Raw genomic sequence first — 118,904 nt, forward strand, 5'->3', positions numbered from 1 at the left:
GGCTCCCCCCTGGCAAAAAATCCCCATGAAATGAAACACCTGGCAAGAAGCATGTAACCCCTGGCAACAAGCAATATAGGTAAGCAGCATTTATATGGTATAGTTATTTAGTTTAATGGGCATTATGGTATTGGCATTATGTTTTATGGGCATTACGTTGTTGGTATTATGTGTAATGGGCATTATGGTGTTGGTATTATGTGTAATGGGCATTATGGTGATGACATTATGTGTAATGGGCATTACCGTGTGTGGCATTATATTTAATTGGCATTACGGTGTGGCATTATGTGTAATGGGCAGTACGGTGTTGGCATTGTGTAATGGGCATTACGGTGTGTGGCATTATATGTAATTGGCATTACGGTGTGTGACATTATATGTAATTGGCATTATGGTGTTGGCATTATGTGTAAAGGGCATTCCGGTGTGGCATTATGTTTGATGGGCATTACGGTGTGTGGCATTATGTTTAATTGGCATTACGGTGATGGCTTTATGTGTAATGGGCATTACGGTGATGGTTTTATGTGTAATGGGCATTACGGTGATGGCATTATGTGTAATGGGCATTATGGTGTTTGGCATTATGTGTAATGGGCATTACGGTGTGTGGCATTATGTGTAATGGGCATTATGGTGTGAGACATTATGTGTTCTGGGCATTACGGTGTTGGCATTACAGTGCTGGAATTATGTTTGATGGGCATTACGGTGTATGGCATTATGTTTAATTGGCATTAAGTCTGTGATGGCTTTATGTGTAATTAGCATTACAGTGTAAATTTTTGCAACTTCCTGGTTACTGTTGTATGTGTGTGTGAGGAAGGATTGTTTAATCCTTGCTGCATACTAGAGGGGAGAGGGTAGGATGGTGAAACGATGGCGATGGGCCACTTGCTTGTGTTGCCCCCCAGGCTGAAAGTTGCCAGCCAGCCTGTGGGGAGCTAGGTAAATTATAAGAAAGGTGTTTCATCATAGGTGATGGCAATCATACATTACCAGGGAAGTCCAGGAACAGAGCATTTTCTCCCTGAACGAGAGGGTCAGGTAGGCAAGTATGGTCAATATTCATTTTTTTTTTTTCATATACCGATTTACAATTGCTGTCACCTGCCGTGTTGGAAGGTGTATAACGCTACATGTCAGCACAGCCAGCAATGCAGAGGATAACACCGGCAGCATTAACAGACACTGGATAGCAGCATAGTCGTATGTGTGTGATTACTATGGCAACAGGAACCTTTCTTCCTATGTTGTTTCCCGGCGGAGGCAGAAAGAAGCGGACAGGAAGCGGCAAGTGACATTCCCATGCCAGTGCAGAGGGCGATAGCCTCAGCTGTCACCGTGGAGACCAGTTAGCGCTGCCCAGTGACTCTGGCTCGGGGTACGATGGCTGCGGGGCTGGGATGGAGGCTGCTGTCTGCCCGGTGCGGGCTGCTGGGCGGTGGCTGCTCACTGCTGACTGGCAGGTACGTGACGCTTAGGAAAGCGCGTTGTCTTGGTGCGGTGCAGCACGTGTGCTCCCAGCTACTCACTACAGTATACCTTTGCGCCCTAGTGTCCACTGTCCAGGTGATCTAGAACCGGTCTGAGACTCTGTGGGTTGCTCTATGCCTTAATGGTAAAGTATGCAAATGACCTATTATGTCATGTTATGTACCCAACATGAGCCAGCCAGTTCCCCCATATAACATCATATATTTATTTTACATGTAACTGGTGATTAGTTGACCAGTCTGCTGCTGTTATGCTGCTTTCAGACCGCATAACTGGCTTTGACCCTGTATTTTAAAACGTTTCCAAAAACGGATCTGCCAGATAAAACCCCTTTCACACCGCAGCACTTAAACGGTATATTACCGTTCAAGTGCCGATTTTTTGACACTGGCAGACCCGTTTTTGGAAACTTTCCAAATACAGGGTCAAAGCCAGTGCAGCCTTCAGCCCTCCCCTCCGTGCAGCTCCCCCCCCCCTCGCGCGTGTCGACCGAGAGCATGTCGATGCCCCCCGCGCGTGTCGACGCTCCCAACCCCCCCCCCCCGCGTGTCGCGCCCCCCCCCGTGTCGACTTACCCCGTGCCGGTACCTCCGTTGTGGATCCCGGCACTGCAGCTCAGTATGCTCGGAAAGCACTTATGAAAAAAGTGTCTTCCAGAAAATGGCTGCCCCATAGGAAACCCTGTTTAAAAAAAACTGTCTTTTGTATGGGGGCAGCCATTTTCTGAAAGACACTTTTTTCATAAGTGCTTTCCGAGCATACTGAGCTGCAGTGCCGGGAACCACAACGGAGATACCGGCACGGGGTAAGTCGACACGGGGGGGGGGGGGGGGGGGGGGCGTCGACACACGCGGGGGGGGGCTCCAGTGCTGTGAATACTTAATGAGCGCTCATTAAGTATTCACTGTGCTGAATTTAGGACCCAGCTCATTGGCTGGGTCCTAAATACCGTTTCAGAACCGATTTTGAGCCTAAAATACCGGTTCTAAAACGGGTAGGACCCTGCATTTTAACCGGTTAGAAAAAACGTTTTTTTCTAACCGGTTAAGTGGTCCTGCACCTTTCAGACCGCACACATTACCGTTTTAAAACGGTAAAAAAACGGCAATATACCGTTTTTAAAGTGCGGTCTGAAAGGGGCATTAGTATATTATTGATCAGTTGCCATTACTGTGAGATAGTTGTAGCCAGATAACTAGTTAGTGTATACAGTGAGTATACTAGGTGATTCATCGCGGCCTATAGGGTTACCCCCTTTGTGTTGGGAGATTCCTGGACAATGTCCCAGCCCACCCATTGACCCGCCCCTTGATCCGCCTTATCATGGCTTTTTGTAACCTTTGGTCAATTCTATTCTTAATTTTGCACACCGTAATACCACACATTACATCACACACTGTAATGACCATTACACGTTATGCCACACTTGTGATACCCATTACAGGTTATGCCAGCCACCCCAAAGCCCATTACATGTTACACGATACCCCGTGATGCCCATTACACATTATGCCATACCCCAGGGTGCCCATTACACATTATGCCAGGACTCAACACATTTTTCTTAAATAGGGGCAATATAGACAGTGAGTGCCAGAGGCGCGCGCCAAAAATTTACACCATAATGCCTATTACACATTACATGCCCATTACATATTATACCACTTGCCATAATGTCCATTACACGTTATGCCAGGGCTTGACCATTTCTTTTTTCTAAATAGGGACAACAGGGACTGCGTAGTAAAAATTTTTACACCGTAATGCCTATTAAACGTCACACAACCATTACATATTATCCCACATGCCACACCGTAATGCCCATTACATGTTATCCCAAACACTGTAATGCCCATTGCACATTACGCCACACACAGTGATGCCCATTACACATGCGACACACCGTGATACCCCCCCCCCACCACACACACACACACACACACACACACACACATGGGGTGACAGAGCTGCATCCAGGGTGACGGGGGCATACACAGGGTGACAGATGAAGGGACAGTAAGAGAGAGGGATAGGTTCACATATACACTGCGTGACAGAGGGGCAAAGCTTGCAAAAATTTCACAGCCTGCAGAGAACCCGAACCTCCACACCCCCACCCAGGTGACAGCCACAGTACAGACCCTCTCTCCTCACCAGGTGCTGCATGCATGCTCCTCAATGGTCCCGCTGTCCTCCCTCTGTTCTGTTACTAAGGGCAGGCAGGTGAGAGATTGTGACCCTACATACAGCAGCATTGAGGGTCACGGGGCGGGGGTCACTTCACTGTCTGGGAGAGATGGCCGCGGCATGGGACCTGCCTGTCAGTCCTGGCAGAGACGAAACTAGCGAGTAGTGGGCCCTGGTGCAAAAATTAGACACCCCCCCCCCCCACACACACACACACACACTCAAAATGGGAACAGTGTGCGCCAAAGATGGGCTGCAGTGTGTGTGTGTGTGTGTAAGATTAGGGTTATAGGCTGCACAGTGTGTGTGTGTGTGTATGGTTAGGGTTATAGGCTGCGGGGTGTGTGCTTATGGTTAGGCTGCTGGGGGGTGGTGAATGGTTGGGCTGTAGAGGGGGTGTATAGATAGGGTTAGTCTATTGGGGATGTATAGTTAGGCTACTGGGGTGTGTATAATTAAGGCTACGCTGAGGGTGAGGCATGTATAGTTTCAGTTGGGCTGCAGGGGAGGGTGGTGTATGGTGAATAAGGCTGGCAGGGTTAGCGTTTGTGCCCCCATTATATTTTTAGTTTAATTATTTGGCACCCCCCTTTATTTTTATTTTAATAAGGTTTGTGCGCTGTCCCGTCCCCCCCCCCCCCTTAAATTAACTTACCCCTGGCACGGCAGCGGCTGTCATTAGAGCATTCTTTGACACTCCTCCTGGAGCCCTCCATGATCAGCCTCAGAGCACTGACAGGAATTTACTTCCTGTCTTGGCCTGGCTCTGAGACTGAGAGCAGCAACAGGCAGCCTTGCGATTGGCTGCCGAAGGAGGACTGACCCCGCCGGACGGAGTGGATACAGAGAGGTGCAGGCAGGGCACTGCTGACGCTGTCTCTGCACCCATGTCTGTCCCGCACCTGCCTGCCTCCCTGCCATGTACCCCCCCCCCCCCGCGCGCCGCCCGCGTGTGATGTTGCACAATATAAAAAAAAAAAATTAACTTTGTCATGCCAGTAGTAGTTCCGCCCCTGAATACTGGCATTTCAAACGCGCCACCTGCGGTCCGGGGAAGGAGAGCCCCTGCCACACCACCATTGCTGGTGGTGATTGGTTGGCTGGACCGCAAGCTCCTATTGGCTCGCGGTCCGGGCAACCAATCAGGACCAGCAGTGGTGGTGTGGCAGCGGCTCTCCTTCCCTGGACTGCAAGATTGGATTGGCGCAAGATTTGAATTGCCAGGTCTGACAGGCCGGTCCCGCGCCGCCCCATCACCTCTTTTAGACCGGCACTGCAGCTTCTCACACACCAAGTGGCGGCGCGGTCTTAATTACCGGACTGTCCGGAGTAATCCTGGACGGGTGGTAACCCTAGCGCCCTATGGGTACTCTTCACACCATCGTAAGGGGCTTCTCCCCCTCAACCTGTGAACACCTTTATTGCATCAAATATGGTTTGTATTATATGGAGGATTCCCTGCATTGCTACTTTTTTCAGACCATTAGGCGTATGATTGTGAAGGGGGTGTAGCCTCTTCCGTTGTTATGAACAGTGCTTAGAGAGTAAAATGTACAGAATGGAGTTATGGAGAATGACTTCACTCCCCATGTATCCCTGCTCCGAGCTCCCTATACCGGAAGCTGCCTTTCCGTGGCCCAGTAACCATGCTCCTCACCTGCAGTCTCTTGCAGCCACCAGTCCTGAGTCCTCCTCTCTATCGTCAGTGTTCCCGGTGCTTGGGTGCGGACCTCCAGTGTCCTGGTGTGGTGTCCCTGGCAGCATCTCGCAGCTGGGCTAAGTGCCACCGAAAGTACTGCAGCTGTCTGTCCTTTGGGGTAAACGCACGGCAAAGGAAGAAGCTCCCAACGTGCGGCGCTATCCTGGGCACCCATATTCCTGCTGTCACCGGCTTACTTCCTTGAGGCCAGCCTGTAGACTGTGCGCAGGCTGCATTGAAGGGAGGCACCATGGGTGGGGCGATCTCGGCAAGTGCTGCGCTGATAAGCTATTAGCCCCGATCTGTCACGCTAGGACTCTGCCCAGCATTATACACAGCCACAGAGTGACAGATCTGGGCTAATATATAGGAGATTGCAGTGCAACAAGAATGGATACATCTAATGATGTTTGTAAGTGGAAATACATCCTATGTAAAATAGGAAAGAATTTCCCTCAATTAATGAACAAGTGAAGCCAAGTAATTGAGTGTATAATATATTCACATACTGTACCCAATCCCCTGAGAGTGTTAAGGTAGTGGTTCTTTCACAGTACTCCATGGTCAAAATATTCATATTCAATTAAGTAAATTGTGTTTGTCACCCTTAAGTTCTGCTATGTGATGAGGGACACCAGTTGCTTCTGTTTGTCCACATATTTTATGATTGGAAGACACAAGCACTGGTTATTCCTATTATACCCTTTTCGCATCGCAAAGCCGGGTCAGATCTTAATCATGAGTCCGACCCGGGTCCGGCGCTTTCAGATTACCTGGGTTGTCCGTTATACAGAGAGCTTTCCCGGGTTTAACCCTTCTTATATCCCTGGTCTAATTGCTGGGTTGGTTTACCTTGGTTATAAGGTATGGTACTTTCACACTGCACCTCAACCCGGGTCAACATGGCACCAACCCAGCAATAACCCAGGTGCAGCCATGGTGCCTACTTATTGCTTCTCCCGGAAAGAAGACTATCTGCAGCATTTCCGGTGATTTTCTCTTTGTGGAGAGCAAGAGCACCACATTATTTTAGCCTTGCGGGAGGTTTGCTGGGAGGGGATTCCGATTTTTCGGGAGCCTCCCAGGCGTTCCTGCAGGGTAGACCAGTATGTCTGTAAGTACCTCAAGACACCTCAAGGAGCATAAGGAGCCTGGGCACAGAATTTGGGAACCACTGTTCTAAGGGCAAGACAGTTCTGATGAGTGAAAGGAGTGCAGATAATTATATAATGTGTTCTATGTTTTACTTTTGCAGTTCCAGCAAATATTGGTTTATTTACTATGATGTGTGATGGGCTTATGGTAGAAACAGGGCCTGTGAATGTGTTGGGTGTTGCATCAAAATAAATGCACACTGAAAGGTTGGGTAGTCTTGCAACCTTATTGGGGGAAATATTAAGCGTGTTTCCTGTCACAACATTATGACAATTCAGTCTTTCAGCTTCATCTTCGATAGCTCCATCTTTGTTCTAGTTTGCTATAACGGTTGGTTACCTTAAGGTTTGGAAGTGTGACAAAAGTAACACTTTTTTTGTAACACTTTTTTCCAGTCGTATGTCAAATATGCTGCTTGTGAGAGGCAAGCAGACAAGCACTTGGTGGAGTGAACATCTCTCTGAAGAAAATCAACAATACATAAAACAGTTGAATACAGAGGAGTACAAGGCTATGACTGTAAGCAAGCTCTGTCCATTGAAAGATGAGCCATGGCCTATCAAACCTTGGGAACCAGGTTCGTTTTTTAGTTGAAATATTCAAATGAAATGTTACCAATGATCATAAAGGATGATAGTAATTATAATCAGTAACTGTGGATTGCAGTTATTTGCCTATGACTGCATTGCTTCACTAGATACTTGTTTAACTACTTATCTGGCTAATATTTTTTCAATTTTTTTTTTACAATTGAGTTTGGTCAAGAACACCTGTTTAGGACCTGCGGTATCGGCTCCTGCTCTGGTGCTTCTAGCACACTCTGGTTTGTATCTCAGCACTTATATACTGAACAGAGTGTGCTACTAGAAGCCTCAGATCAGTGACATACCAGGAAGGAAAGAGGGTTGTGCATGGGTTGTGTGCTAGAGTGAAAATTATAAGATAAGGTGGTGCCAAATGTGATGAAACCAGCCCTATTTCACACTTAAAAAACTTCAGTATATATGAAAGCAGATTAGGAAATGAAACATCACCTTTGTATACAGTATCAGTAAACATGTAATAATTTTGCTCTCAGCACACTGTTCTATGATGTAAAGTTATCCAGAGGTTATTAATTACCTACTAGTATGTGCTAGCAGTAGACCCTTCTGTGGAGGTTTCAGGTTGCACACGAGATCTGTGAGATGATCGTAGTGGGGTTTGCCAGGAGGGGAGACACAGTACATCATCACAAGACTAATGTCCTGTGGTCCTGCACATATACAGTGTGTGTGTGTGTGTGTGTGTATATATATATATATATATATATATATAACAGACTCTCTTGTCGCGCCACTAATTTTGGTGTGTACTTTAATTAGGGCTGCCGGACTCACATAGACCCCTGTTGGATGGGGACGAGAGGAATGTGGATAGCAGTTGTGGGTTGGCGCCCCTTTGTGTGATCTTCAATAATTAGATCTATGTAGCCTTTAATCAGAATTCCAAGATATAAGCAAATAAAGTCCAAAGTTCAATATAAATTTATTAAAATGTCTTTGATTCCACACTACAGTGGTGGTCGAATCAGACCATAAAAAGTTCAGTGGTATAATTCATAACAGCACTTAAAAACTATCCCAACGCGTTTCGTCCCCACACGGGACTTCATCAGGGGTTCGCAAAAAAAGCTTAGGAACAATTTCAACCACTATCTTGGTGAAGGTGTCTTCAAACTGGATGTTTTGAGTACTAGGTCCTTAGGATATCAAAGGTACCATTAGAATTTCATTATTCCAGATGTACATTCACCTCTTTATTCAGGATCTTGGTGCTTCGGTACTACGATGCGAATGACCTATTCAGTCCGTAAATGAACGGATAATTGCATAACTTAGGGTTTGAGGGTTCAAGGGTGTTTACCCCGATGCTCAATTCACAATTCTGTTCGCCTTCTAGGGATATTTAGATATGGGGGTCTTTTGAAAAAAACTCTCAATGGGTCGATTAGGGCTGTTCCGATAGCCCTTGTTTGATGGGGTTGTTCCAATAGCCCTTGTCAGATGGATACTCTCCTTAAAGGGACCGTTCTAGATCAATAAACTCGAGAAAGAGGAGCATCCAGTATACAGTCAAAAACTGGTCGAGAATATAGGTTACCACTGTCCTTCTGGAGTTGTGTGCTAGTGCATAGGTTCATTCCCACTGAACCTATGCACTAGCACACAACTCCAGAAGGACAGTGGTAACCTATATTCTCGACAAGTTTTTGACTGTATACTGGATGCTCCTCTTTCTCGAGTTTATTGATCTAGAACGGTCCCTTAAGGAGAGTATCCATCTGACAAGGGCTATTGGAACAACCCCATCAAACAAGGGCTATCGGAACAGCCCTAATCGACCCATTGAGAGTTTTTTTCAAAAGACCCCCATATCTAAATATCCCTATAAGGCGAACAGAATTGTGAATTGAGCATCGGGGTAAACACCCTTGAACCCTCAAACCCTAAGTTATGCAATTATCCGTTCATTTACGGACTGAATAGGTCATTCGCATCGTAGTACTGAAGCACCAAGATCCTGAATAAAGAGGTGAATGTACATCTGGAATAATGAAATTCTAATGGTACCTTTTGATATCCTAAGGACCTAGTACTCAAAACATCCAGTTTGAAGACACCTTCACCAAGATAGTGGTTGAAATTGTTACTAAGCTTTTTTTGCGAACCCCTGATGAAGTCCCGTGTGGGGACGAAACGCGTTGGGATCGTTTTTAAGTGCTGTTATGAATTATACCACTGAACTTTTTATGGTCTGATTCGACCACCACTGTAGTGTGGAATCAAAGACATTTTAATAAATTTATATTGAACTTTGGACTTTATTTGCTTATATCTTGGAATTCTGATTAAAGGCTACATAGATCTAATTATTGAAGATCACACAAAGGGGCGCCAACCCACAACTGCTATCCATATATATATATATATCTCTATCCATTTGTCCAAGATAGATATATGACAGGCAGCACACCATTCAGGAAAGTTTATCTTCCAATATATTTGATCTGCAAAGGTGCTGGTATTTAGATGGGCTGGAAGGCAGCTGTATACTGGGCTGACTTGCTCATTTGTATGGGTCAGTCCAGGATGAAGGCTGCATTAGCCGAAATGGGCTAATTGACTGCCATTCCTATCTGTCTCTTTCGATGGGTGAATATATGAGTGTCCAACTTTTATTTATTTGCCTATATCTTTATGCAAATTGATGTTGGACAAATAAATTGGAAGATAAACTTTCCTTAAAGGTGTCCTGCCTGTCATATATCTATCTTGGATAAATGGTTTATTATATATATCTCCTCACTCCAGCATCAGAGATGTTAATATATATCAATATTATTGATTCCTGGTTTTCCTAAATTACTATTAAATTTTATTTATAAGGCTCTAAAACATGTTTTACGGCGTCGTACAAAGGGTATGAAATAGAACAGTACAAAAAGACAGAACTTAACATTACAGTATATAGGAGAGCGTTGTAAGTGAAATTGGTACTTGTGTATTTGCAGGGCGCCCACTAAGCTTTTTGCTTAGTGGGCTATTCTGCGTAGTGAAATCGCATCGCATGGCACGTTTCTGTGCCGTGCAATGTGACACGATGCAGTCTCACTAGTTAATTTATTCACTGCACCCTGACCGCCGATCGCATCACACGCAAAATCACATGGGATTTTGCGTGTTATGCGATTTAGCACAACACCCCCCAGTGTACATGTCTATGTGATGCAATCCCCGTGTCTAGGTGACTATCCTTGTCACCCCGAAGCGTGGTGAGTGGACATGGAACGCGTCCTCCCAACCTTTTCCTACCCCCACCATCCACGTCGGCGTGGAGTTGATTTTATAAAGTGTGGCGAGCCACCGAGCCCGAAGCGTTGCGAGCGCACGTGGAATACGTGTAAAGTAATCCGCTTCCCATTGCGGGGCACGCTGCGCTCGCCACATTTTATAATATCAACTCCACTCCCACGTAATAAGTGGGGGTATGAAAAGGTCGGGAGGACGCGTAACTCGAGGGGCTCTCTGCGCTCCCCACACTTCGGGCTGGCGTGGATAGTGGGGGTGTTTTAGGAACACATTCACACCTGCCATATCATACATCTGAGACAGTAATGACGACATATGTTAACTGGATTTTACTTAATAATTAAGAAAGTATCAAATTAACAAATTACAATAATAACCATTAATCAAGAAAATAATAAGGCATTCTTCTGATTCTGCATCAGCCTTTGGATAAATAATATGCTCAAAAGCAATTTCAGCGCCCAGTCTTTCGCCATATAAATTCCTGTAGGTAGGAGTCGAGATTCTGGCGTGCGGTGCCTCTTTGACGCTTATTGCGCCATTTACAGGATCTCCAAAAGCGCTCAATGTTATGTGTGTGAACCCCAGTCTCCTGATCTACGAAATTAAATCTGTGGTTCACCCGAGCATGGTGGAACCCTGCCTGCTCCAGCTGCTCGGTGTTATAGGCACGCCAACAATCGGAGTAGATAGTCATCCCCGGTTCAATTAATTCATTGATGGAGGCCATCAGGGTACTGGCATCACTTGTACAGGTGTCACAAAGCACTCACCGATGTCTCTTGAAATGCCTCCGAATAGCCACTGTTGAGGCAGCATCCATCCCACGTGACTTTTCCTCTGTACAAATAGGCTCTCGTCGACTTCAGTGATTTTCCCTGGACCGCCAATACAGCGTTCGGGCTGTGACATTAGGTCCATGTGCTGGCCTCCCGCATCAGGTTGTATAGCACCATTGTTTTATTTGACAACATAAGTTGTCGCTCACAGAAACTGATACTTGTGAGCTCCTCCGCCCATGAATAAATGAACCGTATCAGCGTAAGGAAAGGTAAACTGCAACCTGGGAACCAATGTGCCGCATGGAGGCTCACCTTCTTCCGACACGTTTTAATATGCACTCCTTCATATTGCACTCCTTCATATTTAAGCGCATTGGGTGTCCATTAACACAAGTTTGTGTCCCTGGCAGCAAATGGTGCTGCTGGAAAAAAACACTGCCGCCTCCTGTCTGCGGCAAGTTGAACATTGTGACAGGGTCTGCAGCCATGAATCTGACAGGGAGTGGGAACACTGCGCTACTTCTAAATGACTACGCTATTACGCAGCCCGCACGAACACTACGCTGATTCTGACATCGCCGCTACGCTAACTGCGTAACGGGTGCGTGCTAATATACAAGTACCATATTAACTATCGAGATCGCATGGCATGGCACGGCACTAAGCCGTGCCATGCGATTTCACTACGACGCCTGCGTACGTATGCAAATTGGGCGCCCTGCAAATACACAAGTACAGTGAAATTTGAGGAGAATCTAGAGGGAAGGGGCAAAAGACAGATGACATGAGGTGCAAGCATGCGGCAGGTGGTCTGATGGCAGGATGTAAGCAAAGCCAAGATGGTCAAGGCATGAGGAAGTGGGTGGAGGAGCAGCCTCCAAGAAGTAAAGCAGGAAGAGCTATAGCGGCATAAGTACCACTGTAATACATCGCCTTCATAGGTTCTTTTATATGCTAATCAGCCATAACCAAATACCTCTGAAGGTGCCTGTGGTATCTGGCCCCAAACCTTTGGCAGCAGATCCTTTAAATCCTGTATATAATGAGTTTTTTCCAGCACATCCTGCAGATGCTTGATCAGATGGAGATCTGGGGAATTTGGAGGCCAGGGCAACACATTGAACTCTTCTTCATGTTCCTCAAACCATTCCTGAGCAATGTTTGCTATGTGGTAGTATAAGCATTAGCCTGCTTTTGGAGAATGCAGGTGTCATGAATGGTGTACTTTGTCTGCACCAAAGTGACATCCATATGACCCAAGGCTTATACCGATATTGCTGACTGGTGCCACCTCTTTCCCTGGTAAATGGCACATCCATGTGATGTAAAAGAAAATGTTTTTCTTCAGAATGGGACAACTTCTTTCATCTATGTATATAAAAGTCTAATGCTGCTTTTCACCTATGATTGGCCACTGAAGGGCACTCAACAGGGCTCTGTTCGACACACAAACACATCATAAACTGCCCATATATACACACTACACCTCCTTATTGTTCCCATTCATTACATTCATTTAGACAAGTAAGGCACCATAATGATAACGCAAAAGCTGATAGTCCAGGGGAGATCCAGCAATCTCCCAAAGTTGTTAATTTTTTTTTTAACAACTTGTTTATCAACTGTCCTCAACATCAGATGTGCTATGCATTGTGGGTACCATTGTTGGAGAGAAGAGAAATCGCCTGAGTGTGACTTTCACACATGTCCAAGTGTGGTTGTATTGGTCAAATTTTTAGCAAACTGTTCACTTTGTTGTACGCTCCATATGTAGCTGGGTCTGCTCATGAAGTGGTGTTGCTGGGTGTCATCTGGGTGCCTACATTATGTATGCATACAAGAGATACTTTTCTTGGGATGGGTAGCTAAATTTTTGTACTATCATTTTGTGTGCATATGACACACACCTGTTTATCACGAATATTTTGCACCCAGTGTAAAAGATCCGTGATTTCCAATACTATTGGTTACTGCTGCAGATGATGACATTAGGTGGTAAATCAGGAAGCCAACTGCTTTGTGTTTAAATGAGCATGAGGCCCATATGGTTTATGAGAAGCCAAAACATTTATCATTTTTAGTAAAAGTTTGCACGCTGCAACTAGAATTTATTTTAAAAAAAAGTTTGAATGTCATCATCACTTAAGTAAATCTAATGTAATACTTGGGAAAACCTTCCTTATATATAAATAAAATATCTATATTTCAAAGGTTTATACAATATATAAATTTATTTATATAGCATTAATACTGGTGTTTCAGTTACTTGTGTATAATTTATATAACTAGTTGTGCAAGTATTTATAATAATGGGGGTTGTACCTGCGCACTGAATTCTTGGGCTAGCTGCCGCACTTAACGGATGACTAATCCGTTGGATTTAGTTTCAGAATATATGTTTGGTTTAGTGCTGCGCTCCGCCCTTTCTTACGGTTGTAAGGAATATAATGGAATACAGAATCAAATGATGAATAAACTTTGAATGTTGATTATTGAATAATTGACTAATTCAATTGACTAATTGAATTATTGTATTAGCAATTAGCGGCATTTATTAACCAGTAAAGCTTCATTTTATTTAAATCAACATTCAAAGTTTATTCATCATTTGATTCTGTATTCCATTATATTCCTTACAACCGTAAGAAAGGGCGGAGCGCAGCACTAAACCAAACATATAAGTTGTGCAAGTATGTTTACTCTATGTAGCTCTCTTACACCCCTTTCAGACATACCACCTGAGATTTTAAATCCTGGGTTTTTAAAAATCCCGGGTCAATTGCAGGTGCGCATGACCAGGAATAGACTTTATGCTAGTCCCGGGATGATGCACTTGAAAAATGCTGGAATTTTTGCGTGTCTCAAAGGGGTATTCTAGACAGCACAGTAATTTTACTTCCAGCCTAATAAGAAAGGTAGTTTCTCTCTCATGCCGCAGGAGACACTGGAGATTACATCGGGGTTTAGAGCTGGGAATGCTAGGAGCACTACTAAATTTGTTTCAGGGCAGGCTGGCTCCTCCCCTCTAAGACCCATCATACCCCCAGTTAGAAAATTGTGCCACGGGAGCTGGTCACAGTTTTTTACACTGCTCCAACAGAAGAAGAATACAGGAGAAGAACCCTTCCCTGCTTCTTTAAAAGCGTGGGTCCGGGTGTCCTGCGCCCTTGGCTTTCTGCCATGCAGCCTGTCAGAGCCTCACTAAAGGCGTCTGCCAGACTTTCAGTGTACCTGCGGCCGCCTACGAAGGGACCGTCAGACACAGTGAGTACCGCCAACTGCATCGCGACCGCGCGCTATCCCTCAGCAGACGCGGGTGTCTGAGCTGCGCTCCCCCGGTCTCCGGCGGTGCACGCAGTAAGGTGCTTGTCGGAGGCTAAGGGACAGGTGCGCGGCTGGACCCGGAGCAGCGCGTCGGAGGGAGCGCGGGAAGCCGCCATTTTGGGTGTGGGTGCAGGCGGGAAGAAGCCTGAGGCTGTATGTAAGCGGGCATGGCGCGGCCATAGACACACACTAAAGCCTTGTTAATGTCTGCTTCTCCCTATAGGTGTTCAGCAGCATTGGGCTACACAGCACAGTAGTGTGGGGTAATTTATGTCCCTGAGAGGACAGAACAGGGCAAATAGACGGTGGTTTCTAACCTCCAGGACCCAGCACCCCAAGTTACATTGAACTGTGTTATGTGTTCGTGTGTGTGTGTGTGTCTGCGTGCAGGTGTGAGTGAATATAACTCTCAGACCGGGTTTGTGCTGAAAACATGACCAGCAAATCAAGCACCAAGGCTTCACAGAAGCTATATATTTGTACTTTGTGTAATGCTAGATTTACACAGCACTCTGCTGATGGAAAGACAAATATATGTAAAGCCTGCACGGTTTCCCCACCAGCTTCCCAAGCAGGTGATTCAGGGGAGACACCCACACCACAATGGGTATCTCTCTTGTCAGGTACTATGGAAAGGTTGTCTGCCGAATTAGCAGAAAACCGTAGTGCAGAACCTCCATGGGTAGCTACTCTGGCTAGATCTGTAGACACCCTGGCTACATCCATGCAAAATCCCCAAAGAGCAGCACCTGTGAGACAAAAGCGCCCTCTACAGGTTGTGTACTCTGAGGGGGAGGGTGATTCAGAGGAAGATCATGCTCCTTATAATGAAATGGAGGAAGGAGAATGGGAAGAGGTACAGGAGGTTCTTCCAGAACCTGAGCCTGAACCTACACACATGGGAGTGGAAGCTCTTATTGTTGCGGTAAAACAAGTTTTAAAATTACCAGACGATCCAGCTCCAGAACCACAGGAGTTTGACCTTTTTGGACAGACAAAGAAATCCTCCATAGTTTTCCCCTGTCCAAACCAGGATAAATTGTTAGCAGCATGGAAACAGCCTGACAAACGTTTCCAAATTCGAAACATTTTCCAGCAGTTTATCCTTTTGAAGTTTCTGCCCTAGGAAAATGGGAGACTCCGCCTCCAGTGGACGCATCGGTGTCCAGACTATCAAAAAAGACTACACTACCGGTCCCAGGTGCATGCACCTTAAAGGACCCGTCAGACCGTAAGTTAGAGTCCACCCTTAAAACTATTTACATGGCGGCTGGGGCTCAACTTAGACCAGCTATTGTCTCCGCATGGGTAAAAAAGGCCAATGCCAAGTGGGCGGACATGATTATAGAAGGCCTAGACTCAGGCATACCGCCAGAAGAAATAAGACAACTGGCGGAACATATAAAGGAGTCAGCTAACTATTTAGGGGAGGCGGCTAGAGATATTTCTTTGATATCCGCACGCATTTCAGCAAACGCAATATCCGCCAGAAGAGCGTTATGGCTCCGCTCATGGCAGGCAGATGCTGAATCTAAAAGGGCAGTAGAGGGTCTCCCATTTACGGGAGAGGTCCTTTTTGGTCCAGAATTGGACAAATGGATAGCCCAAGCAACAGGTGGAAAATCTGCCTTCCTGCCAACTGCACCTCCGCCTGCTAGACGCCAATACACAGGGCCGTCATATCAGTCATTCAACTCCTTTCGCCCACAGAATTCCTTTCGAGGAAGGGGGCGAGGTTTCCACTCCACAAGAGGTACTCATGCCAGAAGTAGACCTCAGGCCACTGTCACCCGTACAGAGCCCAAGCAAACTCAGAAGCCAGTGGCATGACAATTTGCCAGCTTTCTTGGGAGAGTCAATAGTGGGGGCAAGGCTACTGGACTTCAGAACCCAGTGGTTCTCTCTGACAGAGGACCCTTGGATTCGCAGCCTAATTTCAGAGGGTTATCGGATTCAATTAGATTTTCCTCCCCCCACTCGATTCTTCACTACAGCTCTCCCCATTGCGCAAGACAAAAGGATGGCACTCCAGAGTGCAGTAGACACCTTACTTGCTGCACAGGTAATCATCCCAGTGCCTTCTACTCAAAGGAACAAGGGATACTACTCCAATCTCTTTGTAGTGCCCAAACCGGATGGGTCAGTTCGACCCATCTTAAATCTCAAATCACTCAATCTGATGGTGGCTTACCAACCCTTCAAGATGGAGTCGATTCACTCTGTCATAGCATCCTTGGAACACAACGAGTACATGCTCTCGTTGGACATCAAGGATGCTTATCTACATATACCAATATGGAAGCCTCATCAAGCGTATCTGAGATTTGCTATAGGAAGGGAACATTTTCAGTTCAGGGCCCTGCCGTTCGGCTTATCGTCGGCACACAGGGTCTTCACAAAGACACTGTCGATCATTATAGCGTACCTCCGGAACCAAGGGGTCACTATAATACCGTATTTAGACGATTTACTCGTCAAGGCATCATCTCCAGCAGTGCTGGAACAACATGCTCTGTTGACTGTCCAGACCCTGACCAGAATAGGCTGGATCATCAACTTTAAGAAGTCGTCGCTCCGACCAACGCAGATCCTGTTCCTGGGACTCTGGCTGGACACAAGAGAGCAGAGAGTATTTCTGCCGAACGACAAGATCAGCGACATACAGAGGCTCATTCGACAGACCTTGAGTCACCGCCGGGTCCAGTTACACTTGTGTGTGAAATTTCTAGGAAAGATGGTGGCAGCCTTTCCCGCTATAACGTGGGGACGCTTCCACTCGAGGCCTTTCCAGTTAGACCTACTGAGGAAAGGAGCGGGTTCACATCTGTTTCTACACAGACAGATCCAATTATCCACTCGAGCCCGCCACGCCCTATTGTGGTGGCTTCACTCCGACCACCTCAGGCAGGGGCGCCGATTTGCAATATGGGATTGGATCCTATTGACAACGGATGCCAGTCTCCGAGGGTGGGGCGCAGTGGTACTCCACCTTCGACTTCAAGGGCGATGGAGTGTGGAAGAGAGTCTATTGTCGATCAACGTACTAGAATTAAGGGCAATCTACAATGCTCTAATAGCAACACAGGATCTCCTTCTAGGGAAGTCTGTAAAGATCCAATCAGACAACGCAACAGCAGTAGCGTACGTAAATCGACAAGGCGGCACAAAGAGCCGACAAGCAATGACAGAGGTCACCAGAATCCTTCAGTGGGCGGAAGATTGGCAAGTACATCTGATAGCCATATTCATTCCGGGAGTGGAAAATCTTGAAACAGATTTTCTCAGCAGGGAGGATCTACACCCGGGGGAGTGGTCACTGCATCCCGAGGTGTTTCTGGAACTCACAGAGCGATGGGGAACTCCCGAAGTCGACCTAATGGCGTCAAGGAAAAATCACCTCCTGCCAAGGTACGTAGCAAGAACAAGAGATCCGCGGGCCATAGCAACCGACGCATTGGCAATTCCGTGGACGTTCAGCCTAGTGTATCGATTTCCACCTCTGCCCCTACTGGGACAGGTACTAAAGAAGTTGAAAAGAGAAAGAACCCAGGCAATTCTAATCGCCCCGTTTTGGCCGCGGAGAAGTTGGTTTTCGGACATCCAACAGCTGCTGGCCGACCAACCATACCCACTAACGCAGAGACACGACCTACTGCTACAGGGACCATTCCATCATCAACATCTAGCCTCCCTCCATTTGACGGCGTGGCTATTGAATCCGAGGTCCTGAAGGAAAAGGGGATCCCTAAGGCAGTCATCTCCACCATGTTAAAAGCGCGTAAACCATCTTCAGCTGCGCACTACCATAGCATTTGGAGATTTTTTTACGCCGAGTGGTGCACAAGCAAGAGGTGGCCTTTTCGGATATTCAAATTATCCAGGCTTTTACTATTCCTTCAAAAAGGTCTAGACGGTGGCCTCCGCCTAGGTTCACTTAAAGTACAGATCTCTGCGCTGTCTATACTATTCCAGAGGAGGTTGGCCCTCATTCCGAAAATTCAGACTTTCTTACAGGGGGTTCTTAGGATACAACCTCCCTTTGTTCCACCGGCTCCGCCGTGGGACTTAAATTTAGTCCTGGCGTTCCTACAATCAGAGACGTTCGAACCTCTGGAAGAGGTTCCTTTAAAATTTCTGGTATGGAAAACAGTACTTCTGCTCGCCCTGGCATCAGCACGTCGTGTGTCCGAGCTGAGTGCACTATCCTGCAAGGCGCCGTACCTTGTATTCCACGAAGACAGGGCAGAATTGAGGACTCACCCGTATTTTCTACCTAAGGTAGTGTCCTCTTACCACATAAATCAGCCAATCGTGGTCCCTTCTTTTCAGGGTGCTCCTACGTCTCAATCCTCCTTGGACGTAGTTAGAGCTCAAAAGATTTATGTCAAAAGAACCACACAGATCCGAAAATCGGATTGTTTGTTCGTTCTATACGATGCTTTTCGCAGAGGATGGCCAGCGTCAAAACAAACATTGGCCAGATGGATTCGGCTGACCATTCGGCAAGCATACGTTCACGCAGGAAAGACTCCGCCGTCAGTGTTGACAGCTCATTCAACCAGGTCAGTAAGCACATCATGGGCTGCCAGGCGAGGGGCTTCGGCCTCTCAGCTTTGTAGGGCAGCCACATGGTCATCAGTGAACACGTTCGTTCGCTTTTACCAATTTGACACGTTTGCAGCACCGGCGACAAACTTTGGTCGGTTGGTGTTGCAGGATCCACAGAGCTCACCCGCCCGGGGAACGGTCTTTGGTACCTCCCCGATGTAATCTCCAGTGTCTCCTGCTGCATGAGAGAGAAAAGAGGATTTTGGTACTCACCGATAAATCCATTTCTCTGAATCAGCAGGAGACACTGGACGCCCTCCCAGCTCTTGATCCTGTTGGTTGTGGGGCCAGTTCAGGCCCGGTCTGTTCATAAAGTTACATATGACTGTTGTATGCAAGTTATTATAATTCAAGTTGTTATAATTATGTTTTTTGTTACCATCTCCTCGAGTAGGACAATTTCCTAACTGGGGGTATGATGGGTCTTAGAGGGGAGGAGCCAGCCTGCCCTGAAACAAATTTAGTAGTGCCTAGCTCCCAGCATTCCCAGCTCTAAACCCCGATGTAATCTCCAGTGTCTCCTGCTGATTCAGAGAAATGGATTTATCGGTGAGTACCAAAATCCTCTTTTCTCATGCGTCATTGTTCTTGTCTTTAGATTTGTTTTGTGCTTTGTATTACAGGCTCTAACAGGGTTGGCGTGATCGCAGTTAAGTTGGGAATGATGCCAATATGGACTAAGTCTGGGGAAAAACATGCCGTCACGATGTTGCAAGTAAGTATCATTTCTTTTAGGCTTGTGGATTTGTGTCCTGTCCACTTTATATACGGGGGAAAAAAACGGGTATGGGTCATTGGATCATCCCAATTTAGGTACGTAAGGTTGACATATGAAATAGGTCAATAAGGTTGGAAGGTCGACACAAACATTAGATCGACAAAGGGAAGGTCGACAGACAAAAGGTAGACATGAGTTTTTCCAAAATTCGTTTTTTTTTTTTTGTCCTGAATGTCGACATAGCTGACATGGCCATCATGGAGCTCACTTGTTATACAATCTCTGTGTATACTAAACACATGTTATTGAAATAACTAAATTTGTGTGAATCCAGAACACTTGGGATGAAGGCTAATGGGGCTGGTGAAGAGATAAAGTGGAAGGAGGCTTAATACATCTGCCCCAGTGTTTGAAGAGAATGTATAGAATGTAAGCTCTGACGAGCAAGGCCCTCTTTCCTCATGTGCTTTTCTTAGACTATGTATATCTCTGCCACACAAGAACTTGCTTCAGTGTCCTGTCCCCTGATGAAACTGTCCTTATGTACTTGTCCTAAATTGCCTTGTACTGTAATTCTTTATTTTTTTTCCTCATTTATGTATTGTTAGGCGCTGCAGAACCCTTGTCGCGTCATATATATAAACGGTACTTGTTTCCTAGCAGGGAGCCCATTACACTGTAAGCATACAGGGCTATTCTCCGTAGCAAAATCACATTGCATTGCATCTCATGGGCCATTATAGTGCCATGCGATGCGATTTTTTTTTTAATGTAATTTATTCACTGCTCTGTTAGCCCTAGGGCAGTGGTTTCCAACCTTTTTTGTCTCCCGTACCCCTTGATTAGGATTTTCATTTAGAGGGTGTGGCCTCATTTGAAGGGTGTGGGGGAGAGAGAGAGAGAGGGAGGGGGGGGAGGGGAGAGAGAGAGAGAGGTATGCCTGTGTGTATATCTCTCTACCCGCTGCCATCCCCAGTACAAGTGTAACCTACCCAACCCCACCCCCGCTAACCTGTCCCAGTAGAACAGATACCTTAAAGACAGATATGTAGAACTTGTGCTGTCAGGCAGCACAATGGGGGCGGTGGGGTAGCGATAGCTGGGGGTAAAGTCACAGTTTCAGATACAGGTTGGTGGTGCGGGGGGCTGGCGTCCCGTACCCTCCCGCAGTGCACTCTAACTTGATAGCTCTGATGGTGCTGCTTCCGTCCTTCCCGCTGGTCCTATCCCATCGCTGATTAGGTTGGCACAGTGTCCGCTCAACACGTCGGCTTCCACAGACATCAAGCCAACAGGAAGTAAAAGCCAGGGAGGGAGGGATGACTACAACATCCAGCATGCACCGGGGGACGGCGGCACGCACTGAGGGGAGGCGCAGAGAGGCTGCGGCGGGTTGGGGGAGCCTGGAGGCTTTTTTTTTTTTTTTAGACCCCCGTATTCCGGGAGATGCGCAATGCACTCTCCTCCGCTGGCGGCGCGTCTGACTGGCGCGGCCGCCATTACAGGCCGGGCCACCGTGTACCCCCGAGCGGGTGGACGAGTACCCCCAGCTTCGGGCTCGGTGGCTCTCTACGCTCGCCACACTATATAGAATCAGCTCCATACCAACGTGGATAGTGGGGGTATGAAAAGGTCGGGAGGATGCGTTCCACCGCCGCTCACCATGCTTCGGGGTGGTGTGGGTAGTGGGGGGGGGGGGGGGGGGGTCAGTGAAACCTCATTGTATGTCATACAAGTGTATAGCTAATGGCATGGTATCGCACCATATAAAATCTCATGCAATTTTTCTGGAGATGCAATGCAATCCCCTAGGGCAGTGGTTCCCAACCTGTGGTACGCGTACCCCTGAGCGGGTGGACCGGCCTGTAATGGCGGCCGCGGCAGTCAGACGCGCCGCCAGTAGAGGAGAGTGCATTGCGCATCTCCCGGAATACGGGGGTCTAAAAAAAAAGCCTCCAGGCTTCTCAATGCTGCTGAGCCTCTCTGCGCTCCCCCCTCAGTGCGTGCCGCAGTCCCCCGGTGCATGCTGGATGTTGTAATCATCCCTCCCTCCCCGGCTTTTACTTCCAGTTGGCTTGATGTCTGTGGAAGCCGACGGGGTGAGTGGACACGGCGCCAACCTAATCAGCGGCAGGATAGGACCAGCGGGAAGGACGGAAGCAGCACCATCAGCGCTATCAGGTTAGAGTGCACTGCGGGAGGGTACGGGACGCCAACCCCCCCGCACCACCGACCTGTATCTGAAACTGTGACTTTACCCCCAGCTATCGCTACCCCACCGCCCCCATTGTGCTGCCTGACAGCACAAGTTCTACATATCTGCCTTTAAGGTATCTGTTCTACTGGGACAGGTTAGCGGGGGTGGGGTTGGGGAAGGTTACACTTTGTACTGGGGATGGCAGCGGACAGAGAGATATACACACAGGCATACCTCTCCCCCTCTCTCTCTCTCTCCCCCTCTCTCTCTCCCCCACACCCTTCAAATGAGGCCACGCCCCCTAAAATTTTCGCGAGGGGGTACTCCTAAATGAAAATCCTAATCAAGGGGTACGGGAGACAAAAAGGTTGGGAACCACTGCCCTAGGGCCAACAGAGCAGTGAATAAATTACATTAAAAAATCGCATCGCATGGCACTATAATGGCCCATGAGATGCAATGCAAAGCGATTTTGCTACGGTAGCATACGTAAGAAAACTGGGCGCCCTGCTAGGAAACAAGTACCAAATAAACAATAATAATAAGAGACTGTGTTGATTTCTTTAGATAGCTTAATTGAAGGATATGAGTTGTAAACTATTGTGTGTGTGTGTGTGTAAATATGCTGCCTGCAGCAATGATGTAAGGAAATTGTTGGCGTACAGTTTAGATGTGAAAAAGTACCTTTGTATTATTGCTGCTGTTCAACTTTGAGTTCCTGATCTGGACTACAGAAGAGGAAACCTAGGTTTTCAAGGAGACTTTATTAATATTTTCTAATATTGGAGGTTGATCTTTAATATAAATGTGTTTTACACTTTCTCTGTGGTGTGCTATCTAGGTGTTAATAAAGCTTTAGCACCCAGAATGTCAGAAGGAAGCTCTGATCTCTACTGCTGTTCCGAATATAGCTTCACTTAACCTGCAGTTAGTGAAGCGCAGTGGGGGGCACAGGTGACTGCTCTGAATGCTCAGCAAATAAATGTGACATTTAAAACATTGCACCAGACTTGTTATGTGCCTGCAAGGCTGTCTGAGTGTAGCACACATTGTTTTGGTGTAGCTGTAGATTATGAACAAATGTGATGGAGTTGCACAAACTGCTCGCCGATATTATTATTTAGGATTATTATTGTAACTTGCTACATCTCTAGAAGAACTTCGGAATTACTGTATGGGTTGAGACTTTAATAGTTTGATGTGCACTTGTTAATTGACTAAGCTTGGGGCCTATACACATAGCGATTAAGAGGTATTTTCTAAGGGATCGCACCAGATCCCTTAGAAAATGTCCCTACATTGATCCGTGTGTAGGGTGATAGCAATAGCCAGGGTCAGGGCCAGTGTTCTCACGGAGAACACTGGCCCTGACAGATCACTTAGCGGCACATCACTGTGCAGCGCTGCGTGTTGAGCGATCTAGAGCATCGCTCAGAACGCTCATTGCTACATGTGTAGGCCCCATTGTTGTATGGTTAGAGTTTGCATGGAGAAAGTAGACATGCAAAATGCTTGTTGGCCTTCAGAAGATTTAGGGGTCTGTGTACTTAGTCTTGGTGCAAGATAAGCAAAGATTCAACATGCGCCTGGATTACCATTTTAGTAGTTTCCTGAATGATGTCTGGCATGATCCCTCTTCATCGCCACTTCCCATATGTGTTGGGAATTTGTTCTGCTATTTATTTCAATGCTCACTGATGTATTTCAGTGGAACACAATGGTGGTTTGCTGATTTGTAACACTAAAATCAACTAAAATGTTTGGTGTTTTTTTTAAAGGTCCGCTCTAATTGTTTTGTGAACCAGCTTCATATTGTATCTCTGTTTTCATTTGAAATTGCTGTATCTGTGATCATTCTTTGTCACGTGTGGTTACATCCTGAATGCAATTTTATGCTTCAGACTGTATTTCAAAACTGCAATACAACTTACCTGTGTGTTTTGACTTACTGGTTAGTCACTCCAAAACAAAAGGGCAAATAAATGTCCTTTAAAATATTGGTGTTTTTTTTTTTTAATTATTGATTCTTTAGAGCAGGCATGTCCAATGTTGGCCCTCCAGATGTTTTGAAACTACATATCCCAGCATGCTTTGCAATAGTTTTAGCATTCTCTTAATAGCAAAATTGTGGCAAAGCATGCTGGGATGTGTAGTTTCACAACATCTGGAGGGCCAACGTTGGACATGCCTGCTTTAGAGCTTTCCAATAGTCCTATCTTCCTTCAACTGTAAAACTATGAAATCTGCATGTTTCAAATGTTAATTAGGGTAAATTTGCTTTTGAATAGCTGCATCCTGCCCAGCATGTCAGGAGATGCCTAAAGAATGCCTTTAGTCGCAGTTAGCAGCATTCTATGGGCCATATTCATTTGTCATATTGCACCTGATCTCCCATATAAAGTGACAGGAGATTGTGGGACGATATGCATTTTATCATTATTTGCTCTGTGAAAAGTTCTGTTCAGGTGACTGCAGATTTCAGCTCGCCACTCTGGGGTATCTGAAATGCTGGGACCGACTGCAGGCATGAAAACATTGAATATGGCTTTATGCCTTATGGCAGGCATGTCCAACGTTGGCCCTCCAGATGTTTTGAAACCACATCCCAGCATGCTTTGCAATAGTTTTAGCATTCTTTAATAGCAAAACTGTGGCAAAGCATGCTGGGATGTGTAGTTTCACAACATCTGGAGGGCCAACATTGGACATGCCTGCCTTATGGTGTGTTGCTGTTAACACAGGGGGTAAGCTCACATCTGTGCCCTAGATGTAGAAAAGTTGATTTTTTCCCTGCCATTCTTCCAAACTGGTTCCCATAGCAAGCTCTCATGTGAGTGTGGCTATAAAACTGCTAGAATAACTTCTGTCTATTTTGATTATGGATGTGCTGTCGCTGTCACACAGAAACAATAGATGGTAAAAGTCAAAATCTGTGTATACATTATGGGGTAAATTTTACTAAAGCTTCTAAAAATTTAAAACGGTGATGTTGCCCATAGCAACAATCAGATTCCTGCTATCATTTTCTAGAATGCAATCAAGAAGTGATAGACAGAATCATGTTGCTACTGTATAGGCATCATTACTTATTTTAATTTTTAGAAGCTTTAGGAAATATACCACTTTTACACCAAAACTGCACCTGGGTTTCTGGACCCGGATGCGACCCGGCAGTTGTTCCCTTATACACCGGCATCCCCCAGCAATATGTCACCCCCGCAATGACAAGCGACACGCTGGGGGCAAGCGCAGGGCTGCCCCCAGCCTCCGTCCATGAGGTGAATGGATGCCTTTGTGCGGCATCCATTCACCTTTTCCAGCCTCCGCTGCTGTCTGCATAGTACCGCAGACAGCAGCGGAGGCTGTATGCAGCCCCTGCCCAACCTCCGGACTGACCTCGGGGCGCCGCGGTCCGGAGGTTGGGGCTCCCTGATTGGAGGAAATGGGCCCCTGTGTCAGATGAACCGGGTTATCCGTTTACATGTCCCCTGATTCCGGGGAAGCCCCGTGTCCGATCCTGAACATTTGCCGGGTCGGACACCAGGTAACAGGACCCAGGTTATTTTTTTTTTTGCCCTTTTACACCAAGTTCCGGCCCGGACTCGAGCGGCAATAATATGGGTCGCGGCTCCAATGTAAAAGGGATATTGGTGGTTCAATCCTGTTTCTAACAATTCCAACAGTCAGAAATATTGTTAGATTCGATCATTTGTCTTCAATCTTCCAACTGACAGAAATGATCTGACCAATATGGATTGGCAAAAAACTTGCCAATCCACTTGTGAAACGGTAGTTTTCAACAGTGCAGATTCCACTTTTTAAAAAGTTGAACCTGCGTGAGTTTCAATGCGGCTGAGTACTGCTGCATTGAGTAGGTGTGTTTCGCTCCCCTGTTCAATGTGGGGGAATTTGCGCATGCGCGATTATGCGCATGTATAAACCCCCACAGCGAGCTAATTCATGAGTTATAATTGATGGGCAGGCAGGGCGTGGTTCCAGAGGAAAACCCAGCGTTTTACGGGCGTGCCCACCATTTTTGTGGGTATGCCTATAAAATGCTGGGTTTATAAATGCTGACTGTACCCCTGCGGATGCAGGCATGCCCATGCTTGCTCGGAACGGGCTGCTGACATGATGTCAGCACCCGCCTCCAATTCGTTGCCATCTGAAAAGTAAGTATAGACTCTTTTCATACCAAAAGGTGGAAAGCACATTCGATAGTCAGCAATCATAGAATGATTTCTCCTCCATGCGGTGTAAGCGTACACATCTGCTCACATCATGCCGTGAGGATTCGTTTGGTGGGGCGGCGTTTACCTGCTCGCTAGGCAGCAAATCTACTCACGAGTAGGTCCAAATCTGTCTCTAAGTTTCTATCGCTGTGCGTCTTCTATGAAGCAAAGAGCGTGACCAGATTGGGAATAGTAGTACAGATGGAGTAGGTCCCATCCTTGCAGGGGATGGCGCTGGCGACGCCAGCCGCCATCCCCCGCCAGCGCCATATCGATGGCGAGAAGGGGACGCGCGCACACGAGAGGCGCGCGCGTCCCCTCCCGACGGCGCTTCCATCTGTTCCCCCGGGACCCCGCCGGCTTGCTGGCGGTAACCCGGGGTCCCCGCCGCCTGCCCGCACCCCCCCCCCCTAACCCCCCCCTAACCCTGTCCGTCTCCCTGAGGCGGAGACGGACAGGGTTTCCGTTGCGCTGGCGACGCTCGTGCGCGTGAGACGCACGCGCGTCTCAGTATGTTCGTTGGCGAGGCTGCTGGCGGGTCGCCAGCGGGGACGTTCTGGCGATCCGCCAGCAAGGACGGCCTGTACTCCATCTTTACTTGTAGCAACACAATAGCCCTGGGTTGCTGCTATTATATAGAATACTTTTTAATTCAGAATCCCAAAATTGAAAAAACTGAGGCGTGCTGGATTATTGTATTATGTCACATTTAATTGTGTTTCCCAGCGGCTACCAATAGGCAATGCAAAACGGAGTAATTTAACTGTTAGACGCCTGTTAGCCATGGGGCAGACATGTCTTCTCGTTGCCTCCCATGAGGTTCCAGAAGAAAGGAGTGCAAAGTCAGGGGTAGATGTATTAAGCAGTGATAAGGGAGGAGAAGCGGACCATGGTAACCAATCAGCACTGAAGTAACATCTATAATTTGCATAATATAAAATTATACAGGGCAGCTGATTGGTTGCCATGGGCCACTTCTCCTCTGGCTCACTTCTCCCTTATTACTTCTTCATACATCAACCCCTCAGTTCTTTGGGCTCCCTAACTGCTTCTTTAGTTTTGCCACTTTGCACAGTGCTGGTAATTTTAGTTGCATCACTACTAATGGGCACCTGAACAGAGAAAACATTGAATTGCTCCATCCAGAGTCTATACACCCTAGCAGGGCATACAAAAAAAACTATGTTCACATAACAATTAAACAAAAATGTAATCCTCATAAATAAGATCAAATAAACCTCTTAATTCCCATAACCATCTCTGATATACTGTATTACTACAGCAAATCTGTTCCTTTTTATCCTGCGTTACCTGGCATTAAAAAACGATAATTTAATAAACCAGTGGATAGAAAAGTAATTATACTGTATGCGTTACCATTTAAACCATGCAACCCATTACCCCTAGCAACGGCTGGTTGCCACTGTGATTTCAGCAATGGTTAGTTCAGTGTGTAAAAGCTCTTTCATTCACAGACAATGGGAACTGGTTGTAAATTCATTAGCATATGAATAAACACTGCTGACTCCAGGTACAGATTTCCTTACAAGATTAACCATTTCTCTGCAGTACAAGAAATAAGCTTTTACCCTGTATACTGTGTGATCAAAATTCGTTTTCCACACTGGCCATCCTATTCTCATTATGGGCCTTATTCTAGTTCACTCTTAGAGACAAATTCCTTCATAGCTGTAAAAAAGCATGTGCAGACAGAATTAGATTTGGGTGGGGTTTAAAAGTGTAAAAATAAAGCAGTCAGTATATTCCCTGCACAGAAACAAAATAACTCACCCAAAGCTAAATCTCTCTGCACATGTTACATCTGCCCCCTGCAGTGCACATGGTTTTGTCCAGCTAAGAAGGAATTTGCCTCTAAGAGTGAACTAGAATAAGGCCCTATGTACCAATGCAGCAATAACCGATACGAAAAAGAAACCACATTGTCACCCCATTTGCAGAATGTTTGGAAGCTCTCAAGTCTTTCAACAGTTTATTTGTCCTAGACTGTGGTACATCTCGTCTGAAGTCTGACTGCCTCCTGAAGAAATAACTACTTTTCAACTGATGTGCAAAAATTGCACCATCCTATGTTTTTTAATATGTGCTCCAAAATGATGAATACTCACAGAAACCTTGTTGTATTATTCATTGCTCTCAGGAATGCATTTCTTATTCCGTTGTTCAATAGTGGATAGTATGCAGGTTCTTACAGAATGTCTCTAACCTTTTATACAAGAACAAATAGCCGCATCAGTTATCACATGAAACACATTGTTCTAACAACACAGGACTATATGCTGAGTGTACCAGAATAACTGGGAACTGTCCATTAGTTTTTATCCATGTGTATTCATATTGTCCTTAAGTATACAAGGAATACAGTGTCCTATACCATTCAAGCAGATAAAATGCTAAATATTTCTCACAACCTATGAATATGTACTACAGTGTTCTTCACGGAAATTTTTTCCTGCCGGGTGGCTTCAAGAAGTAGCTGGGTGGGGGTCTTCGCAATAAAAAAAAATTGGGGGCGCTGAACTGTCAGAGGGGCCTATTGGCACTTGTTGCAGCTAAAAAAAAAAAAGAGTCTTGCAGCCCACAGCACCAAACACACACTAGAAATAAGGACAGTGTGCAAAACATTTACACTCTAAAATCTACAACAAATGTTACACCCCCATTACATGCTGATATACCACATGCCACAATGCCCATTGCCTATGGGGGGGTTGCATTCTTGTTGCCATGAGATGATTGCATGCTTTTGCCTGGGGGCATGCATGCCTGCTTCCCAGGAGGTGATTACATGCTTGATACCCAGGAGAAGATTACATGCTATCTGGTCTCCAGTCCTGTCCCTCTGCCAGCCCGCTCGTCCATCCGTCCCCACCTTCCGTCAGTCACTCACAGCAGGCCAAGCGCTGGGTGGCCCGTCACCTCCCGGCTCCTGGCAGTCAGTGTCTGATTGTGTCCGACGGTGAGTGTCCTGCTGGGTGTCAACACAGTGCCAGGGGTGTCGATTTACCTTTTTTCCGATGGGTGCTCAACCCCCCCCCCCCCCCGGAGCTCACCCGCTGCTTGCCTACGGGGATCATGGCAGCGGGGTCCCAGCAGCGGATATGCCATCAGCAGCTACCGCTACTAGTTCCCATCTGCTGCAGGGACCCCCGCTGCTGACGGCATATCCGCTGCTGGGACCCCGCTGCGGCGCTGCCAGGATCCCTAACGGTAAGCAGTGGGTGAGCTCCGGCCGTGGGTGCTCCTCACTTTCCATGGGTGCTCGGGCCCCTGGAGCACCCACGGCTTCGGCGCCTATGCAGAGAGCTGCAGCACAGGAGCCCTGACCCTGTCCTCCGGTGGCAATGAAACAGCGGGACGAGCCTTGGGCTGCATGGCTCGTCCCTCTGTAAAAACGGTCCTGTTCAGGGGCTTAACTCGAACTTCATGGGCCCCTTAGCAAAAATAAATCTATGGTTCGCATTACTGCCTCACTGCAATGAGGTCATGGGCTCGTTTCCCACCATGGCCCAAACTGTGTAGAGTTTGTATATTCTTCCCGTACTTGCGTGGGTTTCCTCCAGGTACTCTGGTTTCCTCCCACAACCCAAAAATATACTGGTAGGTTATTTGGCTTCTTACAAAATTAGCCCTAGAATATGTCTGTGTGTACATGTGGTAGGGAATATAGATTGTAAGCTCCACTGGGGCAGGGACTGATGTGAATGGCCAAATATTCTCTGTAAAGCGCTGCAGAATATGTGTGCTCTATATAAGAAACTATTAATAAATAAATCTAGAGGAAAAAACTTAAAACTCATCCAAACCATGTTTTTTTTAATACCTATTTACCTTATCATACAGTCTTACGAAAACGGCTAACAGTATGTTTCCTGTTGTTTAAATGATATTGCCTCCCTGCACTCCACCTCTCCAGAGGTTGAGATGTTTCCAGACCCTATTGCGATCAGTACTATTAGCAAGCCATCAACACTTTAATTGCCATCTTGCTGGATATCCATTATATTCAGCTGTAGCATCATCTTAGGTCCTTCTGTCAGCAGTTATCTATAATATCATAATACTCAGTATAGGTTGTGGAAATAAACCAGGATATGAGAATTGGCATTTCAACATGGCTAGCAAGAAGGAACACTGGGAAGCCAAGTCAATGCGATCTGGCACTTGTTTACCGCATAGGATGTAACTGCATGCTGTAATCGATTGCTTCATCCCATCCGTGCAGTTCATCTTTCCTGCCTAGAGGGTCACTCTCTGCTGTGGTGCTTCTGGCACAGTGTGGTCTGTATCTCAGAGATTGACACTACAGACAGGAAAGAGGAATTGCATGTTTTTTGAAGGGTGCTAGCATGAACACGAAGTACACAATATACAATACATTCTATCTTCTAGTGCATGGGTCTTCAAACTGCCACCCTCCAGATGTTGTGAAACTACATGTCCCAGCATGCATTGCCACATTTTTTTCCTATAAGAGCATGCCAAAACTGTCAGGGGATGCTGGGACTAGTAGTTTCACAACATCTGGGGGGCCACAGTTTGAAGACCCATGTTCTAGTGCATCAAATATAAAGTTTCTGGAGTTGCCCACCAGGGATATTTTAAGCCTAAAATTACAGTACATGAGCTATGACTTGGCATTAATGGAAATACAGATGTACTGTAGCCACGCTCATTTATCCTGTTGGCCCGCCATCCTGGCTTCATTGTCGAACCATGAGAAATGTCCCGTTATGGACACTAAGGCGTACTATGGCAAAAGCATGTGAAAGCATGTAATTACACTGCTGCTCAGCTGGGTGGTGACTGCTCCAATAATGAAAACTACAGTATAGTGCCGCACATGGATATGTGAAGTGTCATTGCCATTTACTGTCCGCCTTTACGTCCACTTTACCTGTGTACAGTATTAGGGGCTTACTGTATCTCCATAAGTGTTGTACAGTTAATATGCTGCGTAGATGCTCACTCAGTTCCAGGGACTTGGTAAGGAACTGTATGGCGAGCTTAGCTCCGTGAGAGTGGGCTAAGCTCAGCATACATTTTCCCACTGTGTCTGTGGGGCATAGGGCCTTATTCTAGTTCACTGTTTCTGACAAAATCCTTCTTAGATGGACAAAACCGTGTGCACTGCAGGTGGGACCGATGTTACTTGTGCAGAGAGAGTTAGATTTGGGTGGGGTTTTACTTTAAAGTGACATCTACAGTATATTGCAGTGTAAAAATAAAGCAGTCAGTATTTACCCTGCACAGAAATTAAATAACTCGCACAATTCTAACTCTGCACATTTTACATCTGCCCCCCGCAGTGCACATGGTTTTGTCCATCTAAGAAGGATTTTGTCAGAGTGAACTAGAATAAGGCCCTTAATGAGCATCTATACAGCATTTCTGTACAACATGGTGGCGAGCCGACACTATCGGCTCAAGGGATCTCATTCACACCTTATGCAGGAACCCGGAAGCCTTATGTAATTAGAGCTGAGGCTCTCAGGGATTTGCTCATGGTTTGTCACAAGGTACACCAAAAAAGGTTTTATTAAAAAAATGTGTGGAGGTGAGCTCCCTTGTGGTCAATATGTTGTATCTTAATTATGCTATGAAGAGGCTCATCAGCCCCAGGGACTCGGTGGGGAAATGTATGCCAAGCTTAGCCCTATCTTTCAGAGCGAAGCATACATTTCTCCACTGAGTCCCTGGGGCTCAATGAGCATCTACGTAGCATAATTACAACATGGCGGTGGGCCAAGAATGATTAACTACGTAGCCTATTGTATTTCCAAATTGTTTCTTTCTTGGACTACAATATATTACTGTACTGTATTTCATTAGAGACCTCAAACATGCACATTGGTGATTTTCAAAAGCGACATCTGGTGGATGAACTTAAGCATTACACTTGCCGGCAACGCTATACGCCACACTAGCCAGGTTGCAACATGCCTTGTCAGTTGGGCCAACCGCCATAAGTAGGACAGATGAGCGTGGCTACATCTGTAACTATTTGTAATTCCTATTTACATACATCTTGTTCTTTGAGTATTGTACCCGAGGTACTGCAAGCTGTCCTGACGTTTTAACATTAAAAGAGGAATTATGTAATGTTATCTCATAGTATGGGGAAATGAACTAAAAGCCACAGCTTCTTCCATTGGAAAGTACATTTACGTACAGTATATCGAATCAAACAGCAAAAAATCGCTGGTTTGATCTGGGTTAAAATGTTGTGCATCCTAGTTTGCATATAATTGAATCTGTCCTCAACCGTGATCTTTCTTTCGTTTTGAAGTATTTTTTGTTGCTCAGTGGTAAAAATAGTCATCCCTTCTTTGTGAACAATGCCTAATGGAAATATATTTTTTTTCTAACTATTTATAGAAAAAGTTAAATATTGCACTAACTAAGTTCTCAGATAGAATATATGCAATTAGCCACTATAATTTTTCCTCTGATTAAAAACAGCCTGAACACTGGCCATTATCAGGCTATCCAATTATATAGGCTTTTTTTTCTATATTTGATGAAAAGGACCCGTTATCGTGTGATCAACACATGGGACACAGCATAAGTGGTACTTGTGTATTAGCACGGCGCCCACGATTTCCATCTTATGGCATCTTATACAATTTAAAATTGTATATGGCATACAATGAGATGAGATTTTAAATTGTATAAGCACACTAATGGGTGCTTTCAATGTTAATTGGCCCCCCTATAAGATTTTTAATTGTATAAGCACCCTAATGGGTGCTTACAATGTTAAATGCAACCCCACGCCACCCCCACTATCAACGCCAACCCGAAGCGTGGCGAGCGCAACGAGCCCGCGTCCTCTGACCTTTTCATACCCCCACTATCCATGTCGGCGTGGAGTTGATTTTATATAGTGTGGCGAGCGGCCGCGTTTTACTTTACATGTATTACGCGTGCGCTCGCCACGCTTGTGGCTCGCTGCGCTCGCCACACTATATAATATCAACTCCACGCCGACATGGATAGTGAGGGTATGAAAAGGTCGGAGGACCCGTACCGCCGCCCCTCGCAGGCTCGCTGCGCTCGCCACGCTTCGGGTTGGCGTTGATAGTGGGGGTGCATTTAACATTGTAAGCACCCATTAGGGTGCTTATACAATTAAAAATCTTATAGGGGGCCAATTAACATTGAAAGCACCCATTAGTGTGCTTATACAATTTAAAATCTCATCTCATCTCATTGTATGCCATATACAATGTTATACAATTTTAAATTGTATAAGATCGGGTCCCATCGCAGCACATCTCATCTCATTGCATACCATATTAAGCCTTATGGTATGCAATGCGATGGGCGCCGTGATAATACACAAGTACCGCATAAGTTACTGGACCCATATGTTTATTGCGTCTCAAATGAAGGATTGCATACGGCGCTACGCAAAGACGGAATGAGGGATTGTTCCATCTTTCTTTACATCATTCTGATTTGTATGCATGGTACGATATGTAAGCTGCAGTGTGTACCCAGCTTAACGTTTTTAATGTTCTTTATAGTGTAAGTTGAAGTCTGCAGTATAATTAGTAAATTATTGATAAATAAAATAAATGTTCTACATCTAAATGTTAAAAGATAATAATATAATAAAAATAGGTAAATTAAATAATTGTGTATAGACGGCCTTTGCTTTTTATGTATCGGAAGTTTTTATAGTGGCTACTGAAATTGTGTTTCCAAATATTTTTATCTTTTGATGTGGAAGCGACACGAAATGAACAAAGTCTCCAATTTTCTTTTCCCTTTTTTTTTCAAAATTAGTTTGAAGGGGCATTTCAAGATTCCAAACAGAGTTTATTCAAATAACCTACTACTCCCCTTCTGGAATAGGACATTTTGTAATGTGGTGACAATGGTAGTGGTTGGGGCTTGTACTGTTGTGTAAATACTGCACAGAGTAGGTAATAGGGATCTGGCTGGCTGGTAGCTCTAGCCAGACCCCTTCTATATGTCTTGCCCATATTCTGTCTCTATAGTCAGTCTCCCATCCTCCTGTCTCTTTAGCCAGCTCCAATTCTGTGTTTCCAGACCTCTTCTGTTTATCCAGCCAGCCCCCACAGAAAACATAACCAGCTACTAACCTTTTCCAATGTCGTCTAGTTATAACTGTCCTCTTTGTGTAACTGGCTCCGCCGTTTAATTGCAGCATGTGTGATCGCAATATGTCTCAATAACAGAAAACAAATCATTAGACAATTAGGTCTACTTTTAGCACATGACACTTCTAGTCCAACTTTCGCTGCACAAACTGTCAGTCCAACATTGATAGCAGAAGGGCCCAACGCTCTAGGTGCCATATTGTAGCCCAAGGCAAATGTGAGCACATTCCTGCTCCTATAGAAAATAACTTTGAGTACCTAAATTGGTAAGTTGAGAGATTTGTTTTGTGTTTGTTTAACACAGAAGGTAGAGTGCAGTAAACTATATATTCTATGTGACTCGCATTACACTTCATGTTAATGTTTAGACGTTTTAAGGCACCATCAAAAATGAAGCTGAAATGCAACATTTTAAAAATGACTACAATATAAGTGGTTGGTAGTCATAATGAAGGCTTAGAGGCAGAAAAAAATGACCCTCTTAGGGGGCTATTAAACCATTTGTATCTATAACTGTAAATTGACAGATAATACCACAGATGGTACAATCATTACATTGTGTATAGTGTTCACTCTAGAAATTGGGCAGAGCGCCGGGGCCCGGGCCGGGGCAGCCGACGGCGTCACTAAAGTGGGCGGGCCCGGCGGCGTCACTAAAGTGGGCGGGCCCGCCCGGCGGCGTCACTAAAGTGGGCGGGCCCGGCCGCGCCGAAGATGCTGTCACCACAGGGGGAAGGTGCCTTGATGCCGGGGAAGCGCCGGGCATCGCCGTCTAAGGCGGCGCTGGGCTTCCCCGTGCAAGGAGTCGGGCAGGCACCAGGCTGTTTTAGCGGGGCGCTGCTAGAGGGGCAGGGCGCATTTTGCCCTTTAACAAACGGGCAGGGCGCAGCGCCCCGCTAAAACAGCCTAGCGGGAACACTAGTGTATTCAAGGGTAGATGTTATGTGTTTTCGTATCATTGTCCAAAATATTAATGTATGGTGTCTATTTATAATAAAATTCCTTCGCTCCATCTTGCAAATCCAGTCTGATGTATTTTCTACTTAATAGTTGAAGTAGCTTTTGATTGACCATGGTTAGCAGTGGAGCAGTTTTTTAAGTCCAGTTTATTAGAACACATTTCCTTGCCAGTGTTAAAATTGTAAGAAGAAGGGTAGTATCGCCTTTGTGTTTTGGTGTTAGAGACCAATTCCGAAAATGAAGTCCCATGCATGCTGCTACGTCCATTGAATATGAGGTATGGAATATGCTGTTGTTAAACGCTATAACTTTGAACCAAAACTTTCTCAGTTTATAGCAGTCCCACATACAGTGTGAGAAGTTTGCTACCATTACCCCACATTTCAGACATGAACCATCTTCATTGGGCACCATAAATTTCCGTCGATGGGGAGTTATATAGGCCCTGTGAATGGTCCTTACATGGACCTCTTGCAGGTACACAGAATTTAAGGATTCCATAGAGAGGTGGAATGAAGATGTTATATTGTCAACAGTGGTAATTGTAGAGATATCTTCATTCCATTTCCCTAATAACAACTGCCATTGTTTATGTTTGAAGGGACCTATATATTTAAACCTGCTCTTCTAACTATTTTTTACAATATGATTGTTATACTATACATGTGTGATTCAAACTCTATCTATATAAGTGTTGACATACAAAGGAGCCCTCCTCATCTAGCCCCTTAATAAGATTAAGTAAGTAATTACATTACTCTGCTAATCCCCTACTGTATTCTTTGTATTGTATTGCTGCTGAGAACAATAGAATAGCCATGGTGAGCCAAGACCTAAGGAAGATAGTTGAGAGGGGCTCCATCTGTAGTCAAGGTAACCTCGTCGGACAGGTCTTTAATATTATAGGGGTTCACTTCTGGGGCTGAGGGCACCCCCAAGCCACACCATCCAAACCACCCCAGGGTACCACTCCAATAAAAAGATGAAGTGCAGTATCAATATATTAATATAGAAATTAACACAAACTAAAAACTGAATGTTGACTAGTGTTAATTTTGACATTTTAAATTGAGTTTGTTTTAGTTGCTTATTTAAAATAGTGGTTGATTTTATAGAAACATTTTTTCCTTAGTTTGAGTCAACATTTAGTCAGTGGATCTTTTTTATTTCATTTTAGTCAGTGTTTTAGTCATAACTTTCGCAGATTAATGATGCTGTAATGGATTTTGCTGAAGAACAGTTCTCTAAAATTCCCTTGAGAAGTTTGCAGAATTTTAGCTATATGTTTATTTATCTAGGCTGAGAATGTATAGTACTACCATATATCTTTCGTAATTTAGGCTCCGTAGGCTAGAAATGGTTTTTCGCAGGCTAGCTTGCTGTAGTAATCCCATGTATTATTAATAAACTAAGCTCCGTAGGCTGAGGATGTTTACATACCTAATTGAATACCCCTGAGTCTGACTTCCTGTAGTACTCCCATATATCATATACAAAGTAATGCCTTAAGTTTCTAAGAACAAACCAGTGTGATACACAATCATATTTCTTATATCCTTCACAGCAGGTCATATTTCTGCAAATATCTAACACCATAGAATTTAATTTGAACCCTACTTCCTGTGTTAATTCGTTTCCTTTGACAAGGATTTTAAATGTAGTTTTAGGGGGGAATTCAATGTGCCGCCGCTATTTCCGACGGGGGAAATAGCGGCGGCACCCTATTCAATGCAGTCTTCAGCGACAGCATTGAAGCGGGGATCACGGCAGAATGGGCCCGACTTTAGTAGCTGTCGGGCCCGTTCTGCTGATAACGGCCATGGATTGTCGAGATCCCGGCCGCAGATCGAAAATCCACGCTGTTTTCGAGGCCACGCCCCCTTTGCGCCGATTGGCAGGCGGGACATTGAATCCCGCCTGTCGTTCAGCTGTCAGGCAGACTGCAAACGGGCCAGGATCATGGCTGTCGGCAGGGATCGACAGCCGTGATCCTAGATTGAATACCCCCAAAGTCTTAAAACATTTTTTATACTTGCTTAAGTCTGTGGATCTCCATTTTCATTTTATTCCTGAAATTAACTGTAGTTGATTTAATACGTTTAGTTACATTTTTTATCATCAAAATTCAGTTGTTGACCAAACTATACTTAAAATCTACTTCTACATATGTCTCCTCTTACATTTCTATCTCCAGTCAAATGACTCTGATACAAATGACTCAAAACTGTATAATCCGCATGAAGTATGATTGCTACAGTAGGCCTGTTCATCTCTCTGATTACCTGTGACGATGTATAAAGTATTTAATCTGGTGGTGGTGACCATATACAATTGCTACTACCAGCTTGCTCACCAAGTATTTACCATCTCTGCATCCAATGCAGCAACTTCTATATATTTTCATTGTTTGTTAGCTTGCGAGCAGGACCCTCCTACCTCTCCTGGTCTGTTTTTAGCCTAGTTTGATTTATCACTATTGTTTCCAATTCTAATGCACAACGGAATATGCAATTTGCTATATAAGAAACTGTAAATGTTTCCACAAGCTAGATAAATCGGTACATGATAAATCTTGTTTTTATTTTTTGCAGCAAAAATATACTAACATTTTAGCGGTCATGTGAAATTACATTTTTATTTGTGTTTTAAAAAACACATTTTCTGTAGCTTTCTAATGTCTTAATTAGATAAAAATACATGTTTAGTATATTCATATACCTTTTTATAGCATGGTTCTTGTTACATTAAGTTATTCTTCTTCTGTTCCTTGGGGCTTCAAAATCTGTCAGATGATCACAATAAAGATGTGAGCCCGGGGCTGTGCCAGAGGACAGTTATTTCTTCAGGGCGTACCTCTGGCTTCTCTGTTTTAAGTGTAATGTTCTAATATGATAGCATAGCAGAGATTAGAAATATATAACACCCCTTCAAGATGGGGTGTAAAAACACAGTTAAAAAATGTATTGTGTTTGTTTATTGACAATTTATGAAGTCTGTAGAGAATGCTTGTAAAAACATTGCTTAATCTTTTTAAGGTACGAGATTGCCATGTCATTAAGTACACTTCAAAAGAAGAGGCTGAAGGGAAAAGTGCCACCCTCGCTGTGGGAGGGAAAAATGTGTCTCCTTTTTATGTAAGTATTCAAATTTTTGGCAAGAGTATATCATGCACCTTATATATTCTTACACCACTTCCCCCCCCATAAAATGATTAAAGTAAAAAATATGTACTATTACTTACATAATATGATACAATTACAGTAGTGCCCAAAACATTCTTCTATACACAAATGAATACGCAACAGAGACAGAAACTAGGCTGGTAATGCTTTATATCAGCAGTGGGGAACCTGCGGCCCGCGCAGCTGGTCTGTGTGCCGCCCAGCGGCTGTACAGGGGAAATCTCGCAAGAGCTACCGTCCTCTCGCGAGATTTCCCCTGTACTTAACTCCCTGCACAGCCGCCGGACCACACAGACTGGCGACTCTTAAACTGCCGGAGCGTGCCGCAGGGCAATTTGTAAGTGTTTTTTTTTTTTTCATATATGGCCCCCGAGGCATTTTACGTCAATACAAATGGCCCTTGTCCCCAAAAAGGTTCCCCACTCCTGCTTCATATGCTTGCTTCATCCTGCTGCAACCAGGTAGAAATCGATTTTGATTTTTTTTTGGGATATTGGATAAAAACGGGGATGTCAATAGCCCCGGTAAGTTAGAAGATGTGGCTGAACAGGGATTTGTTTCGTAAAGGTCACATCCCTGAAAAGCAGCGGCATCTTCCAACAGAAACTGCAGCACTCTCTGTAGTATACAATAGTATACAATTATTTGCCTCTTTTCGAGATTGTGTTGTATTTCATCGTTCGTTTTAATTATGTGGTGAGGGACAAGATTCACTTCTGTCCACTTATTTTATGGCAGCCACTAACATTGGTTTTGCCTATTACATTAACAATAAATCATTTGAATTGGTCCTGAACCACTAATCCGTGGCACCGCTGCGTGTCCCGAGGCACCCCAGGGTGCCACGGCACACAGTTTGGGAATTACTGGTCTATTCTATTTGGACTAGAAATCGCTGGTGCACAATGCATTGTGCACCAGCGACCAATGATTTTTAGCCATAGCACGCTCCTACGACCATTAAGGGCTGGCTACGGGAGCGCGCTCCTAATGAATTCTCAACCACGACACACAAAAGACATGGCTGATATGGTCGCTCAATGACCATTTAGCCAGCGATACTGCCTAAAATTGCCCCTCTTGTACAGGGCTTTATTCCCACTTTTTATTTATGTAATTATTTTTATCCCAAATAAATAATCGGCACAATCTCAATCAAACATAAAAAAAGCCACAAAGTAAAACACAGAAAAAAGTAAGCATGACCCTCGCACATAATGATGTTGGTTGACACCATTAAATGTTAGTTTCTTTACATTACAAGTAGTTAGGTGTAATTACCAAACTGCATAATGGTTCATACTAGAAACGCATCAAAGTTGCCAAATGACATTCATTCAAAATATGCCGCAATGCAAAAATATCCTATTCTGCCAATTAACATTTTTTGAAAGAAAATGGTATAGTTTCTTTAAACTACATGGAGGAGCATTTGCTCTTATATATATTTTTTCTGAACTTAGCGGGTCTTTAAATAGCTTGGCAAAATGGATTGGATATTTACTTTCGACTTTTTTTTTTAAACAGGTAAGTAACCTACAGTATCCTAATAAATGGGATCATCCAAGTGTGACACTATAGACCGTGCACTAAATTGCTTCTGGAAAGATTAGGATTCATCCAATTCCAGTTGCATTGGCTGACTATCTCGCTTCGGCACACTATCCTTGTTCAAAAATATTTTCATGAATTAAGTATTTGTGGGTATTTCATATTTGCATTGTAATAACTATTACTAAACATGCTAAAAGTAATGGGTTTGATCAGTTTCTTTGACACTATAGATAAGACGTTTAAATGGCTGTTTAAAAGTATAATATATTTTGGCTTTCAGCAACTTCATTTTAGTTGACTTGGGTAAGTATCCAATTAGGGGCCTAATTCATACAGGATGACAGAGCACATTTTTCCTCTCATGGACAAAACCACCACTGCAGGTGGAGACACTGCATTGTGTGTATTGTGTTATCTGATACTGTATGAAAGTAAATGACAATCAGCAATTTGATCACAAACTCAAAAAATTGGACAAAAGCATTCAGTCAAAATGTTTAAATTAAACCGATTTAACTACTGTACCTTGCCTGAGTGACGATTTTTAAGTTTCCTGATTTTGGGAGCAAATTACTGAACTACAAATTACTTTGCTCCCATCCAGTACCAGAATTTTATTCCATCCAATCAACAAGTTGGATGAAAGTTGGTTAAGTGTATGGCCAGCATTAGATTTGAGTAAGTTAATTTGTGAAGGAAAATACTGGCTGCTTTATTTTGACACTGCATTTTAGATTTACATTTTACCATACTGTACCTCATCCAAATCTAACTCTGCACACGTTACATTTTCTCCACGGGAGTGCAACATGGTTTTGTCCAATAGAGTAAAAATGTACTTTACAGTCCAGGCTGAATTAGATGTGAAGAAACAACAGGAGTGAAAATCTGTATTTTATTTTTATTTTTTTCCTGAGGTTTCTTTGTTTATTTTTTTTCTCGGGCCATCTACTTTGTTTGTCCGAATAAAAATACTTTTTTCCCGAAAACACAAAGGTGCAGTGAAATGGCTGCTTTCGAGGCTTTGCTATCGCCTGCCTGAAAAGCAATGGTTCGCCTCCGCTTGTCCGGGCTAATTGCATAGCCCCTGGTGAAATCATTACTACTGTAGCAGTCAAAGACCCCGGGTACTTGGATACTACCCTTGGACTAATTGTTTTTGGTACCCTAGCACAGAACTAATGTATTGCTCTGAAATCATTGTAAATCATTGCAAACTAGCAAAAGTAATTTGTTTCTATCCCTTTTCATATTTGATTTTTAATGAAGCAAAATATTTGAAATAATAAAACACATGAAAATGGCATACTTGTTGGGACCCATTACGTAATATTTTATTGTACAAACTTTAGAGCAGTGGTTCTCAACCATGGTCCTCAGGACCCCCCCAACATTTCGCATTTTTTTCAGATCTCAAGAATCACAAGTGAAGTAATTAGCCCTAACTGTGGATCTTTTAAAATGTGTCCGTGAGTAATGAGTGCACCTGCTAGGTGACCTGGAAAGTGTGAACTGTTTGGGGGTCTCGAGGACCAAGGTTGAGAATCACTGCTTTAGAGGCAATGGGGCAGATGTATCAATCTCCCCTTAACGTGTGAAATCATTTTCCACTTCCCCTGGCATAACGCTCAGGAGCAGGGACAGATTTCATCCTAATGTATTAAGCTGATACTTTAATTGCCTTTTTTTTCATCCCAGTTTATTGTCTTCTTCCAGCCAATCAGTGGCTGCCCGCTCCAGTCCCCCCCCCCCCCCTTCTTTCTCTTGTTTATTTCTCTTTTTTTTTTTTGTCCAGCTCCTTTGCTGCCCCCTCCTATGCCGTCAGCATGCCGACAATTGTCTCTCCTGTCAGCATGCTGGCGCCGCCGGCTGCCCTGCTCCAGTCCCCCCTTCCATAATTTTTTTTCGGCCCTGCTGCTTTCAATCCAACACCCACCCCCCACCCCTAGCTCTCCGATTCCACAAGATAGCCCGGTGGATATAACTAATTATTTACAGTGCACTGTAGGGACCCCGCTGATTTAATACACCGCAGGGTCCCCAAGAGAGCGGGGACGCAGCGGGAGAGTTGTCAGAAATAATATTTAAAAGACCGGGCATGTTGTCTACTGAATAGCAGGGACGCGGCGGGAGAGTTATCAGAAATCATATTCAAAAGGCCAGGTGGCCAATGATTGGCTGAGAGCTCAGAGTTGGATTGAAAGCAGCAGGGACGAAAAAAAAAATGGAAGGGGGGACTGGAGCAGTGCAGCCGGTGGCGCCAGCATGCTGACAGGAAAGACAATTGTCTGCATGCTGGTGGGATCGGAGGGGGGGGGGGGGGGGGGGGGAGTTTAAAAAAAAGCCTGAGGCTGGCGAAGAGAAAAATCAGGCTTAATGTCAGGGAAGGCAATAATCCATTGCCTGCGATGTTAAAGCTTATAACTTCAAGCAGGAGGACAGCGCCTGAACGTTAAGTTTAGGGCTGCTTCTGGGGGACGTTAAAAGCCCCTTTCATACATTTCCGCAGCACGTAAAAAAGTCCATTTACTAGCGTTAAGTGCTACTTAAGCACTTAACGCTGCTTCGTACATCTGCCCCAATGTGTAGTTTCCAGTCAGGTTCTGCACCCGCAGTAGTTTGTCCCAATCTTCCTGCTTTCAGCTGTCTTAGGTGTGATGGATGCCTTCTCTAAACTACGTGTTTCAGCTCTTTCAATTGCTGTTTATCGGATTTAGATCCATGCACATAGAAGGCCTCCTCAAATTTGTCCAATATTTTGTTTTTATTTGTCGAAAGATAATTTTAGCTTTGTGTTTTGGGTCCTTATCCTGTTGAGAGACCCATGACTTGCTACTGACACAGAGCTTTCTGGTACTGGTCAGTGTTTTATGCCTTTTTATAGTCTTCGCTGAAAACAAGCGATCCTTGCTGTTTAACCCGTGCACTCTATTAAATGTTCCGGGGGAATCAGCAAGGATTCCCCCAAACAGTGAGGCTTGCTGCATTTAGCCGTGAGTCTCACTGTTTCTGCGTCCGCATACGCCTATGCGTACACAGGGGGATCAGTTGAATACTGACAGGGTGAGCTGTGACAGGCAGCCCCCGGCACTGAATACACCCTTATAGCAGGTGCATCAGAGCTGCCCAAAATTATATTTGATCCTTCTCCATGTTGCGCAGTAGGTATAGTGATCTATACTTTGCAAACTCCTGTTTTTGCATTTTTGCCCAGCGATAATGCCGAAAATCATTCAGTGCATACAAACTAAGCTATTTTCAACCGTGCAATCGATTTTCACGGGGATGGATGGCTTTCCATAGCAGGATGCTATGGAAAACCTTCCACCCCGCTGCTCACCGCTCATTGCCGGGCCATACACACTGCATGGCTTTTTTCTTTTTGTTTTAAATTTATTTTATTTTTTTATACTGTAGTTTAAGGGAAGAAGTGAGGGAGGGCAATGGTAACAATGTAGTCCAGATGAGACACAAATACAGTGCATCATTACATAATACAGTATAAGAACCATGAAATGGGGCACAATATGCAGTAAAGCAGAGAAATCTAACCACTGCACACAAGCTTACCCATGGCGGCTAGACCTTTCAAAATATCACTACACTAAAGCACTGATGTGGTTGAAAGTGGGCATTGTGTTGTGAAGTAAAGCCACGGAGACCAGATAGGATAAAAAGGTCTCTTTATTGTTAACAGTGCTAGAAATATGTTCCATCTGGTATTTAAATATTATTGCCTCCTTAATGGAAGTAAAAGTAGGGGGTGACTGATTTCCAGTGAAATGCTATTTAGCACTTAACCACATTTAGAATATGCCAACTAATTTAATGAGTACATTTAGGGACATTTGGGGTGACACTGATAATTAATGGTGAGTTGTCTGATCTTTCCCTCTAGATCAGTGACCGCTTGACTATTTTTGTTTCTGTGCTTTAACTAGCGAAATAAAAAGGCTGCAGACTGTAGCCTTATGTGATTCCCATACTACAACCAGGGAGATCTCTGCGGACCGTTTATGAAAAAATAACTTTTACCAGTGCTAAGCACATGATCCTTATTAAGAAGGAGGGAAGCATTTAAGCACCAACAAAGGGGTGTATTCAATGCTGCCAGCGAGAGGGTTAACCGGCGGGGATCCCACAAAAACAAGTGATCCTCGCCATTTAACCCCCCGCCCCGGCCGCTCACCCTATTCAAAGTTCTGGGGAATCGTTGGTGACAGCGGTTATCCCCCCAAACAGCGAGGCTCGCTGCTAATGCTGTATTTAGCCGCAAGTCTCGCTGCTTTAGCGCCGTTTCCCCCTTGCTCCAAAAAGCTAGCGAGGGGGTCAGTCGAATACTGACCGTGTGGCAGGCAGCACTGCTCGCTCTCACAGCTCGCCCTCCGCATTGAATACTGCCCAAAGTGACTAAGCATAGGATGGCAGCAAGGATAGCCATAGACACTGCAAGGTGATGGCCCAAGACCTTGATAAAAGCATGAGGACAAGAGAGTTGAGGAGGTACAAGTCCATTCTTGATTAGAGATTGTGTGGCTGGGAGAAATGCATGGAAGTATGTTTGCAGGGATAGAGGACACATCAGCTACTGTGATTTCTTAACTGGGTTTTGTTGATGCCTGGACTTTTCTATTCCCTAATGTTGGATGAGCTGGGTTTTATGTTCTCAGTGTCCGGCGTTTGGCATCCTATATACATTCCACCATTTATCCTGTATAATAAAATTGCTACAACTTGAAATTTATATATGAAATATGGCAGTGCTCTCACATGTTATGCTAGTACTATCCCTACAGTCACTGCTCCAGCAATGTGACCCCCTGTTCTTTTAAGACCAGAAAATACAGTCAAAGTAAATTTACCAAATCTATGGTTTATCTTAATCTAAATTAAATAAAGAAGCAGGTGGCTATTCACATATGTAGCAGCAACTATGTTGGCACTCAGCTGTGGCTATCAGCATTGAGCAGTTTATATCCTGATTACTGTATGCTGTACCTGTGCGATTTCTGTGTTGACAGTGATTGCTGACCGCACAGATATAATTGCAGAGAGTGTCTTTGGTTAGGGAAGAGGCAGCTGAGCGCTCTAAGCACTGAAGTACAGTAAGCAGTGGGTCTTGGTGTAAATAGGGCAAGTGATAATAATCTGACTGCAGATTCCACTTGGTTCTGTTGATTTTTTTGTTTATTTTCCATTTTTCGTATTTTACATATTGGGTGTACTTTATCTTTGCAGAAACCAGAATCATTTATGGAGCCGTACAATGAAGCAGGTGTTCCACCTAAGCAGAAACTCAGCACATTCAAAGTATCTGACAATGCCATCCTCAAGCCAGGTATTGGATTGAAACAATTTAAGAGCTCATAAAGCCAGTACAGTATGTGACTATAATATACTGTACTGTGATCACTAGGTCGACCGCTGAAGGTCAGCAGGCCTTAGGTCCCACAGATAAAAGGCCGACATGCGTAAGGTCAACAAGATCAGGTCAAAACAAGCATTAGTTCGACATTGGCAAGGTTGACAGTCAAAAAGTCGACATGGACACTGTATCAGTGCACGCGTCCCTTTGCATGGCTCGCTGCTGACGCCATGCTTCAGGCACACTACATGCTTCAGGCACACTACTTCCATAGCAGAAGTGTTCAGAAATTCCATTGGTATTAATGTAATCACAAAATGGTGCTGAAGGAGCTTAATGGAATGCGTTCCCATGGCAAGCCTCAAGTCCATTGCCAAGCGTCGGTTGGAGTTGTGTTAAGCACAATGGGGCAGATGTATTAAGCCTGGTGAAGAGATAAAGTGTAAGGAGATAATGCACCAGCCAATCAGATCCCAACTGTCATATTTCAAACACAGCTGATTGGCTGGTGCGTTAACTCTTCCAAGTTATCTCCACTTTACCTTCCTGACTGCATTATGCTAACTTTGATGCTTGGTGGAGGACGAATAATTGTATGGGGCTTTATTTCAGGGTATGTGCTAGGCCCCTTATCTCCTGTGAAGTGCAGTCTTCAGCATACCAAGATATTTTGAACAATGGTTTGCTTCCAACATTTTGGCAACAGTTTGGGCAACATGACTGTGCCAAAGTGCACTAAGCAAGGACTACAAAGACTTGGTTTGACTGACCCCATTGAGCGCCTTTGGGATGAACTGGAACAGAGATTGCGTGACAAGCCTTTTCAGTTTGTTTTATTTTGTCAAATGCCTAAAAATTGTTTTAATTCCCTAATGGAATAATTAGATTAAGTTTTTCCCGCAGTTGCTGGATTGTTCTATTTAAATTAACCCCTCCAGTGGCACTCACGAGAATCTTCCGGGTTTTGCTCCAGTGCACAGACTGGCAAACCCAGAAAATTCTCGGGAGTGCCACTGCCTATGCTTCCTCCTGCCGTGCAGCAATGCTGAGTGCTGAGATCAGCCCCTCACTCAGCTTCAGCGGCATGACCTTGTAACATCACGCCGCACACAGCCGGGGGCAGGGCCGAGCAGCAGCTGATAGACTCTTCAGCAGCGCTGCCTGGACCCGGGAATACAGTGGTGTTTTTTTTAGGGAACGCTACCTAGAAAAAAGTCGCCCAGTGGGGAGCGCGCCCTAAAGAATAACCACCACTGAAGGGGTTAAAGGACAGCACCTCAATAGTAAATCAAATTTTATCTAACATCATGAATTTTTATGATAAATCACCATGACTTGTTCTTGGACCCTGGCAGAGCCATTTAATTGAAAGAAATGGAGAACGCTTTATTCAGGAGTTGTTTGCATAAAAGCTGCTGCTTATTAGGGGATGGTCACTTCCGTATTTACAAAAATAGACAAAAGAAAAGGAAAAAGCAGCGCTCAAATAATCTTTACCAGGTGAATCAATTTAAATAAACGATTTTAATATAGCCTATATAATTTCAACATAAAATAATTTAATTAAAAGCAACAGTGAGAAATTCCAGATCACGTGTTAATAGAAGTGGGCACAATAATTGGGCATGCATAGAACCTGCACTGTACCAAGTACCAGCTGTCCCAATAAAGATGGAGTCCACATGGCACAGTAAGTCCTGGATGTCGCCAGAGGGAGTGGCTGAATGTTGGATGGAAGCAGACCTACAACCTCGTAGCAATTTGAATCAGTTTATACCAGGATTCTTGAGTCAAGGACATCCAATACGACACCTTGATAAAGCTGGCTTTTGGACCAGTGAAACGCATTGGTGCTATTCCAGATCAGCGTTGACTCCTCTTGGACTTTCCTGCTTAATTGTCTGACCACTTGGTCCCACATATTGGATGTCCTTGACTCAAGAATCCTGGTATAAACGGATACAAATTGCTGCGAGGTTGTAGGTCTGCTTCCATCCAACATTCAGCCACTCCCTCTGACTGCATCCAGGACTTACTGTGCCATGTGGACTCCATCTTTATTGGGACAGCTGGTACTTGGTACAGTGCAGGTTCTATGCATGCCCAATTATTGGGCTCACTGTTTCTTTTAATGAAATTATTTTATGTAGAAATGATATATGCTATATTAAAATCGTTTTATTTAAATTGATTCACCTGGTAAAGATTATTTGAGCGCTGCTTTTTCCTTTTCTAGAGCCCTTTCCTTGCATGCAAAATTACACCATAATAATAGGTCTCTCAATTACATATTCAATTACGTATTCCCCATAAGTGTATATTTTTAATGCAAGAAAGCACAATTTTCTACCTGTATCCGAAGGTGTAATAGTTGTTACTTTGGTTGCCTGTAATGGAGGTTATTGGTCATTGGCAGGGATGTACTCTACCTGTAATACATTTTAGCAATGTTTTGTTGACTTATTTGAATGTATTTTTCCTTTCTGGCCCTCAGGTACCCCCCTCTATGCTGCACATTTCCGACCAGGACAGTTTGTTGATGTCACGGCCAAGACGTAAGTCTCTGTTCTGTTTTTGTTTTTTTACTGTGGCTATCCATTTGACTGCCATTATTAATAGGCTCTTTAATAGTAGTTGAATGTAGTCCAGGCATTTTTTTCTAAAAGGGGTATGTGTTTCTCTTCTTTGTGTGTGTGTGTGTGTGTGTGATAATTAAGGTGTTATTTGTTTATAATAAAGCCACACTCGCTCCCCCTCCCAAAATAAATATATATATATATATATATATATATATTATAATGTGTATGTATAGGTGACAGTGGAGCCATGTTGATAGGTGGCCAGGCTCGTGGTGTCTCTAATGATGAATGGTGTTTGATGTGAACCCTGGATGCTTCAATCTCTACCTTTTTAATAGGATGTAGGTTACCTTAACTGCCATTTTTATGTGCATCTGTAATTGCTGTATATATTGATTTTCCTATCATTTTAAGGAAGTAGTTTTGCTGAAATTCCAGCAGTATAAAGGTTGTTTGGGTATAAAAATCAATAATGTTGTGTAGCAAATTGATACAATCCATGAGAAGAATGTCCATCTAGTACCTTAAATCAAAGGTTGTTTTATGTTCCTCATTTTTGAAATGTTACTTTAAATATTCTCTATATGAATCTTCCGGGCATATCCAAAATGTTGGTGTTTGACAGCTGCAACATTTCTCGAACAATAAATTGTATTTTAAGAAGTGTGTTCAGTGAACCATTCCTTATATTCACCTATCGCTTCTCATGTGCAGTCTAATTAGATGTATGGTTTAATTTAGATGAATGAGAGCTGTAAAATAAATCTGGAGCAGACAGCTTTGTGTATTCATTTCTCTCTCTATGGATACCATGCGCATCATCCTATGTCACTATAATGACACTTGTACAGGCTTTTTATGTTGAATGTAGACAGGTACTTGCTGTTATATATTGTAGACATTTTAGTAGTAGTCTAATAGCCTATGGCTGCATTTAGGCAACAATGGTGCAGATTTATTAAGCACGTTGAAGTGATAAAGTAGCTGGTACTTTTTATCACCTCCCAATTGGCACCTAACTGTCAATTTTACACACTTATTTTGAAAAATGACTGTCATGAGCTGATTGGACAGTGATAAAGTCTAGCGGCCACATTATCACTTCACCGGGCTTAAGAAATCTGCCCCAATATGCTGTAAGCAGCATATTATATTGTTTAAAATAGAATTACAAAAAGGACTACAAATGTCAATGTGTAATAGTTGCCTAGGAAGCCACACTTATCCTAATTACATAAAACAGAGTATAGAAGAGGTTCCCTTGGCCACATAAGTGTTTAGTGACACTTATTAGGAGATAATAAAAACAGCACAGGCTCAATAATAAACCTATTTTAATACCTAAGTCCCAATGTACTTGGACACACCAAGGCATAAAGGGGACTGAGGTGCAATGTCAATGCTAGTACAATGCTGTCCCTCTGAGCTGTGATTCTGGAAAGGACTTTTAAGGCAAATAATAAAAAAGTAGATTATCCACTTGTTGTTCTCAACATTGAGACTCACGGGCATTTATGCCTTTATTTTTCCAAATAGGAACAACATGGACACATTTAGTGCCCAGGGGACCTATGCTATTTTTCAGTGTATGGGAAGTTAGTGGTCCTTTTATTATTATTAGTTACTGCTTAAAGAATGACAGTGAGCAATCATACCTTTGACAGACCTCGGTTGAAAAGCAGGACTCTCCTCAACCCTAATGACATACCAACAGTAAAAAAAGTATTGAAAAGGATAATTAAAAGCGATCACACTTTGTTATAGTCCAAGTGGTGAAAACAAAATGTAATTACCGTTGCAAATTGACCATTAGTAAATCTGCTCCTTAAGGACGGGCACAATGACAGCATTGTGATGTTCAGGCATCTATTTAAGTTGTTGTGTGGTGGAGCTACTTGAGGTCGACCACATGTCGATTTAATATTTTCTCATAAGCCTTGTGCATTAAGATTTTCTAATGTTATCGAAAGTTAGTCCACGGTTATTATAGACATGTGTAGCAGAAGTATATGTAGTAAGAGGCTTGGAGAAAGAGACACCAAGCATCGACATATCATTAGGTCGACAGGCCACTAGGGCGTGGAAGGAGAATAAAATGGTGCACAGCATGCCATGCGAGGGGACGCGGAGCACTTTTTTTAGTGTCCTTGTTGACTGTGTCGAAATTCAGGATAAAAAATGAAAAACTAATGTCGACCTAATGACCCTGTCGACCTAACCCCATGCCAGCCTTGATGCATGTTGACCTTCAGTGGTCTACCTAATGCATGTCGACCATCCTCTTGCCGATCCCATGACCCATACCCATCCATGCAGGTTAGACAACATGCAAAACATGTCACTATTTATTTTTTGCAAAGAAAAACACTTGGTGCAGATGCACACTCCATATTATTAATCAAATCAATCAATAATAGAGGTTCTTGGTATATTCTTTGGCCAAGAAATATTTGCCCACCAGTGTATTTTCTCAGTGCAGTTTGTACAGTGTAATAAAGATTTATGCATTATGGGGTATATTCAATTGATGTCAAAACTTCCATCTTGCCAAAAGACAGCAATTTTCGACATTAATAGGTCGGAAGGGGTTCCGACCTATTCAGTGCTAGTTATTTTTTTTTTTCAGCAGGTCAAAATGTTCTGACCTTCTGAAAACCAGGTGGATTGGCCTCCAATCCACTTGCTTTTGATGGAAACACAGCCAAGACAAAAGGTTTTGGCCATGTTTCCGGCAATCTCAATCTGACATGAAAAGATGTCGGTTTGAGGCAGGGAGGATGGCGCTGGGTGAGCAGCAGCAGCTTACATGGCGCCATCCTTCTGCCCACTGCCTCGTGTTCCCTCCCGCTGCACTCACCTGTCCCACGGACTGGTGAGAGCAACTCACCCAACCAGGCTTCTGCCGCCTCCCGGGCGATCCTCCCACCGCTGCACTCACCCGGTCCCCGCGCTGGTCAGGTGAGCATCAATCTGCGGCCAAATCCAACATCCAGATTTGCTCGCTGCATTGAATAATGGATGCCGGATCCATTCCATCAAAAGAATTTAGGAATGGATATGACATCCATTGAATATACCCCAATGACTAGTCACCTGTATGCACACAAATAAACAATTTGTAAAGAAACCTTATTGTCTGAAGAAGTCTCCACCCGGTTTTCTACATATGTATTTTTATTTTATTTCGTTTACTTTCTTTGGTGACCTAGTGACCAATATTTAAGTTTTGATTTCAAAAGTGTAAAACTTTATCAGAAAATTGTTGAACTAGCCTTTTATTATAGATTTTTTTGTTTATTTATCTATCCCTCTCCTTTTAGAATGTACAGATGGGTCAGGTCCCATCCTGGCTGGCGGGTCGCCAGAACGTCCGCGCTGGCGACCCGCCAGCAGCCGCGCCAGCGAATACACTGAGATGCGCGTGCGTCGCACGCGCGTCTCAGTCTCCGTCGCCAGCGCGACGGAAACCCTGTCCGTCTCCGCCTCAGGGAGACGGACAGGGTTAGGGGGGGATGCGGGCAGGCGGCGGGGACCCCGGATTACCGCCGGCGGGGACCCGGGGGAACGGATGGAAGCGCCGTCGGAAGGGGACGCGCGCGCCTCTCGTGCGCGCGCGTCCCCTTCTCACCATCGCCATGGCGCTGGTGGGGGATGGCGGCTGGCGACGCCAGCGCCATCCCCTGCCAAGATGGGACCTGACCCATCTGTAAGCTCTCATGAGCAGGGCCCTCTCTCCTCATGTGCCTTTCTTAGAATATATAAACCTCTGCCACCCTGATGATTGCTTCAGTGTCCTGTCCCCTGATGCAACTATCCGTATTAACCATGTACTTGTCCTAAACTGTCTTGTACTGTAATTTGGTATGTGTTTTTGCTCATAACTATGCTCTGTAAAGCGCTGCGTAATATGTGTGCGGTAGATAAGAAACTGTAAATAAATATTTATAAATGATTGAACACCTATACACCGTTTTCTGTCCATCCTCCACTTTATACTGAAACCATACAAGCAGTAGGTTTATTATTTTATACATACAAATTTGCATCTGTTAACATGCTCAGTCTTTTATATATAAAATTATAATTGCGCACTTTCTTGGTAATACTAACAATGGATGGTTCAGACACAAAAAAAATCCACCTTCCCTTCTAATGTTAATGTTCTTATCAGCCGTTCATGGCATATTGTTGGCTCCATGCTGTTTCCTTGATTATTATCCCTGAATAACACAGGACGGGAGAAGAAGAAAGAAGGTTCCACTGATTGATTGAATCTGGCAGATCAATTCTATTTTATGAAGGGTTTCAGTCTTAGAGTGAAAATTGAAAGTTGTTTTTTACCAGTCTGACAAATCAACCTGGAAGCTGGTACAGCATGCAGTGGTCCCATAGGAATTTGAATTTCATTTAGTAATGTATACTAATATTGTAGTGCTGTTGCACCCAAAATAAAAATAGAGCATTTTACTAAAAGTGATTACTAGTGGTTAAGGTACAGTATGAACCTCGGGCACAGCTTTTTGGGCATTTTGTTCATATACAGTATAGCATAGAGAGGAAGTCTTGGCGTGTGCATCAAGTATTCATGACCGTTTCTATCTTCCATCAATCAACAAGTAGATTCCTAAACTCCATACATTCCGCTATTAGATTCCAAACCTCATCCTGCTATTCCATAAAATGATTCTTGTCAAATCTTAGTTTGCAGCTTACTAGACCACTCATAGATTTCCTATATTATTTTTTTTATTCTTTACTGCTATATTATACTGATCATTGACAATGCTGGCTTCCAACTATCTATCTGAATATACAGTATGTTCATGATTAAAATCTCCCAATTGCATATACCTTAAGGTGCGTACACACGGGGGCGATTTTGTACAATATCGCGGGAAATATGGTAGCTAAGCGGCAGTTTCTTTTTAATCAGTGACCATCTCTGGTCGCTGATGAAAAGGAGAAACTGAGCAATATATTGCTCAGCAATATATGGCTGAGCAATATATCTCCCCCGTGTGTACGGGGCTTAACATGAAGAAAAGTTGTTCATTCACAGGCAGAAGAAAGGGAATATTTTCGGGTGATTCATTCTATTATGGTGATTTTGGAAACTGCAGTAGGCCTATATCCAATTATCCGTGATCATTGATCGCGGGTATTTGGCTTGCCAGGGGGTATACTGTTAGCCTAATTAAGCCGATGCTCGAATCGGTTTATCTGGAATTGCATTTTTCCAAAGCAAAATCCCAGAAAGCAGCACTAGGAGCACATCTGTGATTTATCACGCAATTCTAATTGGAGAGCCCAATTAAAGAAAAAATATTGGGGGGAAAAAAAGCAAAATTTTCTACTACCGATGTATTATCAAAGCTAATTGGATACCGACTCCTAGATGTTTCTTCATCTGTACTGGTAATATGATATTTTCCACCGCCCAAGTTAACCGTTCATACAAATAAGTCACTGCCAATTTTATTTAAATGTTTTTTCTGTTTATAGTTTTAACCTCTCTATTTTTTTATTTTGTTTCTTGTGCTTATTGCGCATTTTAGTGTGGCCAGCAGCTCGAGGTCTTCGTATTGCCCACCCCTGCTGTAAGCGATGCTTGTTGCAATATTAAATAGTATTGTTTCATCTTCTGCTAAATTACTTCAGTGCTGTGCTGTATCATTGATCCGTTTTGATGATCAGCCAGAGCAAGATCGTGTATCAAAGAGTAAATATATTCTTTTATTAGCTATCTTCTATATATTATGTATGTTAGTCATCTACCTGCTTGTACTTTTTAAAGTGTTTTCATGAGAAATCGAGCTTCAAAATGCAAAGGACACTTTTGTGCTTCTGTATTATTTTCCTTTAGTTTTTATTTTAAGAATACTATAACCATCCACATAAAAATAATGATGTTCAATTAAAATATTTAAATCTGTTAGTTATTATTATATATTTTTAATTACTGTGGCAGTTTGCAATAAGAAACTTGGTAGCTACTGTGTTTCCTTGTTTTGTTTCTTCTGGCTGCTATCAGTTATTATATAGTTTTCATTGTCCCATTTGACGGCAACCATTGTCACCTGACACATGATGTAGTGAGCAAGAGACTTTAGAACACCTCATCCCTCTCCCTCTTTTGTTTTCACATGACATGCTGGCAGTCTGAGTCTGTGTGTGTAAATGGCAGTCCAAACGTGTCTGCCCTCTAGATACATGTTTAAAAATCACTTATTTTGCTATTTAAAGAATAAAACCTACAAGAGATCTGCTGCATCATTTCCATTTCATAGTCTCTGTGTCAAGTAACTATTATTTTTATGATTTTTTTTTCCCCCTTATTTTTCCTGACAATTAATACTGGATTGTTTAGTTTACGAGAAGAACGGAGAGAGACTTAATACCTGTGGATCCAAGTGTAGCAGATGTTTATTTACAATGAAGTCATAAAAGAGAAAGGTCATCTCCCCGTGGTGGTTCTGTATTTCTGGGTGACTGTGATTGTGCCAGATTCATGCAGAGCTTTGGAAACATTGTGCTAGCACTGAGGTGACATTTAACAGGTAATGTCTTTGATGTATGGCAGAACAGAAGATCACCATCCCTGCATGCTGCTGCTGAATTTGTTTACTTGGGACAATCTTGTAAACAACTCTGCCAAAGTGTCTGGAGAGGTCATAGATAGAATACATGTAAAGGCAAAACTTTTTTGGGGGGGCATATATAAACTTTTGATGAAATAGGTCATGGTATTGGGAGCTATTCTGTCTGTATTGATTTTATTTATCAAATATGCCAATGGGACAGTTTTAACAATGGGTGAGTGCGCTCTATATGATAACAGCAATACTTTTACTCTTCTCGCCATCATGTTTAACATTACTGGGAAGTATTTGAGCACATTAGATGGATAGTGACACTAGCTGGTGTCCGTATTTATCATCCTTATTTAAGCTGTATTCGTGCTGTGTACACCATGTGCTGGACCTCAGCCTAGGGACCGGGTTATACATCAGCTTTACACACTATTTACAGCTGATCACTTCTAAAGTTGAAGTCTGGTACACAAATAACATGTAAAGACTTTCTGTCAAATGTGCCCATCATAACTATACATGGTTTAAACCCCTCCCCCTGCATAAGATTACCTTAATGGGACTGTATATTTAAATTAAGTTTTTTGTTTTTATTGACTTTACTATAAAAAGTACAGCACATTATGGTGGCTTTGGGAGTAAGCTGCAAAATAAGTAATTGACCGCACAGGACGAGTGATTAAGGTGCCTATTTATCAAGCGTTTTTGTTAATTACCTGATGAAGAAACAGTAGTTTCTGCATAATTTTCTGAGTAATGTACCAATAGCCTGATTTCAAGAGATTTCATAGGTATCTTTTTGCAAGTGGATTATTAGTGCTGTAGCTTGCAGTCCCCATTATCAGTGGGGACTACGATCTGACCCTTATGTATCAAACTACAAAAATGTAAAGCTTTTTAGAGTTTGACCCCATTAATTTATTTTATATTCAAATTGTATAAACCTTTTAAACCCTATGGATGTTTAATTGCAGGAGAGAGATCTTTCAATCCCTTTCCCACAGCATTCATCCGGTGGCAGAAACTGTGCGCAGTACAGATTTTTAATACAGAGGAACCTTTTTAATTATATGTGAATGGGTTCTGCTGTATAGAATGCATGCCGGCATCAGACGGTCTAAAGCAGGGCTCGACAAACCCCGGGGGCCAGGTCGCCACGGCGACCAGATTCTGCTTCCTGGCGACCAGATTTTCTAAGGGAGGAAGCAGGGTACTTATGTAGTATCTGGGCTGCCGATTTCTAAATCGGGTCGGATCGGGAGATCGCATCGCATCGCATGCGACCATGCGATTCGATGCGATGCGATGCGATGCGATGACCCGATTTTTCCATAGGAATCAATGTTAAAATGGACTGAGTCCATTTTAACATGGAATTCAATGGGAAAAATGGGTCCTTTTCATACCCCTACTATCCAAGTGGGCATGGAGTTGGATATAAACCTGTGGCGAGCGTAGCGAGCCACCGAGCCCGAAGCGTGGCGAGCGAAGCGAACCCCGCGAGGGGACGAATACCGTCCCCTCGCGGGGCTCGCTTCGCTCGCCACGCTTCGGGCTCGGTGGCTCGCTACGCTCGCCACAGGTTTATATCCAACTCCATGCCCACTTGGATAGTAGGGGTATGAAAAGGACCCATTTTTCCATAGGAATCATTTTAACATTGATTCCTATGGAAAAATCGGGTCATCGCATCCGATATCGGATGCGATGCGATGCGATATCGCATCGCATCGCATCTGATTGTATGCCTTAACTTAAGGCATACAATCAAAAAATCGGCAGCCCAGATACTACATAAGTACCGGAAGCAGAATCTGGTCATCGCTGGGTGCACTTGCTCTAGCCATCAATCTACCCAGTGGTATGAGACAGAGCTAATTCCAATGTCCATCCCTAAAGAGCTGGTCTGCTGTGGCACCGGGAGCCAATCGCAGTTTGCGGTTCAGCAGCCAATCAGGAGCGGCAGCTCCTGATGGTCTGTCGGACCGCCGTGAGCTCTGGTCGAAATAGTTTCGAAATAGCCATGTAACTAATGTTGTAGCCTGCCCCAGTGTTTGCCCATCGTGCCTGCCGCGGACACAGGCTCCCCCAGTGCCGCGGACACAGGCTCCCCCAGTGCCGCGGACACAGGCTCCCCCAGTGCCGCGGACACAGGCTCCCCCAGTGCCGCGGACACAGGGTCCCCCAGTGCCGCGGACACAGGGTCCCCCAGTGCCGCGGACACAGGGTCCCCCAGTGCCGCGGACACAGGCTCCCCCAGTGCCGCGGACACAGGCTCCCCCAGTGCTGTAAAGTATTCCTGTATTTACATGGACACACAGAGCTCAGATAAGCCCAAGGTACTATGGCAGGGTATGGGCAGCGGATTTATCCCAGGATAGTGCTAGCAGTGATATGCCTGGCACTACTAGTCACATGCAGAGATAGTGGGCGATAGTTCCTGCATGCTCAGTATGTCATGCGCTACTACTGCAGGATAACCGGATAACTCCTGGCAACGAGTATGTAAGTAAGCTGAACATATGTGGTATTATATGTGATGGGCATTACAGCGTGTGGTGTAATAAGCATTACAGTGTTTGGTATATGTAATGGGCATTATGGCGTGTGGTATATTTAATGGGCATTATGGCGTGTGGTATATTTAATGGGCATTATGGCGTGTGGTATATTTAATGGGCATTATGGCGTGTGGTATATTTAATGGGCATTATGGCGTGTGTTGTCATAGGTATTACGGTGTGTGGCTTAATAGGTCATAGGTATTATAGCATGTAGTATAATACGTAATGGGTGTGACATGTGTAATAATAGGCATTACAGTGTAAATTTTCGGTGTACGGCTTTGGCACGCACTGTCCCGATTTTTAGTTTGTCTGGCTCCTACTTTTTCATCTTGGCTCCTAGTTTTCAAACAAATTTGTCAAGCCCTGGTCTAAAGCCATTTCAGGGGCAGGCAGTGGGCAGCTAGTGGGCTCAGTTTGGGAAAATTAGAGGTTTGAGAAAAGGCTAGGGTTCTCAGTCGGGATGCGGTCAATTTGCCGGCGGTCGGGATCCCGGTGTACAGAATCCCGACACTGGAATCCCGACCGCCGAAATCCTGAATCTTTCTCCCTCCGTGGGTGTCCACGACACCCATAGAGGGAGAATAAAATAGCATGCCGAGCGTAGCGAGGCACCGGGCCCGCTGCGTGGCGAGCGCAGCGAGCACGCAAGGGGGGGCGATCCACGTCCCCCCCCATGTCGGGATTTCGGCGGTCGGGATTCCAGTGTCGGGATTCCAGTGTCGGGATTCCGACCGCCGGGATCCCGACCGCCGGGATTTCGTATCGGATCCACCTCAGTCATATGGTGAATATTTCCTTGCCTCTGCAATGGGTGGCTTGAGATGTAGCATAGATTCTGCAAGATGCCTGGTGGTGGGTGCCTTGATCCGATGATGCATCCCAGGACCACAGCTGTCACTACTGCTTTTAAGAAAGCAGCAGTGACTGCAACTCTGACCTCACCTGAATGAGCCAGAAGAGTCTTTCACAATTTTTAATATATTTATGTATCGTAATAGGGATTGTAAATAATAGTGACAGTGCCACTGGTAGTAATATATAGGGATCTAAAGTCAAGTTGTTAGAACTAGTAAAATGCTTTTTTTTTTCTCTTTTCTTTTCTTTTTTAATAATAAAAGTTTGGTGATTCACACTGAGGTGGTAAGATGAAAAGCTTTGATGTACGCAATACTGTGTCATTACTGTTGTTGCTGCACATTTGAACACACACATTACACAGGCTGCAGCAAATTGAACAATTTTTGTTCCGTAAACCAGCAGTAAAATGTTATTTTAGTTGTGTCTCCTGCTGTTTGCTTCCGCTCACTACATGTTTCTCTCAGAAATATCTCCAGCAGATAACTATTGCCCTCCCACTGGGAAGACATAATGCATCAGGTGCAACTAATGTAATCAATGTTCTACAGATTGCAATCTATGTCCAAGCAGGTGCTGCCGCTACTTAGACCACATCTGCTAGCTGTCTGACTTGCACTTAGTACTTTGTAATGTTTTAATTGTCAGAGAACTGTGAACAAAACTAAATTCTTTAAATCACTGGTGAAGAACACTGTTTTCCAACATTCACCTCCGAATTCCACAGCTATTTTCCCAAGGCTCCATGGTTAGTCTAATAAGAGTCAGCAAAAACTGACCAAAACTGACATGAACTGCTTTGCCTTTCTCCTTTCAAAAAGCACTTTACAAAGAACAACATTCGTTGCTACAGCTCTTTCTGATACGTAAGGTAGCCAATAATAACAAAAACATATAAATCTGGAATGGAAACTCCGTAGGTCTACAGAAAGCATAGTCATGTAAAATGTGACTTATGGCAGTGGTTCCCAAACTGTGCGCTTAGGCTCCCTGGGGTGCCTCGGAGCACTTGTAGGGGTGCCTCGGTTTGGTTGTCTAGAACCAATTCAAATTATTTATGGTCAATGTAATATGCAAAATTAGTGCTTGTGGCTTCCAGTTTTTAAATATGTGGTTAAATAGAAGTGAATTCTGTCCCTCGCCCCATAACTGGACCTAAGTATGACATATAAGCACAACTTATTTAATTTAATATTGTTTTCGGAAATTCTCTGTAGCAAACTTTGCACCTAGGGGTGCCTTGACAAATATTCTGATAATCTAGCGTGCCGTGATGCAAAAAAGTTTGGGAACCACTGACTTATGGGGTGTGCACATGGTGCCATTGCCTTGCTATTCAATCGATCAATTCGATCTGTATCAGGCATGTCCAAACTGTGGCCCTCCAGCTGTTGTGAAACTACATATCCCAGCATGCTTTTCAATAGTTTTAGAATTCCATAATAGCAAAACTGTGGCAAGGCATGATGGGTTTCACAACAGCTGGAGGGCCATATTTTGAACATGCCTGATCTATATAGTCAATTCTGTACTATACTGGGGCATATTCATTGCCGTTTTGGCGAGCTATGACAGCGAGCAGTGCGTTAGCGTGCCGTCATAGCTCACGGTCTGAATTCAACTAACCCCCCTTCACTTGCTGTTCTCACCTTGTGGTTCTTTTCATTGAGGTGGAAATGGCGAGTGTGGTTGTCAGAATGGCAAGGCCCACCACCATATGCAGCTAGCGAACCTTGCCCTTCCGGGTAATCCTCGCCATCCTCTGTGGCAAGGATTTCCCTCGAACATTGCATGTGGCGAGCGGCCGGCAAGGGGGTTAGACAGAGAAGATGGCTTGTTTTTGTCAAGGATCAACGGCGGCATTGAAGACCGCCCACAGTCTTGCCTGCACAGTCTAGTTTTCTATTCGATTTAAATGCGACTGGGCTGCACATCAGGATCAAATCGATTTGTGCTTGATTTTCAATTCAGTTTTGCTTTATATAAGCAAACTTGAATCGAAAAAAAAGACCAAATGGAATTGCAGCTATTTTTCTCCAGGCTCTGTTGTTTCTTACAACAGCTAGAAATTGGGGCTGTCTCATGTTTTAAAGGGTTGAGCTATGAAGGATTAGCAGAGCAGTTCACAGTTTATGCCACTTACAGTAAGTTGTTTGTTACAGCGGGTGTGGGTTGTTAGGTCTACACCAACTAGGTCGACAAGCATTAGGTCAACACCACTAGTTCAACAGATGGCAAGGTCGACAGTTAAAAGGTCGATATGGGGTTTTTCACTGGTTTTTGACCCGAATGTCGACATGGACACAGTTTGAAGTGCACCGCATCCCCTCGCATCGCTCGTTTCACTTACATTGCTTCTGGCACGGTGCCTCGCTACGCTCGGCACACTATTTTATTCTCCGACCAAGCCCTAGTATATGGTAGGGCATGAAATACCGCCTGTTGGGACATGTTGGCTCAAAAAACTGTGAAAAACCCCATGTCGACCTGATGCTTGTGTCGACCTTGACCCATGTCGACCTAAATCCATGTCGACATTGGTGCCTGTCGACCTAGTGGTGTCAACCCAATGCTTGTTGGTGTAGACCTAATGACCGGATCCCGTTACAGCATCCAGTGGTTTCTGCTGCTGGAAATAGTCATGTAAAGCAGCGGTTCCCAAACTGTGTGCCACGGCTCCCTGGGAGCGCTGTGACAGGGGTGCCGCGGCACTGTTCCTGCAGCCTGTCAGCCAGCAGCCATGTGGATGTCCGCAGGAGGCAGTGGAGTGAGCGCAGCCAGTGTCCCTGCAGACTGTTAGCGAGCAGCTGCGGGGGGGAGTAAGTGCGGCCAGTGCCGTGGCCAGTGTCCCTGCAGTAGCATTTGTGTCTACAGGAGGGAGCGGTGGTTAGCGCCAGGAGGGAGCGGTGGAGTAAAGGCGGCCAGTGTCCCTGCAGCCGCATGGAGGGAGTGGGGGTGAGCACCTGGAGGGGTCGGGCAGTGAGCGGGACGAGTCGGAATGAGCCAGCAGCAATGAGCATGGGGCTGCTTATCTGTGACCTGAGTCAGCCGGTGACGGGGGGGGGGATTTGAGCAGTTACTTGTGACCGGCAGTGGCCCCGGGAGGAGGGGGTTGAGCATGGGGCTTACCTCTGTGCCTGTAGTTAGACAGTGGTGGCTTTATGCAGGTAATCTACAGGTAAATGAGTGTAACTGAGGTGCTGCATAGTTGGGAACTGAAAAGGGCGATTTTTTGCAACCACATGTGCACACGGCACGCTGTCCGTACAAAGACAGCCAGCGAAAAAATTGACACCCTGCGGCGATAACCATGCATTTTCTGGGATTTTTCCACAAAACGCAGGCATTCTCCAGACGTTGAGAGGGAGGGCTGCTGCCATCAGCAGTGGCCTCCTTCTCCTCACCGCCTTACCAGTGCTGAGTAAGTCTAGACTTACTCGCGTTTGCTAGAAGGGGGAAAATCATGCGATGGTGAGTTATTTTCCCCCTGTGTGCATGTTTGCAGCCATGCACAGGGGTAGGGGATTGAGCTCGGCGGGGTGGTGTTAACCTGAACACTCACAGCCCAGTGAGCAGGTCTGAATTGGGTTCTTGGTTCATGACCTTTTTTTTTTTTTTTTTTTTTTTTTAAATGGGTCCTGTCAATTGTTCTTTGAAAGTCGAATTTAAAAAATAAATGAAAATCCTTGGATTTATGTGTATTATTTTTACAATCACGTTAATAAAAAAAATTCCTTATCTAAAGACTGATAGCATTGTTTCAACCCATCTACTTTAAAAATAGGGACAGTTCGGTAATTTTTTGGGGTTAAGGGTGCCTTGAAAAAGTCATGGAGACCCAAAGGGTGCCTTGGACTGAAAAAGTTTGGGAACCGCTGATGTAAAGGATAGCCACAACACATTTATTTGTGTTTTCTAAACAAATGTTAGATAACACAGTTTATTTATCAATGTCAGTAGTATTTATCAATGTCTGGAGAGAGAGATATCATTTGGAGATAAAGTACTAGCCAAACTGCTTCTGTTTTACATTTTACAGGCTGTGTTTGAAAAATGACAGGAGTTGATTGGTTAATAATTTATCTGTCGCAATCTAATCTCTCTCCAAACTTGTAATCAATTCCCCTTTAACATTACTAATATATTATTTTTAAATCAGTTTGAAGATGAATTGTTTCTGGTACTTTAAGAAATGCATAACCTAATAATGTAATACTTGTAAGGAGGTAAGGAATTGATGCATGCATTTACTTAACGTTAAGCTGAATGTGTATTTACTTTATTCATTTACCTGCTGCTGCCTCATTACTTATTTCCTCTGTGACTGCTACTATGAAGCTGGCTTTATGAAAGGTCTGCATTAACCCAAATCAATATCCATTGCACAGGTTTGCAATATGTTAAGCTCCACTTGTACTATCCTGCCACCCATGGCCCCTCAGAAGATGGTGTTTGTTTTTCCACTCTGCTTGCCTAAATATATGAAGGGTTTCTGAGCATGGATGGCAGTATATCACAGCAATGACCACAGGCAGGAGTGGAATCACATTATGAGAACTGCCTTGTAAGAGCTTTTAATAATTTACCCTTTTCCAACACAAACCACTTGCAAAGCACTCAGAGATGCTAGGTATGCAAAGCCCTCCACAGCTTTAACCCCTTCCCTGCTACTACATGATAACAGGCGTGTATCAGTACTAAGGAATAGGTATGTTCTGCTACTATGCTGCACAGGAAATATCATCGCATTATGAGGGACTGGGTTGCAAGTGGAGGTGTTACTTTGAAAGAATGTTATGTCATTGGCAGGAGCTTTAGTGAGCAAAACCGCTCCCTTACTAATGTTTTACAGGCAGTCGTGTCTTAAGTGATGTGAGCATGTAGCGCTGAATGAAAAAGCAAATTGCTGTACAACAATGGGTGTGTTACTCATGAATTATGTAAAGCGGCAAGAGCAACCACTTCCAACATAAACCATCTGCAGGCTCCTCAGATTATTTAGCATAACTCATCTCACACCTGACCATGCACATCTGTGAGGTCAGCTGTACAGACAGCACAGACCATAGACGGCCGAGCAGTGGAGGAAGATATTATTGAATCCACTGAATCAATATATGGATGTGTAAACTTATCATCCGGAGGTTTTCATCCGTGAATAGTTCTGGTTGCGCTGTAATGTTATGCTGCAAATGTTCCTGGCATTTTTTTGCGTACATTCTCTTTATGAGACATTGTCATTGCTAATCACTGCGTAATAGTATGACGTGTTACTCTTCACCCCATTTTGCTGCATTTTTTTTTATCATAAGGGTCCTCCGTGATTAAAATACCCCCATTCAGTGTTGCCCAAGGGTTTGCTAAACATTGGATTGCGCTATAACCAAGCAAGGGAAAGGGTACTTGTGTAGTTTCATGGCGTCGTGCTTCTGTGTCCAGCTGCGGGGCTGCAAACTCAATGTCTACGTGGATAGTTCGTACCCCCACTTTCCATGTTGGCATGGAGTTGATTTTAGATAGCGTAGCGAGCCACCGAGCCCGCAGCGTGGGCAAGCGCAGCGAGCCCCGCAAGGGGACACAGACGCCTGGCGCCGTGAAAGTACACAAGTACCAGGGAAAGTGTTGTCATTAAGTGGAAAAAGGTAAAGGTTTTTAAGGAAGCCACAAACTAAAGGCACTCAACGGATCCTGGGATATTTTTTTCCCCTCGGTATAACCATAGATTACAGGTTTGTATCAGTTATTTGCAGATTTTTTCCATCCAATGTCTGGATCCGCACATCATAAGTGATTTGTAATTTTACTCGTCATATTTAAATAATGGGGGGTATTACTACTACCTGCCTCGCCCTTGTACTCTTATCTTGATAACAATCCTCCCACAGTAAAACAAACCCTTGCCGCAATAGTGAGAAACTAATGTGTACCACTCCCCAAAGCATAACCAGCCCTGGTTCTAAAAATACAGGAAACAAAATGTGTAGGGATCCCCCCTGTATTTTTCAAATACACACTAGGCTCCACTAGCATGGGAGTAATGCTGATGCCACGGGACAACGGATCTGGATGGCTCACAAACAATTTGTACTGTGGGTCGACACCAAGATGTTGACATGCACTACATTGACAAAAGGTCGGCATAGCAGTGGTAGACAGGAGTTTTTCACCGTCTTTCCCATTTTTTTTTTCTTTTCATCTTTTACCATCCACGATTGGGAAGGGTAAAGTGTGGCGCTGTGGTAGCAGAGTGATGTATCTGTCCCAAAGCATCGCAAGTGAAGCAGTAAACTAATTGGTGGTCCACATGCTCGGGAGTCAACATTGACTAAAAAAAAAAATTGGAACACGACCTTTGTAATGTATTGACTTATTCCATGGCTACATTTTGTCATTGTTGACCTAGTGCATGTCATTCCTTTGGTGTAGATCCATTGGCTGTCCACCTACACATTGTCGTATCATGGAAGAAAACAAAACAGGTGGTGGAGCGCCTATGGAGAGTATTCCTAGGAACAAGTGAGATACCCCAAACTGCATAGATCTGTGTTTAATCACTGTGTATCCCATCATAGGTTGTATACTTTTACTGCATTTTGAATACGCAATTGCTTTTAAGAAAATTAATTTTTAATAGTAAATAAAATATTTTATGATACCCAATTGGTCATATATATACTCTTTGTGTCAGCGCTCCACCACCTGTTTTGTTTTCTTTCATTTCCATTTTCTGGGGGCTGACCTCCCCACGGTGTGAGCAGCTTGCCAAACGACTCACCTTGAAGCATCTGTATATACTGTTCCACCTAGGTGGTCCAATATATATTTCTCTTGTTACATTGTCGTATCATGCCAACAAAAGCATTTATATATAGTCGATACAGGATGGGGATTCCCGGAGATCCATTCAATAAAGGAGTACAACCCTCCAGGGTACCCCAGGCCTCTGATGACGCCAGAGGCTCTCCTCTGTACCCCTGGTTGTTGGGTGTAGGGTTGGTAACTTGTTATTATGGCACCATTTTTACTGCTGGTGCCTGGCACATGCCACTGTTAGAAGGCAGCAGAGTAGATGCTAGATGGCAGAAGCTACTTGATGGCGGTAAAATTTGAAAATCCATGTAGCTGTGGCCTTTCTTCGAATGAGCCCCTCAGCCAATCTGCCTGAGAATGCATGCTGCAAATACAGGGGGTTATTCTGATTCACTCGGAAAGGCACAATCACTCTCTAATGGACAAAAACATATGCACTGCAGGTCGGGCTGATGTAACATGTGCAAAGAGAGTTAGATTTGGGTGTTTTATTGTTTCTGTGCAGGGTAAATGCTGGCTGCTTTATTTTTGCAATATAGATATCAGTTTGAAGTATAACCCCCACCCAAATGTAACTCTCTGCACAAGTTACATCTGCCCCACCTGCAGTGCACATGGTTTTGTCCATTAGAGAGTGATTATGCCTTTCCAGGTGAATCAGAATAACCCCCATAGTGGGAACCAATTGTGCTTATGTGGTTTTTATAGTGAAATAGGGATGATTGGTTTCAATAACTGGATGTGTGGAATTCAGTTGATTGAGCACTTTATTTTGGATGGAATATCACTTTAGACGTTAATCCTTCACAGATGCTTTAACATTTTTGCTCTTACCAGTATCATTGGATTATTTAGATGTCCTGGTATATGTTTTATCCTGATATTTTCCTAGTTCCCTGGACTGCATATACTGTATATGGGATCTGTGCTCTTTGTTAAACAGTCTTTTTAATGTAATTGAAATATATTCAGTACACTTGGGAGCCTATTTATCTGGTTTCTTGGCGGATTGCAAAAATAGATTGACAGTAATTGATTGGGCTTTTCTGTTGCTATCTGGGGTTGTATTCCATATAAAGATTTTTCCAAATTTGACATTTTTGCACTCAGTGAACATATCAACCCCATGTGTAGCTACACTGGTTCTTTAAAACCTGAAATAAACTAGCTGACATTAAAGAATGTTTAGGAATATTTATACAGTGGGTGATAATTTTTTCATAATAGGTTTCATTCAATTATAACTTATTGTATTACAATTAATTAATTACACTTTACGCCGCCATTAAAGAGATCTTTGCTTGCTTTTTAAACATATACTAATGCAGGCATGTCCAAAGTCAGGCCCGGGGGCCAAATGCGGTCTGCAGCCTCCAGCTGGAAGCGGGCAGAGCATCAGATGTGGGAAGCACAGGACACTAAAGGTGGAGCCCCGGCGAGCGCAATCATATATTACCCTACTCCACAATCACAGTGACAGCAATGTTTGGGGAGGGGGGCAGCAAAGGGGAAGCTTGCTCCCGTAACATGCAGAGTGGAGGAGGGTGGCAGCGGGAGCCCAAGCATCTCCTGTCCTTGCAGTGCCTGCTTTGCCTCTCCTTCCTCTGGCTCACACAAGGGGCTGGGAAAAATACATAGGGCGGTATTCAATGAGCCTGATTCGCCAGGTTTTTATGGCGAATTTGTGCTGTTTGGCGAATTTCTGTCAAAAACGGTGAATCACCCTATTCAATGACCACATGGCGAATACATTTCAAGGTTTTTTTCACCATGATTCACCGAGTAGCAATCGCTATCTTTTTATGGTGAAGTGGAATGTGAACTTTTAAAATAAAGTGTTCTGTTTTTTACATTTGGTGTAAAAAAATCAGGAATTTTATTCTGAGGAGGGGCATGCTATTTTTATGCATGTGCTGTAAGCACATGAATATATATTTAATTTTAAAAATATTTTTTTTATTATTATTTTTTTTTACACAGCAGCCAGCAGGGGGCGCCGGAGCCGAGCCGCTCATTACATATTCATATATTCACTGCACGATCATTACGATCGTGTGTAGTGAATATACGCTCCCCTGCTGGCACCCCCGGGGGGGCAGCCTGTGCTGCCTGGCACCCGGGGAGCCCACCTAACCCCCCACAAAGGTCTGGGCTAGGCAGAGAGACTACCATCTCTCTGCCTGGCACCGTCCTCAGGCTCCCTGCGGCAAACGCCGCAGGAGCTCATATTCGCCAGTCAGGGGCTCGCTGCCCCTGACTCGTTGAATACCGGAGCCCGCCGGCTCCGGAACGTGGCGAATGTGCAGCGAATCCAAAAAAGGATTCGCTGCACCTCGCAGGTATTCACATTGAATACCGCCCATAGAAGGGAGGGGGCAGAGTGGGGGACATGCAGTGAATGGAGGCAGTGATGGCCATTGAGAGTAGGGGGAGTAGGGGCAGGCTGGGGGACATACAGTGAATGGGGGCAGAGTGGTGTACATAGTGAATGGGGGTCATACAGTGAATGGGAGTCATACAGTGAAGGAGGGTCAGGCTTGGGGACATACAATGAATGGAGGCACTTATGGACATTAAGAGAAGGGGGCAGGCTGGAGGACAGAGTGAATGGGTGCAGAGTGGGGAACATACAGTGAAGGAGGGGCAGGCTGGGGAACATGCAGTAAATGGGGGCAGGCTGGGGGAAATAAAGTGAAGGGGCAGGCCGGGGGACATAGAGTGAATGGGGGCAGAGTGGGGGACCATTCTGATGTGATTAATGATTCAAAGAATGTCAGGCTGAATTGTCGGCCCCCACACATTTACACTTCAAACTTTTTGTTATTCTGTACTGGTTTAAATGTAAAAAAATATATATATAATTTTTGTTTTAAAGGAGTTGCTTTAAGTATACACTTTATGAAACTGGGAACTTATTACATTGTGACCTATGTAGTAAGTAGGAGAGCACACGGTAGGAGAGTACATTTTACCCAGAAATCTTTTCTCTATCCTGGCTCTTTTTCCTCAATCCCATATTGCATTAGAGCAAAAAAGTATCAATTGTTTCAGAAGTGAGAAAATTGGAGCTTTAAAGCCCACAAATAACTCACAGTGGTGACAGTACTCTTTAAATCCACTCCACTTTGTAGCTGCAATGGGCCACCATGTAGATACTGACCAGTTAGCACCATGGTGGCAAAGGGGTTAGGGTGTGTCTTTGGTTATGACCAAGCTGCTGTTAGTGTGGCATTTGTTCACCTTGTATTGATGGGGCTTAAGTTCAACTCAGAACGATTTAAACAGTTAGATTGGGGTGGATAAGTCAGAGAATCTTGGGGGGGGGGGGGTTATATTCCACCAGCACACTGAAACAAGTCTGCAATGAGCTTTGAATACTACATGATAGAAATACGGAAATCGCCATTTGCACATATTGGGCAAAGATATGACTTAGCCACCAGGCTGTATCAAGGCATTAGTTTGTGGTGGCCCCTATAGCTATGCAATAACATCCCCCACTCTGGTTAGCTTAATCAAATATATGTGGTATCACAACTGATATAATAAGCTCCACCTGTGCATCTTTTAAAATGTGTCTGTTTTGCCTGACCTACATGGTCTGAAAAAATGCCTGACCGGGTCATACACTGTGCGATCTCTCACAATGTATGTCACCTGATATCGGCGCTCTGCCCACAGGAAGGAGTCCTTTCCCCATTGTCAAAATGACATGCTGGATGATCGTTTTGTATTGGATGTCCGCATACACACTGCATTTACCGTGTCAATCTGCTGATCTTGGGCAGATGGACCAAATAATCATAGCATGTATGCCCATGTATGTAACTACACCTGTGCCACCAACTAGGAGATCTGTAAAACCTTGCACATGGTTAGGTGCTCCTGAGGACAAGTGGGGGGTAACAGGAACTCGCAGGAGAGTGTTGGATGATGATCTCTTGTAGCAGTGTGTCACTTAAATGCTTTTCTCCTAACTGTTGAACTACTGTGTAACTATTACTATACTGTTCTATAAATTCTTGACATAAACACACACAAAACACTAGCTGAGCAGTCAAACAATGTAATGTAGACTTTTTAAGTCATGTGATCAAGATTTGGAATAAACATCCACTATTCTCTTATTGCAGGGGTCCTCAAACTCAGTCCTTAGGACCCCACAGCTCACCCGGCAGGGGCACAGGTGCATTCATTACTCATTGACAGATTTTCAAAGATCAACAGGTGGCGGTAATTATTTCACTTGTGATTCTAGTGAGGAGACTTGCAAAACATGCACTGTGTTGGTTCCTGTGGACCAAGTTTGAGAACCTGTCTTATTGCAAAGATAGTAATTTCTTTGTAAGCATCTCATTAAAGAACAGCACTTATGTCCAGTAAAGACAGTTAGTGCAGTGATGGTGTGAATGTTTTACCATATAATTATACAGTTTAAAGGGGCCTACACACACAGGGACGATGCTGAGCATTCTGAGCAATGCTAGAATGCTCAGCACACAGTGTGCCAGCAGTGTGTAGGCCCCATAAGAAACAGCACTTCTGATAACTCATACGTACTGTAATAGCTAGAATTATTGTTAATCTGCTAATTATATTATTTCAGTGCCCTTGGTTTCATGCCCTACATAAAGGGAAAGTATTTTTAGGAATAAGCTGTCAACAGTCTGAACCAGTGGTCTTCAACCGTCAAGTTAGCAGATTGTGTTTTGAGGATATCTGTCTGTGGAACCTGCTTGTGTTTTAGGTCTTGAAGTACGACAAAGTAAGCCTGAGGCAGACGAATATGCAATCTCCTGTAATAGATGGTATTATCCGCTATTAAACTTCATGTATCAAGTCCTCCTAAATCCCACTGAAATATAATCTTATAGCATATAGCAAATGAGCATCCCTTTTCTGATTCCTGGAGCTTACGCACAAGTAGCACTCGAGTCTAAGAGAAATGATTTCAACATTAATCAAAGTAACCCTGTAGCTTTCTTCTCTAGTAGTATTGAGGTTACTCCATGATGTTAAATGCTTCTCTCGGCACACAGTGTGTTAATGTGGGAATGGGCCAGCAGAGCGCACAGTGGTACAGGCTGTTCTTTTTTTGTGCCAGGCAAGATGCCCTGATCTGTGTATCTGAACATACTTTGTCTCTAAATAATGAATTGAAGTATATCTATCTTGCCAAGTGGTGTTATGTATGTACAAGAGTAGCCGGTCAGATCCCATCTCCGCTGTCATTGTGTTGTAGAAACTTTATTTTGAGCTGTTTAATGTCTTACGCTGAAATGCAATATAAAATCCTACACAGGGCATACTACACCCCGAAGATGTCTGATAATTATAATTGTTCAAATGTTCATCACCAGATGCTGAGATCACCCACGATCTGTGGTCCTGTACGATTGTGCAGCTCTTTTGGGACGAAGTGCAGTCATATATCACCAATATGCTACATATTTCTTTTAAGATTACCATGCCTTGGGCCCTGTGGAACTATTACCTACCTTCTCTCACCCCCAAACTAACCCCTGGAACGCGCCTTATCTTAGCCAGGATAGCGACTGCGGCAAAGAAAACTATACTGTCACAATGGATACACCCTGACCATATATCACTGACACTTTTTCTACCTAGATTGATTTACATGTACCAAATGGACTGGGTGGAATGTGCGCTCGATGTAGAATCCCGGGCTTCCAAATTCTTTGATATATGGCTGCCATATATACTTACACTGACCATCACAGACTGAGACAGCAACTAGGACAACATGCAGGGAGGTCAACATGACTGTAGGTCAAAATGGGCTAGGTCGACAGGGTCATTAGGTGAACAAGCATTACGTCGACATGGAGAAGGACGACAGTCAAAAGGTCGACATGAGGTTTCTCACCTTTTTTGTCCTGAATGTTGACAGTCGACATGGACACTAAAACGTGGCGAGTGCAGCGAGCCATGCTACGCTTGGCAACATGGGGTGAAAACCTCATGTTGACCTTTTGACTGTCGACCTTTCCCTTGTCGACCTACTTGCATGTAGACCTTCAGTCATGTCGATCCTGCCCCCCCCTTTCCCAGGTATACTGGTGACATGCATTTTCTCCTATTCAAATGTTACTATAATCACTGTTTTTGACTGCAATGCATTTGATGCCATATAGATGAAGGGGTGGTGTGGTATGGTGGTCTGACCGCAATAGACTAATGTCAGTGGGAGGTCATCTGGCACTCAGATGAAGCAGGATTGTACCATTAAATATTTTACAGTTACAATCTTTGGGGAGAATAAGCATTGATACACACAAGGGCATAGACAAATATGGTCAGAGATTCTTGGTGGGCTGTTTGATATAGTCACACAGAGATCAGGAGGATGTAAATTGATTAAAGACCACATGTGAGGTTATACACAGATGGAGTGTGTGTCTTCTTTGCTCGGCGCCCGCCAGATCCTCTCCTCTGGTGACCGCCGGCGATAGAGACTGGGACGCGCATGCGTCTCACACGCACGCACGTCCCAGTCTCTCGATGGTGGAGCTATGGGTCCCTGCCCGTTAGGGGGGGATGGAGGGGCACCGGGGGAGGCGGCGGGGACCCTGGGACAAGGTCCGTTGCCACGGGGGGCGCCTGCATCTCGTGTGCTTGCCCCTGGCGGGAGCCGGTTTCTGGCGGGGGCTGGCAATAGAATCGCCAGCCCCTGCAAAGATTAGACAAGCTCCATTTGTATGGAGAGTATGTACTTGAGAAGGATAGCTTATGAAGGTTATGTGGTGGTTCTAGAATCTGGTCAGCTTGCCTGAAGAGGGTTTCTAAGGCAATGCTTGCAGGTTTGAAGACTGGAGGAGAGTCGTATTGTGCGTGGGAGGGGTTTCCGCAGAGTGGGTGCAGCTCAAAGAAAGTACTGCAATCGTGAATAGGAGTGAGTAATAAGTGTGGATGAGAAATGGAGATCTTGTGCAGAGCGGAGAGGTAGAGTTGGGTGATATTTTGTAATAAGAAAAAAAGAGATGATTGTTTAGTCTGGTCAATAGCCTTTTGTGTAAGAGAGTATTTTGTGTTAAATACGGTAGAAAACATGTAACCAATTGAAGACTGACACAGCGGGTCAGGAGGTGAGGAACATTTAGCGAGGAGGATTAGTCTTTTAGCTTCATTCCGAATCTATTGTAGTGGGAAGTCTGTTCTTGGTAAGACTATATAATCTTTTGGACATCTTGCCACTATTTGGTTTAGAGCATGGGTCTTCAAACTGTGGCCCCCCAGATGTTATGAAACTACAAATCCCAGCATGCCTTGCCACAGTTTTAACACTCCCTTATAGCAAAACTGTGGCAAGGCATGCTGGGATTTGTAGATTCACAACATCTGGAGGGCCACAGTTGAAGACCCATGGTTTACAGTATGCCCACCAATTATATACAATGGGATTCTCTTAGAGCATTTTCTGCAGTAGCGACCAAAGGTTCCTTAAAAAGATTGTTTAAATTTTACCATAAAATGGAATGGTGTACTGAGATATTACTGATGTAAATTATAATTGTACCGGACCGGTTTATCAATTCACAAATAATGGATAATGCAACATCTATTTTTATCTGTTAACATTGTTTTTCAGTAAATGTATGTTTAGTACATTGTGTAACGTGACTTCATAGGTTTTGTATTAAATCTGTAGTGCTGTAATGTCTTGTAATATTACCAACCACATCTATATGTGCATGCAAAGTACCTGCACCAAACTCTAAAATGCTTTAAGGGAGTTTTTCTTCTTTTTTTAATTTTTTATTAATCTTTATTAGGTCTCATGTCTGGCACGTTGTTTTGTATTCTTCCTCGTGCTTCAGGCACGATTTGTGGAATTCCACTAGTTCTACCAGCAAACTAATATGATTTGTATGGGTATTGCACAAATTTCAATCTAAAGCCCATTTTGAGCTTAAAATGAGATCTAGAGATAAAGCCCCTGACAGACCAAATGAAGTAAGGACATGAAATATGCGTGTTAACCCACTTTTCCAGTTAGTACGTATGTGCTATTATATAATGAGTGCTTTCCCCGCATGGCATCATCAGGTGAGCTTTCCCACTGGGCATCATGCCCACTAAAATACATCTAGAAATGTAGGGAAGCAGCTGCAGAATACCCCAGCCAGTGAGTCCTATAATTGACATTTTTCTGCTGTTCCGTCTCAGTGCAGACCTAAGAACAAAGCACATTTGTTATACACATTTGGTCATGTTGCACTGAGCAGTTAAATGACACACATCACAACATTGGCCTAATATCTGGCACCTGATGCTGGCTTAGATGCACCTATCTTGCATATATTTTATTTGCTTAGCTACTGGACACATGAAATAGAACAAATCTGTACAAAAGAACAGCTATTCATTTTTAACGCAGTCTCTAAGGACACTCCAGTGACACAGTTGCATATTTATTGTACACCGTATACTGCAGGATATAAATACTAAATTAAACCAGAACCATCACACAGTAAAAAGGAAAAAATAGAAATGTCCAGCTGGCAGAGTGTTGGGGTGGGGGGGGGGGGGGTGGGGGGGGGCTGCGTCAGAGCAGCTCAGAAAAGAAATGGCCAAACGACATTGGTTATTTTGTGCAATTTATTTCCTAAACTGTCAGTAATTGCTATTACTGTGGAATGTACAATTTCAGTATTGTCTTGGAAATACTGAAAATGGCTCAAGTAAGAGATGTATCGGATTATCATACCTTTTCTTGCCTCCTGTGTGGGGGCTGTCAAGTAATTACTCATATTATATTAGTTTGCTTTACACAGCCCCTTTGAGTTTGTCTCGCTCGAAACATTGGAGGATGAGATGACACTCGTGCTGGCATTCTTCCAGGAGGATCAATTGTCCTCACTCATCTGATGGCAGGGAAGTGGAACGGGGAGGTCTCATAGCGGAAGGATGCAGGGACCTTCTGGTGCCAAAAAAAAGGGAATAATTGGTGGACATCGCTATTGGTGCTTGTAAAACTATATAAGCTTAAAGTCTGAGTCCGCTGTAAATAAAACAATAAGACCTTTTTTAAAAAAAAATATATATATATATGAAATACAGAGATTGGGATGGGGGAATCTTTGGTCCTTCAGTTGTTGAACTACACATCCCAACATGCCCTGCTACAGTTTTGCTATGTGGCCATAAAAGTTGCAGGGCATGATGGGATGTGTAGTTCATCAACAGCTGGCGGGCCAAAGGTTCTCAATCCCTGAAACCTTTCAGTATGAAAATGCATATCTATATACAGACTGATTTTAAATAGCAGTTTTTATAAGTGCAATCGACCAACATCATTCTGAAAAAGACCCAAAGTTCAAGAAACAGTCAGCTCTAATAATAACCACTCAATCTCACAGTGAAATGCTTACTCTGAGAGGTTATTATTAGAGCTGACTAGTTATTGAACTTTGGGAGTTTTCAAAACTTAATTGTTCGATTTTCTTAGTTTTTTTAGTTAAACGCTACAAAAAAAACAAAACCTGCTGTACGACCACTTTGACCGTCCCAGGCCACTCTACCGTCCCAGGCAGTACTTACTGTCTTCCAAGCATACTGAACCCTGGCCGTTTTGATCCAGGTTACTGACCTTTTCATATCGATTCTGCAAACTGTATCTCTGATCTTTACTTTGGGCACCTTTACTCAGTTGACCTACTGACTAGCGTTTACTTGCGGCTTTGCTCGTATGGGTGTCTGTTACTGCTCAACTAAACTACCTCCTGTGTGTGACGGCTGATTTTTCCTTTACTGCTCATCTCCCTGATGTCACCTCAAGATAATACATACCTCATTTTCTTTCTAGGTCACCAAGCTATGGAGTGAATTTTATTAAAGCTTCTAAAAATGAAAAGGGGATGTTGCCCATAGCAACCAATTCGATCCTGTCCATCATTTTCTAGGATGCAAAAGAGAAATGAGAGACATAATCTGGTTGCTTGTTGTGGGCAACATCCCCTCTTTTTATTTTCAGAAACTTTAGTCGATTTACCAGTCTATGTATAGGTTACTATGAGGAGGTTTTACTGATGTACTTATTTAGTGCTGGTACCTCTGATCCAGTTACTGATTCTTGTGTGGCCACCAGACACTGTTTTTTTTGTGAATATAAGAACATAGTGAATGATTTGAGAATACCACTACACACCCAGCTAACCCCTCAGTGGTTTTTTTATGTATTTGTTAATTTTTAACACACCTCATCGATTTTTAAATGATGTAGCAGGGGACAGGAGGGGTGTCTATCCAGCACCTGTATTACATACATGACAACATGCTGGATTGATCCCCAAGAATAGCCAGCGATGATTCCCTCCTGCCTTGTGGCACTCGGAAATCTGGACAAATTACACAGTTAAGCCCGCCTCCCAGCCAATAGGAGTCTGGGAGATGGAGTTAACACTGTAATGGTTTATGCAGGATTACCGGGCACAGTGCAGTCAGTGCTAGCGATCCCCAGGGAGGGGAGTATACAATGGGACCGGCAGTGCAGCTGGCCCCGGAACATTTCCTGGCATACTACTCAAGGGTTTAAAGCAATAATGATCTGGAATGAAAAATTGTGCAGCCTATGAAAGTGTGTGCCTTCCTTACTCCATTATTTAATGTGAATATTCTTACCATGCAATGTAGTGCTTAAGTAGGAGCATGATGTAATAGGACCAGTTCCAGATCTCTGTGCAAATGTTGCACCATCACAGGTACTGTCATATTTCCTGCACATTCCAGCACCTGCCTCTGTTTTGTAGTGCTCTAAGTTTGCCTATGCATTTCCCCTCTATCTAGATAAGATGGAAGGACTTGCTTCTCCTATAATCAGTGCAATATTGCTGCTCTGTCTGAGGCACACACATGGGCAGATGACCTCAAAATCAACGTATCACATCCTGCAGTTGTACACATTTGTAAATGACAACCAGTGTGCTAAAATATATGTTTTTGTTTTTTAACACAGGATTGGCAAAGGATTTCAGGGAGTGATGAAAAGATGGGGATTTAAAGGCCAGCCAGCATCCCATGGACAGACTAAAACACATCGTAGGCCAGGAGCTATTGCTGGTGGGGTAAGTCACTGAACACTGAATTTTACCTATTTACATAGGGTTTACACAATATTTTTTGTCATGGGAATTAATGGAAAGCAAATGCAGTTACTGGTAACTTATATGGTCTATCTTTGACATGAGTTTAGCATTAATCAAACTGCTGCCTGTAATAGTTCTCTTTGCCGCAGTGTGATGTGCACACTGTCTACACCAGACATGGCCAAACTGTGGCCTTCCAGCTGATACCTCTATGGTCCCACACACACAATATAGGTATGCCGCATTTCATTTTAATCAGAAAAAAAACTGTTTGCGTGTCTTAATTGCATAGACATGCAAATAAGAAGCATTTTTGGTAAAAAAGAAAACTCCATGTACACCTGTTCGTTATGCTGGGCATACATGCTACAGTTATCTGCCCAAGACTCTTAGTAACGGAAAATACAGTATACAAAATTCAAAATATTTGGTGGGTTAGCGGTGTCCTCTTTACATCTAGATGACCTGTTCCTAATTATGCTGAAACCTGTAAATAAGAAATTTGACGTTCTCTTGAAAATAGGACCCAGCTCGAGTGTTCCCAGGAACAAAAATGCCCGGGCCTTTGGGGAACTTTTACAGGACATCTCATGCCCTCAAGGTTTGTATTTTCTTTTTGAAAGTTCTTGGGCATTGCCCACACAGATCTGTACTATATAGTCAAAATTGCATGCATGTCTCATCGCATGGGGATCAAATAGCACGGCCGTCGACCTTGTGTACACAGCATAAGTTTTAATGATGGTCTCTGCCTTCACTCTAGTAACTAGATACATTTGAATTCTATTATCCAGGTGTGGAGAGTGAATACAACACACAATATCCTATATGTGCATGGCTCTGTCCCAGGACATACCAATTGTTTAGTTAAGGTAAGATTTACTTCCTTCTCTTGCACAATCCTTTTCAAAAGTCATTAATAATTGCATGTTTGTACTCACACAAGCAGTGAGCTCTATAACCGTTGTAGTGTTTAGGGCCTCTAGAGCACCAGAAATGTTTTACACATGATGCAGTATGCATCCTGCAGCTCAGGAGAAAAGGAAGTTTACAGATTACAGAAGTTGCACAATTGTGCAAAGTACAATACTTTGCCTTGATCAAATTAATTTTTATTTTTTTATAAATGTATTATGTAAAGCTTAAATCAATTGTAAATAGTTCTCTTTTCAGTAATTTCCGGTAACATGGCATCTTATTTTTGATTTAGGGCTGTATTCAATGAGAAATATTCTCCGTGCATGGCGAGAGATTTTTTCTGGCTGCCCCAGAACATACTGTATGTGGAGGACAGGAGGGCTCCCCGGGACCCATGCAGCACAAGCTGCCCCCCCCCCCTAATAGCCAGCGGTGGACCCAGTATTCACTGCACCTGATTGTGCATATGTAATGATCGGGTGCAGTGAATATATGAATATCTAATGAGCGGCTCGAGAGCTCCGGCCCCCTGCTGGCTGCTCTGTGTAAAAAATTTTTATTTTTTTTAAATACTTTTTTTTTAAATTAAATATATATTCATGTGCTATAAGCACATGAATAAAAATAGCATACCCCTTCACAGAAAAAAAATTCCTGATTTTTTTTGACACCAAAATTAAAAAAAAAAACCTTTTAGTTTAAAAGTTCACATTCCAGTTCTCCATGAAAAGATGGAGAATTGCTACACAGAGAGACACGGCGAAAATCACTTAGAAAGATGGCGAAAATATCACATTGAATAGGGTGGTTCACTTTTGGAGAGCAAAATGCTCCTTCCAACGCGAAAATAGCACAAACTCGCCATAAAACACGGCAAATTTTTCTCATTGAATATGTACTCAATGTTAAACACATTTTGTAAGAAATACTGTAGTGCCATTTGTTTGCCAATCTCTGTTCGTATAGAGAATAAAGCTATGTTTAAACCTTTGATGTCCAAGACTCACTCAAACACTAGCTCTGGCATTAGTGGATGGAGCTACAGTAGATGGCTTGGTGAAGCTCCACCTCATTCAGGTTGGTAGTAATATGAATGGGAGGCAGAATGTGAAGTAGTCTGGAGCCTTACTGCCTGGAGGAACTGCATTAGTCTCTGGAGCAAAGTATCCAATTCAATTAAACTGATAGCACAGGCCGAATTAGTCCGGTGAGTACAGAACACACTGGAGATACAGAAGGCAGGTAGATGACTTAGCAAGTATACAGTAGTACACTGCTGAGACTGGTTAATAGGGTCTTGTACACAGTCAGGGATGGATAATGAAATCTGAGTGTGAATTGACTGCGTTATCTGGATAAAACCAGACAAATCAGATCATGTGTGCAGGTGTTGGTTGGTTAAGTGATATCGGCCAATAATCAGATTTGCTTTCATCTCCGAATCAGGCCCTGTGCCTTCGTGTTGTTGTTAGACACCAGATGGCTTTTTACTATGTTGATGATCCAACCGTGTTCCTTTTAGAATGCCATAACCTACGCACTGCTGTTTTAGGTTGACGCTTTGATTTTTCAACAAAACGCAAACAATACGACTTCTGTAACTGATCATTTTGGGTTTCTCTGAGTAGTTGAGAAGACAAAAATAAAGGAAAATTCTTGGATCATCTTACTTGTTGTGAATCATATAAGGGATTTAGCTCTAGTGACTTTATGAATCATGAAATCCACGTGTTCACTGGGCAGAAAAATCCACAAATCAAATTGTGTTAAGCAATTCTTTGAGTGTGGGTCTATCAGCCATAGGGCTGTCTTGGCAACTGCTGCTAAAGCCTTACTACTGTATTACAATATGATTGGATCCTGTGAAACATCTCAAAGAAAATTTAGCTTCACTTCAGTGCTTTTGATTAACTATAGTGATTTTTTTTGCATGCTTATCTTCTGAAGGGTGTCTGCACACTGCTGACTGAAGCCCGTAGCCACACTAGGTTTAAGTATTATTAGGGTATAGGGTCTTGGCAAGAACATATGTTTTTAAAGTGTTAATCATTTACAAGGCAATCCCCCACCTTGCTGCATTAAAAAGCCATTAAAAAAACAAAAACCAACCCTTCTCGGGAAAAAAAGTCAGTCCACCTAGAACTCTGACCCCATTACATTTCTTTTACATTTACCCCGATATATGAGGGGTGACTGAAAAGTTTATGGCCTAAAGTACAATGAAATGTGCTGCACAGGTCGTCTTCTTATTTTCACATAATATTTAAATTGGACAGAGTTTGAAAAATTGGAGTAATTGTTTATGGCGCAGCCATTTGCTACCTCATCAGACCATTTAACACCCACAGAGAGGAACTGGCTATGACATTAGGGGAGGCTGCTCCCTCTTACAGCATGATGATAAATGGGCAGTAGAATTCAAATGAGGAAGGGAGAGCCTTGAAGATTACCCCCATCCAGGGAGGCCCATCATTGTTATAACACAGGAAACCATTGACAAGATATTGGAAGATTGAAGAACAGCAGAGTGTTACATTGCCAAACATCTGTGTATCTTCCAGGAACATGTTCATGCTGTTTTTTACAACAAACTCCAAAAGGCAGCTTGTCCCACAACTTTTTGCCATTGATCAGAGGTGGAACGTCTCACCAGTTCAAAGACCAATCAGGCTTTGCAGATCCTGACAGGTTTCTTCAGCAATTTGTAACCATGGATGGAACTTTGGTCATCACTTCTAACCTGTGATTAGAGAACAATCTATACAGTGAAAGTATAAGGGATCTCCTGCTCCAAAGAAGGTGAAGTCAGTTCCATCTGCTAGAAAGGTGATGGCCTCCATCTTTTGGGATGCTGAAGGAGTGCTGCTGGTGGACTACCTTGAAAAGTGTAAAACTATCACCAGGACATACAGTATATAACACTAATGTTTTGAAGCAGTTATGACAAAAAAACCTAAAGAATCGGAGTGATAAGTTGACATAAAGGGTGCTCTTCTTCTACCATGGTAATGCTCCAGCTCACAAATCAAGATGCTGAATTCTTTAAAATTTACAAGGGCATTATGTTGAAAAATAATGTAGTTAAATTGCCTACATATAATTCCTTTTACCTTAATCCGCAAAGTTTTCAATCACCACTCATAAACTCGGCAATCATTTTCTCGTACATATTTCTACATGTACATCACTGTTATTTCAGAATGACTGAAACGTATGTGATGGTTGTCTTATTGTTTTTTTTTAACGTGCAATGACAAATGAGTTGACTGGTACAAGTTTTGGGGTGGTGCTGCCGCTCTGGGGTTGCCGTGAAGGGTAGATAGTGTCTAAAGTCACTGGTAGTGTGATCTTTGGCAGTAGGCAAAAACTGTAGGCTGGGTGTTGTGAAAATTGACCAGGGTTAAGCTGTTGATATGAGTAACCTGTCCCACGAAGAGAGATGTTTAAAATCAGGGGGACTTGTGGCTGGGAGTTCTGAGGATGTGGGTCTCTTGCTTCTGGGCTGTGGTGTCGATACCTCAGATGCAAGGGGATGTGTCAGAATGAATCAATTTCAAATGCAGATGTTTCTGTAGTGACTTACCTTTAAGTTCTGTTGAATCAGCATGCACTCCTTGCCTGGATTGTTCCGTGTGGGGAAGTAAGATGGCAGGAGGGGTGGGTAAATGAGGATATCTGAAGACTAGTGCTTAAACACAAAGCACGATTTTATTGACTATAAAAAAACAATAGTACAATTGAAAATTATTAAGGTGGTAATGGGGGGAGCGCGTACCAAACGCGTTTAATCTTTTTCAATGAAAAAGTCCCTTTACTCACCCCTCCTGCCATCTTACTTCCACACACTGAACAATTTTCGGTTTTTATCTACCCTTCACGGCAACCCTAGAGCGCCAGCACCACCCCAAAACTTGTACCAGATTCTAACCGAGGGGGGAACAGGACTCCCCCCCCCCCCCCATAGGTGCGAGCTGCTAAGGGTTTAGCCCCCATCTGAGCGCTGTGCAAACACCATCTATCCACATCAGGTTTTATATGACTCCCTAAGAGGAGAAAGAACTGACCAAAGTATCTGGCAATCTTTTCCTTAAGGCAGGCATTCCCAACCATGGTCCTCAAGGCACACCAACAGTGCAGGTTTTAGTGATATCCAGGCTTGAGCACAGGTGACTTAATTAGAACCTGAGTGATTCTGATTAACCCCTTCCTGACAGAGCTAGTTTTTGCGTTCCTGACAGAGCCATTTTTTTCAAATCTCAGTGATTTTGAGATTGTTTTTTCGTGACACATTGTACTTCAAATTAGTGGTAAATTTGGGTCGATACAGTCTGTGTTTTTTTGTGAAAAATACCAAAATGTCGTGAAAAAATGGAAAATTTAGCGATTTGCAAAATGTTAAATTTTCTGCTTGTGAGACAAATAATCATACCACTCAAAATAGTTAATAACTAACATAGACCATATGTCTACTTTATGTTTCCATCATTATTTCAACTTCCTTTTAATTTTTTTGGACACTAGGAGGCTTACAATATGAATAGCAAATTCTCAAATTTTCAAGAAAATTTCAAACACTGATTTTTTTAGGGACCAGTTCAGTTCTGATATGACTTTGAGGGACTTGTATGTGAGACACCCCCATAAATGATGCCATTTCAAAAACTGCACCCCTCACAGTATTCAAAACAGCATTTTGGAAGTTTGTTAACCCTTTAGGTGTTTCACAGGAATTAAAACAAAGTGTAGGTGAAATTTCAAAATTTCATTTTTTTTGCAGATTTGCAATTTTAATACATTTTTCTAAGGAACACAGTACATTTTACTAGAGAAATGTGACTAAAAATTGATTCCCCCAATTCTTTTGTTTTCAAAAATATCCTATATGTGGCCCTAGTGTGCACGTTGACCAAACCACAGGCTTCATAATAGAAGGAGCACCTACTTGATTTTGGAGCCTCCTTTTTATGAGATTATTTTTTAGGCACCATGTAGGTTTCTAGGCACCATAAGATGCTAAAATTTAGGAACCCCCCCACAAGTTACCCCATTTTGCAAACTACACCCCTCAGGGAATTCATCTAGGGGTATAGTGTACATTTCAAACCCCCAGGGGTTTCACCAATTGTGGTACAACTGGGCAGTGAAAATGAAAAATTACATTTTTTACACAAAAATGCAGTTCTGGCTCAAAATTTTTCATTTTCACAAGGAATGATGGAGACAAAGCACCCCAAAATCTGTGCCCCAATTTCTCCTGAGTACCGCAATGCCTCACATGTGACCAAAAAATACCAGTTGGGTGCATGGCAGGACTCAGAAGGGAAGGAGTGATTTTTGGATTTTGCAGCTCAGATTCTGGTGGAATTTTGGTGGGTGCTATGTCGCATTAGCAAGACCCCCCAAGCACCAATACAGTGGAACCCCCCCACAAGTGACCCCATTTTGCAAACTACACCCCTCAGGGAATTCATCTAGGGGTATAGTGTACATTTCAAACCCCCAGGGGTTTCACCAATTTTGATACAAGTGGGCAGTGAAAATGAAAAATTACATTTCTTTACACAAAAATGCAGTTCTGGCTCAAAATTTTTCATTTTCAGAAGGTATGAAGGAGAAAAAGCACCCCAAAATCTGTGCCCCAATTTCTTCCGAGTACGGCAATGCCTCACATGTGAACAAAAAATACCAGTTGGGTGCATGGCAGGACTCAGAAGGGAAGGAGTGATTTTTGGATTTTGCAGCACAGATTTTGGTGGAATGAATGGTGGGTGCTATGTTGCACCAATACAGTGGAACCCCCCCACAAGTCACCCCATTTTGCAAAGTACACCCCTCAGGGAATTCATCTAGGGGTATAGTGTACATTTCAAACCCCCAGGGGTTTCACCAATTTTGATACAAGTGGGCAGTGAAAATGAAAAATTACATTTTTTTACACAAAAATGCAGTTCTGGCTCAAAATTTTTCATTTTCAGAAGGTATGAAGGAGAAAAAGCACCCCAAAATCTGTGCCCCAATTTCTCCCGAGTACGGCAATGCCTCACATGTGAACAAAAAATACCAGTTGGGTGCATGGCAGGACTCAGAAGGGAAGGAGTGATTTTTGGATTTTGCAGCTCAGATTCTGGTGGAATTTTGGTGGGTGCTATGTCGCATTAGCAAGACCCCCCAAGCACCAATACAGTGGAACCCCCCCACAAGTGACCCCATTTTGCAAACTACACCCCTCAGGGAATTCATCTAGGGGTATAGTGTACATTTCAAACCCCCAGGGGTTTCACCAATTTTGATACAAGTGGGCAGTGAAAATGAAAAATTACATTTTTTTACACAAAAATTCAGTTCTGGCTCAAAATTTTTCATTTTCAGAAGGTATGAAGGAGAAAAAGCACCCCAAAATCTGTGCCCCAATTTCTCCCGAGTACGGCAATGCCTCACATGTGAACAAAAAATACCAGTTGGGTGCATGGCAGGACTCAGAAGGGAAGGAGTGATTTTTGGATTTTGCAGCACAGATTTTGGTGGAATGAATGGTGGGTGCTATGTTGCACCAATACAGTGGAATCCCCCCACAAGTCACCCCATTTTGCAAAGTACACCCCTCAGGGAATTCATCTAGGGGTATAGTGTACATTTCAAACCCCCAGGGGTTTCACCAATTTTGATACAAGTGGGCAGTGAAAATGAAAAATTACATTTTTTTACACAAAAATGCAGTTCTGGCTCAAAATTTTTCATTTTCAGAAGGTATGAAGGAGAAAAAGCACCCCAAAATCTGTGCCCCAATTTCTCCCGAGTACGGCAATGCCTCACATGTGACCAAAAAATACCAGTTGGGTGCATGGCAGGACTCAGAAGGGAAGGAGTGATTTTTGGATTTTGCAGCTCAGATTCTGGTGGAATTTTGGTGGGTGCTATGTCGCATTAGCAAGACCCCCCAAGCACCAAGACAGTGGAACCCCCCCACAAGTGACCCCATTTTGCAAACTACACCCCTCAGGGAATTCATCTAGGGGTATAGTGTACATTTCAAACCCCCAGGGGTTTCACCAATTTTGATACAAGTGGGCAGTGAACATGAAAAATTACATTTTTTTACACAAAAATTCAGTTCTGGCTCAAAATTTTTCATTTTCAGAAGGTATGAAGGAGAAAAAGCACCCCAAAATCTGTGCCCCAATTTCTCCCGAGTACGGCAATGCCTCACATGTGAACAAAAAATACCAGTTGGGTGCATGGCAGGACTCAGAAGGGAAGGAGTGATTTTTGGATTTTGCAGCACAGATTTTGGTGGAATGAATGTTGGGTGCTATGTTGCACCAATACAGTGGAATCCCCCCACAAGTCACCCCATTTTGCAAAGTACACCCCTCAGGGAATTCATCTAGGGGTATAGTGTACATTTCAAACCCCCAGGGGTTTCACCAATTTTGATACAAGTGGGCAGTGAAAATGAAAAATTACATTTTTTTACACAAAAATGCAGTTCTGGCTCAAAATTTTTCATTTTCAGAAGGTATGAAGGAGAAAAAGCACCCCAAAATCTGTGCCCCAATTTCTCCCGAGTACGGCAATGCCTCACATGTGACCAAAAAATACCAGTTGGGTGCATGGCAGGACTCAGAAGGGAAGGAGTGATTTTTGGATTTTGCAGCTCAGATTCTGGTGGAATTTTGGTGGGTGCTATGTCGCATTAGCAAGACCCCCCAAGCACCAAGACAGTGGAACCCCCCCACAAGTGACCCCATTTTGCAAACTACACCCCTCAGGGAATTCATCTAGGGGTATAGTGTACATTTCAAACCCCCAGGGGTTTCACCAATTTTGATACAAGTGGGCAGTGAACATGAAAAATTACATTTTTTTTACACAAAAATGCAGTTCTGGCTCAAAATTTTTCATTTTCAGAAGGTATGAAGGAGAAAAAGCACCCCAAAATCTGTGCCCCAATTTCTCCCGAGTACGGCAATGCCTCACATGTGACCAAAAAATACCAGTTGGGTGCATGGCAGGACTCAGAAGGGAAGGAGTGATTTTTGGATTTTGCAGCTCAGATTCTGGTGGAATTTTGGTGGGTGCTATGTTGCATTAGCAAGACCCCCAAAGCACCAATACAGTGGAACCCCCCCACAAGTGACCCCATTTTGCAAACTACACCCCTCAGGGAATTCATCTAGGGGTATAGTGTACATTTCAAACCCCCAGGGGTTTCACCAATTTTGATACAAGTGGGCAGTGAAAATGAAAAATTACATTTTTTTACACAAAAATGCAGTTCTGGCTCAAAATTTTTCATTTTCAGAAGGTATGAAGGAGAAAAAGCACCCCAAAATCTGTGCCCCAATTTCTCCAGAGTACGGCAATGCCTCACATGTGAACAAAAAATACCAGTTGGGTGCATGGCAGGACTCAGAAGGGAAGGAGTGATTTTTGGATTTTGCAGCACAGATTTTGGTGGAATGAATGGTAAGTGCTATGTTGCACCAATACAGTGGAACCCCCCCACAAGTCACCCCATTTTGCGAAGTACACCCCTCAGGGAATTCATCTAGGGGTATAGTGTACATTTCAAACCCCCAGGGGTTTCACCAATTTTGATACAAGTGGGCAGTGAAAATGAAAAATTACATTTTTTTACACAAAAATGCAGTTCTGGCTCAAAATTTTTCATTTTCAGAAGGAATGAAGGAGACAAAGCACCCCAAAATCTGTGCCCCAATTTCTCCCGAGTACGGCAATGCCTCATGTGTGACCAAAAAGTGGCAGGACTCAGAAGGGAAGGAGTGATATTTGGAGTTTGCAGCACAAATTCTGGTGGAATGATGGTGGGTGCTATGTCGCATTAGCAAGACCCCCAAAGCACCAATACAGTGGAACCCCCCCACAAGTGACCCCATTTTGCAAACTACACCCCTCAGGGAATTCATCTAGGGGTATAGTGTACATTTCAAACCCCCAGGGGTTTCACCAATTTTGATAAAACTGGGCAGTGAACATGAAAAATTACATTTTTTTACACAAAAATGCAGTTCTGGCTCAAAATTTTTCATTTTCACAAGGAATGAAGGAGAAAAAGCACCCCAAAATCTGTGCCCAATATCTCCCAAGTACGGCAATGCCTCACATGTGACCAAAAAATACCAGTTGGGTGCATGGCAGGACTCAGAAGGGAAGGAGTGATTTTTGGATTTTGCGGCTCAGATTCTGGTGGAATGAATGATGGGTGCTATGTGGCATTAGCAAGACCCCCGAAGCACGGTGAAATTATGAACCTAATATTCCATAGATGTGTGGTATATTTTAAAACACTCCTTTATACATAGGCCGGGTTTGTCGGGGCAAGTGTCACACTGGAAAATAGTTTGCTTTCTTATTCCCTTTTTATAGCAAACTTTGCACCTTTTTTGTGTCCTGCCCTTTTTTCCAGTGGAGGGGATTTCATCAGGAAAATGCTGCCCTGGTACAATACGGGGGCCAGTACTAGAAGTACTGGGGCCCTCTGCCTGCTGGTTCCCAAACATTAGGCCCTTTATGACTTCCTCTTGAAAGTGCATAAATGTCCCCCTCTGGCCGGTAGAACGGAATAGCACGTAAGCGTTATACAGTGCCATCTGGATGATATACACGGCCACCTTCTTGTACCAGATTTTTGTTTTCTGCAGGGCACTGTACGGCTTCAGTACCTGATCTGAAAGATCCACTCCGCCCATGTACCTATTGTAGTCCAGGATACAATTAGGTTTGGAGGTGTGGGTACTGGTACCTCGTACAGGGACGGAGGTGGTACTGTCTCCGTGAATTGTTGTCATTATAAGGACATCCCTCTTGTCCTTATATTTGACCAACAACATATTTTCGTTGCATATTCCCCTGCTTTCACCCCTTCTCATTACTTGGGCAATGTGCGTTTTTGGGAGGCCTCTTTGGTTCTTGCGCACAGTACCGCAAGCTGCTGTACCTCTTGAACCAAGGGTCTTAAACAGGGGGATGCTAGTGTAAAAGTTATCCACATAGAGGTGATAACCTTTATCCAGGAAGGGGTGCACTAAATCCCAGACAATTTTCCCACTAACACCTACGAGGGAGGGGGGGCATTCTGGCGGTTCAATTCTTGAATCCTTCCCTTCATAAACCCTAAACCTGTGGGTGTACCCTGAGGTGCTTTCACACAGTTTATACATTTTTATGCCATACCTTGCCCTCTTACTGGGAAGGTACTGGCGGAATTTAACCCTTCCTTTAAAATGTATAAGGGACTCGTCGATACAAATAAATTTTTCAGGGATGTACACCTCTTCAAATTTGGCACTGAAATGATCAATGACCGGCCTGACTTTGAATAGCCGGTCAAAGGTGGGATCATCTCTGGGTGGGCACTGTGCATTATCGGTGTAATGTATAAATTTAAGAATTGTCTCAAATCGAGTCCGGGTCATGGCCATACGGTAAAATGGAGTACTGTACAGAACATCTGTACTCCAATATTGCCTAATTTCTGGCTTTTTTACTATGCCCATATGAAACACCAGACCCCAAAACGTCATCATCTCTACTGCATCTACAGGGGTCCACCTAGCAAATGATGACGTGGGGTTTTGAGCAATAAACTGCTGGGCATATAAATTAGTTTGGTCCACCATTAAATTTATAAAATCATCAGAGAAAAATAATTTGAAAAAGTCAATTTCTCTGAGACCTGTGGAATCAAATTGGATTCCTGGCATGGCCAAAAACTCAGGAACCTGGGGCTCAAAATTGTCTGGTGGTGGGGTCCATACGAGATCAATTGTTGGGGGGGGGGTCTCAGCTGCTCTACGGGGGCGTCTTTGAGGGGGTCCCTCATCACCAGAGGAGGAAGAGGAGCTTAAGACGAATCCTTCAAATTCCCCGCTTGCATCACTGGCTGTGTCTGAGTCAGAGGCAAGCATGGCATATGCCTCCTCCACTGAATACATTCTCCTGGATGACTGGGAGGACATTTGGGAGGACATTTGGGATGCCATTTTTATTTTTTTGTTACTGGTAGTGAAATGTTTCAACACGTGTATAGTGTAGGGGGGGGTACAAACTTTATTTCAACCCGGGGGGTATGTAGTGTGTAGTGTGTATGTAGTGCAGAAAAAAAAAAAATACTTTATACCAATAAAAAAAAAAAAAAATGAAGGGGTTAAAAATAAAAAAATTGAAGGGGTTAAAAAAAAAAAAAAAAAAAGGTCCTGCGCCAAAAATTGAGCACAGATGTTGGTCAGTAACGTCTGTCACTGAACAGCGCTCAAAGGCAACAGGAATTTGATAAAAAAAAAAAAAAAAATAGATCAACCCTGTGCCGAAAAAGATGATCAGTGATGTACGTCACTGATCAGCGCACAGCGGCCACAGGACACCCACAAAATCACAGTGTGTGTAAAAAAAAAATAAAAAAAAGACCCCACAGCACACACACAAAAAAAAAAGGTGATCAGTGATGCGACACTGATTACCAGTGAGGTGCAGCAGGTGCACAACCTTTGGTGCAACTGACAGTGCAACTGACAGGTATATATAAAAAAAAAAAAAACCTCTGTACCCCCAAAAAAGTTGCTGATCACCTCAGATATAGTGATCAGCACAAAAGGCGGGGGCAGCAGACACAAAATTTAGCACTCTCTATCACTCTCTGTCACTATCTCTCTCTATCTCTCTATCTCTCACTATCTATCACTCTATGACACTGCAGCAGCAGCACTGACAGGTATATCTATATATAAAAAAAAACCTGCGCCCCCAAAAAGTTGCTGATCAGTTAATTTATACTGATCAGCACAAAAGGAGGGGGCAGCAGTCAGTTATATAAAAAATATATAGCACAATCTGTCACTATCTCTCTCTATCTCTCTCTCTCTATCTCTCTCTCTCTATCTCTCTCTATCTCTCTATAACTATCACACTGCAGCAGCACAAAATATAGCACTCTGTCACTAGGCCTCTCTATCTATCTCTCTCTCTGTCTATCTCTCTCTATCTCTCTCTCTCTATCTATAACTATATCACACTGCAGCAGCACAAAATATAGCACTCTCTGACACTATCTCTCTCTCTATCTCTCTCTATCTCTCTCTATCTCTCTCTATCTATCTCTCTATCTAGCTATTACACTGCAGCAGCACAATTTCACAGCACAGGAAGGCACAAGTAGCAACAGGATCCAGGAAGCATCCAGCACACTACAAGCACAGATCAAGCAGTGATCAAGCAGTGATGAAGCAGCGATCAGGTAAGTATGGAGCAAGGTTCTGGTCAGTATATGGCGGCAGGTGGGCACGGTGACCGCACTGCACGCTATTCCAGACCGGAATGGCGTCTGCAGTGCAGTCACCGTTAGTTTAAATCCCCCTCCTTGGCTGTGATTGGTCCGTCGGTCCGACGGACCAATCACGGCCTTTGGGGGCGGGCGGGGTGAGGTGGGGTGACACCAGTGTCACCCTTACACCCCGCGGTGATTGGTGCTGTACTTTACAGCACCAATCACCTCTGATCCCGTGTCACCGGCGAACGTTATTCGCCGGTGACACAGGAAAACGCTGTGAATGGCTGTTCACACTGAACAGCCAATCACAGCGATCGCCGACGGGGGGGCGGCATCGCAGCCCCCCCTGGGCATGCACGGACATGTCTGCTGTCAGGGACAGCAGACATGTTGAAACTGTCACCGCGTCTATAGACGCGGTGACAGTTTAAATCCATGACGTACATTTACGCCATGTGTCGGGAAGTGCTTCCCGACCATGACGTAAATGTACGTCAAATGTCGGGAAGGGGTTAAACCATCTGTGCTGAAGCCTTGAGGACCGTGGTTGGGAATGCCTGCCCTAAGGGGTACAGATTATGCTGCTTCCACACCGAAAAACCTGCTTAGACCAGTTATTTAAAACGGGTCAGAGCAAGTTTAACCCCTTTCACATCGCATAATAATACCTGGTCTAAAGCAGGTTAGTGGTGTGAAAGCAATACTGGGAAAGCGGTACCCCGGACAAAATTCACTGCCCTCCCCCGGAAGCGGCCTTTCCCTTCCCATTGCGCCGCCAGCAGTAGCAGCGGCCCCCACTCTCACTCCGGGCAGGGCAGGACACAGTGCCCCGCACACAAGTATCCAAGAGATGCGGGGGATGCTGCTAGGGATCCCACACTGCTCGACCAGAGGCGCTGGGTGTACAGGGCAGTGGTGAGAACTACTAGTTCCCACTCCCTGTAGGGAGCCCGCCACTGATATAATATACACTGCAGGGACCCCCTACCCCCCCCCCCCCCCAGCGCGATCATTCCCTTCCCTGCGCTGAGGGGGGGGATACCGTTTCAGACCCGTTCTAGACACCAAATAAACGGGTCTAAAACGGCTAGGACCCTGCTTTTTTACCGTTTACAAAAAACTTTTTTGGGAAACGGTAAAATCACTCTGCACCTTTCAGACCGCACATATTACCGTTTTGAAACGGTAAAAAAACGGCAATATAACGGTTAATATGTGCGGTCTGAAAGGGGCATTAGAGGCCATAATGTACTGTTACAGAATTCTATATATGTTTTTTTCCTGGGGCAAAGAGGGTGCTTTATTGTTTTATTGAATGGTTTATTTGGATAATAATGAAGAAACATGGCATGAAACATCAGAGGGGAGATCAATTATTTGCTGTACAAAAAAAAAAAGAAAGAAAAAAAAAAGGTAGGCACACTTCTGCTGCTTATAGTTTTCACTTATCGGCAGGTATTACCTGCCACTAATGCGCTATAGGCTGCGCATGGGAGAGTTTGTAATAGCTGAGAGATCTTGCTCATGGGCAGTGGAGCTGATTTTTATGTTAGAGATGGTGCCAGAGGGGGGAGTCCATTCTGAACCTGCTTTGCCTGGGTAAGCTGAAGTAGTAAGTGCTATAGCAGCATAATTGTCACTATAGTACATTTCCCCATTGGTTCTTAATCGATAAAAAAATGTAATTCTGGCAGCTGAGTGACCACAGGGCACCGACACGACTTGGCTGCCTCTGTGCAAGAGCTAAAATAATCACTAGTCGCTGATTGGTCTGGTCGTGAGGGAAACCCATAACATTGGATCCCTTTTGTTATAATGTGGCACAGCCTGGACTGTACAGCACAGGTACACATTTCCTTTAAAAGGAAAAGGCACCCCTGTGCTGAAAGCACTAGAGCTCTTTCCAGCAAATCCGACCAATGGATTTTGGGGAGGAAAATAGTTAAAAGGAACTGCTAGAGCCTATAGGTTTTGAATTTCAGCTATATAAGTTGTGACATGTGCAGGATTATAATGTTGCATTCAGACGCACTGCAAGAATACAAAGCTGCCAATCTCCTGACAGCCTTCTCTTACTGAGCCAGAGTGCACAACTCCTATTTCTAATGACAATATCTGCCTGGCATCCTAAACCGCATACTTGAAGAAAATTCATCTGGTGTTCATTCTTTAAACAGTGAATGTATGTCTCATCCCCCCATTCTGTGGTCTGTTGAGCTTTGACATTTGTTAGAGATAATGAATTGATTTTACTTTCCTGTCTCTGAGATGAGAACCGACCTGCTAACATGTATTGTTAGTGCGATGTGCTTCCTAACCCCTGAACGTTCTCCCTGCAGACACTGTTATGATTAAAATACATTTTTATTTTATCTTTTACATAAGGGGTTACTGACTTGTGGGGTGTAACCAAGTTTCCTTTGTATTCTCATAATCTCTTCTTTTTAAAATGGTTTTACACTGCTAATAGACTAATAATTGACGCTATTTAATGTTAGCTTAAGCAAATCATATTGTAAGGGTTATTACTTGACAAAAGGTACGGTACTGTTGCATGTATAACAATAAGATATGCCACTTTCAGACCGCACTTTAAAAACGGTATATTGCCGTTTTTTTACCGTTTTAAAACGGTAATGTGTGCGGTCTGAAAGGTGCAGGACCACTTAACCGGTTAGAAAAAAACGTTTTTTCTAACCGGTTAAAATGCAGGGTCCTACCCGTTTCAGAACCGGTATTTTAGGCTCAAAATCGGTTCTGAAACGGTATTTAGGACCCAGCCAATGAGCTGGGTCCTAAATTCAGCACAGTGAATACTTAATGAGCGCTCATTAAGTATTCACAGCACTGGAGCCCCCGCGCGCGTGTCGACGCCCCCCCCCCCCCCCCCCCCCCCCGTGTCGGCGCCCCCCTGTGTCGACTTACCACGTGCCGGTATCTCCGTTGTGGTTCCCGGCACTGCAGCTCAGTATGCTCGGAAAGCACTTCTGAAAAAAGTGTCTTTCAGAAAATGGCTGCCCCCATACGAAAGACAGTTTTTTTAAACAGGGTTTCCTATGGGGCAGCCATTTTCTGGAAGACACTTTTTTCATAAGTGCTTTCCGAGCATACTGAGCTGCAGTGCCGGGATCCACAACGGAGGTACCGGCACGGGGTAAGTCGACAGGGGGGGGGGGCGCGACACGCGGGGGGGTGGGGGCGTTGACATGCGTGGGGGCGTCGACATGCTCTCGGTCGACACGCGCGAGGGGGGGGGGGGGGAAGCTGCACGGAGGGGAGGGCTGAAGGCTGCACTGGCTTTGACCCTGTATTTGGAAAGTTTCCAAAAACGGGTCTGCCAGTGTCAAAAAATCGGCACTTAAACGGTAATATACCGTTTAAGTGCTGCGGTGTGAAAGGGGTTTTATCTGGCAGACCCGTTTTTGGAAACGTTTCCAAATACAGGGTCAAAGCCAGTTATGCGGTCTGAAAGCAGCATAAGAGTAAGCCCATTTATAAAACATTATTTTTTTTGCTTACTGCAAATAATATATGTGTGTATATAGATATATATATATATATATATAGATATATATATAGATATATATATAGATATATTTATAGATATATAGATATATATATATAGATATATAAATATATATAATTATAATCTTGCAGTATAGACAATAACAGCTAACTGCCCTCACCTGACTCTCACCCCACTTACTAAATTCAGCTACACATGACTAACATAGGGAAGCAAGATAGCCAGTGGCGGCGATGCTGGTAGTCGGAATACCAAAACTGGCATGGCGATGGAGGGAATCCCCCCCCCCCCCCCCTGGAGCCCAGGCAGGTCTAGTTACGCTCCTAGGTGCGATATTGTGAAAACTCAGCGTATGGATCAGTAGGTAATGCTGCGTTAAGTGAGGTCATACATTCCTTTTGAGACACACCTACTGAGCTTGTTAATGTTACGAACTATCCTTATTAGATGGGTGCTGTAGCACCTTCAATCACAGTAATACCCCATGTCCCAATAGTGCAGTCATTGGTGGGGGACCACTGGGGGTGCGGTCTTAATCGACCGATCTGTAGTCTACTACATTGGAGGGGATACAAAGGAAATACACATTTTTGTTGGTTTATTCTATGCATCATGTCCTAATTTCTTTCTGTCAGGTGTGGAAGAAACTTTAGCTGAATACACACACATATGATGTAGTCCACACAAGCGGATAATGGCTCCTGGCCTTACAGAAGTGTATAGATGTAAGATTGCACAAGCTGTTTCCTGGCAGCTGTGAAAGCGCTTTCCCTGTGCTGTGGCAGTTGGTGCAGGTTCTATGTGGTGCCTGCTATGAGAGATGAAGCAGGTGGTTTCTCGTGATGTTAATAGTACTAAAGAACGTGCTGCTTTTGTACAGGTTCCCACTTTGATCCTACACTAATAATTACAGCTGATGAATACAAATAATTTCTACAGGAATGTTCAACTTTTTAATGTTCTGAGAGTTGTATAGTACAAGTTGATACAGAAATAAAATAATGGAGCTAAAAGTGCAGGTTTAGAATGTATTCTTTACCACTTAACTGGCTAATATTTTTCCCCAAAAACTGCTTAGCAATTGGATGTGACCACGACAAGCAAGTGATTTTAAGATCCTTTTTTAAAACCAATTAAAATTTTTCTTTTTATTGTCTTTGCTGCAGAAAAGTTCCCAAAAATGTTGACTTATCTGCTATTTCTTGTTCTGCAACTGTTTTCTGGTAGAAGTGATGCCCCTTTTTAACTGACATGAAAATCCTGGTTGTTTTTTTTCACATGAATGCGCATCTACCCAGGATTTTTGTCATTATAAATATCTACAATTCGAAAACCTGTGGTAAAGTGACCCGGGATTTTTACCCTGGTCACAAGAAGGGTTTTCAGCAGGGAGCTGCAGCAGAAACGTCTCTTACCCGGGAATGGTCCCTCCTGGGCTCTGGCAACTGATGTCCCAAGGAGATGCTGGGAGAGGCTGTTTTCAGGCTGAGAATACATGACAATACAGTGCAGTGGAAACGGAGACATTCGAGAGTGAGACCCAATGAAATCTTGGGTAAAAAATCCCAGGTCTCATCCAGATTTTGGTGGAAAAGCAGTATTCTAAGAATAAATATACTTCCTGAATGATCATGTATTTATCAGGAGGCTTTCATGGGTAGGGGGAAAGCACCGTCAGTGCTTGGACTGCAGTTTATGAATGCAAACATTTACATGGATGTGTTTTTTATGGGCTTATTAGTGTTTACTATGTTCAGCTTAATTTTATTGTTAAAGTATGGGTTTTGTTGTATTTTTTTTGTATAAGGGATTGTTACTATTTTGTGGTAATTCTGTGTGGCAACTTGCGAGATACCATTACCCATACCACCATTATGGCACCATTAACCTCTGAGTAGTCAAGGGGCATCTTTTAGAACATTTTGAGACAAAATGGTTTAATTATGCTTTTTGTTGGGTTTCATTATTATTTTGTATTTGTTTAAAAAAAAAAAAAAGTTTATCCTGTTACACCAGGGCCAGTGTTGCTTTCCGCATCTAAACAGTTGTTACAATGGAATCGGTTTCCATTGTATGAAGTGAAACTCACTGAGGTTTTCCATACAATAGTATACAAATTGCATGCGCTGCTTGTATACAGTAACTGTATAGTGTCACTATGTAGTTAGGCATAGCTATATGTTTTAGAGGGAATTGCTTAGACAAGATTGGCCAACGACTTGCTTAGACAAGATTGGCCAACATCTTGTGTGTGCATTTAATAATCTAAAGAAATACTATTATAGAATAAAAGATGGATGGCTAAATTATCAGTTCTGTATACTTTGAAATACAGGTTTAGTATCCCTTATCCAAATTGCTCTGGACCAGAAACATTTTGGATAACAGATTATTTCGTATTTCTGTTGTACACACACATCAAACACATGACATACACATTTATATTTTATATGTGCATAAAACAAGGTTTCAAAACATGAAACAAAGTTTGTGTATTATCTCAGATACTGAATTTAAATGCCAAGCAATCATTCTCTTGCACATATTTAATGCCAGTTACTTATCCTGTCCTGAGAAGTGCTGTTAACAGATGTCCCCAGTAGTACTTTTAGCAAAAAATAAATAAAAAAGGGATGCTCAACCTGTATCTCTAAAGGTGATTAAAAGTTGAGTAGGTAAGGTAAATAGTATATAATTGTAGGAAATGTACGTACTGTATTCAGCTGAGGTTGTTTTGTGTTTGTATCTGTGCATACACTTCTTTCTTGTGTGTGTGTGTGTGTGTATATATATATATATATATATATATATATATATATATATATATATATATATATATATATATATATATTTGTGTGCTTGATCTAGCACAATGCAGCAATATTTTCCAGTTATAAATTCATGATCTCTTTCAGCATGACTAGGGAACGGTTCACATTGTGTTCTCTTTACAAAGTACTGTTACAGTTCCTGTTCTCCATTAGAAAGCCTCAGGGTTGAAGGTACGCTATAGGGGTGATTCAGTGCAGTTTTCTTTTAGAATCAATTACTTGGAATGAAGCCATAGATGAGTTCTAAAAAGATTTTGCTATTGTAACCTGGGAATGGTTTTCATACAGGATTTTTACTGTATTCAATATTTTTATATTAATGTAAATAGTGTTAATGTGGTCATAATTTTAGCACTCCAATCTCGATTGTATATTTATAAGCAGTGTCTGACTGGGGCATAAAGGGCCCACCAGAACTATCTAGTGATAGGGACCCATGTTAAAGCGGTGTGGCCCGTTACCAGAGGGGGTGTGAGCAGTACCCAGAGGTTTGGCCAACCATAAGAGACTGTGTAATTGATGCTCTAATATAATAGCAATGTATAATATGAGTGCAACAGTCTTGACATTAGAGAATGGGGTGGGGTCCACCAGGGATTTCTCCTGTACCACTGTGGGCCACTTCAGCCTTGGGTTATGTCAGTTCAACCAGATGTGTCCACCACCCGTCTCAGAGTATTATGTAATTTTTTTTAGCTAAGAGAGGATGTCAGAAAAATTTCTGCCAAATATCTTGACTGACCATATGTTAAATATTAAATATTGATTTTAAAAGGTATTACATTTAAGTACTACTTGCAGCTACTTTATCCAGTTTATTAGAAGTATCAGGGGTGTTAAGGAATCATCATGAAATTTGGACTCCTAAGGTAACTTTTCCTTCCAAACCAAATACATTTTTATGACTTACCTGCTTAATTTAAATTGACATTAGATATCCCATTTTTAAGCTGCTTAACAAAGATCTAAATTACTGGGATGCGCTCATTTGGTCTACAGCAATATGGTCGACAGTTATTAGGTCGACATGGGATAAGGTCGACATGGGTCTAGGTCGACATAGGAAACGGTAGACATGGTTCTAGGTCGAAAGATCATTAGTTCGACTGGTTGTTAGTTCGACATTGTCTAGGTCGACAGTGAAAAGGTAGACAGTTTTTCACCGTTTTTTTTAGCCAACATGTGCCGACAGACGGTATTTCATGCTCTACCATCCACTAGGGCGTGGTGGGAGAATAAAATAGTGTGCCCGACACATAGCGAGTGGGGTTATGTTAACAATTTGAAATGACATTGTTTTTTTGTTAATTATGTATGCGGTACAACTAATTGAATGTCCACTTGATGATTTTTTTTCCCCTCCACCATAAGACAGAGTATCATGCTAATTTTATTTTTTTTGTGGCCGTAATGTATGCCTTTGTCAAGCACCTAAAAAAATTGAGTTACAGGTTGATTCTCCCTTATCAGTATATTCCGAAAACCGTGGTTTTTCAGATTATTTCAGGGGGTGTTTGTTTTGTTTTCCCCGTCCGCCTCTTTTTTTTTAATTCTTACCTCGTCCCCCGGTGTCCACGGTGGCCATAGGAGTCCTCTTCAGCGGTCCCAAGTATGCATTGCGTGGGCGCACCGATGATGTTACCAGCGCAATCATGCAATGCACCCCTGGGACCGGAGATGCTGCTGAAGAGGATTACGAAGGCTGCTGTGGACGCTGGGGCACCGCCAGGGGGACCAGTTAAGTATGAGGGAAAAAAATATTCCAAAATCCAGGGGAAATGTGAGACAGATCAGGTAATTTAATTAAAAAATTTTAATTCGGGAGCAAAAGTTACCGTAGGGTTCCAAATTTTAGCACCTACAGCCACTGCAATGGCCTTCCATGAGGTATTCCTGATTCACACATGACACCTTAGAACTAGCAATGTCAAATGTACACACAACATCGGAAATGGAATGTCCCGTCCATCGGGTACACACTATCTTGCAGCATTCGAATTATATTTCATATCAACTTGACAGGGTGTGGTATATAGTCCCTACGTCGGGATCCCGACTGGCCAGACTCGGACAGCGGGGCAAGGGCAACAAAGCCCCTTGCAGGCTGGCTGCGCTCGCCACGCTGCGGGGATGGTGGGAGAATAGCCGGTGTCGGGAAACTGTCCGGCACCCACTTGCCATGGGCAGCCTAAAAGGTTTTCAGGCTGACTCACAAGTTGTCAGATTACAACAGATACAGGTCTGGCCTTTTCCAAAATGTAAGAGCATGGTGGCGCCACCTACCATTACCTTTACTGCTATCCCATGAATTTTTGGCACATCAGTGTATAGCGGTGGTATCAAGCTCATGGCCCTCCAGCTGTTGTGGAACTACATGTCCTAGCATGCCCTGCCACAGTTTTAGCAGTCCATTGTATGAAATCTTTGGCAGGGCATGCTGGGATGTGTAGTTTCACAACAGCTGGAGGGCCATGAGTTTGACACCACTGGTGTATAGTATTCATGAAACCTGGTGTCTAATTCAATCTCCCCCTATGTCTCCGAAAGATTTGCTATAGAAGTGTTAACATACATGAAATTTGTTGTTTTGTTTTGTAAATATTATGTGCTTAAGTACAGTACAAACACATTTCAAAATCCATTATATTTTCCCAAGAAGCTTCTTGTTTACAAGTCTTATGATAAATTATGTTCAGCTTTTATTGTAGGATTTCTGTAACATCTGTAGAACTGCAGTGACTGAAATAATACATTAGCAATTCTTGCTAAAAGAAACCAAAAGCTTCTAAAAATGATCCCTAGGGCATGGATTCAGAATCTAAGCATTGGGAAATACAATAAAGGAATTGTGAAGCTGAGGAAATACCCAGAAGAGAATCTAGGTGTAAAAGTAATCCTGCTTAAAGTATTGAGCAGAAAGCCTTGGTCTCCTATAGTCAAAGATGTGTGACCTTGAATACAAATTAAGTTTCGGCTGTCTGCAATGCAGTGTGACACAGGTGTGTGTTTGTGTGTGTGTGTGTGTGTGTGTGTGTGTGTGTGTATATATATATATATATATATATATATATATATACCAATCCAAATCCTCTCGGACAAATGGCACTCAGGAGACGGTTTCATGCAAATAAAAACAGGTTGTATTGAATGGGGACGTTTCGGGGTATGAGCCCCTTCCTCAGCCCACTCCTACAGCAATGAACACATACAAAAGACACATTTTTATACTCACAAACCCACGGAGCCTCGCGCGCTGCTGGAGACACGGAGTCGCCGCCCGGAAGTCATCACGCAGCACTTCCGTCTCAGGGCGCCTGGCTAGCGTTGCTAGGCAACGTCTAGTTTGCGTTCCAGGAACCAGGAAGTAGGCTGCCGCTTGAAATTCGTGCTGGATCACTCACATTAGACCAGACAGAGCGGGCACCCGGGGCTGAAAAACATCAATAAACACGTTTAGACATAACAGCACACAAATGGAACATAACATATATCTAAAAAGGAGTCAATCTGCCGCTGTTGTGCAAATCAGGACACGGAGGGGGCAATGCCGATAGTGTGTCCGACCGCATAGAGCATAGATGATATTTTCGCTCATATGCCGCCCCGCCACACATCACGCAGTTTCCCTAACCGATTGCCATACATCTGCATCAATGCAGCAGCAGGTCATACTCCTTAGTGAGCAGGTGATACATAAAAAAATTACATAATTAAACCTTATCACACAGAGAAAAGATTGGAAACAATGGAATTACATGAGACTATTCCAATTAATCTTTTCATTCAAACCATTGGGAGAGATGGTATTCAAGCGAAAAATCCATTCGGATTCTTTAATTAATAGCTTTTTGGCTCTATTGCCACCTCTAAGTGAATCAGGGACACCATCGATGATAAAATGTTTGAAATCACCGATGGTGTGCCCCATGGCCTTAAAATGGCGAGCCACCGGCTGGTCAACCACCTTCCCTCGCAGAGAGAGGTTGATCGCTGACCGGTGGAGCGCCATCCTGTCGCGGAAGGGACGTATGGTTTGGCCTATGTAGAAAAGGCCACAGGGGCAAACTATGGCATATACCACGTGTGTGGTTTTACAGGTAAAGACAGATCTAATTTGAAACCTTTTTGAAGAATGGGGATGTTTAAAGTCTTTACAACTAACCATGTGTTTACACGTCTCACAGGACCAACAGCTATAGCAGCCTGGGGGTTTAACGTAAGTATTAGGTGGCTTGGGGATACCCATCCCAGTAACATCAGTTTTCACCAACCTATCTCTAAGGTTGGGTCCTCTGCGAAAGGCAGCCATTGGTCTGATGTTTTTGAAAACAGGGAGGTCAGGGTCAGTTTTTACAATAGGCCACAAAGCATTTGTAGCATGCCTAATGATGGGACTGGCAACCGAGAATGTAGTGGACCATGGGAGTATCGATGTAGTATCTCGTTGTTTTGGTCTTAGCAATTGAGATCTGGACATACTCATGACTTGCTGCTTTTGCTGAAGCAACACCGTAAGGTCATAGCCTCTGGCAATAAATTTCTCGATGAGGGCATCAAGTTTTACTTCAACCTTACCAGAGTCACTCATGATCCGTTTAATTCTGATCATTTGTGACAATGGCAGCCCTCTTTTAAGGGCAGGGGGATGATGGCTGGATGCCATCAGAAAGCTGTTGCGCTCCACATCCTTAAGATAAACGTCTGTATGAATAGTATTATTACAGATAGTTACACTTACATCTAAGAAGTTGGCCAAAGTGGCACTCCAAGTCGCTGTATATTTGATTGGGGATTCATTAGCATTAATATCAAGCAACAAAGCAGATAATGAATCTTCACCACCCGTCCACAAGACAAAGATATCGTCTATGTAGCGGGTGTATAGACGTAAGTGTTGGTTAACCTCTGGTTTATCAAAGAAAGTAGTTTGTTCCTGGCTAAACATAAATATATTAGCAAAGGATGGAGCCACCGCCGACCCCATGGCACATCCCCTTTGTTGCAAATAGTATGCCCCATCGTACAAAAAATAATTGCGCTTTAAAGTCAGCACAATTAGTTCCATGAATAAGTCATGGTCAAGCAAGGACGGGTCCAAATATTCAGTAATAAATGCCCTGACTGCCTCTATACCCCCATCGTGTGGGATGGAGGTATAGAGGCTACAGACATCTAAGCACACCATTAAGGTCCCCTCTGGTAATGTACCTATACCATCCAACAAATGAAGAAAACTAGTAGTGTCCTTCAGAAATGTACGTTTCAAGGGTAACAAAGGCTGCAATAGAAAGTCCAGCAGCTTAGCCACCGGCTGGTATAGAGAGTCCCGGGCCGCTATAATGGGTCGTCCTGGAGGGTGTGCTGCATTCTTGTGGACTTTGGGCAATGAGTATAGAACAGGGACAACTGGCCATTCATTGTACAGGGATTTCAGTAATTTGGGCGAAATTTTACCATCCCTCATAGCGGTATTCAAGATGTCATGTAATTCACGCTTATATAGGGATGTCGGGTCATTGGGCAATTTTTTATATACCGCCGTCTCGGCCAGCTGACTATATAATTCTTGACGGTAGTCTGTCAAGTTCTGGACCACAATAGCTCCGCCCTTGTCGGCGGGCCTAATGATGATATCTTCGTATGTGCCCAGTTGACTAAGGGCTTGAGACTCGGCTGGTGACAAATTTTTCTTAAATTTTGCTGGTGCCCCTGTGTATTTAGTGACCGAATCGTCCAACAATCTCCCATAAGTACGCAGGGCCGCATTGTTTGAAACAGGATCAAAAGTTGATGTAGGGTAACTCATCATAAATTTGTCCAAAGGACCCACAGACATAGCATCAGGTTTGGTCTGAAAATGCTCTTTCAGGCGCAGTTTGCGCATCAACTTATGTTGATCACACTTCCAACTAAAGGGATCGTGGAGGTTGGTGGGAACAAAAGTCAATCCTTTACTTAAAACATTCAATTCAGTGTCAGTCAACTTACGGTTAGACAAATTCATTATAGCGGTCTCTTGTCGACAGCTCTGGATGGATTTCGCCTTATTTCGTTTATTCTGGCGCCCCCTACGGGTGGGCGCCTTCTGTTGGTATTTCCAGATGTCCCGGAAGCCTGGCCTAAAGGGACATCCTGGGAGCTGATGGCATCATCCGAGTCAGAAATCATGAAATCGCTGTCGTTGTTCGCTGCAGCAGTATCACGTTGTGACCGATTCTTCTGGCCTCTTTTGGTCCAAGGGCGACGTCTCATCTCGTCTCGTGGTTGGCGTTGGTTTGTACCTGCTAGCCAACCATACACCCTATTTTCCTCGTAGTCGGCTTCAACGGTACGCTGCTTGTTGAATTTGAATTTGAGTAAATCGTTTTTATAAGTGAGACATTGAAGTTCAAGCTTCTCAATCCATGCTGCATTTGCGGGATCACATAGCATGGAGTTATGTTCCTTTAAAAGCTCTCCAATTTTGTTCTTAGTGACCTGTAGTTCCCGACCGGCCTCCTCGATCACTAGGACCATGAGGTCTAGTGAACAATGATTAAGAATCCCGATCCATTTCTTGACAAAATCGGGATTATGTCTCCCAATGGTCGGGGTGTTGCGCACTCTGAATCCCCTCGGAATGTGCTTACTCCGGAAATAATCGGACAGTGATGTCCCATGGAGGAGAAAGTCTGTTTCACGTCTTCTCAGGCGGAACAGCTGATGGTAAATCTCTTCCATGTTAAATGAGGGATTTGCTGTAGTATCATCGTGTGCAAACAGAATGTTTCCAATTTCGACTGTGGAAAACGTGAAAGTATCACATGCAGGAATATTAAGAGTACGACAGCCAGCCATATCGTTAGTCACAGTTCCACTAGCATTATCCACATTATTGTGTGCTGTTATGTCTAAACGTGTTTATTGATGTTTTTCAGCCCCGGGTGCCCGCTCTGTCTGGTCTAATGTGAGTGATCCAGCACGAATTTCAAGCGGCAGCCTACTTCCTGGTTCCTGGAACGCAAACTAGACGTTGCCTAGCAACGCTAGCCAGGCGCCCTGAGACGGAAGTGCTGCGTGATGACTTCCGGGCGGCGACTCCGTGTCTCCAGCAGCGCGCGAGGCTCCGTGGGTTTGTGAGTATAAAAATGTGTCTTTTGTATGTGTTCATTGCTGTAGGAGTGGGCTGAGGAAGGGGCTCATACCCCGAAACGTCCCCATTCAATACAACCTGTTTTTATTTGCATGAAACCGTCTCCTGAGTGCCATTTGTCCGAGAGGATTTGGATTGGTGTTTATCTCATTAGAGGCACCGGGGGCAAGTTGTGATTTATCTACTTGGAGTGCCGGCAGATATTGGACTTTATTTGTTGTGCTGGTTTCTACCAGCATCGGTTGCAAGGCACCCCTTATATAAAATTCAGCTATACTTGCATTATTGTTGGCTTGAAGACCTACAGGACCTTTTTATACGACCTGCCGTAAGTTGAACTGGCCGTTACATTATACCACCACCATGGATAATGCTAGTGGAACTGTGACTAACGATATGGCTGGCTGTCGTACTCTTAATATTCCTGCATGTGATACTTTCACGTTTTCCACAGTCGAAATTGGAAACATTCTGTTTGCACACGATGATACTACAGCAAATCCCTCATTTAACATGGAAGAGATTTACCATCAGCTGTTCCGCCTGAGAAGACGTGAAACAGACTTTCTCCTCCATGGGACATCACTGTCCGATTATTTCCGGAGTAAGCACATTCCGAGGGGATTCAGAGTGCGCAACACCCCGACCATTGGGAGACATAATCCCGATTTTGTCAAGAAATGGATCGGGATTCTTAATCATTGTTCACTAGACCTCATGGTCCTAGTGATCGAGGAGGCCGGTCGGGAACTACAGGTCACTAAGAACAAAATTGGAGAGCTTTTAAAGGAACATAACTCCATGCTATGTGATCCCGCAAATGCAGCATGGATTGAGAAGCTTGAACTTCAATGTCTCACTTATAAAAACGATTTACTCAAATTCAAATTCAACAAGCAGCGTACCGTTGAAGCCGACTACGAGGAAAATAGGGTGTATGGTTGGCTAGCAGGTACAAACCAACGCCAACCACGAGACGAGATGAGACGTCGCCCTTGGACCAAAAGAGGCCAGAAGAATCGGTCACAACGTGATACTGCTGCAGCGAACAACGACAGCGATTTCATGATTTCTGACTCGGATGATGCCATCAGCTCCCAGGATGTCCCTTTAGGCCAGGCTTCCGGGACATCTGGAAATACCAACAGAAGGCGCCCACCCGTAGGGGGCGCCAGAATAAACGAAATAAGGCGAAATCCATCCAGAGCTGTCGACAAGAGACCGCTATAATGAATTTGTCTAACCGTAAGTTGACTGACACTGAATTGAATGTTTTAAGTAAAGGATTGACTTTTGTTCCCACCAACCTCCACGATCCCTTTAGTTGGAAGTGTGATCAACATAAGTTGATGCGCAAACTGCGCCTGAAAGAGCATTTTCAGACCAAACCTGATGCTATGTCTGTGGGTCCTTTGGACAAATTTATGATGAGTTACCCTACATCAACTTTTGATCCTGTTTCAAACAATGCGGCCCTGCGTACTTATGGGAGATTGTTGGACGATTCGGTCACTAAATACACAGGGGCACCAGCAAAATTTAAGAAAAATTTGTCACCAGCCGAGTCTCAAGCCCTTAGTCAACTGGGCACATACGAAGATATCATCATTAGGCCCGCCGACAAGGGCGGAGCTATTGTGGTCCAGAACTTGACAGACTACCGTCAAGAATTATATAGTCAGCTGGCCGAGACGGCGGTATATAAAAAATTGCCCAATGACCCGACATCCCTATATAAGCGTGAATTACATGACATCTTGAATACCGCTATGAGGGATGGTAAAATTTCGCCCAAATTACTGAAATCCCTGTACAATGAATGGCCAGTTGTCCCTGTTCTATACTCATTGCCCAAAGTCCACAAGAATGCAGCACACCCTCCAGGACGACCCATTATAGCGGCCCGGGACTCTCTATACCAGCCGGTGGCTAAGCTGCTGGACTTTCTATTGCAGCCTTTGTTACCCTTGAAACGTACATTTCTGAAGGACACTACTAGTTTTCTTCATTTGTTGGATGGTATAGGTACATTACCAGAGGGGACCTTAATGGTGTGCTTAGATGTCTGTAGCCTCTATACCTCCATCCCACACGATGGGGGTATAGAGGCAGTCAGGGCATTTATTACTGAATATTTGGACCCGTCCTTGCTTGACCATGACTTATTCATGGAACTAATTGTGCTGACTTTAAAGCGCAATTATTTTTTGTACGATGGGGCATACTATTTGCAACAAAGGGGATGTGCCATGGGGTCGGCGGTGGCTCCATCCTTTGCTAATATATTTATGTTTAGCCAGGAACAAACTACTTTCTTTGATAAACCAGAGGTTAACCAACACTTACGTCTATACACCCGCTACATAGACGATATCTTTGTCTTGTGGACGGGTGGTGAAGATTCATTATCTGCTTTGTTGCTTGATATTAATGCTAATGAATCCCCAATCAAATATACAGCGACTTGGAGTGCCACTTTGGCCAACTTCTTAGATGTAAGTGTAACTATCTGTAATAATACTATTCATACAGACGTTTATCTTAAGGATGTGGAGCGCAACAGCTTTCTGATGGCATCCAGCCATCATCCCCCTGCCCTTAAAAGAGGGCTGCCATTGTCACAAATGATCAGAATTAAACGGATCATGAGTGACTCTGGTAAGGTTGAAGTAAAACTTGATGCCCTCATCGAGAAATTTATTGCCAGAGGCTATGACCTTACGGTGTTGCTTCAGCAAAAGCAGCAAGTCATGAGTATGTCCAGATCTCAATTGCTAAGACCAAAACAACGAGATACTACATCGATACTCCCATGGTCCACTACATTCTCGGTTGCCAGTCCCATCATTAGGCATGCTACAAATGCTTTGTGGCCTATTGTAAAAACTGACCCTGACCTCCCTGTTTTCAAAAACATCAGACCAATGGCTGCCTTTCGCAGAGGACCCAACCTTAGAGATAGGTTGGTGAAAACTGATGTTACTGGGATGGGTATCCCCAAGCCACCTAATACTTACGTTAAACCCCCAGGCTGCTATAGCTGTTGGTCCTGTGAGACGTGTAAACACATGGTTAGTTGTAAAGACTTTAAACATCCCCATTCTTCAAAAAGGTTTCAAATTAGATCTGTCTTTACCTGTAAAACCACACACGTGGTATATGCCATAGTTTGCCCCTGTGGCCTTTTCTACATAGGCCAAACCATACGTCCCTTCCGCGACAGGATGGCGCTCCACCGGTCAGCGATCAACCTCTCTCTGCGAGGGAAGGTGGTTGACCAGCCGGTGGCTCGCCATTTTAAGGCCATGGGGCACACCATCGGTGATTTCAAACATTTTATCATCGATGGTGTCCCTGATTCACTTAGAGGTGGCAATAGAGCCAAAAAGCTATTAATTAAAGAATCCGAATGGATTTTTCGCTTGAATACCATCTCTCCCAATGGTTTGAATGAAAAGATTAATTGGAATAGTCTCATGTAATTCCATTGTTTCCAATCTTTTCTCTGTGTGATAAGGTTTAATTATGTAATTTTTTTATGTATCACCTGCTCACTAAGGAGTATGACCTGCTGCTGCATTGATGCAGATGTATGGCAATCGGTTAGGGAAACTGCGTGATGTGTGGCGGGGCGGCATATGAGCGAAAATATCATCTATGCTCTATGCGGTCGGACACACTATCGGCATTGCCCCCTCCGTGTCCTGATTTGCACAACAGCGGCAGATTGACTCCTTTTTAGATATATGTTATGTTCCATTTGTGTGCTGTTATGTCTAAACGTGTTTATTGATGTTTTTCAGCCCCGGGTGCCCGCTCTGTCTGGTCTAATGTGAGTGATCCAGCACGAATTTCAAGCGGCAGCCTACTTCCTGGTTCCTGGAACGCAAACTAGACGTTGCCTAGCAACGCTAGCCAGGCGCCCTGAGACGGAAGTGCTGCGTGATGACTTCCGGGCGGCGACTCCGTGTCTCCAGCAGCGCGCGAGGCTCCGTGGGTTTGTGAGTATAAAAATGTGTCTTTTGTATGTGTTCATTGCTGTAGGAGTGGGCTGAGGAAGGGGCTCATACCCCGAAACGTCCCCATTCAATACAACCTGTTTTTATTTGCATGAAACCGTCTCCTGAGTGCCATTTGTCCGAGAGGATTTGGATTGGTGTTTATCTCATTAGAGGCACCGGGGGCAAGTTGTGATTTATCTACTTGGAGTGCCGGCAGATATTGGACTTTATATATATATATATATATATATATATATATATATATATATATATATATATATATAGTTTAAAAAACTGCAGTCATTGGAGTGGTATTGCACAGTAGATTTCCCTTGCTGTGCGAGGACTTATGGACAAGCCTCTCCCCATATTATACCGCTTTTTCCCCATTCTCCATTGGAGTTGGAGCCAGCTAATTTAAAATCTGGTTGGTTGAGGAACCTTAGAGGAACCAGATCTACCGTTGCATTTTAATTTGAAGCATTCTTTATCGAGTCTGTTTTACACCCCTGATGAAGTCCGAGTGACAAAACGCGGCAGGTTATTGTGATGACTGCTATCTGACTCTACATTAATTATTGGATGAAATAATGCTCTAATTCTGCACGAGGAGGCGCACTGTAAATTCCCGGTACTTGTGAGTTATCCGGGCTGCCGATTTTGTCCTTAAGTTTGGTTAACTTAAGGACACCCGACCGACGCGATGCCCACGATTTAGCTCCAAATCGGGGGCATCGCGTCGGTCGTGGCCGTTATAAGGGGCCACGACGCGATGCCCACGATTTCCCATAGACAGTAATGTTAAAAGACACGATGGACCCGATTTCCCATAGACAGTAATGTTAAAAGACGCGATGGACCCGATTTCCCATAGACAGCAATGTTAAAATAAAATTACAATGTGAAATTGGGCAATATGTTTTTAAAAAAAATGTTTCATGGCCCCCCACCACCGTTAACGCCACCCCGCTATTGACGCCAGCCCGAAGCGTGGCGAGCGCAGCGGTACGCGTCCTCCGACCTTTTCATGCCCTACTATCCACTAGGGCGTGGAGTGAGAATAGAATAGTGTGGCGAGCGCAGCGAGCCACCGAGCCCGAAGCGTGGCGAGCGGACGCGGACACCTGTGAAGCCCGCAAGGGCACGCGGATACCTGTGAAGGTGTCCGCGTCCCCTCGCGGGGCTCGGTGGCTCGCTGCGTCGCCACACTATTCTATTCTCACTCCACGCCCTAGTGGATAGTAGGGCATGAAAAGGTCAGAGGATGCGTACCGCCGCCCCTCGCGGCCTCGCTGCGCTCGCCACGCTTCGGGTTGGCGTCAATAGCGGGGTGGCGTTAACGGTGGTGGGGGGCCATGAAACATTTTTTTTAAAAACATATTGGCCAATTTCACATTGTAATTTTATTTTAACATTGCTGTCTATGGGAAATCGGGTCCATCGCGTCTTTTAACATTACTGTCTATGGGAAATCGTGTCGGAAATCGGGTCCATCGTGTCTTTTAACATTACTGTCTATAGGAAATCGTGGGCATCGCGTCGCGGCTCCTTATAACGGCCACGACCGACGCGATGCCCACGATTTTGGGCGCGATGAAAAAATCGGCAGCCCGGATAACTCACAAGTACCAAATTCCCTTTGTGTATTCTGTTCTCTCTTCCCCCACTAACAGGGGGGACTTATAGAGTTGCTGCCACAGACACGTTTCCTGGCGCAGTAAAAGGGTTTTATATTTATTTATATATATATATATATATATATATATATATATATATATATATATATATATATATATATATAAAATAAGCCTGCTCGAAGCAAATGCTTTGAAAGCTAGTCTGCTTCTGTGTTTGTGCGTGTGAGAAAGATGTAGTTTCACTCTCTGCCAGCAGATGGCAGTGTTTTGGAGATTCACGGACCCTAGACATAGATATATATATATATATATATATATATATATATCTATATATATATATATATATATATATATATAGATATCTATATATATATATATAGATATCTATATATATATATATATATATATATATATATATATATATATATAAATTATACATACCATATTATACTTGTAATTTTAGTTTTTTTACTAGATTTGTAGTTTCTTTCCCTGATTCAACACCGTTTGTATATTGGTTCTAAACTGCTGTATTGGATTCCCTGCTATACGTGGAGAGAAGTGCTGATGGTCAACAGCTGTAGTCCCTACTGTATGCACACCCACAGAAGTTGGATGCACACTTTATCTCAATCGTATTTTTTAACCACACATGCGTGGAAGAGACCCCTGTGGTTGAGCACCCCTGTGGTTGAAGTTGGATCTGTTTTTATTCACTTGAACAAAGTGTAATTGAATTTGTAATCTGCATCGAATTTTGTACAAACTTATTTTTATTGATACTTTGTCGTTATAAAGAAAATTAGAATAAATACAAATTTTATGTACCCAATGTATGATCATTTATGAACAAAAGTGGTGTAATAGACAGAGCGCACATCTATCTCTCCTTCCTTCCATATATGTATGTATGTGTGTGTGTGTGTGTGTGTGTGTATATATATATATATATATATATATATATATGTGTGTGTGTGTGTGTGTGTGTGTATATATATATATATGTGTGTGTGTGTGTGTGTGTGTGTGTGTGTGTATATATATATATATATATATATATATATATATATACACAGAAACATAACAACAGAGGAGCGCTCCATAGTGTAAAACTGATTTTTTAATAAGCATAAAATTGCTCCGGTGCAGTCTAGGTGGACTCGTACCAGAAATAAAACAGGTGTGGGCTGGTAGACTGCACTGGAGCAATTTTATGCTTATTAAAAAATCAGTTTTACACTATGGAGCGCTCCTCTGTTGTTATGTTTCTGCAGATTGTTGTTTGATTCCTGGGGTCCTGGAATCTTGCGGAGTGAGCTGCAGTCCGGATTGGGACTTAGTGTACCTTTGAAAAGGGTTGGCCTTAACCCATTGCTAGCTGGCTGTGAGGATCGCAAACTAGCGCTGGATTGATACACCTGTGCATTTTCCATATATATATATATATGTATGTATGTATGTATGTATGTATATATATATGATGCCGTTCAGCCTGGCACTCTTCCTCACTGGAAACATACCATGGTGCCCTCCGGCGGTGATTGCAGGGTACAGCTTACAGACAAGCAGTGGCACTCGACAGGAGTTTTCTAATAGTGTCAAAACAGTGGTTTAGGGATCAATAAACCACTGTTTTGACACTATTTGAAAACTCCTGTCGAGTGCCACTGCTTGTCTGTAAGCTGTACCATATATATATATATATCTCATATTATACTTGTAATTTTAAGTTTTCTTTATTTATTTATTTTTACTAGATTTGTAGTTTCTTTCCCTGATTCAACACTGCTTGTATATTGGTTCTAAACTGCTGTATTGGATTCCCTGCTATACGTGGAGAGAAGTGCTGATGGTCAACAGCTGTAGTCCCTACTGTATGAAAATTATTTTACTGTTGTATTGGAAAAATATCAAATTTAATCAGATTAAAAAGTGTCAGACATCTTTAATGCATTTAAAGCAATTTTTTTGGGGGTGGTTGGGATTAAGCTATACCATAAAGGAGGAGGATACTTTGAAAACTGCTTTGAGCTCTCCCATAGGAATGCTTTAATAACAAATCTGTCTTTTCCATTCTGTTGTCTAGATCACAGACACAAAACTTGCTGTTAAACAAAAAGGTTTTGAGAAGCTCCCATTCCCTACATATTTCGCTGATGGAGATGAAGAGTTGCCAGAAGACCTTTACGATGAAGATATGTTCCAGTTCAATGAGCCCTCTGTTACATACACTTAGTTTTTCTGCCACCACCATTCATAAAGGCGTTGTCACTTACAGTAATTTAAGTGTACCATGTTCCTAGCATGGTAGGCTGCTGCAGTTATAACAAGCTTCCTTATTAGGTGCATGGAGAATGATTTCCACATTGCAGTCTGCAGTATAATTGTATGGATCTTGTAGATCCCCGATACCTATTGACAACAAAGTATGGAAGCTTTTGCTTTTTCAATGATCTTATATAATAAAGACTATTCGATATTGGTTTGTGTTTTTCACTATTAAACTATAAAATAAGTGCTAAAATTAAACAAATGGTTTATTTACTATCTGTACTAAAACTTTATAATCAGATGGTTGCTTTTCATGCACAAGACAATTACAATGTTGCTGAGTTGTTTAGATCAATTGAAGTAATGTCTGTCTTTATGCCAATAACATAACGATAAAGGTAACATTACACAATAGAATCTACTTTATAACAATCATATCAGTAAATGGTGTCAAGATCTACTAGACTTATATGAGAAACTGGTAAGCCCACTCGAAGAAAGTTCTTTGAAAGCTAATAGATGTAGTTTCACTTGTTGTCAACAGATGACCGTTTCGGAGCCACACAGACACTAGACCTATATATGACTACATTTTCCCCATCTAAGATAACTTACTGAAATGTACTTTTTTAGAGACAAAATTATTCTACCTCAGGGATGGGGAACCTTCGGTCCGCCAGCTGTTGTTGAACTACACATCCCAGCATGCCCTGCAACAGTTTTAGTATGGCCAAATAGTAAAACTGTAGCAGGGCATGCTGGGATGTGCAATTCAATAACAGCTGGAGGGCCGACTGTTCCCCATCCCTGTTCTAACTGAATACAAATGCTACTCCCACTTTATGGCCACATAGTACTGTATTTGTCTGGTTTCTGTAAGAAAGGTCTCGCATCTGGCATCACAGCTGCATCCTCTAAAGCTGGGTACACACCTTGTTAATGGATCGGCTGATCCGCCGAATGATCTAATGATTGATAAGTGCATGCACATTTACAAATCATTGTCCTGATGTGTCTTGCCTGACATCACAACTGGGTGCCTTTTATGTAGCTATAGATATATTGGCCATTGGCTATGCTGCAGGCCTGATGTGATCGGTCTGTTAACAACATCTGTCACAGACATATCAGGGGTTCATACTCTCCGACGTGTTTGCAATAGATCGGCCGTATGACTGAACAGTATATGTATCGCTCCAGGCGTACCCAGCTTTAGGATAACTTCAATACCCATTGCCTCGGATGCCAGTCAAATTAAACTTGTGTTAGTAAACGCTATTGCCTCAGAAACCAGATATTGTAAAGTTTTGTGCAGTTGAGTCTATAATCAGCAGGATTACAGCAGTATAATGCAGCGGCTTGCCTGAATATTTATAGGAAACCTCATACATAAATAAACATACTGTAGTACACGGACAAATTAATCCAATACAAAAACCAATTTGGAAGAAAAATATCACCACCTTTAGGACAATCCTGTCTAACATAAATAAGAATCTTAAAAACATTGCAATATTGCTTAGTACAAAAATATATGGTATAAATACGATTGCATTCATGGAAAAACAACTTTATTTTTTTTTTAATGAGCTTAAGATCAAAAATGTTAACTAGTTCCACTCAGGACGAGTTGCCACCACCATATAGAAGTGACTCGAAATGACCTGCTACCAAGTGCAAGGCTTCTATGGCTAAGGTCTATTTAACATTATTTCTCATGAACTGCAACATGTAAAATGCTAACAGGAGATACATAACTGATACTATCCCAAAACCCAAGATTGCTGCTTTGTGTTTGCAATGCATGATCTGCATAAGTGATACGTGGAGCCAGATCCCTGCTACCATATGCTATTATTTTGTTTATTACTGCAGCTTTGGGATGCAGAAATGTACTTCGTTAATTCATGTGTGTATTTAATTACCTTGACCCAGATAGTAGCAGAGGAATTAGTTTTTTCTCCTTGCCCTGTTTCCAGAAATTAATGAACCTAACTTTATTCAACCTAACAGGCAGCATATGTTTTCAGCCACACAAAACAAGTGTTATTAGTAACTATGTAACTTTATCATGTACAGTATGTACTCTGTCATGTGACTGTACAGTACTTGCTGGAGGCAGTCCATATTGCTGATGACTGGCTTACTTTGACCAACCATATAGGATTTGGCCAGGCAGTACTGTAAGTTCAATTTATTTTTAAGAAGCAATGAGAGAGATAAAAAAAAATAATATAACGGTAGTGCAATAAGCAAGGTAACAAGACCTTTCATTTATTTTGTTTTCTATTTCATTCTAATTTCCTGCCGTACCAGAGTAGGTGAACTATGAGCTGTATTAATGGCGACGGTAAGGGGGGTTTTTACGGCGTTAAACCCCCTCAATGTCTTCACTGTTTTAAGGAAATCTTCCCTGTGAGAGGCCGTAGAGGATTCCCTTAAACGGAGAGGTTCGCTGCAAATGCATCAAACGTTGCTGTTTGAACGGCCTCACTCGCTATTTACACCTCGCCTCAGGAAATGGGCGAGGGTGGAAGACACGAGTGAACCTCGCTGCAGGGGGAATTGAATACCCTGACGGCAAATTATCTGCACTGTTCGCTGTCCTAACTTGACATCAGGTCATTGAATTACTGCCCTACAGGCTTCCCCTCATGATCATTAGACTGGGCCTTACATCAGTCATATTGTGCCAACATTAGGAGTAAGATGGTGGGGCTGGTGGAAACTTGGTCAAACATTTGAGGTGTTTTGTGTGATCAGATTTCTGTGTCTAAAGGGCAGATCAGCAGCTAAAGTAAATCAACTTGTTAAATGTATGATGGTAACCTCATGTCACAGAAAAGGTTTGGGTTTGGTGGACCTCCAATGATAACAAGACAGACATTCAAAATGAGCAGCAATTAGGATGGCCAAGCACCTCCACTACAGGCAGTGCACCAATTGACAATTATCACCATACATTTCAGAAGTTGGTGATAAATTTTATCTGCTGATGTGCCCTTTCACATCACACTTTTAAAACAGTATATTGCCATTTTTTTTCCATTTTAAAACGGTTAAGGCTGCAGTGGGAAAGCGCCAGAGTTGATTTACCGGTTAAAGTTAACCGGTATTTCAATACGGTTAAAAGCCGTTTTTTGTGCCATGCGAATGGCACTGAAACGGTATTTAGCAAAAAACATCAGATTACAGGGGGGGGGGGGGGGGGGGGGGCTGTCCTCTGCATTCTGCCCTGGGAGGTGTAATCTAAATGAGTGCCTGTACCCAAAGCAATGCGATTAAATTAATTAATATGTATTGCGGGTCTACAGATGTGGTTACGGATCAATATTGTAAAATAACAGTGGTTTTATTCATATGAACAAGAGATAATTAGATTTGGGTGTTATTTTGTTTCTGTGCAGGGTAAATTCTGGCTGCTTTATTCGTACACTGCAATTAAGATTTCAGTTTGAATTCACCCCACCAAATGGGCAAAACCGCGTGCACTGCAGGTGGGAAAGATGTATATACACACACTATCTGCCTTGGAGAATCTATTGAAAATATTATTTTTTTAAAAGTTTATTGACTCATGACAAGAAAGAATAACATCGCAATGAGAGTTTGTGGCTCACACTCTGAGAAGCAACACTACATCTGAAAAATGTGGTTTTCATTGTTTGTTTTTCCATTATAGACAGACAACTGGCTTTTTTGATAGCTGATAAATTTATTTTCAGTTTATAATTGTCTCTGTGGCTTTTAGTCGAGGTTTAGTTAAAAGTGTCGTGTAATGCTGTGTACACACGGGGGAAATATATTGCTTGCAATATATTGCTGAGTAATATATTGCTCAGTGTACTTGCAATATATCTCAGCAATATATTTCTCAGCAATATATTGCTCAGTGTCCAGTTTTTCAGAGGGACCAGCAATTTTCCCTGAAAATTGCTAGCAATTTTGACTAGATTTTTTTTACCCTCTATTTAAATTCATTTATGATTGACATGGGTTGTGGGAAGTCCTTCTGGAAGGGAATAAAAGTGTATATGGTGTATATACATATGTAGCAAGGGTCATCTTTGTAGGGGCAGCATAATCTAGCGACAGCAGCCACTAGTGCCCCGCTCCTGCCAGGGGTGTGGGGGCACAAGACGGCCGTGCGGCCCCTGCCACCCCGACACCAATGCCCCCTTCATTTATATTGAGCCCACATACTATTGGTGTGGGGCAGCATGGTAATGCTCATGCTGCCCACCGATGGTGCAAATCACCATCGATGGGCAGCATGAACATAATCATGCTGCCCGACACCAATGCCCTCTAAAGACAGCCTATGCACTTACTGGCTAGTGGGGCGCGCAGGAGGTGTGGGTGCTGGCACAGTGGGGGGGAGATTTGCGCAGCTGCTTCTGTGCTGTATGCGCGGGCAGGGACGGAGGAGGAAGCAGGGGGGGGGCCGTGTGTCACTCTGTGACATTCCCGGCCGGCGTGTCACGCTGTGACAGGGCGGGTGGGCGGGTCCCGGCCGGCGTGTCACGCTGTGACAGGGTGGGTGGGCGGGTCCCGGGCGGCGCTGGAGGCTAGACATCGCTGGTCTCTAGTGCACAGTGCTTTGTGCACCAGCGACCAGCAATTTTTAGGCAGAATCGGAGGAGCAAGCTCCTGCGACCAGCGACCATGAAGGGCTCCCAGCCATTTATCGCTGGCTGCACATTAAATCACTGGCAATATGGTCACTGTGCGACCATTTTGCCAGCGATTTCATGCCTAATTGCAGCAGTGTGTACACAGCATAAGGATGATAATTAACAGGAAATCTTTCAACCTGAACCAAAATATTGACCTTCTACAGCTTGAATAGGTGAAGTACTTAAGGTGCCCATACACTGAGCTGATTTGGGATGATTTTGGCCGATTACAACAAATCGGGCAGTGAAATCAGCTCAGTTTGATGTCGGTCCCGTGCATATCTTACCTGAGCAGGTGGTCGGACCTGCTGGCCACCCGACCTGGGACCTCCTTCCCCATACGGAGAAGGGCAGCGGAGTCCAGCCAGCTGGTGGTGGAGGCGCAGGGGCGGGCAGCTCATAGTAGTGGCGGGCAGCGGGGTCCGTCTGAGCTGCAGCTGGGAGGCTGGAGCTTGTAGTGGCATTTTGCTGCACGGCGGGATGCAGCTGCTGAATAATTTGAAATGACTGGCCGGTCGTTGATTGGCTAACTCTCAGGAGTCAGCCAATCAACGTATGGGCAGTAATTTCAAAATATTCAGCAGCCGCATCCCGTCGCGCAGCAAAATGCCGCTACAAGCTCCAGCAGCTGCTCGGACAGACCCTGCTGTCTGCCACTACGAGCTACTTGCCCTCTGCCACCCTCACCAGCTGGCCGGACTCCATTGCCCACCCTTTGCCACCACAGCAGCTCCCCGGGAGTATTGCGATTCATTGCATGTAAAAATGGCACATAAAGTGTCAGATTGCATGTGAGCCTCCCGGGAGCCGGTGGGGGGGCTCTGGCCAAACTGGTCCGACTTGTCCTGATGAAAAATTAAGCCAGTTTACGGGGGCCTTTAGAAATTTTGAATAACTGGGGGGGGGGGTTTGGTTTGTTTGTTTTGAGCTCTTCAGCCCATTGACCAGCCAGTAGTATTAGTCCCATACAGTAATGAATAATATATGCAACTATTCTGTATACAAGCCCCTGTGTATTTAATACGATGCAAGTACACTGCTGATCAGTAGGCAGTGCTTCCTTATACCCAGGGCTGGCAACAGAAATCTTGGGGCCCGGTACACTGATATGTCTGGGGCCCCCTAACAACACCCCCTTCAGCAGAATTTTTTACAGGAATCCAGGTGGGTGCCTTTATAAACCATTTCTAGGCACTGCACTGCCGCAGCTATGCTTACAGCCCGTCAGAACTTTGGGGCCCCTCACAAGCTTGGGGCCCGGTACAGGTGTCCCCCTTGACCCCCCCCTGTCGCCTGCCCTGCTCAGGGGTGCAGGGGAACCTGCCTGGTGGAGGGCGTGCAGAACACATTGATGCTCTCAGATGCTGGGCCACACTTTGCGCTGGAGCTTGCCTGCAGGACTGTTCTGTCACTGCTGTGCTCCTCGTTGCCAGCATGCCATGGTTGGGAGATCAAAGGCGGGTGGAGCTGACACCAGCTCCTCCTCCAGCAGCCTTCAGCGTGACACTTGTCCCTGTGCACTGCTGCAGGAAGTGGCCTATACCCGGAGCAGCAGGAGAGCCGCGGGATATAGAACCTGGCTCATGGCAGGGCAGGTGCCACAGATGGTTGGGAGGCTATAAAATGTCTGGGGAGAGGAGGGAGGGAGTAGCTGCAGCCCCCAGCCTGTCACTGTCTCTGGGTTCAGGCAGTCGCAGATTACTGTGCCTGCTGTGACCCTGCGCCCCAGTGCCCCCCCCCCCACCCCCCCGTGGAGATTGCTCCCCCCCCCCCGCTTCCGCTAGGACTGCATGTGCGGACCCGGCCGCGCTGTCATCCAGGCTCTGACAGACACTAGAGGTACAGCAGTACCTCTATTGTCTGTCTCCTCCAAGGTGGCGGCCATTTTTGGAGGGGCCGTCGCCATACATGGAGGCCTGTGTGCGGCAGGACCCAGAGACAGCTGCAGCAGCAGGGCTGTGCAAGATGCACACAGCCGGCCCCGGCGCAGGCACTTCATACCGGCCCGGGGGGGGATGTGGCACTCTGCCCCCCCCCCCCCCCCCGGCCCAGCCGCCCCTGCATGGGGTGAGCAGGGGCACAGATGGGGTGAGCAGTGGAAAATATAAGGTAGGCAGGAGCATATGTGGGGTGGGCAGCAGCAGGGGCACACAGGGTGAGGACAGGAGCACACATGGTGTGAGAAAGAGCACACATTGGATGGACAGGGGCACACATGGGGTGGGCAGGGGAACATATAAGGTAGGCAGGAGCACACGTGGGGTGGGCAGGAACAGGGAACACATGGGGTGAGCAGGGGCACATATGGGGTGAGCAGGGGAACATATAAGTTAGGCAGGAGCACATGTGGGGTGGGCAGCAGCAGGGTCACACAGGGTGAGGACCGGAGCACACATGGTGTGAGAAAGAGCACACATGGGATGGACAAGGGCACAAATGAGGTAGGCAGGAGCAGGGGCACACATGGGGTGGGCAGGAAAAGGGGAACACATGGTTTGGGCAGGAGCAGGGGAATATGGGGTGGGCATGAGCAGGGACACACATGGGGTGGGCAGGAGCACACATGGTTTGGGCAGGGGCATACATGGTTTGGACAGGAGCACACATGGGGTGGGCAGGAGCAGGGACACACATGGGGTGGGTAGAAGCACACGGGGAGGGCAGGAGCAGGGACACACATGGGGTGGGCAGGAGCAGGGACACACATGAGGTGGGTAGGGTCACACATGGGGTAGGTAAGAGCAGGGACATAGCTATGGAACCTTATTATGAGCTCATACTCACTGAGGGCCAGATGCAAAAGCTTCAAAAGTGATGAAATGGAGAGTGATAAACAGCCAGCCAATCAGCTCCTACCTTCCATGTCACAGACTGTGATTGAAAAATGTCAGATAGGAGCTGATTGGCTGGTTGTTTATCACTCTCCATTTTATCACTTTTGAAGCTTAGTGCATCTGGCCCTATGTCACTTTGGCACAGGAAGGAAGTAGTGGAGTAATAGAACGAAGGAGCTGTAGCAGCCAGGAGATCTGGGGGTGGAGCAACACGTACAGGAGGGAATGCAGAGAGAAAGCTGCTGAGCTCATAGCAGGCTTTAGTAATTCTCCTGTGACTCCTGGGTGGGGCCCGGGCACTGAAAATAACAGCCCTGACTCAGTTGCTTCCTGTGAGAAGCAGGAGGTTACATGCTGCCACGATCAGAAGCAGAGATTTGGGTGAGTTATTTTGTTTCTGTGCAGGGAAAATACTGACTGCTTTATTTTTACACTGCAAATAGAATTTGTAGTGAAACCCCACCCAAATTTCTCTTCACATGTTACAACTGCCCCCTCCCCCCCTGCAGTGCGCATGGTTTTGTCCATTTGAGAAGGAATTTGCCTTTGCGAGTGAACCAGACTAAGGACCAATACGTAACTTGCTTTTGCAGATTAAAAACATGTAAACATTATGATCATCCAAAGAAATGCAACACAGAGACTTTCCTCTGGGTCTGATAGAGGCATACAATGGTCATAGATGTTTACTTTTGTCCCATATTGGCCACAAAAATGTATTTCTGCCAATCTGTAATTTATGCGGCAAACATATTATGCAGAGATTATTATGTAGGCCAAACATTTCTCACATGCAGAGAAGAGACTCGGAAAATAGATCTAATT

General features: G+C 43.9%; 1 protein-coding gene across 2 annotated transcripts; it reads left to right on the plus strand.

The window, feature by feature from the left end:
- Positions 1-1,245: 1,245 nt before the first annotated feature.
- MRPL3 (mitochondrial ribosomal protein L3) lies at positions 1,246-110,779 on the plus strand. Of its 2 annotated transcripts, none has more exons than XM_083188601.1 (10): positions 1,246-1,472; positions 6,937-7,118; positions 19,730-19,821; positions 38,396-38,494; positions 45,335-45,434; positions 47,956-48,016; positions 75,838-75,946; positions 76,491-76,568; positions 76,762-76,839; positions 110,385-110,779. In XM_083188601.1, exons 1-10 carry the CDS (start codon positions 1,393-1,395, stop codon positions 110,532-110,534), a joined length of 1,029 nt encoding a protein of 342 aa, XP_083044727.1. In that variant the 5' UTR covers positions 1,246-1,392; the 3' UTR covers positions 110,535-110,779. The 2 variants fall into 2 exon arrangements, with proteins under 2 accessions (XP_083044727.1, XP_083044728.1); XM_083188602.1 differs by lacking the exon at positions 1,246-1,472 and adding an exon at positions 1,503-1,624.
- The last annotated feature ends 8,125 nt before the right edge of the window (positions 110,780-118,904 follow it).

The sequence above is a fragment of the Crinia signifera genome, chromosome 5 (assembly GCF_055691185.1).
Source record: "Crinia signifera chromosome 5, ASM5569118v1, whole genome shotgun sequence".
Lineage (NCBI taxonomy): Eukaryota > Metazoa > Chordata > Amphibia > Anura > Myobatrachidae > Crinia > Crinia signifera.

Excerpts from the sequence above, each read along its gene's own strand:
- MRPL3 (XM_083188601.1), top strand. The coding sequence starts at position 1,393 with ATGGCTGCGGGGCTGGGATGGAGGCTGCTGTCTGCCCGGTGCGGGCTG. Across the intron at positions 7,119-19,729 it reads TATCAAACCTTGGGAACCAG|GCTCTAACAGGGTTGGCGTG; the intron begins GTTCGTTTTTTA and ends TTTGTATTACAG. Across the intron at positions 38,495-45,334 it reads AAAATGTGTCTCCTTTTTAT|AAACCAGAATCATTTATGGA; the intron begins GTAAGTATTCAA and ends TTATCTTTGCAG.